The sequence below is a fragment of the Cetorhinus maximus genome, chromosome 4 (genome assembly GCF_964194155.1).
Source record: "Cetorhinus maximus chromosome 4, sCetMax3.hap1.1, whole genome shotgun sequence".
In the NCBI taxonomy this organism is placed as follows: Eukaryota; Metazoa; Chordata; class Chondrichthyes; order Lamniformes; family Cetorhinidae; genus Cetorhinus; species Cetorhinus maximus.
The window spans coordinates 7,392,838-7,537,016 of NC_135882.1; the positions used below are offsets into that span (position 1 = coordinate 7,392,838).

At 44.4% G+C, this 144,179-nt stretch overlaps 1 protein-coding gene across 3 annotated transcripts; it reads right to left on the reverse strand.

Annotated features, from left to right (window-relative positions):
• Positions 1-22,564: 22,564 nt before the first annotated feature.
• znf516 (zinc finger protein 516) lies at positions 22,565-100,425 on the reverse strand. 3 transcript variants are annotated; one of them, XM_078539895.1, is made up of 4 exons: positions 98,392-100,425; positions 66,627-68,189; positions 37,300-37,335; positions 22,565-25,951 (listed from the first exon to the last, which is right to left on the reverse strand). In XM_078539895.1, the coding sequence occupies exons 1-4, from the start codon at positions 100,259-100,261 to the stop codon at positions 25,728-25,730; spliced, it is 3,693 nt and encodes a 1,230-aa protein (XP_078396021.1). In that variant the 5' UTR covers positions 100,262-100,425; the 3' UTR covers positions 22,565-25,727. The 3 variants fall into 3 exon arrangements, with proteins under 3 accessions (XP_078396021.1, XP_078396020.1, XP_078396022.1); XM_078539894.1 differs by having other exon boundaries at positions 22,565-25,954; XM_078539896.1 differs by lacking the exons at positions 22,565-25,951; positions 37,300-37,335 and adding an exon at positions 61,405-61,463.
• Between the last annotated feature and the right edge of the window lie 43,754 nt (positions 100,426-144,179).

Below are 144,179 nucleotides of genomic sequence, written 5' to 3' on the forward strand. Positions count from 1 at the left end.
TTGCTGAAAAAAGGGACATGCTGTCAAAGCTTTTTGTCTTGCACTCATCATAATAAATGCAAGAATGCCAAATTTAAAAGGGAACAACAATTTATACTGCATTAGAAAAGGGTGCTGCTTGGTTGGCGAGTCAGCTCTGATTGGTCAAGACTATTGCCATGGCGAATGCACTAGGGAACTATTGTCCCCCATGTTTTGTTTATTCAAAATTGTTATGTCTGGACATATTCCTTTTGCCTGCAGAAGACAGGTCCCTGCATATGAATATACATAACTCTGAGAAGCGTAAGTCAGCTACATTGCGAGCCTAACTGATAATCTTAAATTGGTTGCTAGGTAATTCTTAGCACACTCGGGGTTATTCAGTAATTGTTGCCCAATTGCGGAATTACATCTAATGTTCGACATTATGTTTTGAGTTTTGCAAGCACTGACTGGTTGAGTACGATGGGTACTCTACATACAGCGAACAGCCTACCGTGCGTTTGCCCTGATGAGTTCAAGATGAAAAGCTTTGACAGAATGTCTCTTTTTCAGCAATACTCAAATTCTGTACAGCCAATGCTACCTTTGTATGTTTTGAGCCACAGGGGGATATACACAGTACAAAGCATAAAGGAAAAGGGAAAGAAAAAAAATTGCCTTTTTGTAGTGTCTTTCATGATCTCAGGATGCCCCAAGGCACTTTATAGCCAATGAAGTACTTTTAAAGTAGACTGCTGTGAAATAAGAAACATGGCAGACAATATGCGCATAGCAAGCTTCTACAAACAGCAATGAGGTAAGTGTTTTTTATAGATGTTGATTAAGTGATAAGTATTGACCAGGGCAAGCCACCCCTTCTTCACTATAGTGCCACGGAATCCTGTATGTCCATCTGAGAAAGAAGACAGGGCCTCGGTTTAACGTCCTGTCTGAAAACCGACATCTCCAACAGAGCTGCACTCCTTCAACGCCGCACTGAGTGTCAGCCTTGATTCCCTATTATAGTCTCCGGGACAGGACTTGAACCCACAACCTTCTGCCTCGGAGGTGAGAGGGCTACCAGTGAATTACCACTGGCACATCCCAGAGTGCACAACGTCCCCCTTAGGGCAAAGGAATAACCTTATTTCGCATTACCTTCAGAATATCTGTGCTGGGAGGTTTTGTAGCTGTGTTGTTGTGGCAACAGAGATTTCAGGAATGCTGGCAAAATCAGAGTTTTAAAACCATAAAAATACATAGACACATGTCCACAGCGTTTTAGAACCTTTTGTGAAAACACGCGTACACACAGCTCTCCCTTCCGAATGAAGTTTAAAATTCATGTTCTGAAGCACAGATACAGATGTTTTGCAAAGACGTAAAGGTCACTTCTGGCTAAGCTGCATATAACTGGGAAGGTTGGAAATTCAGAATCAAGTTACACTATTACTTTCCTTAGGCTCCAACTACTTCTTTTCCCAATAGCTGTGCAAAAGCTTTTCTTAAATAGTTTAGAGTTTTCATCTGAAGATTTATTTTTCACCTCTGCCCTCGAGGGAAACAAATCAACCCCAAGTTGTCAGAAAACGACATTTCTCAAGCATTAGGCAGGGACAATTGGAACATTCTTTCAAGGCTTTGTTCGCAAATGTTGGTTTTGGAAGTTAATTCTTCCTGATTTCATCCATCCTTCAACGAGGAGTCCTCAGTCAGCTTCCTCTTTGCTTTAGCTCTTGCGTTTCTTTAAATCCGATTCCCAAAGTCTTTCAGCTGAGGTGTCATGAACTTTCGGATGAAGAAAAGCAGCAAATTAATTGGGAATCTGGAAGTTTGGGAAGGTTTGCCCCAAAATATCCAAAGGTTTCTTTTTTGAAGAGTAAATTTCTTGGTGATCCTAAAAGCATTGAAATACAACTTCATAGAAATTCTGTTAATAATAAAAGAAGATGCTGTCTCCAACAGGGTTATCTTTTAATTCAATTCACTCAAAATCTTTTGACAAAGGAAATGAACGAAAGGGAAATCCTCCAGCAATACTAACACCATAACAAAAACACACCCAAGTATGAACAGGAGAAAGTGTTGTAAGTGAGGGAAGTGGTGGGTGGTTGGGGAGCGGTGGGTGGATAGGGGGAAAGTTGGTTAGGGACTGACTTTGACTTCATTTAATAAATCCTTCCAAAAAGCCAGCACTTGTTTCACAAAGCAGTGTATGCGCTTTGACTGGGACAGCATGAATGACAAAAGAACCACTTATATTTCAATTAGGGCAATGTCAGCAAGGACATCTTCATCGATGGAGAAGCCAGTCATCCAGCACAAGGCGCTAATGCGTGCGGAGAGAGCTAGGAGTTCATCATGCATTGGGTCTGTTCTGTGAAGACTGTGCCTCCTTTACAGATGTACCTTGGAATAACTCCAATGCAGTTGTCAGAGGCATCGACTGTAGCCTCAGCATTTATTGCATCTTAAAAGAATTGCATTCATAAAGTGCCTATTGCAATCTCTGGATAACCCAAAGCGCTTTAGAGCCAATTTTTGAAGTGTAATCATTGCAGTAATGTAGAAAATGTGGCAGTCAATTTGCATACCGCAAGGTTCCTCAAACAGCAATGTGAAAATAACCAAATCATCTGTTTTCCAGTTGGTTGAGGAATCATTATCGGCCCAGGACACTGGGGAGAATTCTTACTCGAAATATAGGATCTTTTGCATCCAACCTGAGAGGGCAGATGGGGCTACCGTTTAACATTGCATCCAAAAGACGGCACCTCTGGCAGTGCAGCACTCCCTCAGTAATGTAGTGAAGTGTGAGCCTAGATTTTGAGTTCAGTTTTCTGGAGCAGGACGCAGAACCTACAACCTCTGGCCTCGAGGGGAGTATGCTTCTCACTGAACCAGGGCAGACTCCCTCAATATAGCAGATCAGACTGAAGATGCCCAAGTTACTTTACCCCATCAGAGGCAATAAAATGTCACATGGAGTGACACGCTAACTATCCACCAAGCTGGTGGAGCGTTGTCACAATTCCAAACAATTTTTCTCACAAATATCACAAAGTTGAATACGGAAAAGGGACGGGCTCACCGTTAACAGAAATCTAGTTTCACCATGACAGCACCAAACTATCTCTATAAATTATTTCAAAGTTACAACAGTGATTACACTACAAAAGCACCTCATTGGTTGTAAAGTGCTTTTGGCCATCCTGAGGTTGTGAAAGGAGCTAAATAAATGCAAGGAAATAAATAAATAATGGAGGAATATCAAGGCCACTGGGAGTGCAGATGAGACTTACTTGAATGGTACCAGGGATGAGAGACTTCAGTTAAGTGGAGAGATTAGAGGTGCTGGAATTGCTCTTTTTGGTGGGTAAGATGAAGGAGAAGTTTCACAGAGATATTCAGAATTTAAAAAAAAAAACAGGCTAAGTGCTTTTACACGGTGAGTTGTTGTGATCTGGAGTGCACGACCTGAGAGGGTGGCAGAGATTCAATGGCAACTTTCAAAGCAGAGTTGGTTCAATACTTGAAAAGGAAACATTTGCGGGGCTATGAGGAAAGTGGAACTAATTGGATAGCTTTTTCAGAGACTTGGCACAGACACATTGGGCTGAATGGCCTCCTTCTGTGTTGCGTAGCTCTATGATTGCATGAGTCTTTCTTATTCTTTCATTGTTCTACAATGTACCCAGAAAACCGTTCCATATTTTAAGCTGCATAAACGCGTGTCCAGAAACCCACAGTATGGCTTACTTTTAACAATAGGTTGCGTTGCATCCTTCCTCCCCCATCCATGTCCCAAATTAGAAACCGCACATCTGATGCATTGTTAGCAAAAGCTTGTTGGCATTGACAGGAAGGCTGCTGTGTAGTTAAACTAGATGCTACTAATGCCAAATTTCAAACAATCATGACAATTTATATTACAGGAAAAAGGACTGCTTTTTTAAATGGATTTATTAACCTGCGTCAGTACTGTTAATGATTTGTGTCTTTAATGATTTTTAATAACTTATACATCTGTATCCCCAGATCCCCTTGCTCCTCTGTCCCATTTTTTGAGTAATACGTAGCCTCTTGTCTACAATGGTTGCACTTAATGATCTTTCTGTCTTACCTTTGCATAGATGTTACAGCACAGAAAAAGGTCCTTTGGCCTAACTGGTCTGTGCTGGTGTTTGTAGTGCATTGAAAATTGCATTGTACATTTCACCTGCTTGAGGTTACCATACACCCATGTACCAGCAGAGTGAGTCTGCTAGGAAGAGATAATAAATGTTCTAACTCAAAATGCCCCTGGCTGAATAAATGTAACTATTTCCATCCCAAGAACTTCACAGTGCTTATGCTCCACATCAGCTCCCTCCAACTTTACTTCATTTCAGCTGTCAGCATTTCCTTCCTTTGGCTGAAAAGGACTAACAAGGCCATGAAAGGGCTGTCCGGTAGCATGCAAAGCATTCTGTCACGTCGCACAGATAAGCAAAAGAGTTGCCCTTTCATCCTAGGCACAATTATCTCAGGTTAAAGGAGGAGATGGGGCTTAGCAGGGGACAAGATCTTCAGACACAATAAACCATTTGTGCAGCCTTGAGTGCAAGCACAAGAGAATGCATGATACAACTAGAATAATTACTCGCAGACATTTAGTAGTACAGAATAAATATTGCTGAAAAGAGAGACATGTTGCAGAAGCTTTCCATCTTATGCTCATCAGGAGAAAGGCAAGAATGCCAAATTTCAAATGATCACGACAATTTATACTACAGGAGAAAGGAGTGCTGATTTGTTGGCAAGTCAACTCTGATTGGCCAAGGTGTTGCCATGGAATGAGGAATAATGCGCTCCCCAAGCCTCCGGGTAAATAAAAAAAAGGCGCAAGTCTTGAACATATTCCTTTTGTTGCAAAGAACAGGTCCCTGTGTATGAATGCATGTCACTTCTAACAAACGTAAATTAATCACATTACGAGGTCAACTGGTTATCTTAAACTGGTGTCGATTTCGTGCATTCAGGATTGTTCAGCAAGTGCTACCCCATTGTGGAACCACAGCTAGCAGTGGACGTTTTGTTTTGGGTTTTGCAAGTGCAGGCTGACTGAATGCGGTCTGTACCCTGCCAATTACAAGAAGCTGAAGGAACTTGCTGTTTGATTTGATCTGCCAATTGCTGGGATGTACAGCATACCTGGCAATACCACTGGTACCGACCTCTATACAGGGCATTGTTCAATTATGTGGTAGGCAGATCATCTTCCCTGCTTTTTAATTTTATCATCTTGGAAATAATCCCCAGTGCTTTGTTTGCTTTTTTAATGGATTTATTAACCTGCGTCAGTACTGTTAATGGTTTGTGTATTTAATGATTTATAATAATTTGTAGATCTGTGCCCCCAGATCCCCCTGCTCCTGTGTCCCATTCTCCTCATTCTTCCTACCACATCCATCAAGGTGTCCAATATCCCATGAATCTGAAAAGGCTGGCTATTCCAACATCCTTCCAGTCACACATTGACAAGTCTAATCTTTCTCACTCTGTGGCAATGGATCCAAAGGTTACTAGCCTAGAGATGCTTTTTTAAAAATATTATTTGACAGGATGAGGGTGACACTGGCATTTGCTGCCCATCCCTAATTGCCCTTGGGCTAAGTGGCTTGCTGGGCCATTTCAGGGGGCCAGTATGTATAAGAGTCAGCCTGTGGATCTGGATTCACATGTAGGCCAGGCTGACTGAGGAGGGCAGATTTCCTTCCCTAAAGGACATTAGTGAACCAGATGGGTTCTTACAACAGCCAATGATAGTTTCATGGTCACCATTACTGAGACTAGCTTTCAAATTCTAGGCTTTATTATTAGAATTTAAATTCCACCAGCTGCCTTGTATCTCCCCTGAGCATTAGCCCCGGCCACTGGATTACTAGTCCAGTGACATTACCACTACGCCACCGTCTCCCTCTGCCTTAATCTATAGTTTAGCTGCTTGAAATCCTTTTGCAGAACCTCAAACGTGCTCCTGTCTATGTTCCCCACAGGCACCATGACTGTGGCTGCTAGCCTTTCTATTTTGGACCTTTGCTGGTTCCACCCCTGGGTAGAATCAGCTATGCTCATGGGTAACCCAATTTCTCTAAAGGGCTCCAGAAGAACAATAGAGTCTTGCACTTATATAGCGCCATTAACATAGTAAAACGTTCCAAGGTATTTCACAGGAGCGCCAACAGACAAAGTTTGACACAGAGCCACAATAGTAGGTATAAGGCAGGTGGCCAAAAGCTTGCTCAAAGAGGGTCGGTTTTAAGGAGCACCTTTGAGGAGGTGAGGGAGGTGGAGAGGATTAGGGAAGGAATTCAAGAGTTACGGGGAGAAGGCGGGAGAATGGGGTTGAGAAACTCATCAGCCATGATTGAATGGCGGAGCAGACTCGATGGGCCGAATGGCCCAATTTCTGCTCCTATGTCTTATGGTCTTTAGGGGCTAGGCAGTTGTAACAGGCTAATATATAGGCTCGATAGCATATGCATGGGGCCTAATACCAGTTTTAGGTGGCCTCCGAATGTCTGACAAATGGTCCTACCCAATATCGGGGTGGATTTCTTTCAGGCGTCCTTGGGACACAGGATATTGGCCCTGAATTTGGCAATCGTTCCGCCAATTAGGAACAAGGTCTCATTCCCAAACCACTATATCTAAACTCTGTGTTCCACTTTGAGCTCGATTCATAGTGCAAACTATATCTCCCTGCCCTGGAGTTTTGTCTTGAGATCTGCTCCGCTCCCCTAGGTTTGGCAGATCTGTTCAAGATCATAAGCAATTGGTTTTCAAACCTGCCAAACACAATAATTCTTGCTCATGGTAAATTATGTTAGTTTACATTTTACACTACTAAGTTGTTTTAACCTGTCTGTTGCAAAATGACAGCAGTTTAAGATTTGTTTTTACCAAGTTTTAAAATGATGGCTCCATTGCTCTGTCTGCTGTGTGAAGTCATTGGGTCAAAGTCAGACAGAAGCTTTTAAGTTGGGGTAGGATTGGCTTTATCACTGGCCAAGCCTCCCCTGGGCTACTGTGGGCAGAGCTGGGCATCACACTTCAGGGAAAATATAAAGGGAAATGTACAGAGAAGGTTTACCACGATGTTGTCAGGGGTGAGGGACTTCAATTATGGGGAAGGGGTTGGGGAAGTTAGGACTGTTCTCAGAAGGGGAAATTCACTGGGCACCACTCCCTGCCCTCACTCTGTAACGCTGCACATTCTTCCTTTGCAGACAATAATCCAATTCCCTCTTGAATGCCTCGACTGAACCTGCTTCCACCACACTCTCAGGCATCGCATTCCAGACCTTAACCACTTGTTGCGTGAAAAAAGTTTCTCCTCATGTCTTCATGCTCCATTGCTAAATCCGTGCCCTCTTGTTCTCGATCCTTCCGCCGATGGGAACAGGTTTGCCCTATCTACTCTGTCCAGGCTTCTCCTGGTTTTGAAATCCTCCAGCGCACCTCCTCTTGAGCTTCCCTTCTTCAAGAAAAACAGCCTCAACTTCTCCAATCTATCTATATAATTGAATGTAACTCCACAACTTCAAACAGAGGTTGAGAGGTAACCCAATAGAGGTTTTCAGGATGATGAGACGCTTTGATAGGGTAAATAGCTCCCCCTGGCAAGTGGGTCAATAACCAGAGGCTAAGGACTTAAAATCATTGGCAAATGATCTAGAGAGGAGCTGAGGAGAAATTACTTCACTCAGCGAATTCCTGGAATCTGGAATGTTCTGTCTGAGAAGGTGGCGGAAGCTGAGTTTTGCTCTCCTTATTTGAAAAAAGATATAATTGCGTTAGAAGCAGTTCAGAGAAGGTTCACCTGACTCATTCCAGGGATAAAGGACTTACTTTATGAAGAAAGGTTGAACAGGTTGGGCCTGTACCTATTGGAGTTTGGAAGAACGTGGGGTGATCTTATTGAAATATACAAGATTCTGAGCCGACTTGACAGGGTGGATACTGTGAGGATATTTCTGCTTGTGGGGGAGACTAAAACTAGGGGACACAGTTTAAGAATAAAAGGTCTCTGTTTTAAGACGGAGATGAGGAGAATTTTTCTCTCAGAGGGTTGTTAGTCTATGGAATTCTCTTCCCCAGAAAGCAATGGAGTCCGGGTCATTGAAGTTATTGAAGGCTGAGTTAGACAGACTTTTGAAAGTCAAGGGAGTCAAGGATTAGGTGGGGGCAGACAGGAAAGTGGAGTTGAGACCACAATCAGGTCAGCCATGATCTTATCGGATGGTGGAACAGGCTTGAAGGGTCGAACGGCTTATTCCTGCTCCTAAGTTCTGATGTTCTGTACTGTAAATTTCTATGATTTTATTTTATTTGTTATTCTTTTATGGATGTGAACTTCAGTGGCAAGGCCAGAAATTATTGTCCATCTCTAACTGCCTTTGAGAAGGTGGTGGTGCGCTGCCTTCTCGAACTGCTGCAGTCCATCTGGTGTAGGCACACACATGAAGCTGTTAGGGAGGGAGAAAGGTCTCGGAGAGATTTCTGTCTCTCGAGATCTCTGATCTCAAAGGGAATTGTAAATAAAAGTGGGACGGAGAATGAAAGGCTTTCTAGGAGTTATGTCAGTCTGAAACAAAAAGCCTGAGGTGGGAAATATACTTTATACCCTTTATCCAAAGCAACAGAGAACTACAGGAAGTTTAGAATAGTGTTGGGTCTCTATGACATGAAAAGAGATCCAGAACTTTATTCTTTTGTCATTTTTAAGAAATTGACTTTCTGTTGAATCAAAAAGATGGCTGCTATAAGTCACGCGACCACAGGGATGGCCCCTAGTTCTAGGAGCTTCTCTCAGCCTGTGGAATCTGACACCTCATTGTATAGATCCCTTGTAATCAACGAAAGCAGAGGAAGTGCAGACGAACTGGCTCCCCAACCTGAACTATCACCAAAGAGAGTGACCAAAACTTGTTATATTGGAAGAAATCCTAATAACCACCTCATCTCTCTCCTGAGGAGGAACAATGGAATTCTGGCCAGAAGCACACAAACTAATTGTTAAGCTGCAATTAACCATTAATGGGCCATGTCACATGACGCAAGCCTCTGGCCTTTTGGACAGTTTTAACATTACATCTTTGGGCCTCACTGGCAGTCTGCTTTTAACATCCAACCAGTAAACCCCCAAGAAGCAGAAATCCAAGCAGAACAACAGCCTGCTACTCAAAACCTGTTTCTGCTTGAAGATGACCCACCATCACCTGCAGAACTGATCCAGTCTCTGTGTACCTACTTTATCTTGCGGTATCCGCACCAACTGTAAAGTGAAATCTACAACTCCAGTCTTCAGCCAGCTGAACTCAAAATCCTATATGAAAGAATTCCTCATTGGACTCTGACTCTGGAAATCACATGTACTAATGTTCCTTTCTGTGGTTTTGTACTGTTACTATCCATAGTTGTAAAACCCCCTTTTTCTATCCCCCTTTACTGTGCGTGTGTGTGTGTGTGTGTAGGGGTTATTAGTAAATTGGGTCACACAAACTGAGGGTTTGGGAAAACATGCCACTGCATACTTGAAAAATAATTCACAACACCTTCTGCTTATGGACAGGTGGTGAGAGGAAATAAGTACAATTCGCCTGTCTTTTTGCTGTCCGTAACAATAGATTTATTACCATCATCAGCTGTTGTGAGTTTAAAAGAGTTTAAAAGGGCCCTAGTAAAGAGTAAGAAGCGACTTGATTGAAATCTTTAAGATTCTGAGGGGTCTTGACAGAGTGGAGGCGAAGAGGATGTTTCCTCTTTTTGGAGAATCGAGAATCAGGGGTCACTTTTTAAAAATAAGGGGTCATTCATTTAAGACAGAGATGAGGAGAAATTTTTTCTCTCACAAGATCGTGAGTCTTTGGAACTCTCTTCCTCAAAAGGCGGTGGAAACAGAATCTTTGAATATTTTTAAGGCAGAGCTAGATAGGTTCTTGATTAACAAGGGGGGGTGGAAGGTTATCGGGGGTAGGCAGGAATGCGGGGTTGAGATTACAATCAGGTCAGCCAGGAGGAGCAGGCTCGAGGGGCCGAGTGGCCTACTCCTGTTCCTAATCCATAAATAGATTGTACTAAATTTGGAAATATATTTTGTACAATAAAGAGGACTGCAGTAAACTATGACCAGGTAGCTCTGTATGAATGTGAAGCATGAACACTAAAATAAAAAGGACACAGAGGCGTTGCAAACATGGGACAGTGACAAATCTTCAGAGTCCAGCGGACCATAACATGGATGCCCAAAAGACTGAAGATCGTAGAGGCAATGCTTAATGTGATATAAGATATTCTAAAATTTTGGTGGAAGGAGATCAGTTAGACAAGACAATCATGCTGAGAGAAATAAAAGAGCAGGGAACAGAAGAAGACCGCAGTAGAAGATGGCTGGGGGCTGTAAGAAATTGGACAGGAGTGCCAGTTAGATTTGCAGTCGTAACAGCACATGGCAGCCAATATTAGACAGGACTGTGACCATCTAACCTCAGATGTGAGCTAAAACATCTGATTTATTTTGTTGATTCAGTCCCCGTTTGCAACTATCAGCTTCCTGCTTTTGTCTGACCACGTTCGAACGATTCTGATGGAGTCTCTCCAGGAGCCAGCTTCTTAAAATAAACTTTACAATTGAACATCCAATGCGCATAAAATGTAGCTTTCAAATGTACTAAAGAAAAAAAAAAACAGGCTGTATATAAAAGCTTAAGAATGTAGCTTAATTCTTTAAATTAAAAAATGGATGTGCGGCCAGGGAAACATTTCCACATAGATTGCTGTTAAAATTAAGAATGTTGTAATTTTAATTTCCTACTTAATCACTCTATGCATATTTGCATTTGATGGGCACCAACATTAGCTCAGTAGTTACTTTGATTGTTTAACGATTATGAAGGGTTGAACAGGCTGGGGCGCTTTTTTTCTAGAAAAGAGATGGCTAAGCAGTGATCTGGTAAAGGTCTTTAAAATGATGAAGGGGTTCGATAGGGTAGAAGTAAAGATGCCTACACTTGTAGCAAGTCCAGAACGAAGGGTCATAAATATAAGATAGTCACCTTAAATCCAATAGGGAATTCAGGAGAAACTTTTCCCAGAGAGTGGAAAAATATGGAACTTGCGAGTTGAATAGCATAGATGCATTTAAGGGGAAGTTAGATGTGTACATGGGGGAGAAAGGAGCAGAAGGATAAGCTGATAGGGTGAGATGAAGTAGTGTGGAATGGGGCTGTATGGAACACACATACTAAAAGTCCTGCTCCTATGCTGTGAACTCATTGTGCGTTTAGTGAGACTTAATTTGAAATACTGATCAACAGAAACCAACACTCCCAAGTAGATCTTCAAAAAAATGCTTCAAGAATGATCAAGATGGAAGTGGATTGATGTCAGAATTCTCCTCCTCTCCCGTTTCTGAAATCTCCTTGCTGTTCGTTGATGCCACATTTTCTCAATATTTTAAGGAATCTCACTAGTCACCAAAGTTTCCCATTTCAGACTCCAAGCAAGGACCCTAGGTCCCATGGTTGTGCATATCAGAAATCTGGGTGCATCCTGCTGATGGTATTTTGACCATCGTTAGTGGTTCAATGCATAGCACTCTTACCTCTGAGGCTTAAGCTTCTGGGATCAAGACCCACCCTAGAGATTTTAATGTATAATTGCGCCTGATCGTATTGAAGGAGTGCGGCATTCTTGGGAGGCATTGCCTTTCGGTTGAGACTTTAAACTGAGATCCTGTCTCCCCTTTCAGGTGGATAGGAAAGATCCCATAGAACTCTTCAAAGAGGAACAGAGGACTTGTACATGGTCCTGGCTAACATTTATTCCCTAACCTACAGCACTAAAATAGGTTGTCTGGTAATTTATCTCTTTGCTACTTGTGGGATCGAGCAATGTGCAAATTGGTTGCTTACAAGATGCAAGATGCTGCCCAAGTCAGGGAAAGAGTAAGTAGCTGAGACAGTTGATGGGCTACAAATTGGTAAAAAGGAGGTACCAGGTGGACTGGCTACACTCAAAGTTGATTAATCACCAAGACTAGGTCAACTGAATCCCAGGATACTGAGGGAAGTAAAGGTGGAAATTGTGGATGCACTGGATAATCTTCCTTAGATACATCCTTAGGGTCTAAGGATAAGCCCAGCAACACAGGACAGTCAGTTTAATCCTGGTGCAGGGGTAGCTTTAAGAAATGACGGGGTGAATTTTACCCCTGCTGGTATCTTTGAAGGTGGGGGGGCAGATTAAATAAAGTGGTTGGCCAACCCACAGTCTTTCAGCCCACCCTCATGCTGTCCCCGATATTATGGGGGAGTGGGGAAGGCGTCTGGCAGCCTGCCCACTCTCAGGCCCCGTGAGGCCCTTAAGTTACCAATTAATGGTCATGTAAGAGCCTCTTTCCGCCTCCACCACCAAAGTACTCACAGCTGGAGAAGGCGGAAGGAAGGTGATCAGCCCGCAACTTTAAGAGCTCAGGCTAAAAGGTTCAAAAGCAAGCAAGTTATCATAAACCTGTATAAAGCATTGGTTCAGCCTCAAGCAGAGTATTGCATCCAGTTCTGGGCACCACACTTTCAGAAGGACGTGAAGGCATTCCAGAGGGTGCAGAAAAGCTTCACGGGAATGCTTGCAGGGATGAGGAACTCCAATTACGTGGACAATTTGGAGAAGCTGGGCCGGATCTGCTTGGAGAAGGTTGAGAAGGGATCTGATAGAGCTATTCAAAATCACGAGAGGCCTGGGGGGGGGGGGCGGGGCGAGTAGAGAGGGAGAAACTGTTCCCACGGTTGGATGGATTGAGAACCAGTGGGCACAGATTCAAGGCGATTGGCAACAGAAACAAGGGCAACATGAGGAAGATCTTTCTTCACGCAGCGAGCAGTCAGGATCTGGAATGCACTACCGGAGGCAGAACCAATCGTGGGGCTCATGGCGTTATATAAATGCAAGCTCTTTCTTTCCAGATGGGAAAACAGTGGGTGGAATATAAAAATTGAGTGATAGCTCAGCCTATGGGGAGACCCGAGGAGAGGGATGACAACAGTCACGCAGCCGGACTAGTTTGCAGAGGGAAGAATGCGATGGCAGGATCCTGTGGCACCCATGGGAGCAGATTAATCATTCCAATAAATCAACCATTTTTAACTTGACTGAATAATAAAAGTGGCTATGAGTTACACTGCTCCAACTCTGTCAGTGATTTATCTTTCTTATATAACTGGGCCCAAATATGTCTCTTGTTTATATCACCTATTGACAGATTTTACAGATTTAATTATGTTTTTAAAATGATTGATACAACATAATACCTTAATTCTGCTGAGATTTAGATCAGTAATAGGTTACAATGACCTGCATGATACAGGATTGCTAAACTTTACCTCCCCACAGCAAAGAAAAACCCCAAACATGTTGATTTTGTGATCTAGTAAAAGTGTTCTTTCAAGAAGCCGTAAATACAGCAAACAAATCATTGTGGTTAATAAGTGAATAACCCATTGATAAGTATAAATAAATGACTTCAGACAAGGTCAAGCTTTCAAAGACATGTGAAACTGGAATAACTTTAGTAGAAATTTGGAGTACCTTCATTTAGAAGTTCTCATGAGTTTTTACAGGACAGAAACAGGCCATTTGGCCCAACTGGTCCATGCCAGTGTTTATGCCCCACATGAGCCTCCCCCTAACAGCATATCCTTCTATTCCTTTCTCCCTCATGTACCTATCTAGCTTCCCCTTAATTGTCCTGGTACCTCCAGGAATTGAAGATGAATGTCTCCAGAACACTGCAGCGAATAAAGCCAGGGAAAAAGTCTTAGGGGAGTGTTAAATTAATTTTTCATTTTCCTTCAACACTTTAATTTATTATTTCTAAAATATTGGTAGATTGGTAGGGGGGGTGGGGGGGGGGTGGAATACAGTTTGACAAACCGTCAAGAATCATCCAATTGGTTAAGGAAAGGCCTGTTTGCCTCACGAGGGGTTGCGAAATGCATTAAAAAATGGGATGAAACCCCTAGACTCAGGTTGATAACCTTAACCCACATGATGTTGGATGCAGATTCCACGTTCTCATCGCTAGGCATTAATGATAATGTGAGGGTGAGGGTTGATTTTTTTTTTTAGCATTAGGAACACTATTGTGTTGATGGCTGAAGATTGCAATGTGGCTAACGCTAAGCTTATTCGCGTTTATTTATACATCTGCGGTGTAAGTTTTCAAAGTGGGTCTGCTACTGAGGGCTGGAAGTGCATTGCTTTGATGAAGATTGGGTTGGTTAATACCATGGATTCCTTTAGTTCATGTTCGCTGCCAAAGAGAAAATGCAGAAATGCATTGTGTGTGGCAGTGTTATAATGTCTTACGCCAAGATGATAGGCTATAAATTCAATGAAGCCTGATAATGGGCATGAGGGATGCACAATTAACCTGCACTCTTTGGAAGTAATGCAGGCAGCAAACAAACCTCATGTTGCCTGTTCATTTCCATGGTTGTGGCGCTCAGCACAGCGAGAAACACGCTGCTGAGGGGCTGCACACTCAGCAGGGGGCCCAAGCTCGTGTCAGCCTAGCACCAATTAAAGCTAGCCAGCAGTTCCTTAAAGCCAGCTTGAACCTCTTAAAGGGGAGCTGCATTCTGGCTAAAGCAGCTGGCTGGGGAGCGCAATAGGAGCTAGCAGGAAAGCTGAGTAATGGGAGTGGCAGACCAGAGAGAGGGGCCAGGATTTTTAGGATGTCAGGGTTTCCCTTCCTGCCATTCGAGGAGTTGGCGGAGAACACACCCTGGCTGATGCCTCGCAGCCATTTAATGCTCCAACAAGTGTTAATTGGCCGGAGGTGGGGGGGGGGGGGACTTCCGCCCATCACTTGGGAGGATACCCCACCTCAGAGAGCTGCTGGACAATCAGATTGGCCGACAGCTCTCTGTAAAGCCAGAAGCTGCAGTCGGTATGACCGGGACTGCAAGCAGTTCCCCACAGCCTAAGTCCCGAGAGTCCAGGACCAGGTGAACGTGGGGGTCTCAGGGCAGGGGAGGGAGGTGAGGCCCAAGGCCTGGACTGAGAGGCAGGTGGGGGGGTGGTGGTGGGTAGTGGTGTTTGTGGAAAGGCCGCATGGGGAGGGAGCACCTGTGGGACCAAGCCTTTTGAGCAGGAGTCACATGATATTCAAAGGAGGCTGTTCATGGAGACCTCCCCCCCCCGACCTGAGGCCTGAGCAGGGTCACTTTTCGGGCTTCCTCCCAGCCCCTGAACCCCTCCCCCCAGCCAGAAGATTGAGGCTGGGCGGGAAATGGCCCTTAAGTGGCCAGTAATTGGCCTCAACTGGGGCATGGGCGGGCGGGCAGGCCGGGCTAGACCTTGCCCGCCCCAGCGTGAAATTGTGGAGAGGTCAGGCGGGTGGGAGCCTGGCGGGAAGGCCATTTTAAAAATGCAAGGCCAGCACCCCCCCACCCCTCACCCCCACCCACACCCACAAACCTGCCGGTGCGGAAAAGTAAAATTCTGCCCAGGGTTTCCAGGTCCGTGGGTGCGGTGTAGGGCAGCCTTGGAGCAGGAAGCCGCCCGTGCTTATGGACAGCTAGTCTGCGCCGGTTCAGAGTTGCTCTCAAGCAGTTTTTATATCTCTTCATCTGAGCACCACATCATCATTTCTCTGTTGTCAATGCACTGTAAAAAAAAAAGCCTTCTTCATGATTCAATCATCAGGCATTCGTACTGAGGCCTGACCCTCGAGGTGCCTTCATGACCAGAGTATCTTTATGTGACATGCCAGCTCTTTGAATCAACATAGCTTAGAAGCAGTGAAGAGCAAACAGTTATGCAGCAATCTGAAATACACCTTTTGTGGCGAGACATACTGAACTGTCGATCAGCATCCCCTTGATCAGCATCCCCTTCGTACGGGTGCACTGTCCAGTTGACTGTTCGAGCTTTCAGAATCTGCCCAAGGGAGGGGAAAAGGCACAATGGGAGGCCTATTGCGGACGTGTGCACAATGGGCTGGATTTTAGTGCCCACCTGTGGGTGGGAAAGCGGGCACGTGCACCCATAAAATAGGGCGCTATGCCATTGGCAGCATGCCCGTTGCCCAGCCTGCCTGTCCAGCCACTATTTTACCAGTGGTGGGGAAAGCGTTGGGTGGAGCCATGGCCCAACTAAGGCCCTTAAATAGGCACTTAAGGGCCTCATCCCACCACCACTGAAATATGTAGCCTGGCAGGCTTGGCCCTGCAGGCTGCTGGCCAGTGATGGGGGGGTATATCTTCTTTACAGGACCCAGGCTGCCAATCTGAGGCCCCATGCACACAGTTTTCCCTCCTTGCGTTCACCCCTCCCCCGTACTAACCTGTCCAAACTGCCCCCCCCCACCCCACCCCATTTCCACGGCCTGCCTAAGATCCCTGGAGGTCCAGGTCCGCTACTGGTCGCTTCCTCCTCGGCCTATACCCAGTACCAGCACTGGCAATTGCTCTGGGTGGCGCTACCCACCCCGCCATTGCAGAGCTGCCGGCTACCACTTGGGACTTCCTCCTGGAGATTGGCAGAAGTCCCGCCTCAAAATAGCCAATCTGCCAGCCGAACAATGACAACAGGGCGTGCCCGCCAAGCGCAGGCGGGTTCAATCTCGACATTCACCCTGGGGTCCGGGGGAGCCCTGTCCTCAGCATATAATCCAACCCAAATGATGAGGATAGACTCCTTCTACACTGCGTGGGTTATGAGGGACATCCCCTAATTAACATCAAACCCGGGGCCTTGAACGAGCTGTACAAGTGCACGGACTCTTAATTGCCACAGGTATTTCAAGCTTAAACTTGTTTAAGTCTTGCACCTTTAAAGACTCCTGTGCCCTATAATGTAGGGAGCTGCCTGCCAGGGGCCAAAGAGTAAATTGTCAGCCCAGTGGAAAAAAAAGGGGGGAGTAATCCGGATTAAAAAGATAAGAGTTGTCAGAAAATATAAATAACCTGTTAGTGAAGTGTCGAATGATGATCAAACAATCAATGAAGTACTTCTGAATTGTAGTTGCTGTTGTAACATGAGTAACACGACAGCCAATTTGCGCACAGCAAGCTCCCACAAACAGCAACGTGATAATGACCAGATCCTCTGGTCATTACAGCAAGAAAGCCAAGCGAAGGCAGAGCCACCTTGATCAGTGTCGAGTGTCCTGTCCAGTTGACTGTCTGAGCTCTCGAAATCTGCCTATGGAAAGGGAGGGGGAGGATGCTACAGGAAACCTAGGCCTGAGTTTTCAGCTCGGAGGGCAGGCGCGGGATTGGCTGGGAAACGGACCGCCGGCTGTGATCGGCGCCCCCCCCGACTCCGAATGGCGATTCCACGCTGGCCGGCCAATTAACGACCAGCCAATGTGAACCGCGTGCTGAAAAGCTCAGCGCTGCCGAGGTGGGGGCGGGAGGAGGACGGGCGACAACATCGACCCGGGCGCGGGCCGGCGCTGAGAGAAAGCTCCCTGAAGGCTGGGAGCTGCCTCAAGGAGCTGAAGACCCGAAACGGCAAAAAATAAAGGTTTCAAAAGCTGAAAAAAAAAGCGTCCGTGCGTCATTAGCAGTCGCCTGAAAATTTAACTAATGAAAATGCTGCCCACAGAAGTTTACTTATATTTCATTTCATCAGGGAAATCTCATCCCGCCCTTGGATGAGGTTTGATGAAAAATGCAAAGGCCGCCTGGCCGATTCAACCGTAAGGTTGGACGGGCCACGTAAAATGGCAGATAATTGCGCCGTTAATGGGCTTAATTGCCCTCTTAATTGTCGGCAGGTGCGCTCCCGCCGTCTGAACTATCGCACGGCCATGGGATGACATCGGGACGCTCGCCCGACGTCACCTCGTGCGAGTTCAAGCTCGATCGGGTCGGGTGTGTGTAAAATCCAGCCCCTCGTCTTCTGGCGATGTTGGTCGAGAGGTAAACAATGGTCAGGGCGCTGGGGGGGTGGGTGGGGTAACTCCCCTGCTCCTTCTTTGAAATAGGTCGATGGGAATTTTTATGCCTGCTTGAGGGAGCAGACGGGGCCTGGGTTTAACATCTCATCCTAAAGATGGCACCTCACCAATGTCACTGCTGGGTTGTCAGAACACTGTAGGAAAGACAGATGTATAACACATGGCAACAAGTGGACTATAGAAACCTTTAATATGGAAAAGACAAGAAAATGTTTACACAATATTAATCTGGAGAAGTGGAAAACCCAAAGATTAAAATTACACTAAGTCAAAAATGCATGGATTTAAAGTGTATTTTTTTTAAAAGTGAGAACAGAATAAATACCAAACATAAACAGCATTAAATACATTGATTTAACAATCCAATAAAATGACAGTAAAGTAACATTTCGATGCATTTCTGCTAGGAGAGAAAAGTAACCTTTGTTATGCCATAAACTACAATCGGAATTAATTTACATAATTTATTGAAACAGTTAGATGAATAAACATTCTTCATACGGATTGATATCAATTCAACAAAGTGGGGAGTTAAGGGAGGAGGGAAAAGTGTCAATGTTCCAAGCTCAATTCTTATTTTAAATGTGGATAAAATATCTTGTTTTCTGTCACCAAATGTTTCTACCTTTAGTTATAATGCATTAGTAATGGAATGTTGCATCATTGCACTTTGTGCTTCAGACGAGCACCAAAGGCCATATGGAAAATTGGAAAACGTAGATGAAAATATACAAAGTGTGGCGATTTAATAAAATTAATGCGCACCTTAAAAAGCGGGTTGAGGTATTATTGATCAAGTTTTTGCTGATTCCTAGCCAGCCCTAATTTAATGGCGCGTAACTTGCCGTGAGATTGGTAAAGAGGGCGTACCTGTGAACAGGTGACCATGGGCGAAAGGATGTCACTGCTGGTTGGGAGCACTTGACATACGGTTATGATTTCTTTACAGGAGGGGCATTAAATGTAATAAGTGCTGGAACAAAAAATAATGACCAAAAGAGAAGGAAATAAAGTGCCCGAAAGGCGATTCGAAAGAGCACAAAGGAAGAAGGCAGAAATGCCTTGGTGTGTGTGCGTCACATCCATCACCAGTTTGAGTGGTCCTCAAGCAGGGGTCCACGGACTCCTGGGCATCTGTAGTGACTTTCCTGGGTGGGGTGGGAGGCAGCGGGGGGGGTGGCGGGGTCAGCAAAATCATTTGACAATGCCCAACGAGCAGGTTTGGCCTTATGATCTCCAATGGGCCACCATCAGGGGCAGGTACTGCTATCAAGAGTAAGCGAAGATTAAATAGTTCGAGCTGAGGGTGGGGGAAGGGAAGCAGGGGTGGGGGGGGTGAAGGACAGTGGTGTCTGGGGTGGTAGCTGCCGCATGTGCAACACTGAGTTGGCTGACTGGCTTACCTCAGAGGAGAGGCCTATAGAGAAGCACTGAGATGGGCAGGAAAGTGAACCAGCTGTTTTCTCCAAAACTTTATTGAAACACTGTTTACATGGGCCCCTTTATATTCTAAGTATTATATAGTATTGTCATTTAGATGGGGTTATCCGCGATAATTAACCCTTTTGAAATCAAGACCTTCAACCAACAAGGTTTGGGACCATTGTGTTAAAGGATGTGAAGCACACCCTCCAGGGACACAAGGACAATGCGAAGCACATACAGCGATGGAAACAAGTTGCCTGAAGTATACATGACCCCTGTGCAGTATCTGTAACCGAAAATTATAGAACCACACAGACACTACAGGACTCCCTTGAGTGACTAAGGTTAAGGGTCGATTCTAACTGAGGTGTTTAAGGTGATGAAAGGAGTTGATTGGGGTAGATAGAGAGAAACTATTTCCCATGCTGGGGGAGTCCAGAACAAGGGGATGTAACCTTAAAATTAAGAGTTAGGCCATTGAGAGGTGACATCAGGAAGCACTTCTTCAAACAAAGGGTAGTGGAAATCTGGAACTAAAAAGATGCTGAGTCTGGAGATCAATTAAACATTTCAAAACTGAAATCTTTGTTAGGCATGAGTATTAAGCCTTATGGAATGGAGTTAAGGTACAGATTAGTCATGATCTAATTGAACTGTTGAACAGGCTTGAGGAGCTGAATCCTCCTGTTTCCATGTTCCTAGGTTTGTAGAATCATAGAACGGCTACAGTGCCATGGCCAGTACATGGCCATTTGATCCATCATGCCCATGTCAGCTCTAGCAAAACAACTGACCTAGTCCCTCTCGCCCACGCCCTTTCCCTCTAGCCCTGCAAATATTTTTTCTTCAGATAATGATCCAATTCTCTTTTGAAAACCTTGAACGATCCTGCCTCCACCACTCTCGGGCAGTGCATTCTAGATCCTAACCACTCGCTGCGTGAAAAGGCTTTTTCCTTGTGTCGCTGTTACTTCTTTTACAATTCACATTTAATCTGTGTCCTCTGGTTCTCAATACTTCTGCCAGTGGAAACAGTTTCTCCCTATCTGCCCTATCCAGGCCCTTCATGACTTTGAACACCTTTACAAAACCCCCTATTAATCCTCTCTCCTCCAAGGAGGGCAGCTCTAGTTTCTCCAATCCATCCATGTAACTGAAGTTTCTCGCCCCGGAACCATTATTGTGAATCTTATCTGCACTCTCTCTAATGCCTTCACATCCTTCCAAAAATGTAGTGCTCAGAACTCCCTCTCTAACAGCACTGTGGGTGTACCTACAGCACAGGGACTGCAGCGGTTCAAGAAGGCAGCTCACCATCACCTCCTCAAGGGCAACTAGGGATGGGCAATAAATGTTGGCCTAGACAGTGAAGCCCACATCCCTTAAATGAATAAAAAAAAATAGTACTCCAGTTCAGGCCGAATCAGTGTTTTATACAGGTTTATCAAAATTTATTTGCTTTAATACTCTATTTATAAAGTTTAAGATCCCATATGTTTTATTAGGCACTTTCTTAACCTGTCCTGCTACCTTTAATGATTTGTCAACATATAACCCCAGATCTCTCTGCTCCTGCAATCCCTTTAGAATTGCAGCCTTTAATTTATATTGTCTACCTTCGTTCTTCCGACCAAAATGAATCACTTCACATTAAATTTCATCTGCCACTTGTCCACCCATTCCACCAGCCTATGGTCTCTTGCAGTTTAACACTTTCCACCTCACGGTTGTGCCTTTCTTTGCCCACATTAGCCACCGTCTTTCTCACTTCCTTTAAGTGTGAACAGTCTTCTTTCTGAAGTAACAGTCTAAATTTCTTTTAAAAGTATGAATGAATCCACTTGAATGGACTGCAGCGAAAAGCACCCAGCATTTTAACCACCCTCTGTGGTATGAACCTTTCTGATTTCTGCTATAGTTCTTACACTCTCTTAACATTTTTCCTGATTATCTTAAATATGTGCCCTCTCTCTCTCAATTACATTCCACTGACCAGTGGAAACCATCTACCACTAGTCACCTTATCATGATCTTTCTCAACTTTATAAAGGATGGATTTATAACCCATTACGTACAGTGGAGGAAATTGTTGCTCTAATATAAGTTGCCTACTCTAAACCAAAAGAACGATACAAGCACAGCAGGAGCTTATGCTGTCTTTAACCACAACAACAACTTGCATTTAGGTAACGATTTAAATTTGGTGTATCGTCCCAAGGTGCCTCACAGGAACGCTATCAAACAGAATGTGACGTTGAGTTACGTAAGGACATATTAAGGCAGGTTGACCCTTAAGTTTGGTCAAGAAGGAGGTGTTAAGGAGCGATTTAAAGGAGAAGAGAGAGGTAGAGTTCTGGAAGGAATTCCTTAGGCTTAGGGTCCAGGCAGCTGTAGGCAAAGCCACCAAAGATGGAGTGATTAAAGTTGGCGATGTGCCAGTGACTAGGACCGGATGAGGGCAGACATCTCTGAGGATTGTGAGGCTAGAGGAGATTACAGATATAGGGAGGGGCAGCGGGTGCAAGGCCACGGAAAGATTTGAATAAAAGGATGAGAATTTACAAATTGAGGCATTAGGGCAAGACTGGGGACCAGTGTTGGTGAGTGAGCACGGGGGTAATGGATGAACAGAGTTAAGAGTTGGGGTACGGACAGTAGAACTTTGGATGAACTTAAATTTATGGGAATACTCCCCTATCATGCTGGATTTTCATTTTCAAAAGAGACTTACCATTTCACCACTAAAACTTAACATTGAAGCGCCTCAGGGCATTTACTATGCTAAAGGTGCTATATAAATGCAAGTCGTTGTTGTTGAATGCGCGAACTCTGAAGATAAAAAAGAAGCAAGGTAGGTTATCTTAAAAGTTTTAGATTATTTTGCGACTTTCAATGATACCGGTGTTCACAACCACAAAATATCTGTCACAGAATGAAGTAACACAACCTCAGCAGTGGTGGACTTCATCAAGATAGTTTCCTAAATCATTTGTTAGTAAGTTTTTCATGTTAATTGATCAGATAAATTTGCATGTAATTTAACTCTACTAGTTGTGTTAGAAAAGTAATCTCTCGCCACACTGCTACCCTCAATGGTGTAGAACAATTACCAGCTTACATTTAGAAACCATTGTGGCTTGAAAGCAAACAAGGTACGCTAGATTTTGTTCAATTATTTCCATCTTCAACAAAAAAATAGCTAATGAAACTATGTCTTAAAGCTCACTGAAAATTTTGGCTTCTATTTGATGAATCTTCTTTTTCTCTTAAGGTTACTGCCTTGGGAAATATATAGTGTGCATAGGTTTTTTTTTTATGGGAACTATTTTAAAGTGTATTTTTAAACGTGGAATCCAAATGGCTCTGCTGAGTTTGGGTTTTCCTCATCACCCCGCACCCCCCTTTCCCCTTCCAGCAAAAATTGGACCGGTTGGAAATGGGGGTGGGACTTCTGCGTTCGGGTCCTGCCCGCCATTTGGAAGTTCCACTGAGTCTCCACGACTCTGCAACAATCCGAGCCCTTAGGTCTGAAACTCCTTCAGCAATGAATTTATTGGGATAAATGGACGTTCATTAAAAAAAGGGTTGAACTATGAAGGAAATCACAAGTGGATTTTTTTTGTCCATTAGCACTTCTCTGAAGCTTTCTACCTCTCCAAAAATTCGCAGGCATTTATAGAATGATATGGTACAGAAGGGGGCTATTTGGCCCATCGTGCCTTTGCCGACTCTTTGAAAGAGTTATGGAATCATTCTCAAACCCCTGTTCTTTATCCACAACCCTGTAATTTTTTACCCTTCAATTCTCTACCCAATGCCCTTTTAAAAGTGACTATTGAATCTGCTTCCACCACCCTTTTAAGGCAGTGCATTCCAGATCATAACATCTCATTGTGTCCGACAATGCTCCTCATATCTGTACTGAAAGAAAGCTACTTGGTACTCATTAAGGCCTTGTTAAGAAACGAGAGGTGATCTAATGAAAACATATAAAGCTCTTAAGTGGTTTGACAGGATAGACACTAAGAAAGTCTTTCCCTTGGATGAGAGTCTAAGAGACAAGGTCACAGTCTCAGGATAAGGGCTTGGCAATTTAGGACTGAGATGAGGAGAAATTTCTTCACTCAGAGGGATGTGAATTTTTGGAAATCGCTACCCCAGATAGCTCTGGATGCTCATTGGTTGAGTACATGAGATAGAGATCGATAGATTTTTGGGTACTAAGGGAATTATGGGATGGGGAGAGTGCGGGAGCTGAGGTAGAAGATCAACCATGATATTGTTGAATGGCGGAGCAGACTCGAGGGGCCGAATGGCCTACTCCATCTCTTATTTTCTTATGTTATATTCTTTATGTTAAGGATGGATCGTGGGAAATTACTTTTGATTGGACACACTTGTAATCAAAGGAGTATTGTTCCTTTTAACCGTATAACTTGTCTGGAGAAACCTGCCATGATTATTTTTGGACATCTGACAACAGGGGTCAATTTTGACCTAACTTGTCCATCTCAATACGAATGAGATTGGGTACAACCACTGGCTTTGCACCATAGCTGATTTTAACCCTGAAAACGGACAGTATAATAGGGACAGGCCATCAAATCAGCGTTGAGCACAATCCTATCACTTTCCCAACAAGTGGCATTGGTTAAAACGGACCATTTACTCCAAAAAGCAACGGCAACGGGAAATAAATCATTTCCTGGTAGATGTTTAGCATGGTGGGCGGGTAAATTTTACCTGGTGAGCATGAGCTTCCGTACAAATGGATAGAACAGGATCCTCAATGAGAGTCAGTAAAACTCTCGGAATCCCATGCCATAAAAACAGAACCGAATTTATTGAATCTCCATAAATCGGAGGCACCTGCCATCGCTCTTAGGGCATCCGTTACACCTTGCGGAGGCCAATTGTTGTTCCCCCCCCACTCCTTGCTGGTGTTCAGCCATTCTGTCCCTCACTTCACATGGCGTCCGGGAAAACTGTCCTGGCAGTGCTGATGATTCACTGCTGGAGAAGTTTGACGGTTGTGATTGGCTGGTGCTTCATCTCTTACCCGTGTATGGTAACTCCGCCGTGATTGCACGCTCGCTATTGTACAGGTAGCTCGTGCACTTGTGCTGGTTGGTGATCAGCCGATAGAGAGCAGTCCTCTCTCTCTCTCTCTCGAGTTTACCATTAAAAGAGGAACTTCAGGTATTGAATCAAACGTCTTTATGTTATACATTGATGGCTTCTCTTTGCACCTCGTGATTTCAAATCAGACAAAACCGCAAAAACGGGGAAGTAAATCCAGAATAGCCAAAACAGAAGAGGTAAACACAGTTTTTTGGGTAGGAGGATATGGCAATTTAACAACAAGAACTCTTCAGGAAAGTAGAGTAATCTTGTTACACAGTCCTGAGCATTGAAGCAATATCTCTTCGTCTGCAGCTGGTGACAGCTGCTGCTGTTTTTCTCTTTCAACAGGATAAACCCAAGACAGTTTTTCTTAGTAAGAAACCTTTTTTTTTTTCTGTGCCAACCTTTGTTTTTGCAGCGAAAATTAATGGTTTGTACAAAATATCCTGAAAGGTAGATGAGTAAAGGGTTATCCAAACTCAGTTCATATTTAATATGCTGTAAAAAAAAACACAACACAATGAGTTTGTGTTAACATTTAGTACCTTTTCATCAGCAGATAGCAAGAATGCTTCCTGTGGACGTGCCCTGCTACCCTGGCTTTTCATTTTTAACATGGATTATTTTTGCCGCAAGAGAGTTCAGTCACAAATTTAAAAATATATATATATGAATGCACCTTTGATAAATTTTGATCTTCCTTGTTTAACAATGATGTGGTAAGGGCTAAATTGCATGTCCATGGTAATATATGTTACTGACACCAGTAAGCGTTAGATTGACTAACATTGTCCCATCTCAGAACCATGGCTGAGTTTCCCAAAGTCCATCAACATCTAAGGAAAGACCAAAAAGCAAGACTGTGTGACTAAAACAATGAGGATTTAACCAGTCTGCATCCTCGATGGAAATAAAAAACGTATTCTGAATGGACGATATGTCGGTATTCTGCTTGCAGTAGACTGTGGACCTGCAGGCATTCATCTCATCAAGAAAAGAAGAAGCATTCAACTTTTGAGACATGTCATATAAACGGTTGTTCCCTGAATCCATGAGTGCTGAACAGACGGTATCACTGCAGCCACACTCCCCTCACCCACCCCGCCCCAAACCCTTCACGATACGGTCGCGCCACTTCTCAGTGAATGTATGTGAATGGAAATATCCTGAAATTTCCAGACCAGGAATAGGTTCAGAGACAATCTCATTCCAGTACTGCTGGTCCTGAAGCCTGGCAGCCTGTTGGAAAATGACCGAACTGTTTCTCCATTGCTTTGTAGAGATCGATTTCACTCCGCGAGAGTCTGAACCGGCGGTCTGGGTACTGGGTGTTGTCGAATGGCATGCGATGAACACATTGTACGTGTGTTTTCAGGTTCCCCTTCTGTGAGGCACTGTAAGGACAGTATCTGCATTGGAAAGGTCTCTCTGCTGGGACACAGATGAAGAAGAGATTTAAGGGCCACCATTCCAAAAAAACATTAATCAATTCTCTTTTCAGATATTGAATGGCCCTGTGTGTGCTTACAGCAGTTTCTGTTTTATCTAAAGTAAGCCAGCAGCCCTCCTGTACCATTTCTCTAATTCTGACCTCCAGCTGCAACCCAATTTTCACTGCGCCATCATTGGCAGCCGTGCCTTCAGCTGCCAAGGCCTTAAGCTCTGGAATTTCCTCCCTAAACCTTTCTGCCTCACTGCTGTCCTCTCTGGTCCTGTAAGGCGCTCCTTAAAAACCCACCAATTTGACTAAGTCTTTAAAAACAAAAAGCTAAAAGCTACTGCGGATGCTGGAAATCCAAAATAAAAACAGAATTACCTGGAAAAACTCAGCAGGTCTGGCAGCATTGGTGGAGAAGAAATCAGTTAACGTTTCGAGTCTTCATGACGAGTGTTCTGCCGAAGGGTCATGAAGACTCGAAACGTTAACTGATTTCTTCTCCACCGATGCTGCCAGACCTGCTGAGTTTTTCCAGGTAATTCTGTTTTTGTTTTTGACTAAGTCTTTGGTCATCTGTCCCAACATCTCCTTATGTGGCTCAGTGTCAAATCCTTTTGGTAACACACTTGCAGAGTGCTTTTAAATATTTTGCAATGTTAAACACAATAAATAAATGCAAGTTACTACTGTTGTTGTGAGTCAGCGTCGGTGCTGAAATTGTATCGTGTGACTTTCAACATTTGATGGGCAGTAACTGAAGCATTCTGGAAGTGTGCAATGTATATGAGACTTTCAACATCTTATTGATATACGCAGGCAAGTAGAATAGAAATGTTCAGAAGCACCTTTTTAAAAAATTCATTCATGGGATGTGGGTATCACTGGCTATGCCAGCATTTATTGCCCATCCTTAATTGCCCTTGAGAAGGTGGTGGTGAGCTGCTTTCTTGAACCGCTGCAGTCCATGTGGTGTAGGTACACCCACAATGCTGTTAGGGAGGGAGTTCCAGGGTTTTGACCCAGCGACAGTGAAGGAATGGCGATACATTTCCAAGTCAGGATGGTGAGTGACTTGGAGGGGAACTTCCAGGTGGTGGTGTTCCCATGTGTATGCTGCCCTTGTCCTTCTAGACGGTAGAGGTCGTGGGTTTGGAAGGTGCTGTCGAAGGGGGCTTGATGAGTTTCTTGAGTGTTGTTGGAACTGCACTCATCCAGGCAAGTGGAGAGTATTCCAACACAGGGGAGCTTTCCCTGGTGTCCTGGCCAATACTTATCCCTCAATCAACATTACAAAGAACAGTTTATCTGGCCATTATCACATTGCTGTTTGTGGGAGCTTGCTGTGTGCAAATTGGCTGCCAGGCTTCCTACACTGCAACAGTGACTACATTTCAAGATACACTTAGTAGGTTGCAAAGCACATTGAGACATTCGGTGGTTGTGAAAAGAGCTATAGAGGTGCAAGTCCTTCATCCTTTGTTAAGATCAAGTGCTTTATTGAGATAAACCATATCTCCGATGGTGCAAAACACATGGGATCAGCTGGAATGCTGACCTTACACCCTACGGCCAATTTTAACCAACCACTGCAGTCGGAAACCTAACGGGATTGGGTGCAGAGTTGGTTTTCCACCTGTCTGATGTATTCTCCATTTGGGTGAACAGTGATATTGGGTGAAAAGTAGAATACTGTGGAGGCCGGAAGTCTGAAATAAAAACAGAGCTTTCTGGGAATACTCAGCAGCGTGGGCAGCGTTTTGCTTTCAGTACACCTGCTCTCGGCACATCTTTTGTTTCTTTGGCCAGGATTTCCCAGCACCCCCCGTGGTGGGTTTCCCTGTGGCATTGAGCCATTGAGATCTTCGTTCACATCGGTAGGATCGGAAGATCTCTCTGGTGTGAGGGGCTGGAAAATTCCGGCCTTTGTTACTATTCTTGCCCCATCACCACTTCCCTTTGACCCTGGAGGGAAAACTCTTCTGTCATTCAACCGCTCCTGTCTTCCACCCTATCACAGGCCTTCCTTTTGTCCTTGTCCCACCCATCCCTTGCTCAAAACCTATCACATTCCTAACTTTTCCCAGTTCTGATGAAGGGACACAGAGCTGAAACATTAACTCTGTTTCTCTCTCCACAGTTGCTACCTGACCTGCTTTTTATTCCAGCAATATTGCTTGAGTTGGGTTAAAATTGCACCCATTGCGCTCGGAGGTTAAGCTTGTTAACCTTTTGGCCAGGTCAGGACAAATATTGCGCATCAGAGGCAAGAGAGGGTTGGAAGAATGGCTCCAGCCTTCCTGAGACCAATGTCCCATTAGTCAATCAATCAGCATCACTGACCATCACTGTCAAAGAGCAGTGAACACTCACATGGTCCCTGCTAAAGAAGGGAGCTGTATTACAACAGGGAGATAGTTCTGGATGGGGGCAGGAGCAGGGGGGATTAAGAAAAAAAGAAAAAGGGTACAAATGAAGTTTGAATTCACGATCTCAGTCAGGTGGGCAATAGAGATGCAAAATGGAGACAGTGAGGATGAATTGTTTGAAGCGATGAAAACAAGAATGGTGCCAGCACCAATCCCTGTGGAACTTCATCTGTTGGGTAACCACCTTTGTAAGTTCAAAAGATCATAAGAAATAGGGGCAGGAGTAGGGCATTTATCCCATTGAGCCTACTCCTCCATCCAGTAAGACTATGGTTGATCTGATTGTGGCTTTAACTCCACTTTCCTGCCTGTTCCCATAAACTTGGCTCCCTCGTCAATCAAAAATCTGTCTAACTCGACCTTGAATATATTCAATGTCCCAGCCTCCGCTGCTCTCTGGGGAAGAAATTTCCAAACGACCCTCTGAGAGAAGAAATTCCTCCTCACCCGTGTCTTAAATGGGAGACCGCTTATCTTTACACTGTGCCCTGGTTCCCGATTCTCCCCTCTCCTGAGAGGGGACACCCTCTCAGCCTCTACCCTGACACGCCCCTCAGTATCTTATATGTTTCATGAAGATCACCTCTCGTTCTGCTAAACCCCATGGCCTGAATTTTGCGCTCGTTGGGTGCGTGCGATCGATGGGCCCGGGAGCAGAGGGGACCCCCGACTGCAATCGGCAACCAACTGCAATTTCACCCTGGATGGCCAATTAACGGGCAGCCGGTGTGAAATGCGTCCGGGGAAAGGCTCAGCACTGCCGGGGGTGGGGGGCGGGAAGACGGCGGGCGCTGACATCACCGCGGGCGCTGGTGAGCGCTTCCACTGAGCTCCCTGAAGGCTGACGGCTGCCTCTGGGAGCTGCAGGACCTCCAAATAATGAAAGAAAGCACAAAAATGCTGCAAAAAAATGTCCACGCATCACAATCGAGCACCTGAAAGCAGGTCTCATTTAAAAAAAAAAGTCCCCAGATATTTCTTTTTATTTTAAATCCAAACCAGAGAGATTTCATCCTGCCCTCAGACGAGGTTTCATCAAAAATGTGAAGCCCGCCAGGCCGATTGGCCCATCTGCCAACCTTAAGGTTGGACGGGCCGCAAAAAAAATCGCTGACAATTGGGCTGTTAATGAGTTAAATTGTCCACTTAATTGTCGGTGGTGGGCGCTCTTCCAACTTCTGTGCCCGCCCGCCAAACAAAATATCGTGGGAGATTGCGATGATGTCGGGACGCTCGCCCGATGTCGTCTCGCCCGATTTTACGCCTGTTCGGGCCGGGTGCACGCCCGCTCCGCAGTACATAAAACTCTAACCCACATCTTTATACCTAACCCTCTGTCCTCCTGTGTTTATTTTAGCCACTTTGCTATCCATTTCACTATTTGCCCTCTGACTCCACACCAAAGTCATCCTTCAAGGAACATAGCAACGGGGGGCAAAATGTTTAGCTCGGTGGGCGGGCGGGCGCGCGCCTGACCCCCTCGAGCGTAAAATGACACGTGGGGCGAGCGTCCCGACGCCAACGTCCTGTCGCGCGATATTTTGCTCGGCAGCCGCTAGCCAGAGTCGGCAGTGTGCCTGCCGGCAATTAAAAGGTCTGTTAAGGCCATTAACAAGGTTATTAAATAAAATTTTTCGCTGCCCGTCCAACCTGACGGTGGGCGGGGCAGGCGAATAGACCAAGCGGCCTTTGCACTTTTTAAGAAACCTCATCCACGGGCGGGATGAAGTTTCCTAAAGCCAGTAAAAATAAAATGTAAAATTTAATTAATAACACGTGCCTGCTCATGAGACAGGGTCACACGAGGGGGACACGTTTTATTACATCATTTATTTCTTTATTTTTGTCTGAAAATGCTTCATCTCCTCGAGGCAGTTCTGGGCCTCAGGGAGATTATGAAGTGTGGACTCATGCGCATGTGCAAAGGTCACGCTCGCCCCGCTCACCCTCCTCTCACCGCCGCCCCCCCCGCCACACAGGCAATGCTAAGCGCTGCCGCTTGTGTTTCATGCTGGGTGGGCCTTTATTGCGCCCCCCCCCCCCCAACCTTAAATCGCCTTCCGGCCTCGATCGTGGGCGGCGGTCAGCTTCCCGCCCAACAAGGGCAAGATTCTGCCCCGGGAGTTGGCCATTCGGCCCTTTGAGCCTGCTCCACCATTCAATGAGATCATGGGCTGATCTGGTTGTAGTCTCAGCTCCACTTATATCAAGTATAAACCTATCTGCTTCCTACGCACAGCCGGTCGTACGAACACACGAAATGGGAGCAGAAGTAGGCCTTTGAGCCTGCTCCGCCATTCAATAAGATCATGGCTGTTTGTGTTTTCAAATTCCACATTCCCATCGACCCCCGATAACCTTTGACTCCCTTGCCTAACAAGAATCTACCTCCCTCCGCCTTAAAGATAATACTGACCCCGCCTCCACTGCCTTCTGAGGCAGAGAGTTCCAAAGTCGCACAACCCTCAGAAAAAAAAAGTCTCCTCGTCTCTGTCCTAAAAGAGCACTCCCTAATTTTAAAACAGTGCCCCTCCCAGTTTCTGGACTCACCCACAAGGGGAAACATCCTTTCCACGTCCACCTTGTCAAGACCGTTCAGGATCTTGTACACTTCAATCAAGTCACCCCTCACTCTTCTAAACTCTAGTGGAAACAAGCCCAGTCTGTCCAACCTTTCCCCGCAAGACACCCCACTCATTCCAGGTATCAATCCAGTAAACCTCCTCTGAACCACCTCCAGCCCCACATCAAGGTGTCATAATATGACTCTCAAAATCTTGAGCTGTCAGCTCAAGTTGGGATCCAAACCCAAGTCTCCTAGTGTATAACACAGTCAGAGCCGTCCAAACACGTTCCACTTAATCAATCAGAACACTGGTCACTGACATGATGGGATGAAAGCAGACGTCAGATTAGGGAAGGAAAGTTATCCAAATTACTTGTCCCTGTCGCAGGCGGTTGTATTTTTCCTTGTTAAAGAACGAAAGCCACGGACAGGGAAAAAGTCAATGCGGAATACAAATAAAAAGGCACAAAATCGGCAGGGTGATAGATGGAACTCCGAAGGATGGAGAATGTAGCCGTTTGAGAATTCAGGTCACTAATGTGTCTGGGTTCAATCACTCACAAGGCGATCACTTTCAGTATTGAGAGGTTACATTGATCCTCATGCTTCAGATCAATCCGCTTATAAAGAACCATTTTCACAAGTCATTTCATATTGTAATCTCACCAACAATCACCTAAAAGAGAGATTTGCAATATGCTTTCCCACACTTTAACCCTTTTCTTGTGTAGCACAATCACGGGATGTTTGCTGTAAGGGGCTACGGTGTTAGAAAGGGATAGACGGGTGTACAGGGAGGGGAAAGGGCCGTTTCGGTCCATCTGGTGAGCACCAGAGCCGAAAAGCAGAACACTGACTTTAACCGAAAAGCAAGGACACTGCGGAGAGTGGAAATCTGAAATAAAATCAGGAAATGATGCAAATACTCAGCAGGTCAGGCAGCATCTGTGGAGAGAGAAGCAGAGCTATTGGGCCAGATTATCCAACCAGCGATGATGCTGCGCGCATTGCTGTATGCAGAGACCATCAGCACCTTTATCTTTTTGCACACTTTTAGCTGTATCTTCCAGTCCCAGCCGCAACAAAGAAGCCTCGGCCATGTTCCAGGAGTAAACTGGCAAAGGGAAGCAGTGCAGAGAACATACCTCCTTTTTACAACATTAACAGCCATATTCCGGTAAGATTTTAAAGGTCTCGGGTCTTTCAGTAGGTTAGTGGGTGGGTGAGCGGTGGGATGGAAGCGGATAGTAAGGTCAGGGGGTTAGTTGGGTCAGATGGGGTGGGGTGGAAAGTCGGGTTGGGGGGGAGGTTGTTGGATCGAGGGGGGGGCATTGGGTCGGAGGTAGTTAGGTCAGGTTGGGGATGATAGTTGGGTTGGGGGGTGAGTAGTCGGGTCGGGTTGGCGGGGGGGTTGGGGTGCGCTAGTTGGGCCGGTAGGGGTGTGATTGGGGGTCGGTTGTGCCAGTGGGTTGAGTTATGCTGTTAATCACTGAGTTACACCACAGGTTAAACTGTGTAACATTTCTAGGGTACGTATGAACATACACATTAGGAGCAGGTGTAGGCCATTCAGCCCCTCGAGCCTGCTCCGCCATTCAATAAGATCATGGCTGATCCAATTTTAACCTCATATTCCCTGATATCCCCGATAACCTTTCACCCTCTTGCTTATAATAATCTCACTACCTCTGCCTTAAAGATATTCAAGGACTCTGCCTCAATCACCTTTTGAGGAAGAGAATTCCAAAGTCTCACAGCCCTCTGGAAGAAAAATGCTTTTTCCTCATCTCTGTACTAAATGGTGACCCTTTATTTTGAAACAGTGACCCCAAGTTCTAGATTCTCCCACAAGAGGAAATATCCTTTCGACATGTGACTATGTGGGGGGTAGGATTAGTAAGTTTGCAGATGACACAAACACTGGCCGGGTGGTTAACAGTGAGGTTGAGTGTCTTGGGCTACAGGAAGATATAGACGGGATGGTCAGATGGGCAGATAAGTGGCAGATGGAATTTAACCCTGACAAGTGTGAGGTGATACACTTTGGAAGGAGTAACTTGACAAGGAAATATTCAATGAATGGCATGACACTAGGAATTTCTGAGGAACAAAGGGATCTTGGCGTGTGTGTCCATAGATCCTGAAGGCGGAGGGGCGTGTTAGTGGGGTGGTGAAAAAGGCATATGGGACACTTGCCTTTATCAATCGAAGCACAGATTACAGAAGTAGGGAGGTCATGTTGGAGTTGTATAGAACCTTGGTGAGGCCACAGCTGGAGTACTGTGTGCAGTTCTGGTCATCACATTATAGGTAGGATGTGATTGCACTGGAGGGGGTGCAGAGGAGATTCACCAGGATGTTGCATGGGATGAAACACTTAAGTTATGAAGAGAGGTTGGATAGACTTGGGGTGTTTTAGTTGGAGCAGAGAAGACTGAGGGGCGAGCTAATCGAGGTGTACAAGATTATGAGGGTCATGGACAGGGTGGATAGGGAGCAGCTGTTCCCCTTAGTTGAAGGGTCAGTCACAAGGGGACACAAGTTCAAGGTGAGGGGCAGGAAGTTTAGGGGGATGTGAAGAAAAACTTTTTTACCCAGAGGGTGGTGATGGTCTGGAATGCCCTGCCTGGTAGGGTGGTGGAGGCGGGTTGCCTCACATCCTTTAAAAAGTACCTGGATGAGCACTTGGCATCGTCATAACATTCAAGGCTATGGGCCACGTGCTGGTAAATGGGATTAGGCAGGTAGGTCAGGTGTTTCTCACGTGCCGGTGCAGACTCGATGGGTTGAAGGGCCTCTTCTGCACCGTGTGATTCTGTGATTCTGCGACATCCACCGGTATCCAGATAAGTCCTGCGAATCTTCGACCTGAGATAAGTGTAAGAGACATTCGCGTGGTGTCCCAGGCAGCATAAATCAGCTCATCGGAAGTTTAAACTTCCCAGGAAGTTACGGCACTTGTGCGTGTGCCAGGGCTTCCATAGGGTCCCAACACATAACAGCAACTTAAGCTCAGTGCATCGCCGCTCCTGCTACCGGAATTTCTGGTCCAATGTTTCAGGTCGATGACCTTTCATCAGGATCGATGAAAGGTCATCGACCTGAAACGCCGGCCGGGATTTTTCGGTCCTGCGTGTGGCAGGGGGGAAGGCAGAGGCAAGGCAGGTAGGCTGGCATCTTTCACTGCGCAGGCTGCTGTAGGACAAGAAGGGTCAGTACCTCCCTTTAGGGGCTCCTCTGTGCCTATCAGAGTTCCAACCCCCACAAGATCAGACTGCTCCCACACCACCCCCCCCAACATTTAACCCTCACCCCCTCCCCTCCCAGCGTCTCTAACCCAGTCCCCCATCCACCTCACCTCCTCGCTGGCTGATCCCAGATGGGTGTAGAAGTCCCACACTGAATCGATAAGGCTGCCCCCCCCAGTGTATTATCAGCAGCCTGACGGTCCAACCTTTCTAAAGGGGTGGGGGGAGGAATCTGTGTAAAATCCAGCTCTACGTGACCTCCTTACTCATCCTACCAAAATCACACTTATTCATTTTTGCACAACACTAGCTTTGTTCCATTTTCTTCTGATCCAACCACTGTGAGAACAGAGATGGCTGCAGCTAGTCCTGAATGTGGAGGTATGCTTGCAAATGGTCCTGTGTGGTGAGCCGGTATTCTGCTTATCCCATTCTGGATGCAACGTACAGCCAGTGACACACATTCAGTGGCTGTACCTTTGTTGTAAGGGAATGTGCCTCTGTTTCAATTTTCACTTGATGGATTCGTTCGTGTGGGTGTCGCATGGCCAGGTCAGCTTTTATTGCCCGTCCCCAATTGCCCCTGTTCAGAGGGCAATTTTTTAAGAGTCAACCACATTGCTGTGGGTCTGGAGTCACATGTAGGCCAGACCAGAAAAGGCATGGCAGAATTTCCTTCTCTAAAGGGATGTGTGAACCAGATAGGTTTTTGGGCAATGGTTTGGTGGTTACCATCAGACTCTGAATTCCACATTTTTTGTTTTTAAATTAAACTCAAATTTCACCACCTGCAATGATGGGGTTCAAACCCAGGGGTCACTAGAACACTAGTCTAGTGACAATACCACTAAGCCACTGCCTCCACCTACTATCACAAAATGAAAGTCTCCACTAAGCGTTGTGCAGATGTTATGCTTCTCTGCGGAAAGAATAGGAATGAGAGACGACAAAGATCAGCTGCTCTTATCTTCACCAAGTTCTCTCTCTCTTCTCTTCATCTCAGGTTCATGACAATGTCACTGGAGATCCTTTGCCACTCAACCCTCCCCCACTAAAGAACACGGCCGTTCTCTGAATTGGACAGAGCAGAACTCTTTGACGTTCCACGGTTTTTCTTAAAATGAAAACATTTCTACCCATGGCAGCCGCTAAAAATAGGCCATCTGTATGGGCAATCATTTTTGCAACAAAATTAAAATAGATTTTCTATTAGCCCGTAGAGTAACAGGGAGCCAATTCAGAATTGAATCTGGCTGCTTCTAATTGAAGCTGTGTGTACGGCACACTCAAAAATGCCCATCTATCCATCTTCGCTTTGACTTTCTGCGTGCAAAATTCTCAAATCACATCCAGATCAAAACAAGAAACATATCGCAGTGCAAACTGGACACTTTGGAGTCGTAAAATCGCTCTAAATTAAAAGTAAAAGGAATGGCTGAAGACATCAAAATCATAAATATTGGAAAGGGTGAAGTTCATTCACTGCTAACCTCACATAACAAATGGTCATATTCCCATTGGCTAAATTGTACATTCAACACAGGGATTCTTTTCAAGTGTAGAAAATTGAAAACTCTTCCTTTCTTAAAATCTGAATTTCCTGCAGTAAATCAGTAAATGTGTTTTTGCATTTTTTTTTTTCCGCGAAGCTAAATCACTCACTGTAAGCAGATATACAATTCCACAGGGACCAGTTTATCATAGGATACCATTTAGGCAAAGGTCTAGGACCACCAGTATTCTAGAATTAATACACAATAAGGGACACTTTTTAAGATTGTAAATAATTAGGTTACTGCCATTGCATCATCTAGTTTGGAATTGTTAAATTGTCGATGGAGTGGTGGCTGTTAAACTGAATACCTGACTGCATCCTGGACACATTACTAGAAGCTACTATGAGTGTCACTGCTAAAAGCAGTGAACTATAAATACAATAAAAGATGGATAAATGGGCATTTATATAGTGCCCTTCACAAACGCAGGATGTCTCAAAGCACTTTACAGCCAACGAAGTGCTTTTGACGTGCAGTCACTATTGCAACATAGGAAACACAGCAGGCGACTTATGCATAGCAAGCTCCCACAAACAACATGTGATAATGACCAAATAATCTGTTTTTCAGTGATCTGAGTTAAGAATAAATGTTTGCTAGGACACTGGGGAGAACTCCACTGTTCTCTTCTTCAAAGTAGCACCAATGGGATCTCGCACATCTAACGGAAAGGGCAGACAGTGCTTTGGGTTAAGGTCTCATCCCCCGCTAATGTACTGGGAGCACTGGGCTAGATAATGCACGCAAGTTTCTGGAGTAGGATTTGAACCCATGACCTTTAGACTCAGAGGCTCCAGCGCTACCCACTGAGCTATATCTGAAGCATATGCACTGGCAGATTGTTAACAATTTATGAAAGGTCACTAGTTCTGTGTCCTTCGACAAGCTCTAGATGTTAAGTCTTGAGGTCTACTGCACTGAGGATAAATATTGCAGCGATAAACGAACAACATCATCTATAGGGTAATGAGCAGAGGTGATCTGTCATCTGCCTGTGCCCAATTGATTAGAACTGACACCACAGGATAGGCGAGTGATTATAAAAGTGTAAAATAAGTGAACAGTCCATAGCTGATGAATGACAACATCAATTCAAAAATATCTACATCGATCAGGCAATTATGATGCTACTAAGGCAGTCCCAGTTTCCAGGAGCCCGCTCTCCCCAACTCCCCTATAATCACTGTTGTTGCTCACAGAATTTGGTAACAATCTGGTGGGATCACACGGAGAGATGAAGACTCACATGGGTCTTACTGCCTCTTAAATGCCATTTTGCACACAAGGGAGGGGGGATAATAAATAGTCTTAAATGTGAGCAAATTCTCCTTCCACTTGATAAGTCAGCCCGAATGGGTTTTGCCCATGACCAGCTAAAATTGTTTCGCTACCAATGCCACTCTGAATGTGTTTTGGACGATGGAAAGTGGAATCTCAGTTACTTTGGCACCTGCTTTCTCACAGGCTCTGTGGAAAAACAAATCTGAAGGGTTCCAGCTCAAAAAGTTAAGTGTACTAATCCTGGGAAGGAGCAACACTTACCCATCACCACTTGAGGACTGCAGAAGGTCTTTTGCACTGAAACAGGAAACACAACAAGGGTTAAAATGCTTCTGTTTATTTGGAGAATACTGCATATTTTACGTTATTATCACGTCCCTCAAATTGTGATTTTCAGTAGAAGATAATTTAACTAGAATGTTCTATAATGCACGGTAACTTTGTAAATGAACAGGTTTCACAGTAAAAGGGTGTACAGATTGTCATTTAATGGAAAAAAATCTCAAATTTAGATATAATCCTTTGCTAAAACTGTTGAAAACATATCTCTATATTTGCATCGGAAATGATTTTGTAGGACGCTGCTGTATGAATATTTATCGCATGTATCCAAAATTGTGTGGTAGTGAAAATGTAAATCCTGCTAAAACACTAGGGAGCAATTCCAATAGAAAATGTTAAGAGTTTAGCTAGTATCAGCTATTATCCCACAGCGCAATCTTAAGGCCTTTTTTTCAAAAATTAACTTTATGTTTGATTTTCTTACCCAGTTAATCTTCCTGTATTTTAGCACCCATCGCTGCATTGGAAACAGTCACTGGTCAGTAAGTGAATGAACCCTGGGCAATCGACTTTGTTTTTAGTCTCTGTGGAAAATGCATGGACTCTACACGGGCGTTAACAGCACCACCAAGGCTCAAGCTCGGGATGGCTGCAAGATGCAACAGAGGACAGATGTGTCTGAGGGTTGCTGTTCCCCCTTAGAAAGCCACTGTCCCCTTTTACATTCGGTTATAAAGAGCGGGTGGGCAATTCTGTAACAGGTAGCTCCCGGAGGGCATCGTCCCCAACATTAGCAGGATTAATGTGATCGGTTACAACAGCACTGGCATTGGTGCACAGCATGGGGTGAAAAATAGACTCTGAAAACAGTGCATGGCTACAAAATATAGAGAGCTAGAATTTCTGTACAGCTTCCTTGATTTCTGGTCAAATGCTCAAAATGGGGTGAAAGAGCAAATCTGGGGATACAGATTCACAAATCAGTAAAAGTAGCAATGTGAGTTAACAAGACCATAAAGAACGCAAAAGGGGAAGAAAAGACCTGGGCCAGGGTTTTCCGGTTGTCGGGTGGGCGGGTCTGGGAGCGGCCGCAGGACGGACCGCCGCCCGCCATCGGGTCCTAACCGCGATTTCACGCTGGCTGGCCAATTAATGGGCAGCCAGCACGAATTGCTCGCAGCAGCGCTCAGCGCTGCCGGGGTGTGGGGTGTGGGGAGGAGAGCGAGCATGGAGGTTCGTGCATACGCGTGGGTGCGCGCAGTAAGTGTGCGCCCTGGACAGAACCCCCCCACTGGCAAATTCCAGGCACACACAGCTTTGTAGGATTAATGTCGCTTTAAGGGATTGGTCAATGATTAAGACACAAGCTTTCAACCGATTGAAAAAAACAACATATTTAATAGTTTTATTCAGGTCGCAAAATTGTTGAAGGATTAATTTGATAGACCTTAGGTTTGGTTTCCTTCAAACTTTAAACCTGCAAACTTAACTCTAAGCCTTGCAACTGGACCTGAACCTAACTTTGGTCCTTGCCTCCCTATGTAATAAATCACTACGATCTGCCATTGACTCAAAGAGCTTGGCTCAAACCCCAGCCTTGATCAGCAGTTTTCCCCAATGGGATTTTGCCCATTGTCAGAGCTGACTCACCCGACATAGCAATATGAGGGTGCGAGGCGCCTCGACATTGAGAGGGGATGGAAAATCCTCAGGGGAGGCCACCTCCAGCTGCCTTGCCACACAAACTGCCCTGAGGGCAACAACACTGGTGGATAAGCAAGGCACAGGCAACAATGGGCTGAATGGCCCACCTCTGAGAATGGCTCATTCTCTGATGCCAAGTAGTGTGTCTCTCTCATGCAGCGCAGAATCCAAGATGCAGGCAAGTGCAAAGAGGATAGAAGAAGGATAGAATGTACTTTCTTAAACGTTCAAAGATTTTGGTTATGCACTGTCGGTGAATAAAAGATGTTCCACGGAAATGGAAACTCACTACTTGTCAAACGGTGGCTGGGAGACAAAGCAAATCGGGACGGAAGAAAGCCACAACTCAGTTTTACAGTCACCTTGAGAAAGTTCGAGAGGAAAGGAACAATGGATTGATCTGGTGTTGCTACACGGAAAAGCTTCACTGAGGAAGCAAAAGGAAGGCAAGGCTAATATAAAACACAGCAGGACTCGCAAAGCAAGTGCGCAAACCTTTATAAATCTGTCGACGACTAGCTAATAAAGTAATAAGCAGATCATGTATTGAGAATTTTGTTTGTAATTTATATTGTGTGTCCTCTATGTCACTCCTCTCTCCAGCTTTGAAATGTGTTGTGAAATGCCTCCAGCTTTTGATTAAATCAGCTGGGGGTAAAGATCTTTGTAATAACAGTGCATGACTGCATCAGGAATGAAGGCAAACAAAATGGCTTTAATCAATCATTAGCGATTCAGGATTCCCCCACCCCCCGCCCCGCAGCCAATTCTAAATGCTAACTGGAGACATCAGTCTTAAGCGATCATATTTGCCTAACTCTGTGGAAAAGGAAAAGGACAATTCCTGGGCTGTGGTTTCACTGCTAAATTCACTCTGATGGCGTGGTGCGATTCCCTGATTGAAACGCATTTGACTTTTCTGCTAAAAACATATTACAGCATCAAACAGCACAGGGGGGGAGGCCATTCAGCTCATCATGTCTGTGCCAGCTCTCTAAAAGAGCAATTCAATTAGTCCCTACTCTTTCCCCTAAGCCCAGTGAATGTTTTTTCCTTCTCAAGTACTTGTCCAATGCCTTTCTGAAAGTTATTATTGAATCTGCTTCCACCACCCTTTCAGGCAGCGTATTCCAGATCACAACAACTCACTGTGTAAAAAAAATTCTCCTCATTTTCTCCCCTGGTTTTTTAGCCAATTATCTTAAACCTGTGTCCTCTGGTTATTGACCTTGCTGCCAGTTTTACCTTATTTACTCTATCAAAAACTCTTATAATTTTGAACCTCCCCTTAGCCTGCTCTACTCCAAGGAGAACAATCTAATGCCTCCACACAACTGAATTCCCGCATCCCTCGTACCACTCTGGTAAATCTCCTTTTCTAAAATGTGCTGCCCAAAGTTAAGTTAGGTGTAGAGGTCTAACTATTGAGATAAAAAGGTTGAACAAAACTGCCCTATTATCGATGAATAGAAGCAGATTGATTGTTGATAATTAACAACGAAGGATGATTATACTGTTTACGTTGACCCAATAATATCAGCTGTCGCCACATGTTGCTGAAAAGAGAGGCATGTTGCTGAAGATTTTCATCTTGCACTCATCAGGAAAAACACAAGAATGCCAAATTTCAAATGAACACAAAAATTAGTGCTACAGGAGAAAAGGGTGCTGATTGGTTGAAGAGTCGACTCTGATTGGTTGAGGCATTGCCATAGAGAAAACAACAGGGAACTATAGGCTCCCCAAGCTCCTGGGTAGTTCAAAAAAGGCGCAAGGCTTGTACATTTTCCTTTTCTTTGCATAGTACAAGTCTGTGTATGAATGTATGTCGCTTCTAGCAAGGATAAATGTGCCATGTTATGAATGCGGCTGATTATCTTAAATTGGTTATTAGTGTAGCCATTACACTAACAATCAGCCAACCAGAGTCGACTTCACAGAATCACACAGTGCAGTGGAGGCCCTTCGGCCCATCGAGTCTGCACCGACATGTAAGAAACACCTGACCTACCTACCAAATTCCATTTACCAGCACTTGGCCCATTGCCTTGAATGTTATGATGTGCCAAGTGCTCATCCAGGTACTTTTTAAAGGATGTGAGGCAACACGCCTCCACCACCCTCCCAACCAAACAGTGCCTTTTTTTTCCTGTAGCATAAATTGTTGTGATTGTTTGAAATTTGGCATTCTTGCATTTGTCCTGATGAGTGCAAGATGAAAAGCTTCAGCAACATGTCCCTCTTTTCAGCAGTATTCAAGTTCTGTACTAGCAAGCGACTGTTTGTTACCACATACATTTCATCAAACGAAAGTCAGCACAGTAGAATAGAGAGACGACATGCACTAAAACATCACAACTCTAGACACCATCATCACATGTGCAGATCCTTGGCTCATAGACTTTCCACATCCCTTTTAGACCATGCCATTCTTTTCAGTTGCCAACAACTTCCTTCAATTTCCAAGCCATCCAACTCTAGACATACTAGACCTAAAATTGGTTTGTCCTGATTCTCGGGCATGTGGATCACCAAGGCAGAGGGAGGGTTTCCATGGTGGACAGGGTGCTGGAGGCATCAGTGGTGGAGGTAGGCAGGAGCAGAGATGCCATGGTCCAGTGGTTTTCAGGAGGCCCTGAAGGACTATTCTGGAAGAGAATGGGGACAGGCAGCCTGGGTGGTGAATTTCCAGTGCCTGGTCCTGAGGACCTAGCCACAGTGCCACAAGGCGTCTAATAGCCTCACATGGGTGGTGAAGGCCAGTGAATGCATCTCCACATGACATCTCTGATCCCACATCACCAAACTCTCACACTGCTCACCCAGCAGTACTACTGGCAACTCAGGACCCGTGCCAAACGTTCGCGCACTCCAGCTTACCCTCACGTACCTCGCAATGCTGCCAGCCTCACACCTTCCTCTCTCTACCTCCACACACCTCCAGCTATTCAGCTAGGGCAGGCGTATCATACAAACTCATGCTGCACAATGACTGCCCTCTCTCTTGCAGGTCAGGATGGCACAAAATAGAAGGGAGCAGAGCAGAACCAGAGGGAGGCAAGGACGCCTGCACCTCCCGATCCCTATGGAGGAGATGGCTCTCAGCATCATTGGACTGAGACAGAGCCCTTGGTATCCAGCATCACTGAGAACATTGAGGATGATGATTTGTTCCTGCCTTCTGCCCATCTCAACTCCCAGCACCCCCTTATCCTGCGACCTGGACAATGGGCAAGCTGCTGATGGTGTGACCGTGGACCACTCCATTCTCTTCCCTCACACCAACCTTCCCCTTCTGACTTTCTGCTTTCAGACCCTGAGTCACAGCAGTCCCAGGAGGAAGTGAGAGAGCAACACTACAGCACTCATGGAGAGACCCCTTCACTCGATCTGACAGTTGCAGCCACCCGTTCAGCTACTGGCACGGCACTTACCTCCGAATGAGTATAAAGTTGGGATCAGCACACGGTGAGTCACTGGGCATGAGTGGGGCTTCAATCAGGCCAGGGGAAAGGATAGGCGAGGCCACAGACAGGTTCTGCTGCAGAGGACTCAGGTGAGGGTCTTGATGGGACAGCATGCAGGACAGCCTTGACGGGCATGTTCACTGAGACGCCGGGTGCATTGGCTGATCTGTCAGACAGCCTCTTCTCACTGTCAAGCAGCACCGAGGAGCCCAGCTTCAACCTGGCAGAGGGTCTCGGGCAGAGCTTGCCCTCTCCGCACCATCTGCTCCATCTCCCTGTCGTGCTGCAGACCCAGAGGCACTGCAACTGCGGCCTCCGAACCTGTTTTAGCCTTTTGTGTGGACAGGTCACGAGTCCTCTACCCTCCCCGTGAGGGTGCAGCAACACTCGCTGATAAATCTTGGAACTCCCAACAGCTTCTCTAGTAATGCTCTTGAGCGCTTCCAGACACTTTGCAATCGTGGAAGTTCTGAAAAATGACCTAACTTGCACATTTGGGTATCTGGCTTTTTAAGGAGCCCCGGTCAAGAGCTAGTCTCTCATGTGTGTTGTTTGTCGAGTGATTCGCACATTTGTTGCCAGGAATGACATTGTCCAAATTAGGTATCCAAATAGGCGTTTGGTAATAAAGAACTTGAGCATTGCTGAAAAAAGAGACATGCTGTCAAAGCTTTTTGTCTTTCACTCATCAGGACAGGTGCAAGAATGCCAAATTTCACGCTGCTGCTCCCTTCGAGATTTGGCATTCTTGCATCTGTCGTGACAAGTGACAGGGTGAAAAGCTTCAGTGACATTGTGTTTTTTCAGCAATATTTAAATAAGATATCCTGGCATCCGATCAGCCGGTCGAGCTGTGTGAAGTCACGGCAGTGCTGCTTTGCAGACCTCCCATGCACGGTGGGGAAGGCCTGCGCGGACGCCATTTTGAAGGGGGTCCCGCCAAGCGGGCTACGGAAATGGATTTCAAACCCGTTACTCTTCCCTTGCACCGACTCGATGCAGAGCACCCAGATAAGTCAGGCGACAATGCAACAAAGTCTACGTCTCACCTCACCGGGATTAACTCATTTTACTTCACTTGTGTTCGTTTCACTACAGGGGACTGACTGCAGCTTGTCACAGGCGATTACACATCGCAGCATTTCAGTGGCGGCCACGAAACCGGCAAAATAACAAGGAATAAACACACTGAGCAAAAAGCACCTGTTCCAGTGAGTTAATGCTTTCGGTGAGGGGGATGGTATAAGAAGGGTCATTAATACTGGAGTCAATCTTTTCAGGCTCATTTTCAAAAGAAAAGTGAAGGGGTTACTACAAAGATGTAAGTGATTGTGTACTTTGTTGCCTTTTGCACACAATACATACGTAAGATCCCAGAAATGTTGCAACGAGTGTTTGGGCTGTAGAAGACTTTTTTCAGGGTTTGTCTATTTTTCTTAACTCAAGACTGTAGTTTGTTAAAACCATTATTATTCATCTGGGGGGGCTCTGCACGAGGTCAGAACTTCCCCTCCCTCCAGATCTCTGTTACTTCGTCACGTGTCATGACATTATAGTTACATCAGCATCAGTTGCTTCTGATGTTACCCTTTCCTCTACAATAAGATGATTGAGAAATCAGCTGTCTTGGCTGTGTCTTCTTTATTCTTCAAATGAAATTCCACTTGCGGCTAAAACCATCGTCCATGAATTTGTTACCTTCAAACTTGACAGTTCCACTGTTCTCCTGGCCTCCCTCTGTAAAGCTGAGCTCATTCACTGCTGCCTGTATTTTAACTTACATCAAGTTCCGTTCACCCATCAGCCCTGTGCCCACTGTCCCACAGTGGCTCGTGATCCAGCAACGCCTCAACTTCAAAGTTCTCATCCCGCTTTTCAAATCCCTCCAGATCATCCCTCCTTATCTCTGTAGCGTCCTGCAGCCCCTACAATCCTCAAGATCTCTGCGCTTCTCGATTCTGGCTTCTTCCGCCCCCTTGATTTTAATTGCTCCCCCACTGGTGGGTGCTGAGGCCCTCCGGAATTCCCTCCCGAGACCTCCCCACCTCCCCCTCCTCCTCTACGATACTTCTTAAAACCTACCTCTTTGAACAAGATTTGGTCACCCCTCCTAATATCTCCCTATGTGGCTCTGTGTCAAATTCTGTATGAGAACGAGTCTGTGAGGTGCCAGTGCCACTGTTATTTATGTACAAATTGCACAGCAGCTTCAGTCGATGGCAGCTGTGCAGTTAAACGCAGAATAACAGAGGATGCTAACTGTGATGTGCTGACCCTTCATAAACTGTGCAAAAATGGCACTTCCCTGTCTGACTCATTTAAATGGATTGAATGGTGTGAAGTCCCCGTACTGATGTCTTGGCTGTGGAGTAAACTCACCACAAAAAGTTAGGGTTTGCCCATTTCAGGCTACATGCTTTTTTAATGATTCAATAAGTCTTAGATACTGTCAAACAACCTTTCTGGCCCCGAAAATTAACTTTTACTCATATGGAGCCACATTCCTTGAGCTTTTAATTCTTGTTGGAGGTTTCATTTTTTCTATCTCTTTTATCACTCTCTCTTATTCCCTTCTTTCTTTCCCTCTCTTTATTTCAGTTTTTGTACATGATTTGCATCAAATTAAAAATTCTAAATGCCTCCTTCAGACTCATGCTGCTCATCAATGATTCTTCTATTCCTGATTGGCTAATGAGGCACACAGTTCCTTACCCTCCACACACACAGGTTCCAGATGCCCTGTAGTTGGACCTGTGCTGCTTCGATCTCCCACTTGAAACAGCTAGCTGTGCAAGAGCTCATGGCAATTTAGTGGATAAGAACAAGTCTAATTGCCACACAATTAAGCAACGTGTGTGTGAATTTCAGTGCTGATGCGATGTCAAGTACATAGGCCATAAGTCCCAATGATTGACCGATTGAATCAAACAGCATCTTCCTTCAGTTGATCGTAATAGGCAGAGTACACAATGTACTCAACCAGCCCGTGCTTGCAAAACCCAAAACAAAATGTCTACTGTTAGATGTGATTCCACGATTGGGTAGCACTTGCTGAACAATCCTGAATGTGCTAATAGCTACACTAACAACCAATTTAAGATAATTAGTTGAGCTCATGATGTGGCTCATTTAACATTCACTAGAATCAGCATACATTCATACACAGGGACCCATTCTCTGCAAACAAAAGGAATATGTTAAAACCTTGTACCTTTTTTGAATGACCTGGGAGCTGGGGAACCCATTGCTTTCTCCATAGCAACGCCTAAGCCAATCAGAGTTGATCTGCCAACCAATCAGCACCCTTTTCTCCTCTTCTTGCTGTAATTATTTGAAATTTGGCTGCTTTTGTCCTGATGAGTGCAAGACAAAAAACCTCAGCCATATGCCTCTCTTTTCAGCAAAATTGAAGTCTAACTAACTGTAGGTGTCATTCGTCCACTGGTTACAGTAAATTCTGACCCATTATTTAACTTTTCTTGCGACCAGGGTGATGTAGGAAGAAGGTGACGAGCCACTCATTGAGTGATACGATGCAGAAGGAAGCCGTTCTGCCCATCCTGCCTGTTCCAGATCTTTGAAAGAACTATCCAGTCTCACTTCTCGACTCGTTCCCCCCGTCAGCTCTGCAAACATTCCCTTCTCGAGTATTTACCCAATTCCCTTTTGAATTTGCTTCCACTGCCCTTTCAGGCAGCGCATTCCAGATCGCAACAACTCGCTGTGTAAAAAAAAAACTCATCTCCCCTCAGATTCTTTTGCCAATTATCTAAAATGTGTGGCCCCCCGCCCTGGTTATGGACCCTCCTGTTGGTGGAAACATTTTCTCACTATTTACTTTACCAAAGCCTTTGTGCTTTCTTTTTATCAGATAAGTCGGGGTGTCGATAGGTATTGTATCAATGGGCTTCAGTGATATTTCTGTAATGATATCATTCAGAGACACAGCTGAAAGCTCCCATGTGCACCGTTCCCATTAGAAACATGCATCGCTTATAGACAGGAGAGCAAAAGGTGCAAAACTATAACTTTGTAAAAAGAAAATGTGGACGGAAATTTCTTGAGTTATTACAGTCCACAAACGGAATCTGATATTCCCTTTCAACCAGCTTGAAATTTAAATATTTGGGGATTTGTCAAAGACGCATATTCAAACCTGTCAGCAGTGCTTCCTGACAAAGCGATTGGCAAACAGGAAGAACTTGACAACTTTTATGAGTGATCTGATATTTAGACAGTGACACACCTGTCACTACCGTGAATTATGATTTTGTGTGTGTTGTAAATTTGGCCAACTGACACCTGCCGGGACCAAAAATAGTGCCGAGTGGGATTTCAGGGATAATTTACGAGTCCTCTTTCGCACAAGTTATCAAGTTAAATCAAACGCGCAGTCTAAGAAAATAAACCTATCCACCACAAAACGAAAAGAAGACGTGCTTGAGAAAATTGTTGCAATAAGATACTGGATTTCCCCTCCGTGAGCCGCAGGTCGATAATCCAATCAAAGCCATTGGGAACACATCCCAGGCTGCAACAAAAGCGAAATACTGCAGATGCTGGAGATCCAAAATAAAACATGCTTTTAAAAAAAAAACGAAAGACTTGCATTTGCAAAGCGCCTTTCACAACCACAGGACGTTGCAAATCGCTTTACAGTCAATTAAGTACTTCTGATGTATAGTCACTGTTATAAAGTAGAAAACACAGCAGTCGTAAGCGCTCACAAACAGCTATGTGATAAGAATCAGATAATCTGTTATGATAATGTTGATTGAGGGACAAATCTTGTTCAGGATACTGGGGAAAAACTCCCCAGCTACTCTTCAAAATAGTGTCACAATGCATTCACCAGACGGCGCAGATGGGGCCTCAGTTTAGCGTCGCATCCTAATGATGGCACCTCTGACAGTGCAGCACCCCCACCCCAAAAGTACGGCACTGAAGTGTCAACTTTGATCTCTGTACTCACGTTCTGGAGTGGGACTTGAACCTACAGCCTGCTGACCCAGAGGCAAGAATGTAACCCACTCAGCCAAAGCCGAGGCGAGAAGAGACAACTTACATCTATATTCATAAAATATTTCTGTATCATTCATTTAGCCAACAGTGTGCTAACATCATGAGCAGAACCTGTACAAATGTTTAACCCTCATTATGCAATTACTCACATTATATGTACACACGCATTTCAATATTCATCTCTAAAGAGATTGGCTAGTTCTTTACAAAACTGAAGAGCAAGTTTTGTTCACTAAAAGCACTGACATATCTTCATGGCAACAAGACGTTCATCTTATTTCCCCTTGTTTTTAATGTGAACATGTTTTTTGTTTTTTTCTCACGGCTAGCCACCAGGTGAGCTTAGCATGTAAAGAATATGGGTCACAGCCAAAACACAATAGGGTCACTGCAAACACAGAGCTGAGACTGCTACACGAGCACAATGGGGCCAGATATTGTCCAAATAACGGGGAGTCTCCACGCTCGATTCTCATGAGCACAGGGTTGCTGTGAAGGAAAGAGGAAGTGAACAAGGATAGCAGCAGCTCCCGCCAGCGGGATTTTTCGGTCCTGCCGAAGTCAATGGACTTTTGGCTGACTCTCCGCAGTCCTTTGGGGGAACCCGCCGTGGGTGGGTGGGGGGGTCAGAAAATTCCAGCCAGGATTACAAAACAACATCAGCACTTGTGATGTAGGAGTTCAAGGAATGCACATTTTAGATAGTGAGTTGCATTAGTAACTCTCTAACATCCTCCAACCCTCTAGCAACTCAGTGTCTCTTCAACCTTGGTTCCTTGTGCACCCCACTCCCTTCATCTTCCTAGTGCCGGCCATGCCTTTAGTCATATAATTCCTAAATTCTGGAATGTTCTCTCTACCACACTCTCCTCCTTTAAAATAGCCCTACAACCTTACCTATTCCACCAAGTCTTTGGTCACAAATATTTCTTTACGTAGCTCAGTTTCAAATTTTGCCTGGTAACACTCCGATATAAATGCAAGTTGTTGTTGCTATGTTAAAGTAACAAATGGCCCCAATCGTGTGGAAGTCGTTGGCGGGAGTGAGTGCTGGAGGGTGGTGATCGATTGTGGGTGGGCGGGGGGGGGGGGGGGGGGGGGGGGGGGCGCGCTCCTGATGGTAGTCGGGGAGGGTTCGATTGTTGGTGGGGGCTTGATGTTCCTTTGTGTTCACCGGGTCCCATGGTGGTGAGGGAGGGGAGCAGACAGATTGTGGTGGGGTGGTGCATGGGCTATAAAGTAGCTTGTTGGGTTGTCAGGCCTCGAGGAACCACTCCTGCTCCTCCTGGTCCATAAGCAGCGCTGTAAAGACAATTACCTCAGGGGTTCAGCACTTATTGCCTCCTTTTGTCTGCCGGGTTTCACAAGGCCAGGGAAACTGAACTGATATGAGTTAAGATATAAAATGACTATCAAATGAAGGTTTACAGACCCATTATAATATTTAAATGACTAACCCATCTCCTGCAAGCAGATTTGTTGCCTGACTCTTGTCCCCTCTGTTAAAACTGGAAGTGGGGCAGGTTCAAGGTGGGTAGGGTTTCTTTTTCAGGAGATTGCTGAGTTATTATTACTTTAAGCGTTACCTACAGTTCGCTACATACTCAGATGTGAATAGCTGGCTTTAAATGCATTCCATAAGATAAATGATGATCAAAACAATTATTTCCACATCTGACCACAGAAAATGACTATAGGATCTGATTGGTTGAAGAGTTTGCCACATGAATGAAGATCTTGTGAAATTACCTTTGGTTTTTATGGCCCACAGCAGTACTCATTGAGGGTACAAGGGAAAACAGGAGGCGCTGCATGCATGTCCCTTTAAGAATTTTGTGGCGACATTTTTAAAGGTGCAAGCAAAGGACCCTTGACCTTTTTCAAGTGTTGGTTTTTGAGGTTAATCCAGAAGCCATGGGGTCAAATTTAAAAAACAGAGTCGTAAGGAACATTTGTCATATTTGAAAACAAAACTGTTCACAAGGTAGGTATGAATTAAAGTACGGTTAGAGGGCAGGTAAGGAGAATTTTTTTCACCCAGAGCCTGGAACTCTGCCTGGAACGGGCGATAGAGGCAGAAATCATCATCGCATTTAAAAAGCACTTGTAGGTCACAGCATGCCAAAGGAACATCCAAGGCAATAGACCAAGAGCTGGAAGGTTGGGTTAGGCTGGGCGAAAATATTCTGGTCTATTTTGGCCAGAATAGACTCAATGAGCCAAATGACCTCCTTATGCACCATAAATTTAGATGATTGTATGTATGAGGAAAGCCACTCAGCTTCTCTATGCGGTAAGCCCCACTGTAATAGATTACATGGTGTTTTTCCTCTATCCTTTTAACCGGACGTCTGTTGCACATATTCATCATTCTTTGTACAAAGAGAATTTTCTGACATCAGGAATTTGCCAGTTGTACTTTTAGCCTCCTTGTCTTTGTGTCCCAGTTTAACTTGACAGAAGTGTGCTGGATTCTTTCCTTTTCCACCCTGTTTACCACAATCAATTTTTTTTACTATGAGGTTTCCCTTTTACTCGCTGTACTTCCTTTAAAAGGCTAAATAACTCCAAATTTCTCCAGCCGGCCAGCCTCTGGTGTCAGTAACTAGCTTCATTCCACTGCACCTCCAGAGTCTCAGTGCCCTCATTGTGTCTCAGTAAACAAACCGGGCGCCCTCTCGTTAACTTTTTAACCTTGAGATGGACAGTCACTAGGTCGATAGCTGGCTCCTGCCACTTTTTTGCAGGAAATAACTCCTCGATGTATGCTCATGTCAGTCACGACCATACTCCTCTTAGAGCAATCCCGTCCTCGGCAGTTCCCATGCAGAAAGCCCTTATTAATGATCTATGTCGAAGCAATTTCACCTCTTGGGAATGCTACATGGCTTATTACTTTGTGTGCTTTGGGTTCAGGGCAGATGGAGAATGATATTTTTATTGGCTTCAGTCCCAAGTATTTGTGCACTAGTTTTTGTTAAACAGTTGTTTTTAGTCAGAGAACTTTGCTAACTGGCCTTACGGGATGTCTGCGTAGGTAATTTTCCTCTCTAATGCAAACACATGTGAAAGAGCCATTGATCAGAGGCTACATTAGTAGATTATTTCAATATAAAGTGTTTTAGGACACTTGTGGTTTCTTTGCACGATCTGCTCGAGGCCTCAACTGTAGTAACTTTGTTTTAAACGTGCTCTATTTTTATTTTTAAATATGTATATATAAAGATTGCTTGTTTGCACAAAGTGATACATACCCCCATGTAAAAATAGTGAGAACCATTTGGTGTTCAAGAGAAGCAAAACACCGGAGAAGCCAAGGAGGTATTTTGATCAAAATTAGGACCCAATCTTATCCCCACTTCCACACATGGCAAAGCCACGGACGTACCATCTGATTGACACAAACCAGGCAAAGGTTGCCCAGGATCTATAAATCTCTCATTAATGGAACAATGGTTAAAAACAAGTACTGATGGCTCTTTTCCATGCTCCGTGTGGCATTCAAACTTTGTAACCAGCTCGCTCCTTATTTCAGTTAAAAACATTCATTTCCCTGGAAAGGAATTCCTGCCAGTCGGGAGCTCATTTTAGTTGGGACTTTTTTAAGGAGTTATTTTTGTTTAAGTCAAGTGAAACACCCAACTGATGAGTGGAAGCACAGTGTGTTATTTCTGTCTTATTATTACTTGAAGACAGGCTGCCCTGATTAAATTAAATGAGTCCGATCTTGGGTGTTGATCTGTCTGTGAAATGCTTATGGTCAGGCTCACTCAATTCAGTTGCGTGACTTAAACAAAATCATTTCAAGTGCATCTGTGTCTGTGGGTGGAAGTCTGCCCTGGCAGCTTTCTATTTAACCGTCTGTCACTGTGCGGTTTTCTCTCTATTTTTAATCACTGAATCAGGCTGCTTGCAATCTTGCCATCCTACTCGACCCAGGGTTAGCTTCCAGCCCATTATCTACTCCATCACAAAGACTGCCCACTTCCACCTCCGTAACATTGTCCGCCTCAACACATCTGCTGTTGAAACCTTCAACTACCCCTCAAACCTCTGCTCCTCCAACTCCCCTCCTGCGTATCACCTACTCCCCAATTCCCACGCCAATGCTGGCCAGGCACTCAGCCTCCTAGGTCTCACATTCTGGAATTCCCTCCTTAAACCCCTCTGCCTCTCCACTTCACACTCCTCCTTTCAAACCCTCCTTAAACCCCTACTTCTTGGTCATCCCTCATAATATCTCCCTCCTTGACACCTCATTGTGGCTCGGTGGCCTCTAAGTCAGTAGGCTGTGGGTTAAGTCCAGGGCAGGAACATAGGAACAGGAGTCGGCCATTCAGCCCGTCAAGCCTGCTCTGCCATTCAATTTGATCATGGCTGATCACCTACCTTAACACCTCTCTCCCGCATTATCTCCAAATCCCTTGATGTCATTCGTCTCCAGAAATCTATCGATTTCTGTCTTGAACATGCTCAATGACTGAGCTTCTACAACCCTCTAGGGTCGAGAATTCCAAAGATTCGCCAGCCTCTGAGTGAAGAAATTCCTCCTCATCTCAGTCATAAATTGCCTGCCCCTTATCCTGAGAATATGTCCCCTGGTTTTAGACTCAGCAGCCAGGGGAAATATCTACATCCACCCTGTCATGCCCTGTAAGAATTCTGTAAGTTTCAATGAGGTCACCCCTCATTCTTCGAAACTCTAAGGAATACAGACCCAGTTTCCCTAATCTCTCTTCATAAGACAATCTCGCCATCCTAGTGATTATTCTGGTGAACCTCCGTTACACTCCCTCTATGGCAAGTATGTCCTTCCTTAGATAAGGGAACAAAAACTGTTCGCAGTACTCCACGTGAGGTCTTACCAAGGCTTTATATAATTGCAGCAAGACATCTTTACTCTTGTGCTCAAAACTCCTTGCGATGAAGGCCAACGTACCGTTCGCCTTCCTAACTGTTTGCTGCACCTGCATGCTAACTTTTAGTGACTCATGAACAAGGACACCCAGGTCCCTTTGGAAACCTGCACTTCCCAACCTCTCACCATTTAAGAAATATTCTGCCTTTCTGTTTTTTTCTACCAAAGTGATTAACTTCACACTTATTCACATTATACCCCATCTGCCATGTTCTAGCCCATTCACTTAGCCTGTGCTAGGTTTCTTGAAGCCCCCTTTCATTCTCATCACAACTTACATTCCCACCCAGCTTGGTGTCATCAGAAAATTTGGAAATATTACAATTGATCCTCGCATCCAAATCATTTATATAGATTGTAAACAGCTGTGGACCTAGCAATGATCCTTGCGGTACCCCACTAGTAACAACCTGCCATCCTACTCTCAGCTTTCTGCCTGTTAACCAATTTTCAATCCACACTAATATGATTCCCCCAATCCCATGCCCTCTAATTTTGTTTACTAACCTTCTTTGTGGGCCTTTATCAAAAGCCTTCTGAAAATCCAAATACAGCACATCCACTGGTTCTCCTTTATCTATGTTACAAGTAATATTCTCAAAAAGCTCCAATAAGTTTGTCAATCATGATTTCCCCTTCATAAATCCATGTTCACTCTACCCAATTTTACCATTCTTTTCTAAATGTCCAGTTATCACATTCTTAATAACAAATTCTAACACTTTCCCTACTACTGATATCAAACTAACAGGTCTGTAGTTCTCCATTCTCCCTTTTCCTCCCTTCTTAAATAGTGGGGTTACATTTGCTACTTTTCGGTCCGCAGGAACCTTTCCAGAATCTATAGGATTTTGAAAGATAACCACCAATGCATCCATTATCTCTCTAGCCACCTTCTTCAACACTCTGGAAAGAAACTCATCTGGTCCAGGGGATTTATCAAACTTCAATCCAGTTAACTTTTCAAGTGCTACCTCTTTACTGATGCTAATTTCTTTTAGTTCCTCGGTTTCACAAGTCCTTGGGTCGCCTAGTATGTCTGACAGATTTTCTGTATCTTCTTCCGTGAAGACAGGTACAAAGTAATTGTTTAGTTTCTCCGCCATTTCCTTGTTCTTCATTATAAATTCTCCTGTCCTCACCTGTAATGGCCCCACATCTGTCCTAGCTAATCTTTTCCTTTTCATATACCTAAAGAAGCCATTACAGGTTGCCTTTAATTTCCTCGCTAGTTTGCATTCATATTCTCTTTTCCCTTTCCTAATCAGTTTCTTGGTCCTCCTTTGTTGGGTTCTAAATTGCTCCCAATCCTCAGGCTTACCCCTTTCCTTGGCAAGCTAATAAGCCATTGTCTTTGATCTAATGCAACATTTAACTTCTTTCGTTAACCATAATTGATTTACCTTTGGGTGTTTGTGCTTTAGAGGAATGTATATCTGTTGTAGACCCTTGTAGTATTTCTTTGGCCAGAATTTTGACGTTGGCATGCGGGGGCAGGCCCGACCCGCCGATGGGTAAAATGGCACGTGGTGACGTCGGGCACACGTCATTTAGAAATTACGTTCAGTGGGCGTGGGCCGGAGGTGGTTGCGCACCCGCTGAACTGTCAATGGCCTATTAAGGCCATTAAAAACCCAAATTAAGCACTTATCAATGCTGCCTGTCCAACCTTAAGGTTGGCGGGGGGCAGACGAAGAGCCAAAGCGGCCTTCACGTTTTTCAGGAAACCTCACCAAGGGCGGGATGAGGTTTCCTGAAGGTTTTATTAAATAAATAAATATTTTTTGCACAATTCATAAACATGTCCCAGCTCATGTGACACTGGCACATGAGGGGGAAATGTCTAAATAATTTTTAACATCATTATTTCTGAGCTTTTATTATGTACTTAATCTCCCTGAGGCAGCTCCATGCGAAAGAGTGCAGACCCCAACTCTCCCTCCTCCCCCTGCTCGCACAGGTAGAGCTGAGCGCTACCGGCCACGCGTCACGCTGGGCGGGCCTTAATTGGCCTGCCCACGTAAAATGGCGGCGCATGCCCGCCCGCGCCCACTCCCGACTGGCCCGCCCGACGCACAGAAAATTCTCCCCTTTAAATACTAGCCATCGCCTGTCCACCATCAAGTGTTTTGAGTGTATTTTCCCAATCCACCATAACCAACTTGCCCTCATACCTTCATAATTTTTCTTCCTTCAGACTTAACATCCTGGTTTCATGGTGAATTATATCGCATTCAAACCTAACGCAAAATTCTATCATATTATGGTTACTATTTTCCAAAGGCCCCTTTACAGCAAGGTTATTAATTAGCCCTTTCTCATGGCACAACATTAAATCCAAAATAGCCCAATCCATAGTTGGCTCATCAGCGTACTGCTCCAGAAAACCATCTTGTACACTTTCCAGGAATTCCTCCTCCAGAGCATTAGCGCTGATTCAGTTAACCCAGTCTATGTGTAAATTGAAGTCGCCCATTATTACTATATTACCCACATTACATGCATCTCTAATTTCCTGATTTATACCGTGCTCAAAATTGGCACTACAGTTTCATGGCCTATAAACAACTCCCACCAATGTTTGCTGCCCCTTGCTGTTCCTTAGCTCCACCAAAACTGATTCTGCATCTTGATCCTTCGATCTAAGATCCTCTCTTACTAATGTACTGATCTCATCCCTTATTAAGAGTGCTACTCCACCTCCTTTTGGTTTTTGCCTATCCCTCCTAAATGCCGAATATCCTTGGATATTCAGTTCCCAATCTTGGCCACCCTGTATCCACGTCTCCGTAACGGCAATTAAATCATACAGATTTAACTCAAATTGCGCATTCAAAATCGTCAACCTTTTTGCGAATGTTCGTGGACAGCCTTCCTGCCCCACCTCCAATTATGAGGATTGGACAGTTAATGCCCACTTAAAGGCCTCATCCTGCCGCCGCTGGTATTAACCCAGCAACGGGCTGAGAGCATCATAAACAAACCCTGGCGCGTTTGCTTGAGGCCTTCCGAGAAGTTGGGGGGCGGGTGGGTCCTTCATTCAAAGGCACTTATTGGGGGACCCGGCATCGGGAAGGGGGAATCAATGAAAGCCATCCTCTGTCATTGCTGCCAACCCCTCCTTCCCCATGACTCCCACCCCGTGACCCCCTTCCCACCATCACTCGCCTGTGTTTGGGTCCCTTCCTGATCAGAAGTTTTGGACGGATGTCATACCAGCAGCAGCCACCGCCTCCCTGGTGGTGCTGCTGAGTACCGAAGAGCTGCCGGCCTCTGATTGGCTGACAGCTCTCAGTGGGCGGGACTGCTCCCAGGGTCCTGATCAATGGGGAAGGCCCACCACTGGCCTGTCAAGTGCCTGAGTGGCAGAAGATGCTGGGGGGACTTCTCGAAAAGAGGTGACAGGGCAATATCCACCCAATCTGTGGGCACGTCTCTGTGACAAGTAAAATTGGAGCTCTGATCAGAGGCTAGGCTACACATAATTGAATTTTGCTAATTCATTTGGGAGGTTATTAATTAATCTTGGAAACAGCTTACAATATTAAGTTGTGCACTCAGAGACAAGACCTCTGCAGAACACTGGTTAGAATGTGGAACTCGATGCCACAGGAGTAGCTCAGATGAATAGCATAGATGCATTTAAGGGGAAGCTAGGTAAGTACATGAGGGAGAAAGTAATAGAAGGATATGCTGACCTGGTGAGATGAAGAAGGAATGGGAGGAGGCTCATGTGGAGCATAAGCACTGGCATGGACCAGTTGGGACAAATGGCCTCTTTCTGTGCTGTAAATACTTTGTAATTCTATCCTAGAATGCTCCTTTGCCACAGATCCCGTGCAGCAATAACGAGGTTATATTGGCAACTGAGGACACAAGTCTGATTTTTTTGAAGCTATTACAGCAATTTAACAGTACAATCACAAAAGATACCAGCTACTAAGACAGTTAGCTTGTGGCCAGAAAATAGCAATTTAATACAACACTTAGAGTTGGAGAGTGTGCTAATAGCTGCCTGGAGCCACTGCCCTTTTTAATTTGAACATTTATGCTGAAGAAAGCAATCACTGACAACATTAATTATAAACATTTGAGTAAGAGTGCCCGGTGCTTGCATTACTTACCATTTGGCCTCTGTCACTTTTCATCACTCTGGCTTACCCATGCATCATTCACACTTATAATGATGCACTTACTTATCTGACTGTCTTATATCATATACGGATATCTTCTTCACAAGCTAAATCCACTGCAGGCTTAACCAGCAGACTTCATTCTTAATGACTGTCTATAACTAAAGACTGCATTTGCTGAATTTTAAAACATCCAGTGCATAAATTGCTAATGCTAAAGCATCCAATATACTCTTACTTTTTGACTACACCAATTCATACACTGTGCAGCCATGGACAGTTTATAATGGTTATCAGGGTAGGTGGGCAACTGTCTTAACACAGAAACAGGAGGAGGCCATTCAGTCCCTTGAGCCTGTTCTGCCACTCAATTAGATCATGGCTGATCTGCATCTTAACCCCAGCTCTCCATTTTGGTTCTGTAACTTGCAATACTCTTGCCTAACAAAAATTGCTTAATTTTAGTTTTGGTTGATCTCCAGCCTCAACAACTTATGGTCGGGGGGGGGGGCGGTGGCGTGTGGAGGCGGGGGGGAGGGGGGAAGAGTTCCAGATTTCCACTCCTGTTTGAGTGGAGAGACGCTTGCTGACAAGTGGAGCTCTAATTTTAAGGTTATGCGCCCCCTTATTTGGGACTCCACCCAACCCCCATTTGATCATCTTAAACGTATCAACAAAATCATTCCTTAATCTTCTAGGGAATAAAATGCCTAGTCTACGCAACCTGCCCTCGTAATTAAATCCGTTCCTCCTCATTAACAACAACAACTTATATCTATGTAGTGCCTTCAACATTATGACAGGCTGAGTCATGGGAGCTGAATGGATGACGGTCACATCCCCAGAGACCTGCTCTACGGTGAGCTTGCTGTCGGCACAAGACCGACACGTCGCCCACATCTGCGATACGAGGATGTCTGCAAGCTGAACTTCAAACTGACCGGGATTGGAGTCGATAAATGGGAAGCCCTCGCTGCTGACTGGAGTGCCTGGAGATGAGCAGTCAGGAAGGGTGTGGGAAAAGCAGAGGACAACAGAAATGACCAGATAGCGGAAAAGAGAGCCCGCTGGAAGGAAAAAAAACATCGGTCAACCTCGGGCCAACGCTATGCATCTGTGCCAGCCGCGGGAGGGACTGCCACTGATGAATCGGCCTCTGCAGCCACAACAGACGATGTTCAATCCAGGAGTGACACACACCCTGGGCGCAGTCCATCGTCTCCTAAAAGGCACAGATGCCTACTAATAATAACATGATGGGCGGGATTTTCCGGTCCGCCTGTGAGGATGCCAATGGCGGGACTGGAAAATCCCGGCCAATAAAACAGCCCAAGGTGTTTCACGTGAGCATTAGGAAACAAAGGCTCACACTGAGCCACGTAAGATGATATTAGGTCAGGTGACCAAAAGCTTGGTCAAAGAGGTAGGTTTGAAGGAGTGTCTTAAGGGAGGAAAGAGAGGTGGAGAGGTGTAGGGAGGGAATTACAGTGCTTGGGGGCTAAGCAACAGAAGGTATGGCCACTAATAGTAGAACGATTAAAATCAAGGATGTCAGGGGCCAGAATTAGAGGAGCATGGATATGTTGGAGGATTGAAGAGCTGGAGGGAGGGCAAGGACATGGAGGGATTTTGTGAAAGGTGCTATTAAATTTAAGTTTTTGTTGTTTAGTTTTGATATTTAGAAGACACTGTTTCCATTGTTCAAAATATCTGTTTTATTATTTCACAGATTTTTTTTCTAGTTTTTAAGAAACATTAAAGCATTAAACTATAGGCATGGGTTTTTTAAAAACAGGGAGGCAAGTCTAGAGGAAGTGCGCTCTGTAATTGAAAATAGTGGATTTATTCAAAATTTCTATAATACCTTTTATGACCTTACAATGTTCCAAAATGCTTTACAGCCAATGAGTTATCATTTGAGGTGCAGTCACTGTTGCAAAGTAGGAAATGCAGCAGCCAATTTACACACAGCAAGCTCCCACATACAGCAACGGGATATATGTTCAGATGAATGATGTTGATAGAAAGTGGGGGTTGTGGGGGGGGGGGGGGGGGGGGGGGTGGAGGGCGGGGGGGGGGGGGGGGAATTCCCCTCCCCTTCTTCAAAATAGTGTCAGGGGATATTTTAAATCCACCTGAGGGGGACAGTCAGGGCCTTGGCTTGATATCTCATCCTAAAGACAGCATCTCCAACAGTGCAGCACTCCCTCAGTACTGCACTGGGGGTCAGCCCAGATTATGGGCTCAAATTTCCAGGGTGGGGCTTGAACCCATAACCTTCTCTTGCATCACCTTTTTTGAAATTGAGGTCAATTTGCTGGCCCACAGACTCACCATTTTGAGTCTCTTTCCCTCCAATGTCACTGAAGTGACTTCAGTGATGGGGTGAGGCTGCCATTTTTGTTTTCACGGGGTCAGCAATTCAGACCAGGTCCAGGAGACTAATCTGAAGTCCTTGATTCTAGAACAACACTGCCCGTTAAACTCTGCTACATCTTGAACGTCTCCACTTTCTCCTTCCCCCCTTTAATTAGTAATTAGCCGTAGACCATAAAGGACCATAGGCCACTCTCTGACAAAACTCAAGGTAACCATCTACACAAACTACAAAGACCATTTGTTTCTAAGACAGTGCGACAATGATCTTTCCTTCCCATGGCCAATCCCACAATGGAACAAGCTGCTAAAGGAAATAGTCACGGCCCCATCACTGGAAATCTTTCAGACCCATCTTTAGATTACTTCCATTTAAAAGTTTTCATTATCAGGACTACCATCTTAGCAGGTCAGGCCTGGTTTAGCTAGCGCTACCCATATAAACGTTGGCAGAATATAGGTATTCGCCTGTGATATTGACACAACTAAAGTAAGAAGCTCTATTAGAGAGAGACAGTTGGTTATATGTAGCTTTTGGGGCACCACTCTGCAAACATGGGGCAAGTCAAGGAGGCAGGCCTGGTACAGGGTTTGAACCCATGCCATTGGCATCACTCTGTATCGCACTCTAGCCATCTAACCAACTGACCCCCAACCTTTAACCAACCTCCAGACAAACTGTTTTTAGCGCAGGCTCATGCAGCCAGGGATACTGTTCCAAAATGGGCCAGCTTGGCTGATAATGACCCAAAAAATATCTTCTGCTGACACTTGGTTGGTATTCCACATAGCGCCACCCTAACCCTTTTATTTAAAACATAGACAAAAAAAAAACAAATCGATCAAACCACGGGCAAAATTAAAGTTAGTTCCCTAAGGGGTTCGTCCCTATAGTGTATGAAAAGAATATTCTGCAGAGCCAGTTTTGAGTTTCGGACAGGAAAGTTTGGTAAAAGGCAACACAGAAACAACAACCATAACTTTTGGGAGTTGGTGGAAACAAAGACAATTTTTTGTTTTAAAAAAAAAGAAAAGGAAATATAGCTCTTTTAAGTTTAAGACACCTGGACAAACATAAAGCAAGGCCAATGATCAGTGGGTCAGGAAGATCTATAATAGCTGTGTCGCTAATCGAGGCTGAACTTTGTGGGAATGCTGAAGTATATTAAAATGGATGTTATCTATGCTTCATTTTCATAATGCTGTTGGCAAATGAATTCATTTACATGTCCAATTTGAACTGTGACAATGACAGCTGATAAATATGTAAAAGGTTACTTTACAGCCCAAGAAACAATGGCATTTGCTTACGGCACATACGGAGTTTTTAACTACAGAAATTAATTAGTATTACAGATCCTAGAAGAGTTTGCACATGTCTGTCAATTGCAGACAGGGTTATTTTTACAAGATGGGTACAGACTGGGAGAGAAGATCTTTAATAATGAAATATGGGACAGCACTAAAATAAAAATAGGAACTGGTAGAGCCTAACGGAGAGAATCCCTACCTGTGTGAGACTTCACGTGTGTCCTGAGTTGCCTGGGTTGGCTGAAACTCTTTCCACAGATAGAGTCTCCGTGCTGTGTCTGAGTTGCTAGTACCCCTGTGATCACTGAGGAATAGTTGAGAGAAAAAAGCATCATTACAGGACGAGACATCATTAGTATGTCTAATGTGTCGTTACGTGAGGCTACCCTTCAGGCCCCTTAGATGACAACTGTCAGGCTTCATCACTGTAACCTCTGTCAGGGTAGGCACACTCAGAACCAAGAGCCTGCATGAATTATGTTGAATTAAATGATCGTGCCCCGTGAGATGCCCACTCTAGGCATGTCAGGTGTGTGCATTTCAGAGTAGGTGGGCCCACTCTTCAGCCCACCGCCCAGCCTCGTCCAGCAGTCAAACTAGCAGAGAGAAGTCGCACAAGTAATGGGACGTGAGCACGGGCAATGCTGCGAGTGCCTTGGAGACGAAGCAAAAATGTGGGCTCCCCAAATTTCCCACTGCCCTCTCCCTGCCCATCGCAACCTCTCCGAGCTCAGACCTTCAAGGCACAAGTTCGGCAGACACATATGAATGAGTCATCGCAAAAGACAGCTCAAGAGGAAAGAGAATTTCTGCTTCTGTACTTTGAGAAATGAGAATACTACTGCATTCAAAACGGCACTGTTCATGGGCAGGTTAATATCCTGCAATATATAGTTTCATAATCTTTCTGTTGGCCATTAAACAGTAACATAGGTCAAAGAATTATTGGAACGAATCATTTTCCCTCCATGTGTTCCTGTGTGAATTCAGCACCTCTGACAGCATTTCCCGCCTAGTGACAAAAATTACTCGGCAAAACCTGCTAAGTTTAATAAAACAATGGCAACAAATACTTGCATTTATATAGCCCCTCTAAAGTAGTAAAACATCCCCGGGGGCTTCACAGGAGCAAAATCGGACACCGAGGCACATCAGGAGACACTAGGGCAGGTGACCAAAAGTTTGGTCAAAGAGGTCAGCTACATGCAGACTCTTTAGGAGGAAAGAGAAAGAGGCAGAGGTTTAGGGAGAGAATTCCAGAGCTTGGGATCTTGGGAGCTGAAGGCACGGCCACCAGAGGTGGAGCAATTAAAACAAGGATAAAACCTCTTTATCAAACATAATATCTAACTGACTCATCTGAAGCGAATCATGCAGGATTATGGAATTAAGAAAGTATTCTAAATCTGTTCAGCACTATAGATTTTTATTCCAAATAATCACGGACCTCAATCTTCTCAATGCTTTTGAGGCATTTGAACAACAAATGTTTCAGAGAAACCCTCAGAACTTATTCATGTTGGTTTAACATCTCATTTGAAGCTGTTATTTCAACTTATCCTAATAAAGCTTCAGTTTGTGAACTGCACAGTTGCATTTACAGATTATACTAAGTTACAGCATTGCAAATATTCCTTTCCCTAATTGGCATCTCCTGTGAGCATTCTCCCTCTCTTCTAGAATGGGTGAGGGGTTAAATTCACTTTGATCAAAGACAGCAAGGCATCAAATGTAGTGTGGCAAAAGCAGAAAGCATGAGATGGTTACTGTAATTCAGAACAGTTTCAACAAAACCAGGATATCTAACTCTGAGCAAAGAACTAGGAGAGTGGGAATAATTGGATCACTCAGTCAAATCGCCAGCAAAGACAAGATTGACTGAATGGCCTCCTCCTGTCTCTGTCTTTAGGTTGAGGGATGTCCCATTCTTTGTCATTATTGTCGCAATGATGCCGGATGCTACTTACACCACAGCATTCAACAGGTGTACAGTGTTACTTAGCAACAGGAAACATGGAGGAAGTTTTAAATGGCTGCAGCAGGTACTATAATGGACACAGAAAGTAACGCAATGCACTGGGTTCTTGGCAATCTTTTCATGTCACACAGCACTTGTTGTTAGAGGATATGTTTGAACTTGATGGAAGATTGTGCTCCTCTCCAACTGACTGTTCATTTGCATTTCAAAAGAAAAAAGTAATTTATTACGTAATCTCCTTTAGAGATCTGACTACAAGAGCAGATCAAAGGCTTGGAATTCTCCAGTGAGTAACTCACATGCTGACTCCCCAAAGTCTGCCCACCATCTACAAGGCAATAATTAGGAGTGTGATGGAATACTCTCCACTCGCCTGGATGGGTGTGGCTCCAACAACACTCAAGAAGCTTGACACCATCCAGGACGAAGCAGCCCCATTGATTGGCACCCCATTCACCACCTTAAACATCCACTCCCTCCGCCACTGACACACAGTGGCAGCAGTGCGTACCAGATACAAGATGCACTGCAGCAACTCATCAAGGCTTCTTCAACAGCACCTTCCAAACCTGTGAGCACCACCACCTAGAAGGACAAGGGCACCACCTGCAAGTTCCCCTCCAAGCTACACGCCATCCTGACTTGGAACTATATCGCCGTTCCTTCACTGACTCTGGATTAAAATCCTGGAACTCCCTCCCTAACAGCACTGTAAGTGTTCCCACAACACGTGGACAAGAAGGCAACTCACCACCACCTTCTCAAGGGCAATTAGCGATGGGCAATAAATACTGGCCTTACCAGTGACACTCACAATCCATGATTGAATAAAACAAAACCTTTGTGTTGTGTTTGACCCCAAGATGTGCTTTCAACACTAGTCCACTCCATCATTAAGACTGCCTACTTTCATCTGCATAACATTGTCAGAATCCCACCCTGCCTCAGCTCATCTGCTGCTGGAGCACTCATCTATGCCTTTGGTGCCCCTAGACTTGACTATTTCAATGCTCTCTTGGTCAGGATCCCGTCTTCCACCCTACATAAATTTGTGCTCATATAAAATTATGCTATCCATATCTTAATGTGCACCAAATCTCCTTTACTCATTACCCCTGTATTTGCTGACCTACACTGGCTCCCAGTCCAGCAACTCAATTTTAAGCTCCTCACCTTGTTTATAAATCCCTCCATGGCCTTGCCCCTTCCTGCCTCTGTAATGTCCTCGGGCCCTAAACCCCCAAAATCTCTGCACTGCTCCAATCCTGGCCTCTTGTGCACTCCCAGTTTTCATTCCTCCACCATTGGTGGCCGTTCTGTTTGAGCCCTAAGCTCTGGAATTCCCCCCCCCCACTCCCCCCAAACCCCTATGCCCCTCTCTCTCCTCCTTTAAGATGTTCCTTAAAGCCTACTTCTTTGACCTAGCTTTTGGTCATCGCCCCAATATCTTCTCCTGTGGTTAACTGGCAATTTTTAAACTTGGTAACATTCTTGTTCAGCACCTCGAGTGTTTCGCTACTTCAAAGGTGCTTTACAGAAATTATCGAAACTCTGAGTAACCACGTGTAAGTCAGGCCAGGTAACGTTGGCAGATTTCCTTTCCCCAAGGACATTAGTGAACCAGGTGGAGTCTTTATGGCGATTCAGTAATTTCATGGTTGCCATTACTGACACTAACTTCTTACTCCAGATTTATAACCTGCTGGTGGTGGGATTTGAACCCAAATTTCTGGATCATTAGTCCAGGCTTCTGGATTATTTGTATAGTAACAAAACCACCATGCCACCATTCCCAGGCAGCACTAACTAATCAGCAAAATTATTTATCTCTCCTGGAAGAGAGGTCGGGTATTGAATCCTGTTGGAATAGGTACTGTATGTGTATTACAGTAAAGCACTAAGGTACCCACCCTGTCCCCTTCTCCATTTGATGTGACAAAATGCCTTATGTTCATGTTTACAGAATAACCCTCCAATATTAAAAAAATTGACGTTTTGGTACATTTTTTAAAATTTAAAATAAGGGGATCTAGTAACCTTCATTAAATGTGTCTTGTTTCATGTTTGCTGATTCTTTTCATCAAAATCGAAATCAGAAAAAGCTTTGGTGAGAGAGTGATGGGAAGCAGAATTTGAATTCTAATTTTGTCTGCCAGTGAACAGCACAGAGGGGAGATAGCGGTGATGTCGCTGGTAATCCCGGGACCTGGGCTAATCTCTTGAGGACGTAGACTCAAATCCCACCATGCAGGTTGGCGGAGTTTAGATTCAATGAATAGCATTGGAAACTAGGAATTGAAACCTAGTCTCAGTCATGGTGACCATGAAACTATTGTTGATTTGTCAAGCAAACCCCATCTGGTTTCTGGGAGGAAATCTGATGTCCTTACTGGTCTGTTCTACAGGTGATTCCAGACCCACAGTAACTTTAACTGCCCTCTGAAATGGCCAAGCAAGCCATTCAGTTCAAGGGCAATTACGGATGGGCAACAAACGCTGGACTTGCCAACGACGCCCACATCCCATCAAAGGATGTAAAAGAAGAAATCTTGCAGGAACTGCGGAGACGTTTGTGTTTCTGGCCGAATGAAAAGAGAGAACAGCAGGAAGGCAGCAGCAATGATCTAACCGGGAAATATATTTGTTGAGGTATAACATACATATGAGAAGGTTATTTTTTTTTTAACTGTTCATGGGATGTGGGTGTTGCCCACCCCTAATTGCCCTTGTAGTTTTTTTTTTAAAGAGTCAAGCTACATTGCTGTGGGCCTGGAGTCACATGGAGGCCACACCAGGGTAAGGGCAGCAGATTTCCATTAGTGAGCCTCATGAGTTTTTATGACAATTGACTTTTAATTCCAGATATTTGTTGAATTCAAAATTCCACTATTTGCCGTGGTGGGGCTCAAACCCGGGTCCCCAGAGCATTACCCCGGAACATTAGTCTAGTAGCAATACCACTACACCATCGCCTCCCCCTGGACAGATAGTAGGCAAATATTACATCTGACAGAAGCATAATGTACACTGTGATTCCCAACGTTCGGCGAGAATTTTTTTTCCTGATCTTTCATCAGTGATACTGAGCAGAAAGATGTGGAAGTAGTAGTTTTGCAATGCCAGATTCCTGCCCATACCTCAGTCCGTTGTATTTTCCAGTGTCACTTTTCCCACATAGAATCATACACCACAGGAGGAAGCCATTTGGCCCATCACGCATGTACTGCCTCTTTTTAAGAGCTATCCAACTGGCCTCTTGTTCAGCTGGTGGTGGCAATATGCCACCCCAGGTCCTGCTGCCCATGGGAGGAGGATACCCTCCCGCTTTCGGTCCTGGGAGGAGGGCTTCACCATCAGCCACAAAATTAGGAACATGGGGAATAGGAGAAGGCCATTCAGCCCCTCGAGCCTGCTCCACCATTCAACTAGATCATGACTGATCTTCTACCTTGACATCATTTTCTCGCACTTTCCCCATATCCCTTGATGTCTTTAGTATCTAGAAATCTATTGGTCTCTGCCTTGAACATGCTCAGTGATTGAGCCCTCAAAGCCCTCTGGGGTAGAGAATTCCAAAGATTCACTACCCTCCGAGTGAAGCAATTCCTCCTCATCTCCTAAATGGCCTGCCCCCTTATTCTGAGTCTGCGTCCCCTGGTTCTAGACCACCTCCAGCCAGGGGAAACATCCTTCCCGCATCTACTCTGTTAAACCCTGTAAGAATTTTGCACACTTCAATGAGATCACCTCTCATTCTTCTAAACTCTAGAGGATACAGCCCCAGTCTCCTCAACCTCTCCTCATATGACAATCCCACTATCCCAGGGATTAGTTTGGTGAACCTTTGTTGCACTCCCTCTATGGCAAGTATATTCTTCCTTGGATAAGAATGACCAAAACTGTGCACAATACTCCAGGTGCAGTCTCACCAAGGCTCAATACAACAGCAGCAAGACTTCCTTATCCTGTACTCAAATCCCCTTGCAATAAAGGCTAACATACCATTTCCTTCTTAATTGCTTGTTGCACCTGCACGTTAGCTTTCAGTGACTTATGAACAAGGACATCCAGTTCCCTTTGGACATCCAACACTTCGCAATCTCTCACCATTTAAGAAATACTCTGCCTTTCTGTTTTTCAAATTCGGTCATTAAATCTGTTTCCCTCTCCAATGATGTTGCCAGACTTGCTGAGCACTTCCAGCATTTTCCGTTTTAATTTCAGGTAATCACTGGTATACCATTCTTGAGGATTAAATTCATTGTGTATTGATTACTAATCTACACATTCATGATGAAACCAGCTCGAACGAGCCATCTGAGAGGAATCCCTCCCTGCTGAGGGGGAGAAAGCACTTCAACTTATTGTAGGGTTTCGAAACTGACTGAGATACTAACTTGTTTCACGTTTTGGATCCACAAAGGGACTGTTCGCTCCCCAGCTTTGATATAAAGAAGACAGATCTTGCGGACCGTAGCTCGTCAGCATGTTAAAAGCATCCACGTGCTTTGTCCTATGTCCCGGTTCTGGTGGTGACTCCTGCTCGACAGTGCGTAAAGATGTAGAGAGTCCCGCTGGACTGGAGCGGCGTGGCACCAATAGATTCATCTTGCCATCTTGCGCGCAGTGCCCTGATGACGCCAGCTCACTTGCCCCTACTGACCCGCACTCTGGTTGAAACAGAGCTTTAGGCTTAGTCTGCTGGGCAGCTCTGGGCAAGCTCTGGCATTCTGGCTCTGGGCTGACTTGGATGTTTGTTGGGTACGATTGGCCATGATTAGCAGAAATGGCACCAACCACACCGATCTCCTGAAAAAATCGATCTTTTGTGATACTCTTGGTTGGCATTCCGTATCTCAGAGCTGTGGCATGCCCATTAACAAACTTATTTTCGAAATTACCAGCTTGTAACGTTTTGTGCTCTAAACGTACATTTGACTGCACTTTCTGTTCTGAAATAAAACCATACTGCTTATGGCAGTTTGCTCGCTGGTACCAGTTAGAATCTGGACCTGGACCTGGACCTGCAAGAGGGAGGGAAACTCTGGGCTGTGATGGGTCAAGTAAGTGGCTGGCGATCCCTGACAACAAGGCAGCCGCTTCGGGCATAGGTGATTGTCTTTGGCACCCAGGGTGGGCATGTACCTGTCTAGAGGTGAGCGTGGGAGAGCTCTCTTTACCGTTCAGTATGAGAGGAGGGCCTGTGCGTCGACTCCTCTTAACACCAACCAAGTCGTGATTCATGGCTTTCAACCCATTCTTGGCTAGCCATTTCGGAGCAGGCCTATTGAGGTCTAGCTTGTGTAGGACACGCTGATGCATCAGGAGCACTTCAGGGTAAAGGGTTGTGTGATTACAAAACTGGCAAAAATGTGTGACCATCGTATCCTGTGGCGGTGAGGTAGGTGAACCCTTCAAAAAGAAATTATCCTTGTAAGTAACGTTTTTGAAAAATGTTAAGGTCAAATCCAAAGGAAACTCATCCTGAGCTGTACTTGTGTTGGTATCATTGGTGTGCACTTTATCCGCATCGTCTGAAGGTCCTTCAACGCTTAAAATGTTGCGATTTGACCTCTCCACTAGAGGTGACCCTGAATTCCTTCCACTGCTTGAAGTGTTCTGACAACCTGGTGGTGAGTTGGACTTAAGGATATTTACTGTGACTCCGTGAGATCCAGTAAGCTCCTCTCCCTGCTGTCCCCTCAGTACTTCAGAAATAGGACAATATTCCCCAGGAGCCGTAGCAACCCCTTCAGCATCCAAACGGCAAGTTGCATCCCCATAAGAAAGACCGATTCCTGGTGTATCAGGCAAAGGGTCATGGATCCTGTCGGTGGGATGCGGAATGTCTTCCTGAGACTCATTCCGAGGAGCTGTGCGATGATAGGCTGAGTGGCACTTGAGTGGAGGTGATTCAGTCACTGTGTAGTCGCAAGGAATACATTTGTATGGCTTTTCTCCTGTGAAGATAGAATAAAACACAACAAGCTTTCAAAACAGATGCACTCACAATTAAAATACATTTACTGACTACATGCCTGGAACAACCGATCTTATCAGAGAAAAGACTTGCATTTTTACTGCACTTTTCAGAACCTCAGAACATCCCGAAAGCACTTTACAGTCAATGAAGTACCTTTTGAAGTGTAGTCACTGTTGTAATGTAGAAAATGCAACAGCTAATTGGTGTGCAGTAAGCTGCCATATACAACAATGAAATAAATGACTGAATCCTCTCTCTTTAGAGATGTTTGTTGAAAGATAAATATTTCCCAGGATGCTGGGGAGAACTGCCCTGCTCTTCTTCAAATAATGGCTGTAGGATCTTTTTGTTTATTTTTTCATGCATGTGGACATCGCCAGCAAGACCAGCATTTGTTGCCCATCCTTAACTGCCCTTGAACTGAGTGGCTTGTTAGGCCATTTCAGAGGGTGGTTAAGAGTCAACCACATTGCTGTGGGTCTGAAGCCACATGTAGACCAGACCAGGTGAGGATGCAGATTTCCTTCCCTAAAGGACATTAGTGAACAAGATGGGTTTTTACTACAATCGATGATGGGTGCCACGGTCACCATTACTGAGACTAGCTTTGAATTTCAGATTTATTAATTGAATTTAAATTCTGCTGGCTTCCATAGTGGGATTTGAACTCATGTCCCCAGAGCATTAGCCAATATCACTAGTCCAGTGACATTGCCACTACACCACCATCCCTCCACCCACCGCCACTGAAAGGCAGGCCTCAGGCCGACAGTGCAGCACTCCCACTTATGCCAATGATTTACAAGATATTGGCTATTTGTGTTTTGTTTGATTCTGGATCGTGTTGACTCCCAGTTAAGCAAGACCTCCATTTTAATATTCTCATCCTTGATTTTACAATTGGTGCAAAATAAATATGCAGCAATGTTCAGAAAATTAATGTTGTATTTGAAAGGGAAACTTAGTCCATAATTTCTGGCATTTATTCCAAATGGTTTCTTCTGAGATGAGCAGTATTTTCCCATATTGACTTTGACTCTTATGTGTAATGCGTATTCCTTGTAGGACACTGGATTTCAACGTCATCATCTTATAGATAACATAATGAAGCATCTCAAAGCGCTTCACAGGAGCATTATAAACCAAAGTAAGAAACCGAGCCACATAAGGAGATAGTAGGACTGGTGACCAACAGCTTGGTCAAAGAGGTAGGTTTTAAGGAGCGTCTTAAGGAATGCAAGCGAGGTAGAGAGAGACAGAGAGGTGTAGCGAACGTATTCCAGAACTCACGGCCTAGGCAACTGAAGGCACAATCATCAGTGGTGGAGCCAATAAAATAGGGGATACACAAGAGGCTTGAATTAGAGGAGCGCAGTTATCTGGGAAGGTTGTGAGGCTGGAGGAGATTACACAGATAGGAAGGGGTGAGGTCATGGAGGGACTTGAAAACAAGGGGCAGAGTTTTATCAGTGCCGCACTGTTCCCGATGGTGGAATTGGAAATGTGCACCACTTCCGCGCTCTCGCTTTTTCTTGTTTCCAACACGATTACGATTATAATTTAAAGTGCTGTCTTCGTGTACAGAAGACATGTGGTTCAGCAGCAGGAGAATCATCTCAGTGGCAAAACCCACCACCAGCTGGCGATGCAACAGCTACGGGTGGGTATAAAAGAGTCTCCTGGACAAATATGGAGGCTCTGCTTCACAGCCACAACTTTCCTGCCCAACACCATTATATACGAGCACTAAGTTGGCATGCATTGGTGTTTTTCAAAATTAAATGTCATTTGCAAATATTTCATATGACATTGGTTTCACTTTATTCCTGTGTACATCACTGTTATTTGTTGAGACCAGCTTCGTCAGTGAGCTAAATATACTGGCCGCTTCATGGTTGGCATGTATTAATGGTTGCTTGGGAGATAGGGACATTCCCTTTATTGTGGAAGAAACAATGTTGTGTTTTTTTGTTCACTCTTCATTGATTGTTCATGTTGATGTCCAGTGCTGTACTCGTCGTTCTGTGGGATGGGGGCTGTACTTGCAGGCTCAGCTGGTCCTCCCTTCTATGCATTGTAAAAGACGTTGTCCGAGATCACTCTCAGCGGGGATAATGGAAATGTTGTAGGTCAACCCAAAGCCCTGTAAGGACACTGTCGGCCAACACCCTGAGATGGACACACATTTGGACAGTACTGACACCTCATTTTCTTACCTTGACTGACTGTCCCCACCACCAACTTCACCACATCCAGGATGCTAGTCCCTTCCCAATTCACTCCTCCATGCACCCCACCGACCCCACTCCAGACCCTCCCTCACCGCTGACTCACCCTCTCCGGTCCCAAGCCTCCATGCAAGCTGCCATTCTCCTACTCCCCTCCATGGTGCCGTAGAGTTAATCAAGAAAAACCGCTGGCCTCAGACACAAGTGCACAAAGCCGACTGGTGCACGCCACCTTTAAACAAATGTGAACCGGGTGCCACCTGATTCGCTGACTTTGTCTTGAAGGTAGGACGCCATTTCAAGAAGTTTTACGCTTGTGAGTAATCATGGCCTGCGATGTATTACATGTAGGAACCTGTCACAACACGGAGCTCGACATGCTGCAAACCCACCGCTGACTTTACCCCTGCATCTCAACCCGCCTAAATAAGTCACCCTGCACCCCATGTTTTTGGCTCTTGTGGTTCTCCATAGAATTCTCTCCAGGATGGAACTTTAAAAATAAAGATCCTGCTTGACCTCGCCAAATATATCCTTGGAAATCATGCTCCAAGGTACCGATACAGCTCTGCATTCATGCCAACTACTGTATATACTGATCCTCACCAAGTTACATGTTATTCATTGCTACGTATAATTGCTGCATGCAGTCTTTGAATGTAGTTGTTTCTAAATGCTCTCGTTTTACCTCAGGCTTTACAGCACAGTAAGGGGTAATTTGACCTAACTGCTCTGTGCTGGCTCTGTCATGGCTAATCTGATTGTGGCCTCAACTCCACATTCCCACCTACCCCCCCCGATAACCTTTAACTCCCTTGTTAGTCAAGGATCTATCTACTCAATATTCAACGACCCTGCCTCCACCATTCTCTGGGGAAGAGGGTTCCAAAGATTCACGACCCTCTCCGTCTTGAATGGGAGACCCCTTACTTTCAAACTGTGTCCCTAGCCCTAGTCTCTCTCACAGGGGGAAATATCCTCTCAGCATTCAACACAAGCCTCTTGTTCCCCTTCTTCATTTTGCTCTAACAGCATATCCTTCGATTTCTTTCTGCCTCATGTACTTATCTAGCTTGCCCTTAAATGCCTCAATGCTTATTCACCTCAGTTGCTCCCCGTAGCAGCGAGTTCCACATTCTCACTGCTCTCTGAGAAGAGAAATTTTTTTCTGAATTCCTCATGCGATTATTGGGGAGGTATATTTATGGCCCCTAGTTTGGGTGCCCCACAAGGGAAAACATCTCCTCGATATCTAACCTACCAAAATGCCTTCATAATTTTTATTCTGCTCGATCTTTTCGTAAGAAGGCTGATTAAATTAAACAGCGTCAGAAATCAGCTTGAATGTTGAGTGACAGCTCTAATTGCAGCGTGACAAAGATTATTGCGACCAAATTAAAACGCATGTTTCACATTTCAAGGGTGTCAGTCTGGCAGAAAGTACCCAACAGGTACGAGAGCAAGTAAGATTCACACGATAATTCTCATGAGCCACTGAACAATGTTGCCCTGCGAATCATATTGTTAAAATTTCACAGCTGATTTCCATGTGCCAGCAGCGCGGCCTCTTTGATTAACATCGGCAAACTGCGTAAAGGGTGAGGTCCAATCAATAATTTAAGTTTGTCCTTCCAACTAAAGAACCGAGGGACTGCAGCTCTTGGGAAAGACTGAATAGGTCGGGATGGTTTTCTTTAGAAAGGACTTAAAGGTGATCTGATGGAGGTCTGTAAGATTGGGTAGCACAGGGCAGATGTGGAAAGATTGTGAGGTGTGGAGAGGCTGTTTCCAGTTGTGGGAGAATTCAAACTTAAGGGTACCGTAAATACAGGATAATTACTAATACATCCAACAGAGGATTAAGGAGAAATCTCTATATTTAGAGAGTGGTTGGAATACAGACCGCTGATTAGAATATGCCACAGAAAATGATTGAGACAAATGGCTTAGATGCTTTTGAAACGAAATTGGACGAGCACATGGGGGGAAAGGGAATAGAAAGCCATGCTGAAAGGCTGAGGTGAGACAGATGAAATCGGAGGAGGTGTGGGGTATAAGCAGACTCGTTGGGCCGAATGGCCTATTTCTGAGCTGTATATTCTTTGTAATTCGATGTAATTCAAATCCTTTATGGACTCACCCATGCCTTCAGCTGCCAAGACCCTGAGCTCTGGGATTCCCTCCCTAGACCTCTCTCTGCCTCACCACCTCTCTCCCATCCTTTAAGATGCTCCTTAAAACCTTCATCTTTGGCCAAGCTTTTGGTCATCTGTCCTAATGTCTCTCTATGTGGTTGGATATCAAATTTTGTTTCATAAATCGCTCCTGTGAAGCATTTTGGGATGGTTTCCCATGATTTTACTACATTAAAGGTGCTATATAAATGCAAGTTGTTGCTGCTGGAGGGTGACAGAGTGAAGAGACTGGATATCAGGATGATGACGCAAAGCAGTCTTCGAACGGCACTGAAATAAACACTGGCCTGCCAAAAAAACGGTCACTCTAGTAATCAAGAGCAGTAACACTCAGCAGGTTCCTTTTACATGGAGAACAATGCTAGGAGCATGGAAAGGAAAGAGAAAGGATTTGCCTTGGTGATTGGGACTCATTACACTGCTAGGTGCCTAGTTTATCACTATACTTACTGACTTTGGTCTCTTGGATCAGTATTAACTTTGAGCCTGATACATAACAAGTGCACATAATTCATGCCCTGTCCATTTTACCAGTCAAAACCAGCGTTGTTTATGTGTGTGTCAAAGTCTATCTGCACAGTGCAAACCTACAAAGCCCCAACAGAAAGTCTGATTCGAGGGACTAAAGTCAACCACACAAATCAAGTCTTTATTAAACTCTATTTCCTTCATTTTCTCCACAGCTCCAATTCTGACCTCACCACCTCTGCATTCCAATGTCACTGGATTATAGCCAACGATTTCCAAAATAATGTCAACCAGAATTTAATTTTGCACATAAATCATTCACAAAAATAGAACAAAACCGCGAACGGTTCATGACATTATTAATTCAGCTTTATAAATTGTGACCATCATAAAATTACTCTGATCCACAGTGACCTCTGCCATAACTTTGACTGGAGTCTTGTTTTGCTTCGGTGTTCTCCTCCACTTCCTCTCCTGTTAAGGCCACCGTACACCAGGGCTTCTCAACCAGGGGCCTGTGAGGCTTCAAGGGGTCCACCAATATGTAGGCAAAAGTAATATGGGTCTTTTTTTTGCCTGAATGAGACTTGGTGGTACGCATTCTCAAATCAGCTCAGCCCCATACATCGCAGAGTGGTATAGTGAGGTCACTGGAAGTACAGGTGAAGGACACACCTGGTGACAGATAGGAGTGCATGGGAATAGCCCTATTTGGAGCCCTGCGTATGGTGAGGAGAGGGGTGGGGGGGATGTTAATGGTTAACTGCACAAGCTACACTCTAGCCCTGCCCCCATCTGTAGGTGCGACCTCTGTCATAGGCTCTTCCTTCCCTTCTCCGGGCTCTGACTGAGCTGGGGTGGCTACTTAGTCATCTCCAGGCAACCTCTCCAAAAGCCTGTGAGGCAAGAGGAGGTCAGGCCCAGCAGTTCATCGCCCAGAACATCCCCACTGGAACTTCGAATTAATGTGGTGTCAGTTTATCAAAATGCCCCCTTTACAGAGAGGTAAAAAACAAATGACTGCAACAGGATTACACACCATTTTTTCCTTTATTATTTCTCAGGGTGTGGACATCGCTGGCAAAACCAGCATTTGTTGCCCATCCCTAACTGCCCTTGAACTGAGTGGGTACTAGGCCATTTCAGAGGGCAGTTAAAAGTCTACTGGATTGCTGTAGGTCGGAGACACATGTAGGCCAGACCAGGTAAGGACGGCAGATTTCCTTCCCTAAAGGACATTGGTGAACCAGATGGATTTTAGCCAATGTCTGTTTTGAGTCCTGAAACAGATGGTAGTCCATTTATTAACAAAGAGCCAATACAGCACAGAAGGAGGCCATTTGGCTCATCGAGCCCATGCTGGCCCTCTATAGTCAGTCTCATTCCACTACTCTATCCCGCAGCCTTGTAAGTTTATTTCCCTCAAGTGCCCATCTAATTTTCTTTTGTAATCATTGATCATCTCTGCTTTCAACACCCTCGTAAGCAGTGAGTTCGAGACCAATGCCACTCACTGTGTTAAAAGTTTTTTTTCCCCACACTCACCCGTGAATCTCTTGTCCTAAACCTTAAATCAGCGTTGCCTCTACTTGTACCATCAGTGAATGGCAACAGCTTTTCTTTCCCTACCTTATCTAAACCTGTCACCATCTTGTACACCTCGATCAAATCTTCCCTCAACCTCCTTTGCTCCAAGGAGAGCAACGCCAGCTTCTCCAACTTAACCTTAATCCCTTATCGCTGGAACCATTCTGGCAAATGTCCTTTGCACCCTCTCAAGGACCCTCACATCCTTGCCAAAATGTGGTGACCAGAACTGGATGCAAAACTGTAGTTGTGGCTTAACCAGAGCAAAAATATTCATTCAAGGGGCCTGATGCCGGAGACACCATACAACATCCGAACCAATATGGCACTGCGTCTTGTTTCCAAAGCTATACAAGGCCAGAGTTTTACCCACGTCGTGTGGGCGTGCGCCCAACACACTGGAACATAATATAATGCGCGATGATGTCGGGCGTGCATCCCGGCGTCACCGTGCACTTGCCCGATATTTCGTTCGGCGGGTGCACCCCAGAGACGGCTGTGCCTCCACTGATAATTGAAAGGCCATTAAGGACCTAATTAACTTGAAATGTTCGCTGCCCGTCCAACCTTACGGTTCAGGGGCAGGAGAAAAGGCCAAGCGGCCTTTACATTTTTTTAGGAAACCTCATCCACGAGCGGGATGAGGTTTCCTAAAGCTAATGCTAATTAAATAAAACCTTTATTTTGGAAAATAAAAACACGCCCCCATCTCATGTGACACAGTCACACGAGGGGACACGTTTCATTCCGTTTTTAGCGTCTTTTTATTTTATTTTTTTAAAAAACGTTTCACTCTCCCTGGTGCAGCTCCGCGCCTCGGGTAGATTGAAGCGCTCTCTCTCGCGCGTACTGCGCATTAGACTCGACTCTCCCTCCTCCCTCCCTCGCACACCTCCCCCCGTCCCGCACAGGCAGCGCTCAGCGCTACCGCTCGCGATCCACGCAGGGCGGGCTTTAATCGGCCCGTGTGAAATCGCGGTGTGGAGCCGATCACGGGCGACAGCCAGCTCCTTGACCTCCCCGGCCTGACGTAGGGAAAAATTCAGGCCCAAGTGTGGGAGTTTGGCTCCTTAAGTTGGACATCTTTGGATCAACTGTCCCCCGAAAAATGGATGCAACAATCCGCCACATCAAGATTATCACAAATTAAAAACCTGATATCTAAAAAAACGTGTCCACAATCTGCACTTTCCGACATTTGATTACATGCACCGTACCCGTTTATATTTTTCTTTATGTTTCCTGTGAAAAGTTCGAGGGATATTGTCTCCCAGCCTGTAAACTGGAAACAGGCCACTAGGTGGTTCCATTTCCAAACTGCAAACGCTCAGAAATCTAAGCTGCCGTTCTGATGTTTTAAAGCATCCATTTGAGCTCTTTCTTCACTAGAGAGCAGCAGAGACTGTAGCAACCTTCAATAGGGAATCAACTTTCACTGGAACTACAGAAAACGGCTTTAAAGTGCTATTAAAAATACATGCAAGCAAAACAAGTACAATGTCACTTATACACTAGCCAAAATCCCTTGATGTGCCTAAAGCCATGAGTTCAGCTTTCTTAGTTCTTGTTGTTAGCTTATACCTGACATCTAATTTTATTTTTTTTCATTCATGGGATGTGAGCGTCGCTGGCTGGGCCAGCATTTATTGCCCATCCCTAACTGCCCTTGAAAAGGTGGTGGTGAGCTGCCTTCTTGAACCACTGTAGTCCCTGTGGTGTAGGTACATTCACAGCGCTGTTAGGGAGGGAGTTCCAGGATTTTGACCCAGCGACAGTGAAGGAACGGCGATATATTTCCAAGTCAGGATGGTGTGTGGCCTGGAGGGGAACCTCCAAGTGGTGGTGTTCCCATCTATCTGCTGCCCTTGTCCTTCTAGATGGTAACGGTCATGGGTTTGGAACATGCTGTCTAAGGAGGCTTGGTGAGTTCCTGCAGTGCATCTTGTAGATGGTACACACTGCTGCTACTGTGCGTCGGTGGTGGAGGGAGTGAATGTTTGTGGAAGGGGTGCCAGTGTACTAGCCTGAACAATTACAATGAAGTGGACATCAAAAATTTGCTCCTCCACTAAATACAAAAATCCTTTTTAATTCCTCCAACTCCGCCCTCCTCAGCATTCCGTGCCTTCAGCTGCCGGGGCTCTCAGCTCTGAAATTCCCTCCCTAAACCTCTCTGCCTCTCTGCCTCTCTCTCCTCCATTATGATGAACCTTAAAAACCTACATTTTTGGCCCAGCTTTTGGTCACTTGCCCTAATACCGCCTTCTGTGGCAGTGAGATTGGCTTGATAACGCCTCCTGTGAGGCACCTTGGGACATTTCACTTTGTTAAAGGTGCTATATAAATGCGGGTTGTTGCTAAATTCCTTAAAGCATCCAAGCAACATTTTCAGCAAGTTTATGGAGAAAGTGCAAAAGAAGATTTACAAGAATGATAGCAGAGCTGAGCGATGGTGGCAGGGATTTTCCAGTCCTGCCCATGGTGGGAATGATGGTGGGCCGGATGGAAAATTTGATGGACCGGCCAAAGTTCCATTGGCTTCGGGCAGGAATTTTGGAAAATCCCGCCCTATAACTATCAGGCAAGGCTAGTCAGGCTGGGACCCTTTCCTCTAGAAAAGAGAATGCTGAGGGGGCTGACCCGGTTGATGTTTTTAAGAGATGGCCGGGATTTTCCGGCCCCATTGTGGGCAAGGCGGCGCCCCAAGCAGAAGTCCATTGACTTACGGCGGGACCGGAAGATCCTGGCAGGGGGCGGGTGTGGAAAATCCCGCACGATGAGGGGGTTTAATGCAGAAGATATTTCCGCCTGGCAGAGCTCAAGATGCATTGACGGAGAAGCTGGATAAACACATGAGGAATAGAAGTTTACGTGATAGAGGTGGGTGAAGGAGGTCGTGAACAATGGCAAAGGCCAACTGTACCAAATGGCCTGTTTCTGAGCGGAACCTTCTCTGTGATTCCATGTAAGTTTGGAGTTACGTGAGAAAAGATGCAGTCAGATTGTCAGGTATTAACACATAAAGCGTGGCTGATTATTATTAAAAAAACATGTGTAAATTTTCATCTAGAAGTGTAACACTTATAGATATTAGTATGGAATGGGACAGCAGCAAAGTGCTGCTTATTACACACACGTCATCTGAGGTAACATGAATAAAGAAATGTTATCTGTTCTCATACTATATTGCACACAGCTTTTTTTCTTAGCAATAGGATTAAGAGCAGAACATTTCTTGAGAGACTCTAGTCCTTTGAATGTCCTTCTTTTTCCATTCCTCCCTCAGTGTAGTCACCATCATTGGCCAATGGCAAGCTCGCTGTCCCTAGATCTCCGCAAATGTCACACTGAAACTGGATGGGGGGAGAGTCGGAGAACATGGAACTATCTGTTTCTTTTTCCTCCGTCACTTTCTCATGTTTCTCCGATTGAGTTCTGGACTTCAGTGAGTGGGGACTGCAGGGACATTCCTAATCTACCAAATTCAGCTCCAGCATGATTACAAACAGGCAATCATGGAAGACTCTTCCCACTTCCTTCATCTAACTCTTGCAGAATAACCTTCCATTCCTTTCACTCTCATGTGTTTATCTAGCTTCCCCTGACATGCATCTTGAACTCTACCACAAATGGCCCTTGAACAAACACTTTCATAACCTTAATGACCTCTATCAGGTCACCCACTCAGCCTTCCATTTTCAAGAGGAAAGAGCCCCAGCCTGTTTAGTCTTTCCCGGTGGTTATAGCTTCTCAGCTCTGCTATCATCCTTGTAAATCTTCTTTTGCACCATCTCCCGTGCCTCTATAAACTGGATGGAAATTTTGGTTACTCATGGGTTCAAGTCCTGTTCTAGGGAGATTTGAACCACATAATCAAGGTCGACACTCCCGGTGTCGGTACTGAGGGAATGCTGCTCAGTCAGAGGTGCTGTCTTTCAGATGAGATGTTAAACCGAGGTTCCGTTGGCTCTCTCGGGTGGATGTAAAAGATCCCTGGCACTATTTGAAGAAGAGCAGGGGAATTCTTCCTGGTGTCCTGGCCATTATTTATCCCTCAACCAACATCAGTAAAAAAAAAACTGATGATCTTGTCATTAACACGTTACTGTTTGTGGGATCTTGCTGTGTGAAAATTGGCTGCTGAATTTCCTACATTACAACAGTGACTACACTTCAAAAGTGCTTCATTGGCTGTGAAGCACTCTAGGATATCCTGAGGTTGTGAAAGGTGCTACATAAATGCAAGTCTTTCTTTCTTTATACAGATGGCACACAATGGGTAGTGCAAATCTGTAACTCTCTCCTGAAAAGCTATTGAGGCTACAGGAGTTAAGGTACAGATCATCAATTATCTAACTGAATGGCAGAAAGGGCTTGATGGGCTGAATGGCCTCCTTATGTTCCTATAAACCGCCACAAATGGGAAATAACAACTGTGCTACTGGCTTTCAAAGAAGCCGAGAACTGAAATTGCATGGAACATTCATCAAAGATGTAGATGGATTTCAACAACACCAGCTTGTATTTATATGTAGCACCTTTAGAATTCTCAAACTGATCCTGATACTGAGCCACACAGGAGATATTAGGGCAGATGATCAAAATCTTGGTAAGGAAGTTATGTTTTAAGGAGCATCTTAAAGGAGGAGAGACATACAGAGATGGAGATGTTGACAGAGGGAATTCCAGAGGTTAGGGCCATGGCAGCTGAAGGCATGGTCATTGATGGAGTGGCTAAAATCAAGGAAAAGGAAGAGTAAACTTGCTTTATGCAGCACCTTCCATGACCTCAGGATGTCCCAAAGTGCTTTTCAGCCAATGAAGTTGTTTGAGGTGTAGACACTGTTGTAATTGGGAGCCGGTTAGCTCCGTGGGCTAGTGTGTGGTTTAGAATGACCCCAACAGCACAGGTTGTGGCTGAGGTAGATTTGGGCCCTGCCTCCCCACCTTGCCCCTGAGAGTGGAAGGCAATGGCAAACCACCACTGACAAAGATTGCCAAGTAAATGGCTCAGAATGAAGCATCAGCAGACAATGAGCCAAAGGCCCGACTTCAGGCACAGCACACATGACATGATTGTTGTAATGTAGGAAACGTGGCAGTCAACGTATACACAGTTGTTTTCTCCTTGTTCATCCCCTCCGAGGTGAAGATGACCATGCTCATCGTCGGGGGTGTTTGGTAGAGTTCCAGTGGGTGCGTGGGTGACTGCTAAGGCTGATTTGTGTTCCGGAAGGCACTGCTGCAAATGGGACGGGTTACCGCAGACAACTGAGTTTTGGACGAGTTACTGGCTCGTGATTTCCCCTCCTTGCGTTTTCTCTCTGCCTCTGATGTGTGTTTGCTTTCAAAGAAGGCTGAACTGTTTATTTGGTTACGCCAGCTGCAGTGATACTGGACGAGCTTCTCTCCCAGGACTCGAAGGCAATATCAAAACTCCTAAGTGAAGCCTTTAGAGTGCCCTTGTAAGTGCTTCCTTTGGCTGCCATGAGAGTGCACCCCAGACTCGAACTCTCCGGGGAAGCACAGTGGTCTAACCACTCTCCGGATAAAGAAGTTTATAGAGGCGATGCCTCTACCAATCAGAGTACACTTGCCAACCAATCTGCACTCTCTTCTCATACAGTACAAACTGTTCTACCCCTTACATTTGGTATTTTTGCGAATTGTCCTGATGAGTGCAAGATGAAAAGCTTTGACAAAAAAATGTCTCTTTTTCTCAGCAATACTAAAGTTTCTCCTGAATTCCCTATTGGGTTTATTGCTGACTACCTTATATTATTGGCTCCTGGTTTTGAATTCCCCCACAAGTGGAAATATTACATGCTATTTGCCTCAGCTGCTTCATGTGGTGGCCAGCTCTCTCTCTCACCTTAGTTGCAGATTCTGACTTAAATTGAGCATTTAGCTACTTGCAAGGAAAGGCTCAGGGCCCTTTATCGCTTGTTCAAAATACCCTGGCCTATGATGTCTTCATGTCGGAATAAGAGTATCACTGGAATCAAAGCAGTCATCACTGGGGAAAAAGGATTAGTATAATGCCTCATTTTCTCCTGAGTCACAAATCATTCTGGGGGCCTATCAATGTCTTTTTGTCAGACATAGAGCTGTAATTGTGTATAGAAAGATTTGAGCATCGTTTAATGTGCAGCTCAGAAAATAAAAGCCTGCTGTGCTTGATTTGCATCCTGTTAACAGCACACACTGACCACAAAAAGTGACATGAAGTAACGATTATTTCATTCCAGAGTGTAGTAAGAACAGAACAACGAGCATTTAGATCACGCCTTTAATATAGTAATCTGTTCCAATATGTTCCAAGGGGCTTCACAGGAGTGTCGTCCAACAAAAGCTGACACCAAGCCACATAAGGAGATATAGTTCAGCAGATAGGTTTTAAGGAGCTTCTTAAAGGAAGAGAGAGAGAACAGGGAGATTTCGAGAGAGTTTAGGGTCCTGGAAGTGGGCGGCATGGTTCCCAAATGGTGGGGGCCATTAAAATTGGTCCAGAACTCAACAGTCTGTGCCATCCTGTCCTATTTGAAGCAGAACCTTCCGGGTGCAGATCAGCCCTAGCAGTCACCTACGTACCCACTGGAACCCTGCCAAGCACCCCAGATGTGTAACGTGCCAGAATTGCAAGAACGCAGAGAGGGTTGTGGGGCTGGAGGAGACTACAGAGATAGGGAGGGGCGAGGGCCATGGAGGGATTTGAAAACTAGGACAGGAATTTTAAAATCGAATACAGTAGAAATGTTCCTGAAACCACCTACTTCTGACATAATTTTAGTCATGTTGGTCACTAAGGTGGGTTAGTAACAGACTGCATTTGTATATACTTGATGGAGAAATACACACATATCTTCACACTGTGCAAAGAGCACAGGAAAATCTAACAAATGACATGTGAAAACTGTAAGTTCGAATATTCAAATCATCAATTGCTCTGTTTCTGACTCAAAATATTTGGCGAATAAGTTTAATGCTGTGCATATTTGAGTATTGCTGAAAAAAGGCAAGTTGTCAAAGCTTTTTGTCTGGCACTCATCGGGACAATTTGCAAGAATACCAAATGCAAAGGGAACAACAACTTATACTTCATGAGAAGCGAGTGCTTGGTTGGTTGGCAAGTGAACTCTAATTGGTAGAGGCGTTGCCATGGAGAATGCACCAGTCAACTGATGACCAAGTGATGACCAACTGATAACTGCCAAGCTTTGTTTAAATTCAAACCAGGCAGGTTGACTTTGGTCAGGGCATTGCCTTGGGAAATGAACCAGAGAATGGCTATCGCCTATTTTGTTTAGTTGAAACAGGCACAAAGTGTGTACATGTTCTTTCTCTTTGCAAAGAACACAGCCCTGTGTATTAATATATGTAGCATGACTGATAATCTATGCATGCTGATATGTATATTAATAGCAGCCAAGATTTTTATAAAGTGAATAAATGTTAATTATTTTCTACTGCTACAGAAGAGTGTGTTAATGGAAAAAATACTTTAAAAATAGCTCATAAAAATCAGATAATTTTAATTGTACATTAATTGTGTTTAATTGTATGCAGATGGCGGGCACCAATTCATGATTCATTTGAATCCTTAGAAATAGACAGGCTGAAACTGCGGTTGTTGGGTTAGAAGGTATATGCTTGTAATGTGTACCTGTGTAAGTGAATATAAAAGTGTGCAAAGATTGGCTGTAGTTCTATCCTTCACCAACTTGCTTTCTGGGGTATGACAGACTATAAGCATTATTCCTTGTTTACATTGCTCTGAGCGGCAAGCTATTTAAGGGTATGTGAGAAACCAGCTGGTGCTGATAAATCTACCCTATTTCTGCCAGATGGGAATTTGGATGCCAAGTTAGGCTGTGGCTAAATTTCCAGCAGTCCCAATTATCCAAGTAATGTAAGATTTGAGCTTTTCACAACACACTCAGGCAGTTCATTCCAAAAAGTGATGAAATACACAAACACTCTGAACACAGAAATGTACTTGGACTTCATTTTCCTATCCACCATTACGCTGGGGAGTTAATATGAATTTATGCAATCGATTAAAATGTTCAACATCGATTCTGCCCATTATACACAGGGGTACGGTCACATAGTTGTCATGTTACTGAATTAATAATCTAGAGGTGTGGTCTAACGATCAGGAGACATGAATTCAAAGCAGCCAGGAATTTAAATTCAATTAATTCAGTCAAATCTGGAATGAAAAGCTAGTATCACTAACGGTGACCATGAAACTACCAGATTGTCATAAAAACCCCATCTGGTTCACCAACGTCCTTTAGGGAAGGAAATCTGCCAATCTTCACCTGGCCTGGCCTAGATGTAACCCACAGCAATATGGCTGGCCTCTGGTCTGTCCTCTGAAATGGTGTGGCAAGCCACTTAGTTGTGATCAAGGATTGGACAATGTTGGCCTTACCAGCGACACCCACATCCCATGAATGAATAAAAACTCTCCTGATTTCATCTCCGGTGAAGTCAGTGAGAGATGTCCACCCTCTAACTGCATCAATATGATATGTGTTACACTGTCTCCCATAGTTAAAAATCACCCTCACTACATTATACTTTATGTGGTCGGTGGGGGGGGGGTGGCATAGTGGTAATGTTGCTGAAATAGTAATCCAGAGGCCTAGGCTAATGCCCTAGGGACATGGGTTCAAATCCTAACACAGCAGCTGGAGGAATTTGAACTCAATTAATAAAACCTTGAATATAAAAGCTAGTTTCAGTAACGGTGACCATGAAACTATCATTGATTGTTGTGAAAACCCATCTGGTTCACTAATGCCCTTTAGGGAAGGAAATCTGCTGCTGTCCTTACCTGGTCTGGCCTACGTGTGATTCCAGACCCACAGCAATGTGGTTGACTCTTAACTGCCCCCTGAAATGGCCGAGCAACTCACTCAGTTCAAGGGCAACAAATGCTGGCCTTGCCTACGTTTTATAGAAAGAATAAAGAAAAAAAAGCGAATGGCCCAGTAACCTACACTGCATACACTCTGAGGTAAGCACCCTGTTAAAATTCAGGCAAAGCAGATAGGGAAATACTAAGAGCATTTTACATGCTTAACAGTTGTTCAATGTTAGACTGTGCATTGAAGACCTTCTGATTAAGTTATCACTAAGGCCTAAAGCACCACTGGTACTCTGCATATCAAAAATTTGCCTTAACCGACACAGTTATCCACACAAAGCTGGGTGGGAGGGTGAGCTGTGAGGAGGATGCAGAGATGCTTCAGTGCGATTTGGACAAGCTGAGTGAGTGGGCAAATGCATGGCAGATGCAGTATAATGTGGATAAATGTGAGGTTATCCATTTTGGTAGCAAAAACAGGAAGGCAGATTATTATCTGAATGGCTATAAATTGAGAGAGGGGAATGTGCAACGAAACCTGGGTGTCCTTGTACACCAGTCGCTGAAGGTAAACATGCAGGTGCAGCAGGCGGTAAAGAAGGCAAATGGTATGTTGGCCTTCATAGCCAGAGGATTTGAGTACCGGAACAGGGATGTCTTGCTGCAATTGTACAGGGCCTTGGTGAGACCACACCTATATACACATATTGTGTGCAGTTTTGGTCTCCTTATCTGAGGAAGGATGTACTTGCTATAGAGGGAGTGCAGCTAAGGTTTACCCGACTGATTCCTGGGATGGTGAGAAATTGAGTTGATTAGGGTTATATTCGCTGGAGTTCAGAAGAATGAGGGGGGATCTCATAGCAACCTATAAAATTCTAACAGGACTAGACAGGGTAGATGCAGGAAGGATGTTCCCGATGGTGGGAGAGTCCAGAACCAGGGGTCACAGTCTAAGGATATGGGGTAGACCATTTAGCACTGAGATGAGGAGAAATTCCTTTACCCAGAGAGTGGTGAGCCTGTGAAATTTGTTACCACAGAAAGTAGTCGAGACCAAAACATTGTATGTTTTCAAGAAGCAGTTAGATATAGCTCTTGGGGCAAAAGGGATCAAATGGTATGGGGAGAAAGTGGGAGCAGGCTATTGAGTTGGATGATCAGCCATAATGAACGGCGGAGCAGGCTTGAAGGGCTGAATGGCCTACTCCTGCTCCTAGTTTCTATGTTTCTATGTGTTTGCTTAGCCAAATTCTACTTCCTTAATTGATCTGTTTGGTATAAAAGATCAGATTCTCTGTTGAGATGTTGCCTGAATTACTATGAGCAGTTCTGAAGAGGACATAGAGGCTGCAAAAAGGGTTTATGAAAATGACACATGAACTACAAGGTTTTACCTATCAGGAACATTTGAATAGGCTGGGCTCTTATTTTTCATTCATTCATGGGACGTGGGTGTCACTGGCTAGGCCAGCATTTATTGCCCTTGAGAACTGAGTGGCTTACTAGGCCATTTCAGAAGGCATTTAAGAGTCAACCACATTGCTGTGGGTCTAGAGTCACATGTAGGCCAGACCAGGTAAGGAGAGCAGATTTCCTTCCCTAAAGGATATTAGTGAATGAGATGGGTTTCTCCGACAATCGGCAATGGTTTCATGGTTATCATTAGGCTTTTAATTCCAGATTTTTCATCGAATTCAAATTTCACAATCTGCCGTGGTGGGATTTGAAATCAGGTCCCCAGAGAATTATCCTGGGTATCTGGAGTACAATTCCAGTCACAATACCACTACGTCACCGCCTCCCTCTTTGCTATTTGGTGGTGTAGATGTACATGAGATGTTTCAACAGGTGAGACCAGAACTAGGGGCTATAAATATACAATGGTCACCAATAAATCCAATAGAAAATTCAGGAGAAACGTTTTCACCCAGAGAGTGGTCAGAATGTGGAACTCGCTACCACGGGGAGTCGTTAAGGTGAATAGCATAGGTACATTCAAGGGAAGCTCAATAAACACAAAGAATAGAGGAATAGAAGGATGTGTTGACGGGGTTAGATGAAAGCTGGTGAGAGGAGACTCATGGAGTACAAAAGGTGGCTTGGACCAGTTGAACCAAATGGCCAGCTACTGTGCTGTAAGTAGTTTGCGGTATTTTGTAATTAAAAGAAACCCAATTAACTTAGCAGCGAATGTTTATAAAGTGAGGGAAAATGTATCGTCTAACCAAATGGTGCAAAATAGTTAGAAAGAAAGTTAGAAACGGAAATGGCAGACCGGGAAAGGTGACCACTGATAATGACTCACCACAGATGTACCACAAAGGTGAAAGCAGAGCAATACAGTGAGAAATGGAGCTGCTTCATACCAAAAATAACCTATTATCTGAATAGGCTGTTAATGTATACGCCAATGCCAGCTAAGTGACAGATTAAATGCTGGAACCTACTACAAACTTAATTTTGCCATGGTTGGGGAGGCATGGGTAAGGGGCAAGATGTCACCATCCATGAGCCAAGTTTCAGTTAAAATCAGGGTGTCTAGGCAATTATCCACAATATTGTCTTGGATGATGAGGGTCTTGTTTGAAAGAAAGAAGAAAGAGTTTGCATTTATATAGCACTTTTCATAACCTGAGGACCTCCCAAGTGCTTCACAGTTAATTAAGTACTTCTAAAGCAAATCACTCTAGGAAACGTGGTAGTCAACTCACACACACAGCACATGCGTAAAACTATTTCGAGGAAAGGCTGTAGAGTTCTCCCCAGTGTCTTGGGGAGAATGTTAATTCTTCAACCAACATCCCAAAAAAAAGGGATTATCAGGTCATGATCACATTGCTTTTAATGGGAGCTTGCTGTGTGCAAATTGGCTGTCAGTTTTCCTACATTCCAAGTGACTACACCGCAAAAAGTACTTCATTGTTTAGGATGTGCTGAAGTTGTGGAAGATGCTTTATATGCTGCAAGTTGATCTACAGTCCCGTTTGACAATGTCTCTTTCCCCACCGCACCCCTCAAGACAGTTTGCTTACGCCTTATCTAAAATCTGCTCTATTCCAATCACTGTAGCAGGAACCTCCCTTTTTAAGAGTTCAATCACTCACTGTGTTCTATATATTCAGCTAGACAGAATTAATGTCAAAGCTGTATTAATACATCTTATTAGGCTGACACTGAGGTTTCGCAATGAAGTCAGCAAGGTGCTAATAGATACCCTGCAATGTTTTACACTGGTGTGAGTGGGGACAGAGAACTGACTGAAGTATTACACTGCATCTCATTCTGCAGAATGCCTTACCCTCATTGCACCTTAAAGCCTGCTGCAACGTTCATTATTACAGTGAGTGGATGTAATTAAAGTAATAATTTCTGTTAAAAACAGGTTTCAATTCAAATGTTTGACCGCTTTGCTGCAGAAAACATGGACCAAGCCCCAAAAGTTAACTAACAGCAAATGATAACTGATGGAAGATGTGTAAAAGGCTGCTGGATTTTAACACACCCTTTTCTCATTTGGATTGTTAATCACACATCAGTGCCTGTAAGCTTCACCATTACACTTATTAACAAAGTGCAGTCCATTTACTTCTTATATATACCTTCACACTGGAATCTATCACCACGTGTCTTAGTACGATAATGAAAATTAGAGAGAAAAGTGATATTTTCCAAATGATGCTGCAATCACTATGGTGTTACACCTCCGTTAAGGCAATTAAATCTCTCTCTCTCGCATACACACACACACAAATCCAAATCCCACTATTAACCCACTTTTACAATAAATCACAATCATATTATGAAAATTATTATATTTTCATGACAATTCCAGAACACAAGAACTCGCTGCGTGGTTTGACTTCTCTAAATTGCTCTGGACATGAATTAGTCTGAAAATGAATGGTTTTGATAGAGTAAATAAGGAGGAACTGTTTCCGCTGCCAAGAAGATCAGTAAGCAGTGGACACAGGTTGAAGATGATTGACAGAGGAACTAGAGGGGAAATGAGGCAATTTTTTTTAACACAGCGAGTTCTTGCATTCTGGAATTGTCATGAAAATGCAATAATTTTCATAACATTATTGTGATTTATTGTAAAAGTGGGTTAATGGTGGGATTTGGATTAGTTTCTCTGTGTTTATGTGTGTGTGTGTGGGATTTAATTGAATTGAAAACAGCTGGTCTGGAGCTTTTTGAGTCATCAAACAAGAAGCTAAGTTTGCAATGCTAAATATGTAAACATAGCTGAAGTTTTAGAATGTGAGATGTGAGGAAAATTTACATTCATAGATAAATTAGGTTGGTCTGAATTTTAAAGAGATGGTAAGATGTTACACCTAGCTAAAAGAAGCTAAGCCAAACAGTGTGTTTATTTTTTCCAAAGGTTACTGATAAAATTAGTGCTATGAAAGATTTATATTATGACAAAAGTTAAGTTGCAAAAACATATGGGAACAATGGAATTTTCATTAAAAGGGAGAAACATGTATTAAGGAGGTGAGGTTACATGTCAGGGGAGGCATTCTGAGATCCAACACAAGTGTGAAAAGTCTCCAGCCTCTGTGCATCAAGTTGCTGTCTACAGGAACTGAAGCTGAGAAAACTCATTTTGAATGTGACTATAAAGGGTAATGTGTTGCTTTGCTTGGGTCTGTTTATATCTATTTGTTTTTACTGTTGCCTTAATGGAGTTGTAACCGGGAGCCAGATTAATTAGGGGTTTTAGGAGTTATTTTGTAGTAATTTGTAGACCTATGTATGTGCTGAAATCTTCTTTTCTTAATAAATGTTTAAATTAGTTTTGTAAAAAATCTCTAAGTCTGGTTAGACTTATTACTGCTGAATTCAAGGCATGCATCTCGAAATGAAATACAAATTGCAAAATCGTTGTGACTGCGTGGTCAAGTTTCCCACATGGATTTTATCCACCTGGCACACATCACCTGCAACGTCATAACACATTGGGGGCTCATCCGGGATATGTCTGAAATTCCTTGATTGGTTTGGAATTGGTGAATCTTAAGGTTACGAGCACGAGAGGCACTTTGAATTCAGGTGTTGGTGTGAGGTTTTTTTTTAAAAAGTGGTGGGACTGCCGCCATAGCTGAAACTTTTTTGGAAGTAGAAGATATAACTCTGATTGGGTTACAAAATGTATCTAAGGGTAAGTTAGCAGGGCTGGTGGATAAGTTGCAGTTGAGCGGCAAAGAAGGTAGACATAGTTGAAGTGATAGCACAGCATTTAAAGTTGGAAGGGATACCTGACACTTGTGATTCACAGCTGGAGGTAGTGAGAGCTCAGTTAGAAATGAAGAGGCTTCAGTTTGAAGAAGCAAAGGAATTGAGAAAACTTGAATTGGAGGCAAACGAATAGGAAAACAAAGGCAGGAGAAAGAAAACAGGAAAGGGAATTAGAAATGGTGAGGTTAGAAAAGGAGGAAAGAGAAAAAGAGAGAAAGACACAGAATTCCAGCTTAAAATGTTGGCAGCTCAAGAAGAGACGCCAGAAGGTGAGAAAGGATTTATTTCTAGATAAGAGCCCAGTGGGGAGATGTTTAAATTTGTACCAGCTCTTCCAAAGTTTGAAGAAAGAGATGTTGAAGCATTCTTTATTTCATTCGAGAAGATAGCTAAACAGATGAAATGGCCACAGGAAAACTGGACATTGTTGTTACAGTCTAGGTTGGTGGGTACAGCACATGAGGTTTATGCTTCAATGTCAGAAGAAGTGTCAGTGGATTACAATGGGGTCTAAAAAAAGGCTATTTTGAGTGCATTTGAGTTTGTTCCTGAGGCATACAGGCAGAAATTCAGGAATATGAGAAAACAGCCTGGGCAAAATTCTATTGAGTTTGAGAGAGTAAAACAAAGTAATTTTGACCGGTGGATACGGGCATTAAAGACAGTGGCAACATACACTGCTCTTAGAGAAGTAATTATTTTGGAAGAATTTAAAGATTCAATTCTTTCAATAATGAGAACTCATGTGGAGGAACAGAGGGTTAAAATGGTAAGACAAGCAGCAGAGATAGCTGATGATTATGAGTTAGTTCATCGATCTAAACCTTTTCCTTGTTATCCTTTTAAATCTGAGAAGGATAGAAAGTGGGAAGGTGAAAGGACGGTGGGTAGTCAGGGAAGAGGAATAGGTAGAAATTCCCAGCAAGTTTTTTCCCAGACTAAAAAGGAAGGTGCGGAGGGTAGAAATGACACTCAAAAATTGAGGCATTTTCACTGTAATAAAGTTGGGCACATGAAGTCAGTTTGTTGGAAATTACAGGGAAAATCTGTCGGGATTATTGAGATGCAGAAAAGTTCTGGAAGTAAAAGTACAGTGGGTTCTGCAGTTCAGGCACAGGGTAAAACAATGGTTTGTCTACAGGCAAAACAGGAAGAATCAGTGATAGGTAAAGAAGTGGGAATGTGTTCACAATTTACCCAAGGGAGTTCTGAGGAGCAGGCTGCAGAAATGTTTCAAGATTTTGTTTGTGAAGGGGGAGTCTTTCCATGTGTACAGGGTGGAGTAGGTAAAGATATTTAAATTTTAAGAGACACAGGGGCTAGTCAATCCTTAATGTTGTGGGATAGTGATATTTGTTGTTCAGAGGGAGTATGGCAGGAACAGATGATAATAAGTGGGGTTCATGGAGACGCTAAACCTATTCCATTGTGGAAGATAAATTTAAAGAGAAACAGGTGAGGTGATTGTTGGAGTAGTGGAAACATTGCCCATTGCAGGGGTTCGATTTATTTTAGGTAATGATATAGCTGGGTCACACACAGATGTGCGTGATGCCTATTGTAGTTGAGCAGCCTACAGAGGTGTTTTCAACAGAAGTGTTGCAGAAAGAGCATCCTGGATTGTTTCCGGATTGTGTGATAACAGGCTCACAGGTTGAAACAAGAAGAACAGGAAGTTAAAAAGCAGGGAGAAGGTGTGGATGTCCAATTAGCTGACACTGTTTTTGATAAGAGTGTTCAAGAAAAAAAGTATAGTGGATAATGCAGCTGAGGTATTTAGCTCAAGGCAGCTGGTAGAGTTACAGAAAAAGGATACACAAATAAACCAGTTATATCAAAGAGCTTACTCAGAAACAGAGGCAGGGTGTATTCCGGAATGTGACCAGCTTAAGGGTAATGTTTTAATGAGAAAGTGGCAGCTGTATCATGTTTCAACAAATGAAAGCTGGAGGGAAGTACATCAGTTTGTAATACCATTTGGGTATAGGAATGAGATCCTGAGAATAGCTCATGAAATTCCAATGGGGAGACGTTTAGGAATTAGAAAGACACGGGTGAAAATACGAAAACATTTTTATAGGCCTGGATTGCATAGGGATATAGTCAAATTCTGTACAATATGTCACACGTCAGGTGATAGGGAAACCACAAGCAGTGATTAAGCTGGCACCTTTAATTCCAATTCCAGCATTTGAAGAACCTTTTAACTAGAGTCATGAATGATTGTGTAGGACTCCTCCCAAAGACTAAAAGTGGAAATCAGTACTTGGCTGACAATAATGGACGTGTCTACAAGGTTGCCTGAAGCGATGCCTTTAAGAAATATTACAACAAAGAGAATTGTGGAAGAGTTGACTAAAGTTTTTACAAGGTATGGTTTACCAAAAGAAATACAGTCAGATCAGGGTTCAAATTTCATGTCACAGCTGTTTAAGGAAGTAATGAACAGTTTGGGGATAAAACAGTTTAAGTCAACAGCTTACCATCCGGAGTCAAAAGGAGCTTTGGAAAGAGGCATCAAAATTTAACACTATGAAGAGGGTGTATAATCAGGGTTATCCACAGGATTTGAATAGCAGTATTCCATTCTTGTTGTTTGATATTAGGGATGCTCCTGATGCATCCTAAAGTCCTTTTAAACTAGTCTATGCTCATGAACTAAGGGGACCACTGAAATTCATTCATGACAAATTGGTGGGTCAAAATTCAGAAACTACTCGCCTGGATTATGTATCAAGCTTCAGAGAAAGATTGGACCGAGCATGAGAGTTAGCTAGGGAATATTTAAAGGTATCACAGGAAGTGATGAAAGCGAAGCCAGGCAGGAAAGCTATCGCTCGTAGTTTTGTTGCTGAGGTAAAAAGTGCTAGGTCTGTCACCAGTACTGGGTGACTTGTTAAAGGCAAGGTTTAGTGGGCCCTGCAGGGTTGAAAAGAAATTGAGTGAAGTAAATTATTTAAATGCTCCAGGTAGAAGAAAGAAGCAGAGGGTGTGTCATGTAAATATGCTTAAAAGGTACTTTGACAGGGAAGAGGATCAAAAGAAGGTATTAGTGGTAGCAGATAAAGAGAAAGAGGTAGAAATGAAGGACTCTGAAATTGATTTCCCTGTAGTCAAATTGGATAATGAGGGGGTACTTGAAAATTTAAATGTAATATCTTCCAGACAAGTGTCAAAAGTGATTTGGAGAAGCTATTGCAGTCACTACAAAACTATCTGTGGGAATAAGCTGGGGAGGACAAACTCAGCTATACATGGGGCGGAATTTTCACCTCGGTGAGCCGGAGCGCGTCCAACCCGCTCGAGCATGAAATGACACGCGATGATGTCGGGCGAGAGTCCCAATGTCAACATGCAGTCGTGCGATAGTTCGGTCGGTGGGCGCGTGTGGGAATCGGCAGAGCGCCCGCCAACAATTAGATGGCCTATTATTTAAGGCCATTAAAGTATTAATTAACTTAAATTTTTCACTGCCCATCCAACCTTACGGTCGGCGGGCAGCAGGCGAAAATGCCAAGCGGCCTTTGCATTTTTTTGGAAACCTTTTCCACGAGTGGGATGAGTTTTCCAATATCAAATAAAAATAAAATAAAATTTTTAAAATTTCACTTATAACATGTCCCTACTCGCGTGATGGGGGTCACATGAGGGGACATGTTTTATAACATTTTAAAAACATTTATTTCTAATTTTTAAATCCCTTCCTCTCCCTGAGGCAGCTGCTGCTCGTGTTTCATGCTGTGCCGGCCTTCATTGGCCCACCAGTGTGAAATCGCGGTCCGGCCCTGATCGCGGGCGGCAGTCAGCTTCCCAACGCCCCCGCCCACCCCCACCAAGCCCCCGACAAGGGCAAAATTCTGCCCACGATACGTGTCTAGAAGTTTCATCTTCAATAAGGCAACATCCTTATGGATTAAATCCAACAAAGTTATCACAAGTACAAAGAATTGAATTCATGCTTCAAATTGCCATCATTGAGTCCATATGCCGTAACCAGAGTTCGCCTATTGTGGTGGCACCGAAACCGGATGGAACGCAAAGACTGTGTGCACTATCGAAAGATGAATGCATTGACAAAAGCAGGTTCATATCCTATACCACAGTTGGAAGAGTGCATTGAGAAAGTGGGACAATCAAAGTTCATCACTACGATTGACTTGCTGAGGGGGTATTGGCAAGTACCATTATCGGAGAAAACGAAGGAGATATCATCTTTTGTGACACAGGAGGGACTATATCAGTTTAAAGTCATGCCGTTTGTCATGAAAAATGCACCTGCAACATATCAAAGACTGACAAATAAAGTAATTGCAGGGGTGAGCAATTGTACTGTTTATATTGATGACTTGATAGTTTTCAGTAAAACGTGGGAGGAGCATTTACAACCTCTGGAAGAATTATCTAATCGACTACAAGAAACTAATTTGATGATGAACCTGGCTAAAAGTGACTTTGTAAAGGGCAAGTTACATATCTAGGCCACGCCATTAGATATGGTAAGGTGGCTCTGAGAGATGTGAAAGTCAATGCTATCGTGGATCCCCCTGTGCCTACATCAAAACGAGAAGATTTGAGATTTCTGGGCATGAGTGGGTTTTACAGGAAATTTGTACCAAATTTTAGTGTTGTTGAACTATTAAAAATAAACAAGACGTTTCAATGGACACAGGAGGGTCAGAAGGCATTTGACAGTTTGAAAACTGTATTGACAACAACACCAATTTTAGCAGTACTCAATTATGCCAAGCAAATTAAGTTGGCTGTTGGTGCAAGCAATATAGGCATCTGGGCCGTACTGTTACATGAAGATGAAACTGGAATTGAGAAACCGACAAGGTATTTTTCACGGAAGTTGAATATACAACAGAGAAGATGTTCTACGATCGAAAAGGAGCCTCTGGGTCTGTTGTTAGCATTGCAGCATTTTGAGATTTACGTTGCAAACAATTCATCAGAAACAATTGTTTATACAGACCACAGTCCTTTAAAGTTTCTGGACAAATCTCAAGAGAAAAGTGCGAGACTATTCAGATGGAGTTTATTACTGCAACCATTTAAACTACAGATTATACATGTGGCTGGATGACAAAATCTAATTGCAGATGCATTGTCAAAGAGTTTGAAGTTCAAAGGGAAAATTGGACATTTAAAAACCGGACTGGAACGATTTCCGTTGATACAAAGGATTTGTATATATTGTTGTGTTAATACATGCATCTGGTAATGTCATAGTGTGAGTGTCTAGATAAGTACAGGAGGTAATGTAAGATGGGTTAAGAAAATGAACTGTCTTTTTAAATTATGACTGTTCATTTTCAAGCAAGGGTGGGCGTGTCATGAAAATATAATAGTTTTCATAATATTATTGTGATTTATTTAAAAATGGGTTAATGATGGGATTTGGATTAGTTTCTCTGTGTGCATTTCTGTGTGTGTGGGACTTAATTGATTGGAGACTGCTGGTCTGGAGGTTTTTGCGTCATTAAACAAGAAGCTAACTTTGCAATGCTAAATATGTAAACATAGCTTAAGTTTTAGAATGTGAGATGTGAGGAAAATTCACATTCATAAATAAATTAGGTTAGTCTGAATTTTAAAGAGATGGTAAGATGTTACACCTAGCTAAAAGAAGCTAAGCCAAACAGTGTGTTTATTTTTTCCAAAGGTTACTGATAAAATTAGTGCTATGAAAGATTTATATTATGAGAAAAGTTAAGTTGCAAAAACATATGGGAATAATGGAATTTGCATTAAAAGGGAGAAACATGTATTAAGGAGATGAGGTTGTCAGGGGAGGCATTCTGAGATCCAACACAAGTGTGAAAAGTCTCCAGCCTCTGTGCATCAAGTTGCTGTCTACAGGAACTGAAGCTGAGAAAACTCATTTTGAATGTGACTATACAGGGTATTGTGTTTGCTTTGCCTGGGTCTGTTTAAATCTATTTGTTTTTACTGTTGCCTTAATGGAGGTGCAACCGGGAACCAGATTAATTAGGGGTTTTAGAAGTTATTATAGTAGTAATTTGTAGACCTATGTATGTGCTGAAATCTTTTCTTTCATTAATGAATGTTTAATTTAGTTTTGTAAAAAAACTCTTGAGTCTGGGTGGACTTATTACTACTGAATTCAAGGCACGCATCTCGAAATGAAATACAAATTGCAAAATCATTGTGACTGTGTGATCAAGTTTCCCTGGTGGATTGGATCCGTCTGGCATACATCATCTGCCACGTCATAACAGAGCGCACTGCCTGAATGGTGGATCGGATAGCAACCCTCACAAAGGAATTGGATACGCGATTGAAAAGAAAAAAATCTGCAGGGCTAATGTGAGGTCAAATCAACAGAGGTCAGTGTGGAGTAAAATCGAGTGGGGTATGAAACTCGCCATTTAGTTCAGGTGGTTTAGGGTGGGCAAACAACTAAAATGGCTGACGCTGATCCAGTTGCCTTCCCGCAGATTGGAATCTTAGCCAACTTTTCTTTGCAGGCGTGAGGAAGAGAGAGAGAGCGGCACCCGTGGGAAGGCAAGTGGTGTTCCTTTTTTTAAATGAAGCTGATGGGACTCTGACAATGGAATTGGGGTTCAGTCGCCACTTTACCACTCAGCCCTGCCCCAACAACAACAACTTAAGTTTATATGGCACCCTTAACGTAATAAACCATCCCAAGTTGCTTCACGGGATCATTATAAAACAAATTATGATACCAAGCCACAAAAGGCAATATTAGGTCAAATGACCAAAAGCTTAGCCAAAGAGGCAGGTTTTAAGGAGTGCTATGAAAGGAGCAAAGTGAGGTGGAGGGGTGTAAGGAGGGGCCCAGGCAGCTGAATGTACGGTCACCAATGGTGGAGAAATTAAAATCGGGGATGCTCAAGAGGCCAGAATTAGATGAGTGCAGAGATCTTGCAAGGTTGTGGGACCAGAGGAGGTTACAGAGATAGGGAGGGACGAGGCCATGGAGAGATTGAAAACAAAGATGAGACTTTTAAAATAAAGACTTTGCTTGACCAGGAGTCAATGTAGGTCAGGGAGCACAGGGGGTGATAGGTGAAAGGGACTTGGTGTGCATTAGGACATGGGCAGCTCTGGATGGCCTCAAGTTTACGGAAGGTAGAATGTGGCAGACCAGCCAAGAGTGCATTGGAATAGTGATGTCTAGCCCTGGCATAAATTTGCTACAGTTTCCTTCACCGGACCAGATTGGTAGCGAGAGATGCTGGGGCCAGAAGAAGCCAAAATGAGCTATAAGGAATTAAAGTATGTTTTTAATATATTGTTTTCTGGCGGGGCAAGGAAGAGTGGGAGTTCTCCTTTAGGACCCATGAGTAAACCCTAGGCCTCCTCCTGTGTTCCTCAACTGGTGAATGTTCTTCTTCAATTTGCTTAGTTTCCTTTGTGTTTTATGATTTAGGTGTTTATTAGTTTTTCCCTACTCTGCTCTGAAAAGTGTTAAATATTATATTTATTTGCACTGTCCGAGGAGATGGAATTTAAAGATTTTAGCTCTTCCCCCCACCCAAACACCCGCCACCACTTAGCTCAGTTACCGGGGTCCTCTCCTTTGGGTTGCCCATGGCGACTGGTTCCCACCTGCCTGCCAGCTGAGCTAGGGAGGGAGACTGGCAGAGCCCATACACTCCTGGGGAGATGAAGTGTTCTCCCTAGCCTCAGTTGGTATAGGTGCAGAGGGCCTGCTGTACATCTCACCCTCCAAACCCATCCCAAGTTAAAATGTGGAATGTTAGGCCTGACTTCATGTTCTTCCATAAAATTTCTTCCGAGAATAACTGAGTGCCTTAATTTTGCACCTTTAAGATGGTTCAATGTCCTGAGGCACGTCATAGATGCAATTATGTCGAATTGCACAAAATGTGCAGAATAGAAACAGGCCATGCAGCCCAAGTAATGGTTAATGTTCCACTCAAGCCTCCTTTCATTCTTGTCCAACTCTATCAGCGTATCCCTCTATTCCCTCCTCCCTCATGTGTTTCTGTAGCTTCCCCCTAAATGTATCTACGCTATTCACTTCAACCACTCCCTGTGGTAGCGAGTTCCAAATTCTCACCACTCTCTGGGTAAAGAAGATTTTTTTCCAGATCCCCTATTGAAATTCTTGTTGCCTATCATATATTGATAGCCTATAGTTGTGCTCTTCCCCACAACTAGAAACATTCCTCTCTCTGTGGCTACTCTATCTGAACCTTTCATCATTTTAAAGACCTGTATTAGATCACCCCTCATCCTTCATATTTCAAGAGACAAGAGACCCAGCCTGTTCATCTTTTCGAAATAGGTCTAACCTCGCAATTCTGGTATAATCCTTGTAAATCTTTTTTGTCCCCTCTGCTGTACTGCTATATCCATTTTTATAATACGGCGACCAGAACTTCACACAGTACTCCAAGTGTGGTTGAACCAAGGATCTATACAATTTTAGCATGACTTCTCTACTTCTTAGTTCTATTCTTCTAGAAATAAACCACAGTGCTTGTTTTTCACATATAGCCTTGTTACCCTGTGTTGCTATTTTTAGTGATTTGTTATGTGTGCTCCCAGTTTCCTTTGCTCCAATACCCTCTTTAGATTGCTATTTTCCAAATATTGTCATGTGACCTCCTTAGTTTTTCTTACCAAAATATCATACCTCACGCTTAGCTATGTTGAAATTCATTTGTCAACTGTATTGTTACCTCCTGCAAATTTATTAGTGTCTTCTTGTAATTTGTTACCATTCTTTATTATTGACTACTCTCAAAAAATTTTTGTCGTCTGCAAACTTAGAAATTCAGAAAAGCTATATTCTACGATCATATCGGAATGCAAAAACAGGCCCCCGGCTTCTCTTCTCCACTGCAAACCACCTTCTTAACCCATACTCCTTGACCTGCTCTACCTTAACCTGCAGCAGTAAGCGCAGGAGCTCAAGAGTTTCTTTGCCACCAGGACTGAAACTCTGCCCCTTCCATCTCTTTCTCTTCCTACCAAGACATCTAGGGGATATTACAGCAGATGGTCACAGAGGGAGATTTCAAGGATCATCTTAAAGGAAGAGAGACAGGTAGAGAGGCAGAGAGGTAATTCCAGGACCAAGGGCCCCAAGCAGCTGAAGGCCGCCAATGGTCAGAGAAAGGAAATCAGGCTTCTCAAAAGGTCAGATGTGGAGAAGCGTAGAGATCTCAGAGGGTTGTAGGGCGCATGAGTTTATAGAGATAGGGAGGGGAAGGGCCATGGAAGGATTTGAAAAGAAGATGGGATTTTTAAAATCGAGGTGTTGTTGGACTGGGAGTCAATGTAGGTCAGTGAGCACAGGGGTGAAAGGTGAGCAGGCCTTGGTGTGAGTTAAGATATGGGTAGCAGAGTTTTGGATGAGCTCAAGTTTACAGAGGGTGCAAGTTGGGAGGCCAGACAGGAGAGAAGTGAAATGTACTGCAACCGATTAGACAAGAAGTCCTACCAGAACATGGCTGTAGTGTCGGTGTGCTTTTTCCCAATGGCACCTGTACATACCCTTCCAATGGCAACTATATCTGCCCTTCATTGGCATCTGTATATACTTTTCCAATGGTGCCTGCTTACCTTTTTCTGACTCTGTCTGTGCTTCATTAACCAACTGCACCTCCATTCCCTCTTCGGAGCTGTTGGTATCTTCTTCCCCCAGCCCTGGTGCCAGCGTATCTTCTGGGGCTGAAGCTGAGCTCGGAGTGCTGGGCCTACTGGTTGAAGTGGAGTCCGCTTCACTTGTGGAACCACGCCTAAGCTCCTGACATGCCCGTGCACCTTCACGTTCACTCCCTCGGTTCTTTCTGTGAACTCTCGAATGCAGCACCACCTGATGGTAGGTCCGGAATGCCTTCCCGCATTCCAAACACTCCGTACTTTTAGTCTGCGATGACCTCCTGCTGTGATGAGACGCAGATCTGAAATCGGTGCCACTGTTGCCCTCCCCAGAGTCGGTCAGCTGGCTATCTCTCTCCGGCGCACTACTTGTCCTATTACGTCTCTTTGGAAAACTGCTGTTGTAAGTGTCTTGTTCTCGTTTGCGCTTCTCAGCGTCAATGAGGATGTACTCTCCTTTATGCTTATCATACGTGATATCAGTGTTGGGAAGATTCATGTCTAACCCACCGTGCCTTGCGTACTCAGTGAGTTCTGCCACTTTTCCCTTGGTGGCCAAATGCCAAGCTTGATAGCTACTCACAGGGTCCAGTTCAGCAATGCCCTTTGCAAACAAGCGACTTTTCGAAGTGTCTAGTGTCACGGATGGCCTCAAGTTCAGAGACCTGAGGAAACTGTCCTTTGTGGAGTTTTCAGTGGTGTCACTAACCACTGCCTTCCTTACAGCCTTTGCCTGTTCTTCAGAGAGCTCTTCAGATGTTCGAAAGTGTAGTTTCTCGTGCTCCTTTAAGCTTTCCCCGCTCGGGAACACGTAGCCACATTTCATGCAGATCTTGTACTGCGAAAACGCAATGCTCATTCTGTCCTCCTGTACCACGTCGTTAATGGTGGGTAAGCTCTCAGAGTCAGCTTTACTGACTTTGTTTCTGTTTCTGTTCCTCGCGCTGTGCACCTTCATGTGGTTCTTGAGGAACCAACGTTCCTTGAACCTGCGCCCGCAGACATGGCAGCCGTACTCGAAGGAGCTGTTGTGTTTCTTCATGTGAGCTTTCAAAAACCAAGACTGGTTGAAGCTCTGATGGCACGTTTCACACGTGAACTCACTGGCAGGGTGTTCAACCTTCTCACTCTCCCCTTCGCTTTTTGGCATTTCCACTGTGATGTGGATTTTTTCTATATGGCTCAGCAATTCGTCGTCCCTTAGCGTGACATACTCGCAGAGTCTGCACTTATATGACTTGTGCAGTAGTTGCACGTGCTGATCCAATTGGTCCTGCTTCTCAAACCTTCCTTTACAACACGAACATTGGAATGTGAAGGCACTATCACTGGCGTTCAGCAGAACCTCCTTCTCTTTCTTCAGCCTCCTTAGAACAATCTTCCCATTCTCCACCTGTGTCTTACCGCAGGATGAGATACTCTGAGCAGAGCCGGCGGACGCCTCCAAGCCCTCCGAAGCACTCAGCTCTTTGAGTTGTTGCTCTCCCGAATTCATTTCGTGCCCCTCGCTCAGGTCTCCCATTTTGTGGGTCCGGATGTGTATTTTAAGGTTCCCTTTCTGAGAAGCTCTGTGGTCGCAATACGGACATTTATAGGGTTTCTCGCCGGTATGGGTCCGCATGTGGACCGACAGCACACTGAGGAAGGTGAAGCTCTTTTCACAAATGCGGCAAGTAAATTTTTCAGCCTTCCTCTCGTCTCCATCGTCTTCGTCGCATTGGGCAGGGTGTAGTGTGCTCAGGTTTTCTGTCGCTTTGTCTTCCTGCAACTCCATGTCTTTTTGATCCTTCACAACCAGCTTGTTCCTCAAACGCTTGCTTGGCAGCACCATTATAGCCACTCTGCAAGGCTCCTTCTCTACTGTTTGCTGCTGGGAACCTATCACTGTTTCACCCCTTTAAACGCCATCATTATAGAGGTGTTCAGCTGTCAAACTTGGTCAAAGAGTTCTGATTTTCGGTGGTTGGACTCATTAGTTGAACCTATCGTTCAAAGGAGCGGGCCAAAGCCTATAATCAAAGAGAACAAAACAAACAAATTTAAGTCATCTTCACTAGATGCGAACCAGTACTATTTCCCCAAATTCTTACCAGAGTTCTGTACACATAATGAATTACTTGAAAAATACATAGACCTCAACATAATGTTACGAGTTGTTACAATCCAGTTAGGGACCAGTAACTGTTGAGTAGGCGAAGTTTGAAACCCCAGATACATACTAAGAGAATAAAGTCACAAGATTCCACAGTTTTAAACAAACAAAATAACCTTTAATAAATAAAGTCAGAAAGTTAAAATGATCTACAATATCTATCTTAGACTCTAACATTCAGAAATAACATGAGGTAAGTGTAAATGAACAGGCAAACTATGGTCTAACACATTAAACTGCACATTAAAGGGCAGATATGACCAAGACAGATCCCCACAATTTCTGAGCAACCCACCCAGATGTCACTGACCACTGTGAGTCACACAATCTTGTTCAAATTCTGTCTCCCTCACAAGGGATTTCAACTCTTCACTTTTGAAGATCTAGCCTCTGAATTCCCTCAAAAGCCGCTCTGAATTGGACTGCCTCAATGACTGCACACCTCCCAATGGTTCAATCTCTCCTCCTGAGACTCCTCCTGAGGCGTTCCAGAGGATTCAGAAAGTTGCACTCCCACTTCTAATTACCGGCACACACTTCCGTAGACTGCTAGCTTCACTAAGCTGGCACTACTCCTGGATTTCTTTAAGTTCCAGTCACCCGGCTTCACCGAGCTATAAATGACTCCTAGAGCTCCTGCTGAGCCCTAGCTGTCCCCAGCATGGAACCAGTGACCTTCTGCCACCTACCCAGCTCCCCAGGAGTTCTCCTGAGCCTTACCCAGCACTGAATGGCTCCCACGGCTTCTCTGTGAGTTGCAAACCGCCTGAGGTCCAAACTGCAACCCTCAGCTGCATCGAACAGTTCCTAGGGTTTTTCTGAGCCCTAACTGCCTAGAGCCAGCCAACAGCAGCACCTTTTCAATATCTAGCCTCTTTCCCTGAGGAGAACACAGAAAGGCTGAACCAGAGCCCGACCCACTGCCATGATGATGCAGCATTTCAGGGTTCATTGAATGCTTTTGAACTGATTTAGCCCCAACTCCCAACACAAAACATCTCTCTGGACTGCACTTCTTTGCGAGCAGTGTAGATATCACATCTCCTGTTCTCAAGCTAAGTAAGCCCACCTGCTGTTCTGTGGCTCCATCTCTTCTGCTCTGTCCCTATTAAATAAACCTGGGTAACCTTCTGAACAGCCATTTTCTTCTGGTGTTCTGGCAATCTCTAAAGCCCAGCATTTTAATTACCTTACCTTCACACCAACAATCTTCCCAGAACTAAACATTACCTCTGAAATATTAACATGAAATATGAATCGGATATTCATCACAAACAAGGAATGGTTAGCGGAGGGGAAATTTGGGCCAGGGTTCCTGTTGATGGCTATCAAGTGTTCCTTATCGGAAGAGCCTGTGTGTGGACAGCAATAAGGCCAGGATCCCCCTTGGATAGTTTTGGCACCATCAGTAAAGCAAGGGAACCTATCAATACTCGCTGTTCCTACTTGGATGATGTACCAGAGCCTGCAGCACAATACCCAGCAATGACCGGAAGTTATGATGTAGGTACAGCAAGTAATTAGGTAGGAAAATGGTATGCTCTCTTTTATCACAAAAAGATTGGAGTATAGGAGTAAGGAAGTCTTACCACAATTATATAAGGCATTGCTGAGGCTGCACCTGGAGTAGCGTGTGCAGTTTTGATCCCCTTACCTAAGGAAGGATAAACCTGCCTTAGAGAAACTATAATGAAGGTTCACTAGACTGATTCCTGGGATGAGGGGCTTGTCCTGTGAAAAGGGATTGAGTAGATTAGGCCTATATTCCCTGGAGTTGCCCAGAAGGAAAAAAACAGTTCGCACCAGTACTCTTATTTCCCAGTTTTTACTGGTGTTCCATTTTAAGATATACAAGACCAGTTCAGACCAGTGTTCTTATTTCCCAGTTTTTACTGTTTTTCCCTTCTGGGTTAGAAAAATGAGAGGTGATCTAATTGAAACATATAACATTTTTAAGAGTCTTGACAGGATAAACACCGCGAAAATGTTTTCCTGGCTGGGGTCGTGGTCTCAGAATAAGGGATCAGCCATTCAGAACTGAGATGCGAAATGTCTTCACTCAAGAGTTGCAAATCCTTGAAATTCTCTACCCCAGAGAGCTTTGGATGCTCAGTTATTGAGTATATTCCAGCAAGAGATTGGTAGATTTTTGGGTACCAAGGAAATTAAAGAATATGGAGCTAGTGCAGGAAGGTGGAGTTGAGGTAGAAGATGTTGAATGGCGGAGTGGGCTTGAAAGGCCAAATGGCCTACTCCAGCTCCTTTTTCTTAAGTTGTTTTAAGCAATCAATACCATTGGATGGGGAGGGAAGAGTGGCTAGTGACACAACGTGAGTACTGTAATACAATTTGAAAAGTAAAATGAATGAGAGACCAGACATTTATCTGAACTGCTAATTCGAGCAGTTGAACTATCACACCGTCACTTATGAGAAAATATCGTCCTTACAATAACTCTGTAATTATTCCTTCTTGCTTAAATAGAAATAGATTCCCCTTGTTTGCGAAAAGCAAAACAGAAAATATACAGAACGTCCCCTGGATACAACAAAGACATCATGACGTGCGATCAGTACATTCACAAGTGTGTAAACTGGTCACATTAGAAGGTGTTTACAGCGCAGAGACAGGCCATTTGGCCCAACTGCTCCGTGTCAGTATTTATGTTCCACACAAGCCTCCTCCCCTCCCCTTCCTTCATCTCACCCTGTCAGCGAATCCTTTCTAAAGACAGATGTGAACTTCACAGCAGCCCAATGTACGATCTGATCTTTTATCTAGATCATTACCCTAGGCCTCTAAATTACCAGTACATCCCCACGACACTACCACACCTGATACAGCCACTCAAAAGAATTTTAAAAATTGTACTGTGTGTGTGTGTGTGTGTGTGTGTGTGTTTTTGTGAGGAAATAGCATCATGTTTCAGCTACACTGATTGAAAACCTCAATTGTGCATCGAGAAATTCAACACAGGGTTGAAAATAGGTGTAAAGTTGGCAGATCGCATATTCTGCCCCTCAAGGCCTAAGGCTCAACCTAAAGGTCAGCAGTAAGTTTGCCAGCATTGTCTTGTTCTGCGGAAGGGTCATGAGGACTCGAAACGTCAATTCTTTTCTTCTCCGCCAATGCTGCCAGACCTGCTGAGTTTTTCCAGGTAATTCTATTTTTGTTTTGGATTTCCAACATCCGCAGTAGTTTTTTGTTTTTGTCTTGGAGTCTCCTACTCCAGGAATTAAGCAAGCAAAACCCAGGAGTAAAAGCATAGGGACATTAAACAAAACTGTGTTTTTCTTTTAAGTAGCTATCAAGACATTCGTTTATAAAGCTGAAAAAAATGTGGGACATGTGAGGGGAAAAAGGGCCATATGATCGATAGTCAAGGATCATCCAATCAGGTAATGAAGAGCCTGTTCAACTTCCTACTGGTGTCATAAGGATGTGCGTGGCAGGCAGCCAATGGCAGAACTACAGGGGTTGGCTAATCAGAGGTAAGAGTTACTTAGTGACGCCTCCAGGAAATGGCTGAGCACAGCTGGCAATCCTATTCAGCAACTCAACATAACTTGCATTGTCATGGATTCTCTCCAATTTACTGCATGGTCTCTGAGAGATAGCAATAGGTAAAAAGTCAAGAAGATAAAGTTTACTGAAATCTCTTTGAGCTGCAAAGCTATCCCAGCAACGTTTGACAAAGACTATCCAAGGCCACCTCCTACATTATTCAAGTCTAGTTACAATCCCTAGATGGTGGTTCTATAGTCACAGAAGTACATGAGCAATAGTGTTCAATCCCTGACCATCCAGGGGAGCCCTATTTGGTGGCACTACTCTTTTTAAACATATTCATCCACTGCTATACATAATGAATCAGATGGACGGACAGAAAGACAAACGAGTGGGTTGGATCAAAACGAGAAGTTCAGGAATTCAAAGGGTTGCTAATACAGTTAGAGAGAAAAAGATAGTCAAGTACAGACATTGGAAACAAAGACCCGACAGCCTTATCCTGGCAACACTTGAAGGAGAAATTGAGGGTAAAAACAGAGAGGAAGAAGAAAAATTGGATGGGTGGATGACATTGAGATGTGCACTGAGGGAGATTTGAAGAAAGCCAGAGAAGAAACATGACGATGCCAATGGCCCCACTAAGGCTATGTTGACAACAAATGAACGATACATAATGACCAGGGTAATTCTTGCCCCTTACTTAGTCTAACATATTTTAGTTCCGTGGTTATGCATTCACCCAATATTTATACCTCAACCAATCATTAAAAACAGATTATCTGGTCATTATCACATTGCTGCTTGTGGGATTTTGCTGAACATAAATTAGCTGCCACATTATGACAGGGACTACACTTCAAAAAGTACTTCATTGGTTACAACGTGGGCTGAGAAGTTTTGGGGCCATGGATGGTTGCTTGGGTAAGTCTGAGATTTCTTTTAACCTGGCCTGCTGGGTTTGGGTCAGATGTCCATTTAACAGCCCATCCAATTTTACTCCCGTGCCAGAAGTGTTAGGCTCTTGGCTCATATGTCTGTGGGGGGAGGCACAGTAATGGGCCCAGACACCTAACCCCTCACAGCAGCTACGGTACGCATGGAAGTGCTGCTTCAGGAAGTAGGTTACAAGTGCAAATCTTGCTTTCTTTCTTGTGATCAATAGTAACTTAAAAATAAAACTCTTACCATGATACAGGTCAAGAGCAGAATATAGCGAAAGGCTTAGTATCAGGCAATTATTTTCCCTTAAAAACAGATCATGTTAATTTCTTTTTAAAAAAAAATACTAATTCCTAGAAGGAACACTGGGATACAATAGGGGAGGTGGTGGCATAGCGGTATTGTCACTGGGCTAGTAATCCAGGGACCCAGGGTAATGCTCTGGGGACCTGATTCAAACCTGCTGTGAATCCCACTATGGTAGATGGTGGAATTTGAATTCAATAAAAATCTGGAATTAAAAGTCTAATGGTGACCATGAAACCATTACCGATTGTCGTAAAAACCCATCTGGTTCACTAATGTCCTTTAGGGAAGGAAATCTGCTGTCCTTACCTGGTCTGGCCTACATGTGACTCCAGACCCACAGCAATGTGGTTGACTCTCAAATGCCCTCTGAACAAGGGCAATTAGGGTTGGACAATAAATGCTAGCCCACACCCCATGAACAAATAAAAAAATGAATTTCATCATCTGTAGAGGTCACATTACCTAAAATACCACTGGAAGACTGTCCTGCATGATAAGTGAAAGTTACATGATCACAAGATTACAACATAAATAACCAATCTGGAGACCTTCCAGAGCAAAAAAGAAGCCAATCCTGTAGCTGATTGATCCCACATGGAAATGTAGTCCTTTTATTTATGGTGCTGAAATATGCAACATGATCATTATGAGTTCAGATGTACAAAAAAGCATAAAACAAAGCTGGCAGCGTTAGTACTGTTTACATAACCCGTTCTCATGTACGGTCTGGCATTCAACTTAATACCATACACATGGAAAAGAAATGGCATCTAAGAAAATATATGTCAAGCCCTTTTCTCATCATGGCTTGAAATTGTTCAATACGTACTTTATAGCGTCCCCTTTCGATTTCCCTTCCTCCTCCCACCTCACAAAAACAGCTAACTGCAAGAGACACTGAAACTATTTCACAAGACACTAACATCGAGTTGGCTGGCAGGAGAATTATAGTTTCAGTTCTCTAAAACAATGGGCCAGTATAACTCAAACTGGCTTCTTCGACTGAATTGGCTTTGCTTCCAGAAACACCAGTTTACTCCTATTCGATTATGTTCTCAAACTCCTGCAGGTAAACTAAAGCCTTTCGGCTAAAAGCTAATTGAAATGAAGTGCTTTCTTGTGTCCAGAAAACCATATCTTTTCTCATGCCTTAAGTGTCTCAATCGTCTATTTCCTGGTCAACGACAATCAAGATGCGTGATAAACAAAGGAGGCTTTTCCTACACCCTTGACCTTAAAATCATTCGTAAATAACTTCCTAAAGGATGTAACAAGCCATTCACTGAAAATAAACACAGGTTTAAGCATTGAAGTTTAATTCTGCACCACAACGGGTCTGTAAAATAATTAGAAATTGTTGTTGAGGCTACATATTGAAAGGAGTCACATTCTGAAATGTTTTATTAAATATTTTGTCTCTGAGCTCCTCACGCTAAATGGTTCAGTGACTCGGAGGATTGCAGGTTCATATCCCACACAAAAGATTTGACCACAACATGTAGATTTACATTCCAGTGCGGTACTGAGGGAATGCTGCGCTGTCAGTAGCCTTTTGGATGTGGCGTTACACTGAGGCCCTGTCTCCCCTCTCAGTTGGACACAAAAGATCCCATAGCGCTATTTTGAAGAACACCAGGGGAGTTCTCCCCAGTGTCCTGGCCAATACTTATAGATCAATCAACATTACTACAAGCAGATTACCTGGCTACTGCATTTCCTAAATTTCAACTGTGACTGTACTTCAAAAGCACTCCATTGGCTGTAAAGCATGTTGGGTTGTCCTGAGGTCGTCAATGGGGTGATAGAAATGCAAGGTCTTCCTTTTTGCCTAACATGCATAACCTCTCAGCTCTGGTTTATTTTACTATTCTTTCATAGGATGTGGGTATTGCTGGCTGGGCTAGCATTTATTGCCCATCCTTAATTGCCATGCTTGAACTGCTGCAGTCTGTGTGGTGTAGGTACAACCTCCTTGCTGTCAGGGAGGGAGTTCCAGGATTTTGACCCAGCGACAGTGAAGGAACGGCGAGAAAGTTGCAAGTCAGGATAGTGAGTGACTTGCCGGGGGGGGGAGCGGGGACGGACACTTGCAGGTGGTGATGTTCCCATGCATCTGCTGCCCTTGTCTTTCTAGGTGGTAGAGGTCATGCGTTTGGAAGGTGCTGTTGAAGGAAGCTTGGTGAGTTGCTGCAGTGCATCTTGTAGATGGTACACACTGCTGCTACTGTGCGTCAGTGATGGAGGGAGTGAATGTTTGTGGATGTGGTGCCAATCAAGCGGGCTGCTTTGTCCTGGACGGTATCAAGCTTCTTGAGCATTGTTGGAACTGCACTCATCCAGGCAAATAGAGAGTAGTCCACCAACATCCTGACTTGTACCTTGCAGATGGTGAACATGGTTTGAGGAGTCAGGAGGTGAGTTACTCGCGCAGAATTCCCAGCCTCTGACTTTTTCTTGTAGCCACAGTATTTATATGGTTGGTCCAGTTTGGTTTCTGGTCAACAGTAACCCCTTGGATGTTGATAGTAGGGGATTCAGTGATGGTAATACAATTGAATGAATGGGCGATAGTTAGCTTCTCCCTTGTTGGAGATGGTCATTGCCTGGCACTTGTGTGGCACAAATGTTACTTGCCACTTATCAGCCCAAGACTGAATATTATTTCATTAAATCCTTTTTTGCATCTTCTCCAATGCCCCATATCTTTTTCTAATATAATATGGAGATCAGAGCTGTTAGCAATGTTCCATTTGTAACCTAATCAAGATTAGCACTTAGTTATACGTTTAATAAAACGTCTTTGTTTTTCAATTCTATCACTCTGATAATGAACACTGGTGCTTTATTTTGCTCTTTCATGTCCTATCAACTGCTTTGTTACTTTTAGTAACCCCAGATGCCACTGCTCCTCCGCCACATTCAGACACAAAGAAGATTAATCATGCAAAGGATAGAATTCTAACAATGTGCCTAAAATGCTCAGTGATTAACACAAACTTATTTTATAAATAAATGGATTGGAAATATAACTCTTCCCCGGCCCACTTTTATTTGCTACAAATGTTAATTCTATATTGTCCATTAAGGCTGACTGTCTGTCATAAATCTATCTCAAGTCAAGAATGTGAGAAACAAAAGGACCAAAATCGCACAGGATGATCGGCCGTGGCCCAATGCCTCTGCATCAGAAACTTGAGAAACTGGAGTCCCGCCCCAGACCTGACTTGGTGAGAGGTCGGATGATGCAAATTCCAGGAATATATCCGCACAGAGTTGGCAACCCAAACTGTGGGTGAAATGGGCTGGGCCTTAGAAGCGTGTGCTCCACTTTCTCAACCTTTGTTTCATGCCTCATCGTGTTTATTTTCGAGTATTATTTTATGGTGGGTGCAGGTTGCTAAACTTTACAAATCCCCCTCCGCTCAAAACAAACCTTCCCCTTCCATTCTGCCCTCGATCTGAATATGGGGATGGTTGAGGGAGGAAGTGAGAGAGAGAGGGAGAAAATCTCTAGTGTGAACTTGTGCAGTAAAAAACTGTTCAATGTAGTGAATTGCGTTTCAGTAATTAGTGGTTTGGTAGTATAGAACTTGACTATTGCTAGTTCATTCCTCATGGCAAGGCCTTGATCAATCAGAGTCGACCTGCCTGGTTTGAATTTGAACAAAAGCTTAGGGGATAACTGTTCTCTGCTGCATTCTCCATGGCAACACCTCTACCAACCAGAGTCCACTTGCCAACCAATCAGCACTCTCTTCTCATGCAGTATAAATTGTTGTTCCCTTTACTGTTAGTAATCTTGCGATCTGTCCTGATGAGTGCAAGACGAAAAGACAGCATATCTCTTTTTACAACAATTTCAATAATTCTGGACAAACTACAAATCTACAAAAGTCAATACAGCATGAATGAATGTGAATGTACAAACTCCAATTTTGCCTCTGTCCATTGACATCCCTCCCAACCGGCTACTTTGCTGCCTGCATCCTTCCTCTACGCAACCCACTTCGTTCTACACCTTCTCTCCCGCGCAAGTGGGTGACCCTCTTGCATCCTCCGCACCTTTGTCACTCTAGTCCACTCTCCCCACCCGCTGGCTATCAAGAATAAAGAGAATGATGGTAAGTTATAGTTCACTCAGGGAGTGCAAAGATCAAAGCTGACACTCCAGAGCAGTACTGAGGAAGTGCGGAATTGTCGGAGGTGCTGCCTTTCGTTACGTTTTGTCACAAGCTATTGGGCTGTTAAGGCCATTTTCATACAATCAGACTTTCCTCCCCGTTGCATCCAAAGAGCAAGCCAACACCAAAGGCTCTTTGGCCCAGTGCTTGGACAAACTGAGCTGTCTAGTCTATTAATGTAATTTGCTTCATTGCAATCAACAAAAGGCTGTGTTTGCTGCCAACGTCCTGCATGCGCAGTTGTGCGCTGATGATAGGCCCAGGTTAATGCCTGTCATCTTTATAGGAGGACGATGTGCAGTAGGGCGCATGCATGGCCGCCATCTTTATCAGGGGCAATATGCGATATGAACCCTGCTTATTTACTTTCAAGAACTATGGACCATGCATCAAAATAAAGTAGCTGTCAGTACTTTGCAAAATCATATTTGGTTCCACAACATCATCAATTTGCTCTATTTTTCCAATACTGTCTCTCTATTTATCTCTCTCTCTCCATCTCACTTTGTATCTAAGTCTCTCAGCATCATTCTGTCTCTGCACATCTCTCTCTCTCTCTTTGTGTATTATATTTGCATCACACCAGCATTCTCTCTCTCTCCCTCATTACCCGCTCTCTATTTCTGCATTTGTCTGCCTTCTCAAATGCCGGTGTTGGTGCCCAGAGGCTGGCTCTCTGGCCGGCTGCGGAACAGCGCAGAGTCGGAGTATCACTTTCCGGCGCTACCTCTGGACCTCTGGGGCGCAACTAGCAACCCAGGTTGCGCTGCCGGGGGACGCAGGAGAGGGAAAGGGTCATCATTCGATACCAGGACCAGCTCGATGCGATGCAGGGAACAGTAGTGCAGACGCCCGCGAACTACCGAGCTCGGGCCTATTTAAAATCAATGGAAACGAGTCCTTAACTTCTGCGCATGCGCGGACACATAACGGCGTCCATCTTGCACAGCCATACTGTGTTGGCAGGAGACACAGTGCAAAGAAATTGCCGCGCAACACACAGATTGTTAAAAGCTCATCTCCTGTCTAGCAACAGTGCATATAAAAAATGGCCAATAGTTATACACATCACAAAGATTGAGCATTTCCAGCCTGCAAGGCAGTTTTAGTTCAGTTCAGTCGGAGCTCTTGTCACATCAGCACTGAAAATGCTTGGGTTACAGGACATGATAAGGTGAAAAAGAGCTGATTTTGACACCTACACAAAAACTCTTGCAAAAAGGGTTTAACACATTGGCTATGTACAGCGAGGCAATGCAACACTGAAATGAATAAATCAAGACTTTTGCAATTCAATTAAAACTGTTCATTCACTAAACAGGGGCAGAAATCACTGGAAAAGTTAGAAAACGGATTTGTTCTCAGAGATTTTATTCTCTTAAGCATTTTATTCTTTTATTAGTTTCTCATTTAAAGAAGAACGACTTGGATTTCTATAGCGCCTTTCACAACAACAACAGCAGCAGCAGCAGCAACTTTTATTTATATAGCGCCTTTAATGTCATGAAATGTGCCACCATGCTTCACAGGAGCGCAACAAAACTATGTATGACACCAAACCATTTAAGAGGATTTAGGGCTGGATTTTCATCTTTCGGGTGGTTAGTGGGAGTGGGGAAAATTCTCAGCTTGGCCTGCCCACCTTTGGAAAAAGTGCCCACAAAGGTGGGATTTTCATTATGGGGCGGGGCGGAGATCAGAAAGCAAGAGCTGTCAATCAAGCAATGTTTGCCCTGGGACTCAGCTGTTTCAGTACTCTAATGGATGTCTGGGCTCTCAGTCAAGCCTCATTATGCAATCTTGGCTTGAGAGCTCAGACATCCATTATTCTTTGAAGGAGGGAATTCCAGAGCTTGGGGCCTAGGCAACTGAAGGCAAGGCCGCCTATGATGTAGTGTTTGTAACCTCAGGATGTCGCAAAGTGTTTTACAGCCAATTAAGTACTTTTGAAGTGTAGTCACTGTTGTAATGTAGAAAACATGACACCAATTCATGCACAGCAAGCTCCCACAAACAGTAGTGGGATAATGACAAGAAAATCTGTTTATAGTGATGCTGATGGAAGGATAAAAACTGGCCAGGACACCAGGGAGAACTCGCTTGTTCTTCTTAGAAATAGGGCCATGCGCAAGCTTGACTGTGTTCAATATCTAAAATAAATGCTTCTACGCTCAGTTCTACATTCATCTGAAATATCCTGAACAACAACTTGCATTTATATAGCACACTGAATGTAGTAAAATATCCCAAGGCACTTCACAAGTGTGTTATCAGACACAAATTTGACATTGAGCCATTTAAGGAGCGATTAGGACAGGTGACCAAAAGCTTGGTCAAAGCGATAGATTTTAAGGAGCGTCTTAAAGGAGGGCAGAAGCAAAGAGCAGGAGAGAATTCCAGGGATTTAGGGCCCGGGCAGCTCAAGGTACGGCCACCAATGGTGCAGCAAAAAAATTGTGGATGCATAAGAGGCCAGAATTTGGAGGATTGTGGCAATCTCAGAGGTTTGTGGGGCTATAAGGGTGGAGGTTACAGAGATAGGGAGGGGCCAGGCCCTGCCGGGCTTTAAACTGAAAGATAAGAATTTGAAAATCAAGGTATTGCTGCACCAGGAGCCAATGTTGTCATCGGCAGTAGCTGTCCCTCGATTCGAGGATGACGTCTACTTAGGGTCGTGAGTTTCTGCCATGGGTCTTCACGTGACTAAACAGGCTGATTCTCCACCCACAGATCATAGGGCACTTGGGGCAGGACATCCCACAAGGTAGTGGCACCTGGAGTGCAGGATTTGCTTCCTTTTCTTTCTTTCTCTGCTGCCAATCTCCCTCATTATTAAGACGCATAGCATGATGCAGCTCGATGGACAAGCTGTCGCTGTTATGAATGATTGACAGCAAGCTCCTCCCAGTCATTAATGTCAATGCTGCCGCAAACAAGGAGCATATCAGAGTGTCTCTGAAACATTTTCTTTCTCCTCCCCTGGAACACTGGCCATTTGAGCGTTAAGAAAAGGGGACCTGGCAGGGGAGATGGTTTTCAGCCATCCGGACACAGCGTTCAGGCCATCGAGGTTGATTTTGCAGGAAGTTTTGCCTGAGCACTTGTGGAGCTGGCTTCAAGGAGGACACTAGGGTTTGTTCAGCGGTCCTCCCATTGAATCTGGAAGATGTGGCGGAGGCATTGCTGATGGAATTTCACGAGTACTCTTCTGTGTCGCTGATTCCTGGGATGGCAGGATTGTCGGTCTGAGGAGAGATTGGGCCGACTAGGCTTGTATTCACTGGAGTTTCGAAGAATGAGAGAGGATCTCACTGAAACGTATAAAATTCTGACAGGGCTGGACAGACTGGATGCACGGCTGAGGGAGGGGGTCTAGAACAAGGGGTCACAGTCTCAGGATATGGGGTAGACCATTTAGGACGGAGATGAGGAGAAACGTCTTCACTCAGAGGGCGGTGAACCTGTGGAATTCTCTACCACAGAAGGCTGTGGAGGCCAAGTCACTGAATGTATTTAAGAAATAAATAGATTTCTAGACACTAAAGGTGTCAAGGGTTATGGAGAGAGTGGGAGTACGGCGTTGAGATAGAGGATCAGCCATAATCATATTGAATGACAGAGCAGGCTCGAAGGGCCGAATGACTTACTCCTGCTTCTATTTTCTTTGTTTCTATGTTTCTATGATACACCGTCCAGGTCTCACTGCAGTAGAGGAGTATGGTGACAACAACTGCTCTGTACACGAGGAACTTTGTTGACTTGTGGAGGTCTTTGCTATCAAATCCCTGCTGCCATAGTTTGTAGAAGGCCGAGCTGACACAGCTGATATGGTGTTGGGTCACCTCATCGCTGGTGGCCTTTAGAGAGAGGTGGCTGCTGAGGTATGGGAAGCGCTCAACACATTCCAGAGTCTCACCTTCAACATATATGGGAGGTGGAATATTTGGCTGACCAAGGTTGATATATGGGTTTTGTTTTTGCAACATTCATGAATGCAGGATTGGAGAGTTCAACAGTGAACTTTGTTGCAGAGCAGACAACAACATGCGGTCATCCTCTAACTGTAGATCATGTATGTCTACTGTGGACAGTTTAGGTTTGGCATGGAGGCGACTGAGATTAAAGACTAGAAACCAATGTAGGCCAGCCAGCGCAGGGTTGATCGATACACAGAGTAACGGTAGTTTTGAGGAAGATTTCTGACCATTGTTGGCGCAGCAGCCCCATTATCTCAACCACAAACTAGTCATGCGTCTCTACAGGCCAAGGAGTTCAGATAAACATAGGAAAATCACCATTCAATATACCATTCAGAACACATAAACAGTCAAACAATAGATATTGCGTGAGTCTGCAGTGGCCACGGATTCGTTTGTGCAGCAGAAAGTAAAGATAAAACATTAATTTGTTATACGTGAGGTAAATCATTATTCCCAAGTCAGGATAATCCAAACCTAATATGTTTTCCTTTAATGAAAGAACAATATACTGTACTCTAAATAGCAGATACATCCATAAATTCAGGAAATCCTGGCATTCTCCAGCAGAAGAGTAGTAAAGTTTAGATTATGGTCTTTTACTGACCTAAGACAGGCTTCTTTACAAAGGCGCAAGCTCTTTGAGAGTGAGACATTCACCATGTCAAAACTGCAGCCAGGCCGAGAACAATGGGGTTTGCTTTTTTTTCAAAAATCCTTTTGTAAATCCGGATGTTATAATAGCATGTCCTTGTCCGAAGTCTCGTGGAACCTGCACGGGGCTAGGGTGATTTTCCATTCAAAACAGAATTCTTTTTTGGGGATAGGAAAACAAGCGTTTTGAGAAAAATGTAAAAACACCTGGGGAGCGGACAGTCCTATCGGGTGCAAGATTGGGAGAGCGGTGGTCGACATGGGACATCCCACAGCTTCCGAAGCAAGTGGAAAATACGAATGTCAGGCTGTGTGCCTGTGTGAGGTTGTGCACACATACACAGTAAAGTGGGGGTTATAATTCTTCGCTAAAAATAAATAAAGATAAAAAGACAGATTGGCATTTATGCAGCATCTTTCCTGACCTCTATATGTCCCAAAGCACTTACAGCCAATTGAATATTTTTTGAAATGCAGCCACTGTTACCAGGTAGGAAATGTGGAATCCAATTTGCAGTTTTCACAGGGTTGTAATAGATCAAAGTACGACACTGAGCTACAAAAGCAGATGTTAGGGCCGCTGGCCAAAAAGCTTGGTCCCGGGGATAGATTTTAAGGAGCGTTTGAAAGGAGGAAAGTGAGGCAGGGAGGCAGAGTTTTGGGCCCAGGCAACTGAAGGCACGGCCACCAATGGAAGAGCAATTGAAATCGGGGCTGCTCAAGAGGCCAGAGTTAGATGAGGGCAGATATTTGGGAGAGTTGTAGGGTAGCAGAAGGTCACAGTGACAGAAAGGGAACGCCCCGGGAGGATTTGAAAAAAAGGAATGAGAATTTTTTTTAAAACTGGGGCTTTACTCGATCGGGAGCCAATGTTGGTCGGCGAGCAGAGGGAGTGATAGGTGAACGGGATTTGGTGCAAGTTGGGACACAGGCAGCAGAGCTCATCTTTACAGTGAGTAGAATATACTTGTTGTAAAAATACAACCTATTCCCCTCCCTGACTTCTCATTTATACATGTGCCTTGATGAGGTTGAAGAACCAGGATTACTAAATAAAAATCAACCAACATCACGATGCCAGATGGTTTAGTCATTAATTGCATTCTTATTTGTGGGAGCTTGCTGTGCGCAAATTGGCTGCCACTTCCACCTTACAACCTTGTTGCACTTCATGGGCAACATTTTCCCCCTGTTGGGGGGGAAGTGTGGGAGCGGGCGCACTTCCGATCGGCGCCCCCCCTGTCAGGGGCGTGCCGCCATTTTACGTGGGCGGGCCAATTAAGGCGCTATGCACTCCCTGTGCGGGCGGGAGGGAATTCCCTCAGTCGGGAGTGCGTGTCTTTCGCGCATGCGCATGAAAGCGCGCACAGATCTCCCTGAGGCAAAGTGCTGCCTCAGGGAGATCGGCTCAGATTTTAAACTTTAAATAAAGCTGAGAAAAAAATTCCCCTGCCAGGTCCCCTCATGTGACACTGTCACATGAGTTGGAACATGTCCATAACTTTTAGTTTAAAATATTGTGAAAGTTTTAAATCCTCATGAAACCTCATCCTGCCCGTGGATGAGGTTTCGTGCTTTTTCTGAAGCCCGCCAGGGCTCCCGGCCTGCCCGCCGACCCTAAGGTTGGACGGGCAGATCCGTTAATGAGTTCAATTACTTTTTTGTTAATGGCCTTAGTAGGCCGTTGACAGGTCAGAGGGCAGCCGACCTGGAAATGTGAATGACGCGGGGTGATGTCGGGACGCCCCGCCCGACGCCATCCCGTGTCATTTTGCGCATCAGCGAGCGGCACCCCCCCCCCCCCCCCCCACCCCTCCCCCACTCACTGACCGGAAGATCCTGCTCCATAAATACTTCAATGGCTGTAGAGGGACCCTGGGATGCCCTAAGATCATGGGGGTGCTATGAAAATGGAAGTCTTTCTTTTTACTCAGGCAATCTCCTCAAATCAACTCGACATGAAATGGAGTCTGCTTTCTCCAGGTAAAGCACCCTGTTTCCACCACTGCGCTGAAGGCTAAGGCCTGGTACTGAATACCGGTGCCCAGCCTGTATGTGGTAAGGGAGCAGCGCCGCATCATCCTAAATCATCACCCTCACTTCACAGTGTGGTCTGCTTCATTGAGGAGTCAGGAGCCAGACCACGTATTCCTTTAAACGGGATCAGCTCCTGGTTTACTCTGGAATTGAATAAACTCATAGGAAAGGGGAGATGTCGCTCTGGCATCAAGTTGACATTCGAAAGAATGGCAGAATTTTAATTTGCACTGGGCATGTTGCTCGACAGTTAACACCATCTCCTTCTCCTCCTAGTGACAGTGTTCCTTCCACTAAAAGGTCACTGATGGATTCAGTAGGGAATTCGGGAGAAAAGTCTTTCACGGTGAAAGTGTGAAACTCGCCACCACATGGAGTAGTTGAGGTGAATAGCATAGGTACATTTAAGGGGAAGCTGGATAAACACATTAGGGAGCAAAGTATAGAAGGATAAGATGATATGATTAGATGCAATAGGGTGGGTGGAGGCTCTAGTGGAGCATAAAGACTGACATAGACCAGTTGGGCCCAATGGCCTGTTTCTGAGCTGTCCACTTGATATAAATCGATGTTAACTATGAATAGGTTTATTGAATGAGTGAGGTTTAATATTCTACCTTGTAAGTTTTAGTGTTGATTTTCTACTACTTGGCTACGATCATGGACTTAGGCTATTCTCTTCACTATGCTATTTTAGCTCTCTGGTCAAAGGGCAAAGGACGACGATACTATTTCATTTAGTCATAAATCAATCGGTGCTGTCTCAGTCAGAACAATGTGGGTTCAAGACCCGCTCCAAATCTTGAGCGTATAATGTTGGCTGACACATCAGCGCAGTCCTGAGGGAGCCCTGCACAGAGCTGCTGTCTTTGGAATGAGTTGTTAAACCAAGGCTTCATCGATCTTTTCTGATGGAATTAAAAAATATAAGCACAATTCAACGAAATGCAAGGGAGCCCACCCAGTGCCCCCACTTCACTATCCCTTCCTCAACCAAAACGAGAAACCAAACTAAATGCCCATATGTCTCATCCCTGGGATCATGCTGTTCACAAATTGACTGCATGGTAAGGGTGACCACGCTCAAAGGTAATTCATGTGAAGTTTATAAATGCTAACTCAGCGCATTCTATAGAAGATGATTCCCAAATGGATACACACAGCCACTGAACTAGGGTTAGTGTTGAGAGATAACTTACTATCACATAACAGCACCACTAAGTGGGGAAGAACAATGCAGTTATATGGAAAAGGCCACACAAAGTGAAATAGAATTGCCATTTTTCATTTAATGTGCAGTTTTCCAGATTGCTAACATCTTTTTTAAGTTTAATTTTTAAGGTCTGTCAGTGGCTCAAATAATAAATTCCGATTGAAATCTGTTCCATTGCAAACAAAATGTCAAAACATTCGAAAGCAATTTTAATCAAATCCTATAAACGTCTTTTTCTTTCCTATTTTTCCAAATCTTGAGAAATAAAGGAATAGCATGTGCCAGAATAGTGTGCTGCAATTGAGACAAGGAATTCCAAAGCCAAAAACATGCTTTCATGCTGACCATCAGCTAAAAGCTCATTTTCAGAAGAGCTAAGGCCTGATTGATGGCACGAAATGCATTCACTACATTGAGATGTAGAATACTACTGATGACAAAACCTTAGGGCTTTGCCATTCTCGGAAAAAAAAAATCAATAAACTATTATGAACAAACTACATTATTTCCTCCAGCCCTTGCCCAAACCAAAAAATGCAAGAACTGTCACCAATCAGCACCTTCCAACCACACATGAGAAACACGGGGACAACGAATTAAAGATCCATTTGCATTCTTAACTTAGTGAAATAATTCCAGAAGATGATGCTTCAAAACACGCTACATATTTTTAACAACTATTCATCGGCAATCTGTCAAGGGCTTTGATATTCTGCCATTAAAGCTTTACTCTGAAAGATATTCTGGATATTTCAAGGAGATTGCTTAAGCCTGTACTTGCTATACTGGTATCAAAGGTTTACCTTTTTAAGTGATCCTTGCCAAAGTTAAGTGTAAATCAGTGCTCTTTTCGCTATTGCTAATTATGTGCATCACAGGAACAGAAAGAGAAAATAAAAGCTCTGAGATCTGACCTTGTACATGGAACCAAGAAAATGAGCAGATGGAAACATTTCATCACGATTATTGATATATTGAATTCAACTGGACTTAACAATATTAGTCAACGAAAGCCAATTTGAAACAAACTATCAAAAAGTGAATTTGATCAAAGTCTCACTTTAACCTCAGTCTAACTTGGCCCCAAACATACTTTAAAGTTTAAACGCGGACTATGTAATCCACCTATGATGTGCCTTGTAGAATGCAGATACCAGTCGTGATTATGCAACAAGGGTGATCTCAACCCAAATAATTCAGAGTTAATGGAAATTTTATTCATTTGACAAACTGTGCAGGAAGTTTTCGTTTTCTAATTCGCATGATAAAAAAGCCAAACAAATGCGGAGGGATATATGTGTATAAACAACTTAAGATGTATTCCAAAAATGAAACAAATCATGTTGGTCTTTTGTCCTTTTTTGCAGACTTTCTCCAGGCTCATTTTGAAATGGCAAGAAAGAACTGCATTAAAATCATAGACCGTGATCTGGATTCATGGCTCAAAATTTGCATTTACTGGACCCTCTTTCAAAGGCTTGAAACTGCACTGCAACCAATGCACTGAAGCCAACAACTTCAGGAATTGTTACAGCACAGGAGGAGGCCATTTGGCCCATCGTGGCTGTCTCCAAATGAGCAATGCATCTAGTGCCACTCCCCTGCCTTCACCCTGTAACTCTGCATGTTCTGCTTTTTCAGATTACGCCAATTGATGAGAGTTTCATGGCACCATTACTGAAACTAGCTTTCAATTCCAGATTTCTTTTTTATAAAGTAACCAACTGATGTTTGTACACGCTTGAAGCCAACACTTATATTTTCTAGCCTAAATTTTAATGTTTAAAAATTGCAGGAGAAACCACCGCCCCTAAATAGATAGTACAAAAAAATGGAACTGGAGAGCATAAGCTAAATCCAATAACTATGAGATGCAGTTTGAGATACCAATGCCCTTTCAGCATAAACAAAGACAAGCGATTATATGAAGCCAACTTTGAAAATAAATGTTCACTTTTCGACTGGAACTGAAATAATAACACATCCACTCATTTGGATCAGGAATAAGCAGCCAGTACAGATTTATGGTTAACTAATCTTGAGACAATTACATCTGATCTACGTTATTTAGCTCCAGGGCTATGCTGCATAGAATATAAAGAAACGTAGATAAAATGCAGGAAACACAGGAGACAATTTGCTCACAGCAGGTTTCCACAAACACCAATGGGATAATGGCCAGATGATCAGCTTTCCTGATGTTGATTGAGGCATAAATATTGGTCCAGACATCGAAGGGGAGAACTCCCCTTACTCTTCTTTGGAATATTGCCGTGGGATCTTTTACGCCCACCCAAGAGGGCAAATAACGCCTCGATTTAACATCTTAAAGGACATTCAAACACTGCAGCATTCCCTCAGTACCGCACTGGGAATCTCAACCTGAATTTTGTGCTCAGGTCTCTGGAGTGGGGCTTGAACCCACAACCTCCTGACTCAGGCAAGAGTACGATCCACTGAGCCATTGCTGACACCTCAGGACCAAATCATTATAAAGTAGGCCTGTTCTATATTGGTGCCAATGTAGATAGCCAAGCAAATCTCCTCTTTGGGATTTGAAGTTGAGGCATTTCAAGCTGTTGTAAATTTGTTTTATGTAATTGCATATGTAACATCAAGCAAAGCAATCCTTTACCATACCAGGTTTCCTTAAATAATTCCTTTCTTTGGTAACACAACAGCAATTTAACTGCTGAAGGGTCATGAGGACTCGAAACGTCAACTCTTTTCTTCTCCGCCGATGCTGCCAGACCTGCTGAGTTTTTCCAGGTAATTCTGTTTTTGTTTAGTAATTTAACCTAATTTTCTATATTCTTTTCTTTCTATATATTTCTATATTTCTTTTTATTAGCAATAGTCAACCAATGTATGAAGGCTATGTGTTTATAGTATCAAACAGCATAGGAGGCCATTCAGCCCATTGTGCCTGTGCTGGCTCTTTGAAACAGCCACCTAATTGGTCCCCCTCCACCCTGCTCTTTCCCCATGGCCCTGCAAATCTTTCCTTCACAAGTATGTATCCAACCTCCCTTTGAAAGTTACTACTGAATCTGTTTCCACCACCCTTCTGGGCACTGAGTTCACAGTGTAGAGAAAAAAAAATTCTTCTCATATTTGTGGCTGTTCTGCAAGAACCTGGCAAATACACGAACAAACTTTACTATAAATATCTACTGGAAAGGTACAATCCACATAACACCAAGCTCATGTTCCTGAGCTGGCTACAGGCTGAATGAGGAAAACAAGAGTTTCCCCTGGAGTAAGACAATGAAATGTTTCCAGTTCACACTGAAATTTTGTGATGCTCAAACGTGACTAGCTATTACAAATAATAGTTGTCAGCAATAATTTTCCTCTTTAAAATATTAAACTATGTACCTGAAACACAACTGCAAATTTTAAAGTGTTCCTTCCCCCTGCTCCCCCATCATCTTCTCCACATTCTTCTTTCACTTTTTACTTTTGATTATTTTAACATTTTTTCCCCTCTCCCGCTGATTTTCCCCTCCTGACCCTTTTCAACTTCAAAAATAACAGGACCGAGGAACCTCAGTCCTTCTGGTGCACTCCAATCTGTAATTCCTGTGAGATTGAGGCAGGAGGGCCACAGGTTAGAGTCAACATGTGAGCAAGGCTCTGAATTTGTCAGAGAGACACCGATAATCTCAAAATAATCCACTGTCTCTGAAGGAGCTGGGAGGAGGACGGGGTTTCCCAACTGTCTATCTCTGGCTTGATTCCACTCATCCATCTAATCATAGCCAGTCCATAACCATTATTAATCTCTCTTCCTACTCTGCACAATCCTCTTTCTCTCCCCCAGCTAGCTTGCACCTGGCACCTTCATCCGCCAACACAGATCAGCTTCTGCACATATGGCCATGACACCTAGCTCTATCTTCCTGCCACCACGTTTTGTCTATCCATTTCCTCCTGTGCTATGTGTCCAACACCTAGTCCCCTGTTAAGCTAGGTGTTGGACACTGGTACGATTGAAGCCATTGTCTTCGGACCTTGACACAAACCCCTCAACCAAACCTCAGGCTGAGCCGGACTGTTCAAAACCTCAGAATCCTACATAATTCCAAATGAGTGTCCCATAATATCGCCATTACACAGAATATGCACTTCTCTTCAGTAAAGTCACCCATGTTTGCACTTATCTCTCCCTATTTGAACTGAAACCCACCTCCTTGCCTTTGTCACCTCAGTTATACCAATGCTCTCCAGGTTCACCTTCCACCCTCTCTATGCCTTCGATCATCAGTCTGCAGCCTTTTCCTATCGCACATTAACTCCACATCACACAGCACCTCTGTCCTTGCTGACCTACATTAGGCCCTTCCCAATGTCTCATACTTAAGGCAGTGGCATAGTAGCATTGTCACTGGACTAGCATTCCCGAGACCCAGGGTAATGCTCTGGGGACCTGGGTTCAAATCCCACCATGGCAGATGGTGAAATTTTAATTCAATAAAAATCTGGAATTAAAGGTCTAGTGATGACCATGAAATCTACCATCCTCACCTGGTCTGGCCTTCATGTGACTCCAGACCCACAGCAATGTGGTTGACTCTTAAAAATGTCCTCTGAATGAGGGAAGTTATGGACATTAAATGCTGGCCTAGCCAGCAATGCCCACATGGAAAGGATAAAAAAGAAAGATTCTCAAACTCTGAAGAAGAGTCATACAGACGCAATGAGCAGAATTTCCTGCCTGTTGGGCGGGCGGGCCCGACCCAATCTCCAGCGGGTGGGGAGCCGATCCCCGCCAGCGAAGTGGGCCGCACCGCCATTTTATGTGGGCGGGGCAATTAAGGCCCGCCTAGCGTGACGTCAGTCCGGCGGGAAGTGCTATGCACTTCCTGTGCAGGCAGGAGGGATTCCCTAAAAGCAAGAGTGCGCTCTTTCACGCATGCACACGAAAGAGCGCACATCTCCCTGAGGCTAAGTGCAGCCTCAGGGAGATCACCTGGACTTTGAAAAATATTAAAAATAGAGAAAAAAAAAATTTCCCTTACATGTCCACCTCATGTGACAATGTCACATGAGTTGGAACATGTTCATAATGTACACAATAACTTTATTAAAATTTTTCAAACCCTGCATGAAACCTCATCCTGCCGCTGGATGAGGGTTTCATGTTTTCTCTATTTGCCGCCGGGGCTCCTGGTCGACCCGCCAACCTTAAGGTTGGACGGGCAGGTCCTTTAATTGGTTCAATGATCCTGTCAATGGCCTCAATTGGCCATTGACAGGTCGGCGGGCGGACAGCTGATTTTGCTGAGCCCCCGCCTTGCTGAAAATTTAAATAGGGTGGGATGACGTCGGGGGTTCCGCCCAACATCGTCCCGCATCATCTTACGCGTCGGCGAAAGGGCCCCGCCCCCTGCTCACCGACGGCAAAATTCTGCCCAGTGTTTACTCTGTCTTTCTCTCCACAGATGCTGTCAGAGCTTTTCCAGCATTTTTTGTTTTTGTTTTAAACTCTTGTTTAAATCCCTTTGTAGATTTGCTCTCAACATAGTTCCAGAATTAAAACTCCTACCAAACCCTACATTCCTTTCGTTCTGGCATCTTGCACATCCCCCTTCACTTTAAAGCCTGTGTTTTCAATAAGCTAGGCCTTGGGGTTGCCAAATGTGGCTGGATATAATCCTGGAGGTTTCATCACACGGTCTTGTCCATTCTAATGGAGGATCCACGTTCCCATGCCAACCGTAAAGTAAACTGACTTTTCATTACCTAATTGGCTGCCAGTAAAGCAGCCTTTCATTTTCAACTTTTAGCTAATAAAACAAGCATTGAAGGAATGTGTTTATTGATAATTTTCCCCCAGCGTTCCCCCCAGCAATGTACTGTGGACTATTCTTCAATTCCTGGAGACTCCTGGTCAACCTTAGAGGGTTGGCAACCCTATTTAGGCCCCAAATTCTGGGATTCCCCTTCCTTAACCTCTCCACCTCCCACTCCACCCCTCCAAGATACTCCTTACAGGCCACCAACCTTCGGTCAGCCTCCTATTTCTTTACTTCTTGGATTTTATCACCAAAACACAAGAGATAGGAACAGGAGTAGACCATATGGCCATCGGGCCTTACTTCGACATTAATGCCAGCTCATCCTGCAATTTTCAAAAAAGTACTTTGTTGGGAGGGATTGCAGGGAGTGGTTGAAGTTAGTGCAAAAGCCTTTTGATTTTTTGGTCAATGGAAACCCAAAGGCTTAAACATGACCTGGTCATGCCCAGAACGCAATGCCCAAGCCTGACTTTGATGTGGAAAAATACATCAATACAGGAAGAGGCAACAAATAACACTGGAGTCAAAAGCATCTCAACAGTTGAGGCAAATTTAATCATAAGTACAATTTTAAAGACCCAAATAATTATCGTTAGAATGGTAAAGTTCCCTTTTTGTCGACTTTTGTTTAACTCATTTTCTTTTCATTGTGAGTTTTTGGGATTGCACTGCTTTGACAACGTAAGAGATAATAAATATTCAACAAATGCAATAATGCACTGGCATTTTTTTAGTCAGCTCAGCTGCATCTATTAATTGAGATACCGTGCTGTTCAATTTTGCCGTTTCTCCCAGCAATTTCTCGATTTTGTCATCAGTATTCAATATTTAAATAATATTACAAGAAAAAGACCAAAAAGGTTGCACAATGACGACACGCACTTTCCAGTTCACAAGCTTCAAACAAAGGACATCTCAAAACATGACACCAAATGGGAGGGTGTTGTTAATACAGAGGAAGACCGGAATTTTGAGGAATTAAAGAACGAGAGGTGATCTCATTGAAACATACAAGATTCTGAAGGGGTTTGATAGGGTGGACGCTGAGAGATTGTTGCCGCCGGTCGTGGAATTTAAATCACAGTCTCAGGATAAGGGCCGATCATTTAGGACTAAGGTGAGGAGAAATTACTTCACTCAAAGGGTCGGGAATCTTTGGAATTCTCAGCCCCAGAGGGCTGTGAATGCACCATCACTGAATATATTTAAGGCCGGGGTAGACAGATTTTTGATCTCGCAGGGAACCAAGGGATATGGGGAGCAGCCATGTAAGTGGGGTAGAAGCTCAAGGTGAGCCATGATGGGATTACATGGCAGGGCAGGCTCGATGGCTGTATGGTCTACTCCTGTTCTTATCTCTTGCGTTTTGGTGATAAAATCCAAGATAGTAATCATCTTGCAGAACGGTCTCTAAATGTCAAATCGACTTCAACTTAGAGAAGGATGAGGTGGCGCATTTTTTTGGGAGGAATAGTGATGCAACGTGCTCTGTGGAAAATAAGAGTCTAAATGGGGAAGAGGAGCAAAGAGATCTAAGCGTGCAAGTTCACAGGTCATTAAAAGCAGCAACACCGGTTAATAAGGCAATAAAAAAGACACTCAAAGCACTGGGGTTAATTTCCAGAGTGACATAACTGAACACAGCAAAGAGGTAATGTTAAACTTGTACAGAACCTTAACTGCACTCGGGGGTTGTGTGCCTGGTTCTGATCTCCACGTTATATAAAGTAGATAGAGGCATCAGAGAAGGTGCAAAAAAGGATTTACAAGGTTAATACCAGAACTGAGAGGTTATACCCATCGAGAATGATTGAACAGCTAGGGCTCTTTTCTCTAGAAGAGGGCTGAAAAGTGACCTGACAGAGGTCTTTAAAATTATGAAAAGATTTGATAGGGTAGATGTAGAGAAGATGTTTCTCACAGGTGAGGGAGACCAGAACTTGGAGGCATAAATATAAAATAGTCGTTTAAAAATCAAATAGAGGCGATACTTACAGTAATCAAAACGGGAATTCAAGAGAAACTTCTTTATGCAAACAGTGAGGAGAATGTGGAACTTGCTATCACATGAATAAGTTGAAGTGAATGGTATAGATACCTTTAAGAGGAAGCTAGCTGGGGAGGGTGGAAAGAATAGAAGATTATGCAGATACTGTTCAGTGAGGATGGTAGGACAATTGTGAGTAACATAAATGCTGGCATGGACCTGTCGTGCTGAATTGCCAGTATATTTGGGGTAAACACTATCTATGTCTATTTAGAAAACAAGGCTGTGTAACAACAGCAGAGGACAACAGTTTGAGTGAGCTTAATTCTCCTTATCGTGAAGCTAGATACTCAGAAGGAGATTTGAAAAATTCACCATTTTTTTCTGAATATCCTACTTCCAATATAAGAGTTAAAAATTCTGCTCTTCATTCTTATCAGTAGCTTATTTTAGTAGATAAGGATATTGTAATTATACACTGGGTATTTCTGTGAATCTTATCTTCGTCAACATCCTTTTAGAAACTCTGAGCATTTAGCTATCGGTTTTGATTCACTATAATACACTTGTTTGGGAAACCCTATTCTTTCTGAGAAATATGATTACAAACAGGTTTTAATTTCAGTTTGCGTTAAAATGGAACACTGGAACTTAGAGCAGAAGTAAATGCCCTTTGCAAACACCGCCCCCTTCTCAAGGGCAGTTAGGGACGGGCAATAAAAATGCTGGCCTAGCCAGCGACATCCACATCCCGTGAAAGAATTTAAAAAAACACTCCTATTGGACGTTGGAACTAGCGGAGGTTCCCCTCTTCCCCGCTCTAGTCAATGTTCCTAAAATCATACGGCAATCATTTCGGTCACCACTGGAAGGTAGTATCTACCTCAACCTTTTTGTGGTTTACTTTCTAGATCTGTGTAAATTGATGGCTATGACAGTTTGTAGGTAAGAGGAAGGTTTGAGCAACCCTGCCAGTTTCTGGGTAGGTGGAGGGAAATGAAACTACCCCTGGCTACTGGTAGTTCGAAGGGATACATTAGAAGAAACTAGAGTGAAGATTGATGTTGACGGTGTCACAGCGGAACAAGTAGCTAAATTTATTTGTTTAGGACAAACGATAACAGAAGATGGCAGATGTGAGGAGGATTGAGTGGAACATAAACACCAGCATAGACTGGATGGGCTGAATGATCTGTTTCTGTGCTAGATATCCTGTGTATTCCTAGAATGAAGGCCTTCACATTGACTCCCAAGCTTGCCCTTTATCGAGTACCTGCAAAGACATGTCGGGGCAGTGAGGGCATAAAACAGTGCGACAGTTAACATCATTGCCACAAACTTCTCATGGGTAACTAGGGATGGGCAATAAATGCTGACCCGGCCAGCGAAGCCCACATCCCAAGGATGAATAAAATCTTTTTTTTTAAAAAACCATCCGAATTTTAACAAGCTTCTAATTGAGCAGGAGCTGCCCAAATATGGGAGGGATTCTTCTTTACGTGGGCATGTCACACCCTGGTGACATCATTGGAAGCCGACTGCACTTTTATTTTAACCGATAGCCTAAGTTGGGGAAGAGGAGTGGGGGGGGCGGGGGGCAGGGGCAAAGAGGGGTGGCTCAAACAGGTCGCCGTATGTGGGACCATAGCGATCACTCCGGTCCCTGGCTATTAGGCCTCACTTGTCGAGGACTCTCCCCTCCCTTGTCAATCACCCACCTACTCAGTGCTGGCAGACAGCCCCTGGAACGAGCGATATATTCTCCGCTTCCAACTGACTTCCCGCCCAAAATGGTGGCGGGGTGGGGGCGGGAAAGTCCACTGGTTTTGTTTGAGGCCTGGGGGGTTGAAACAGCCTGGGGCCTCCTTTCTGGAGCAGCAAGTGAGAACCTAAGTCACCTTTTGCTCTCAACTGTCCAAAACCTATCAGGGAGTTACAATCAGGGCTGTAGATCCCATTGAGCTGTTAGATGGTTACTTGGGTGGGAACCCTGGCAGATTTTTCCACTGCCCAGGACAGGAGCTTGTGTAGCCCCTCTCCGACTACTCAGCTGGAATCATAATCCCATCCACAGCTCCCACTTTCACTTTCTTGAACAAGCTCCAGCCTGCAAGAAAGAAACAGGTAAAAAAAAGAAATGGAGAGAAGGAAAGAATTGATCTGCATTTCTATTGGGCGGCATTTCCCGTGCCCGTTGGTGTCGGGCGTCGTGCCAGGCCTGAGCAGGCAATACGGCAGCAAGGCCAAGAATCAGATTCACGACATCATGAAAGCGGGAGTTTGTAATGGTCCGCTCTGCTGGTCAATGGCAGGCCGCGTTTCCCGCCTCCACACATCGGGAACTTCATTGGAATACATTTGCATATCATTATAAGCCCAGCTCGCTGGAATCGCCCCCCCGTGCTGGATCATCCCAACACATCTGGACGTGTTTCACAACTGTACATAAGCGACGTGCACCTGGTGAGCTGCACTTCACTCGGGACTTCGGGGTTTGTTTGCCTATCTTGCTTCGGGCAGCACTCACAGTCATCAGCGCCAGGCTTCACAGACAGCACCACATCACTTTTAGGGGGGGGGGTCACGGGCAGGTCTCTACCCACCAGACCAGCCATAAGGCCGGGATGGCTTTCCAACAGCAGCAGGGCTAGGGCTTGCTTGGGGAAGGGGGAGAAGTGGCCTCAGGCGAGGGAAGAGGCTGCAGGGCGAGGGCTGTACTGGGGAAGGAGGGTATCCCAGGGTTTGTGTGGGGGGCACATGTGATCTGTGCAAGTGGCCTCAAGATGGTGAGGGCTGAGGAGGCAGCCTCCAGAGGAGATGAGGCCAGATGGAGATGCGAGGGTGTGTGTGAGAGAGTGAGTGGTGATGTCCCTTGAGCTGGCAGTGAGTGAGATGCCAGTGAATGTGTGATGGGTTTGTGAGTGTGTGAGTTTAGAGTGATGAGATGGTTGCCTTACCCTGGCAGCGCGGATGAGATCATTCATCCTCTTTCTGCACTGGATGGCCGACCTCTTCTGTGCAGCGTTGGCACTGACCACCTCTGCCACTGCCTCCCAAGCCGGAGTGGTGAGATTGCTGGACCTCCTGTGGTTAGAGTGGGGGCCTCTAAAAGGCATTCCAGTGACAGGACACTGAGCTCTTCTTGACTTTCAGGGTCATGTCTGGGCTGCAAGCATTGAGAACTGTGTGGGCAGCTACAATTTAGATGTGGCACCCAGAGTGAGAAAACAGCGAGGTAACGGTGTGGTGGGAAATTCAGAGTCCGCCCACCAGCGAGATGGCGTGTTTCGTGTGGCTGCATAATTAATGAGGCGGGAGTGAAAAGCCATCATTGCAGCTGGGGGTGGGGGGTGAAATGTCTTTTTTCCCGCCCAACACTGCACTTAGTGCAAATCTGGGACGATTCCGCCCAGTGTCTTCTTACATCTTCAAGATATCCCGAATTGTTTTACAACAAATGAAGTGTGGTCACTGCAATGTCCAAAATTCTGTACTGATTAATTGCAAACTACTTAAAGTCAAAATGCATCTCATTGCCCCAAATCGATTTATTTAAAATATCCACCCAACTTCCGCTAGGATTTAGCTTAACTCCCACTCCAGTTCCTCAAAGAAATGACTAAATTCTCAGCGATCAACAGGGGTCCACTTTTGAGTTGCTCTTTCCTGCCTCTGTCCCAGAATGAGGTCCAGTTGCTTACAGCACTTAAAAGACCTCAGCCAGCTCCCAGCTGATGGTCAAGGCGGTATCCTGAAGATCACTTGTCGAGCTGGGGTTGAGTCAGGATGGTGGGGGGGTGGGTGCTAATGTGCAGAACGTACTGCCAGGGCAGCACTTCTGGCCACGGTAATCTCTGGCCTCCCTCTGTGCCCAAGAGGCCACAAAGGGCGTTGTAAACAAGGTTGAGAATTTTAAAATTAAGCATGGCTGCACCGGGAACCAACACGGGTCAGCGCGCACAGCGGGTGATGGGGGAAACGAGACTGGGTGCGAGTCAGGGTGCAGGGTGGCAGACTTTCGGATGAGATTTAAGTTTACGGAGCTAGGTTCAAGGTTGGATGGCCAACCAGAAGAGCGTTGGAATCGTCAATCTGGAGCCAAGGAAAGTGTCTAAAGGGAGGGTTGCAACTTTGCATCTGACACCATTAGGGAATTAAAAGAGGCTGCAGAGTTAGCCAAATAAGAGGTTGCAGAGTTAGCCAAATAAGAGGCTGCAGAGTTAGCCAAATAAGAGGCTGCAGAGTTAGCCAAATAAGAGATGACAGAGTTAGCCAAAACTCTGAACATTTGGCTTTTAGCAAACCTTCAAGGAACCAGTAAAACTTGGAAATGACGGGAACTGGTCCAAACTGGAGTTCCATTTTAAGGTATACAAGACCAATTCAGGCCAATAACAGTCATTTCCCAAGTTTTAATGTTTTTTCCTTCTGGGCTATAGCCTGGTTTGTACAGTCGGAGATGGTGTAAAGAGGCATTTCACGCTGCACTTCCCTGAGAAAAGTAAGATTCTATATTCAGATGCTTAAGGGCAGCAACTGTTCAATGGCCTGAGTTCCTCCCCAGCATTAGTAAAAATTCACTGCAGTTAAAGAGGTTGTCCAGGAGAGTTAATAGTGATATGTGTTGGGCATTAGTGGGTAAAAAAAAAACTACTATTTAGTGTATTCACCTCCTTCTCAGTTGGTAACCTTCTTATCTCTGGGTCATAAGGTCCTAGGTTCAAGGCTCACTTGAGCACAAAAATCTAGGCTGACACTCCAGTGCAATACCGAGGGAGTGCTGCACTGTTGGAGGTGCTGATTTTTGAGGGAGACATTAAAACAGAGCCCTGTCTGCCCCCTCAGGCAGATGTAAAAGGTTCCATGGTACTATTCAAAAGAAGAGCAGTGGAGTTCACCCCGGTGTCCTGGCCAATATTTATCCCTCAATCAACACCACAGAACAGATTATCGGGTCACGATCATATTGTCGTTAGTGGGAGCTTACTGTGTGCCAATTGGCTGCTGCATTACTGACATTACAACAATAACTACACTTCAAAAGTACTTCGTTGGCTGTAAAGTGCTTTGAGACATTTCGGTGGTCGTGACAGGCACTATATAAATGTACACCTTTATTTTCTTTTTTCTTCCATATGCGGTATGGACATGGTCAGCCACATGGCGTCCCTCTGTGCTGTATCACTCTATGATTCGATGTAATTTGTGGTTATTTTAGTAAACTCCCTTCACTGTGCTGGGTGACCACCACAGGCACACATTTGATGTGGATTTATCGTGGTTTTGCAAAGAGAAAATCGATCACAGTGGCTCTGAAATATACTTAAATAACAACTTTAAACGGGGCACGTCAAAGCATAGTTTTTGTCATACTTGTCTGACATTTTAATTTGTCCACTTAAATGATTTAAAAATGGAATTTGCAAATGGATCATTACTGTAATTATATTTTCTGATCCTACTTTCCCGTCAGTGGGGTTAAAATGTTAACTGGTTGCATCTGTTGTCTTCATTTGCTGATTGGAGCAGATGAATTCCTGTAATGAATTGTTATTTATTCGCCAATAATTACCATCTTTGCCAAAACTCCGAAACATTTCTCAGTCGCACACACAGTTCAGTTTCTTTTTCTCCTTTTGCATTGTTGTAACCTTAAATAGACCTACAAGTACATCACAATCGCCTCTTTATTAATATTTCCCAAACTTTTTTGACTGGAAGATAATACTTAACCAGGATTCTTTCCACAGCTCAGTCGTGTAACTCTGTGCATGGAGTAAATGTCTTAAGGTTCAACTAAAGGCTGTGATATTAAACTGTGAAAATCTTGAGTTGTAGACTATGAGAAGTGAACCTTGCCGTCTCTTCACTCTATGCTTGTCTTCATGCTTTTGTCCATAGCTTGTTGGAGTGATTAATAAAACAAATGTTCTGACAGCTGATTCTGCAGTGCTTGAAAACCGACAAAATCCAGAGTGGAATAACTCTATTAGCAAACTGTTGGTTCAGAGATTTCTCACAGAGGCCAGAATCTTCCGTTCGGTGAGCGGGGGCGGGTCCCACACGCCGACGCGTGAAATGACGCGCGGTGACATCGGGCGTGCGTCCCAACGTCACTGCGCGTCATTCCGACCTTCAGTTCAGCGGGCGCGCAACAGAGTCGGCTGTGCGTCAAAGGGCTGTTAAGGCCATTAATTAACTAATTAAAGTGATTGTCAGGGCCGCCCGTCCAACCTTAAGGTTGGCGGGGGGGGGCAGGCGAAGAGCTCAAGCGGCCTTCGCATTTTTCATGGAACCTCATCCACGGGCGGGATGAGGGTTCATGAAGTGTTTATAATTAAACAAATTGTCTTATGAAAATTCATAAACATGTCCCAGCTCATGTGACAATGTCACATGAGGGGACATGTCTAAGTCATTTTATTTTATTTTTTTTCCAATGTTTAATTATTAATCTCCCTGAGGCAGCTCCGTGCCTCGGGGAGATTTCTGCGCTCTTCCGCGTGCGTGCACGGAAGAGCGCAGGCCCCGACTCTCCCTCCTCCTCCACCCCCCTCCCCCCCGGCCGGACGGGGAGCGCTGAGCGCTTCCGGGCATGCGTCATGCCGGGCCGGCCTTAATTGGTCCGCCCACGTAAAATGGCGGCACGCAGCCAATCGCGGGCGGCGATCAGCTCCTGACCGGCCCACCCGACAGGGAGAAAATTCTCCCCAGAGTTTCACAGCTGTATAAAACTTTGCCACGCATGCTGAGCAGAATTAAGTTGGAACGACTGGATGATGGGCAACCTTTCTTGACACCAAACACTATACGCTGACACTGTGGACTGAAGGATTGCTGCACTACATTAGACTAAAGAGTTTTGTTATAACTTGCCACATGAACTGGATGCATAACAGTTTGCAATTTCAATCTCTTGAATGTAAAAAAATGTGGTGAGATCGTTCTCTCGTTTTGGGCATTTGCTAATGTAAACATAAATCACTTAAAAATGTCACGTGAAGCACTCAATTTGGCAGCTACATTGTTAGAATTTACAAACTAATTACCTTTGTTATGTCAGAAAGCACTGTAGGTTTGACAATAGCAACAACTTGCATTTATATCGCGTCTTTAATGCCTTGGGATATTTTGCAGTGAGGATGTAAAATACCTTTTGCACAGAGGAGCAGGAACTTAATATTTGCTACGTTAAATCGTAAGCACAAACTGGAGCCTCTTAAAATGGATGCTACAAGATTTTAATCCATTAAAATAATGTAATTCTATTGGCTGTCACTGAGATTACTTACTGTGAATCTTGTGACATTGAGGTACATGAAAAATCTCTCGCAATGTTTCCATCAAATCACAGATAATGGATTGAATAGTATTTGAGCCTAACTACGTTAATAGGTTTGTATCCAGGGAGCATAAACCCTGGGGTTAAATCCAAACCCTCCATCACAGCTCAAAGTAACATCCCACACATTGGCTTTGTGAAAGACGCTGGCTCTGTGTCTGCCTGCCACGGTTCGAAACAAGACCTTTTACAACCAACGTGCCTTCATTTCAAGAAAAACAGAAAATGCACAATTGAGATATGACATAACCAAATGCATTCTGTTGCTGTTAGTGCCTGCATCAGAACTTCACCTCATCCTTCAACCCCCTCCCCCGCTCCCTCCCATCTCTCAACCAACCCTCGAATAGCTGTAACACTGACAGATTTAATAAGCTTAAAAGATCTGCAATAGCTACCTTCTGACAACGTCATCTCGATGAACTTGAAGCTATGTTTTATCACCGAAGGAAGCAAAATCCGGTCCATTGTCTCAGTGGGTTTTAGTGGAAATATTGTAAGCGGTTTGCATCTCGTTCAATGTCCGATGATTCGCAGGAATTTACTGACTGTTTTCCATAGCAAACAATGGCATTGAAGTATCCAAAGCCCAGAAAAAAAAAACCTATAGGATGAGTTCTGGGTTTATACTTAACAACTTAAAGTAGCAAATAGCTGGTCTCCGTTCCTTTTTTATTTCCTGTTGTTTTGCTTCAAGGACTCCACAGTTTAGTCTTGTTGCTGGTTCAGCTGACATTCCTTAACAGCTGATAGGAATTTAGCATTTTTAGCCATACAATAACTTTTGACAGATAGCTGGAGTATTTGGTGCCAAGACGGAATGAAGCACGGGGTGATCTGTGCACCGTGAGGGGAGCTAGACTGGCTCCCGGTCCAGCAACGTCTCCATTTTAAAAACCCCTCCATGACCTCGCGCCCTTCCCTATTCCATAACTACCTCCAGCCCTACCACCCTCCCAGATCTCTGCGTGCTTCCAATTCTAGCCCCTCGCGCATCCCCCAATTGCCCCAATTGCCGTCAGTTGCCTGGGGCACGATGCTCTGGAATTCCCTCCCGCAACATCAGTGCCTCTGTCTCCTCCTTTAAGAGGCCCTGTAAAATCTTCTCCCTGTGGCGCCTTGTCAAACTTTGCTTGCTGACACTCAAGTGAAGCGCCGAGGGACGTTTTACTACCGTCAAGGTGCTATTAAAATGCAAGTTGTTGTTCAAACCACTGCTCTGAATAAAGGTCAAACAGAGGCAATAATGGTCAAACAGAGACAATAAAGGTCAAACAGAGGCAATAAAGGTCAAACAGAGGCAATACTGTCGATCTTGGCTTTGGTTCATTGATGCAGATGGTAAAATAAACAAAACAATAGATTCTGGTTTGTGGAAGTCAAGAACTCATTACAAACCTCACTCCCCATCATTGCTACTGCAACAAACAGGGTCATCCAGCGAGAATTGCACTAACAATCAGGCTCGTGCTTTACCTGGCTTGACTGAATCAAACTGCTCACCACCTTGGTATCATATCTGACCCCAAGGTGAGCTACATCCATTCCCTTCCTAACCTCACTGTGGGTGTATGTACCTACATCACACAGACTGCGATGGTTTAAGAAGGCAGCTCACCACCACCTTCTCAAGGGCAATTAGGGATGGGCAATCAAGGCTGGCCCAGCCAGCAATGCCCGCACCCTATGAACAAATAAAAAAAAACAGACTGCCTATTTCCATCTCTGTAACATCGTCGGATTCCAGCTCATCTGCTGCTGAAGAAATCATCCATGCCTTTGTTACCTCTAGACTTGTCTACCCCAGTGACCCCTGGCGAGCCTCCCACATTCTAACCCCCATAAACTTCAGGTCATCCAAATCTTTACTGCGCCTATCCTCACTCGCACCAAGTCCCGTTTATTTATCACCCCCTGTGTTCACTGATCTACACTGGCTCCCGGTCTGGCAATGTGCCTCGCTTTTAAAATCTCATTTCTGTTCTCAAAGCGCTCCGTGGTCTCTCCCCTCCCAATCTTCGCAATCATCTTCCAGCCACACAGCTCTCCGAGGTATCAAAACTCCCACCAATTCGGGCCTCCTGCACACTCCTCATTTTCAATTGCTCCACCATTAGCAGCCTAGGCCCTAAACGCTGGAATCCCCTCTCTACAACTCTCACCTCTCCACCTCACCTTCCTCCTTTTAGGCAATCCTTACAAACTACCTCTTTGACCAAGCCTTTGGTTATCTGACCTAATGGGCAGAATTTAACGCCCTCTCCCCTAGGTGAGTTTGGAGGTGAGGGTAAGGACCCCACAGCCTTCCCACCCTTGCCCTGATTAAGTTAGGGGAAGGAAGGCTCATTGATGGCCCTCCTGCCCTGCCACTAATTGAGGCCTTTAAGGGGCAATTAACTTTTTAAAAAATTCGTTAATGGGATGTGGGCATCACAGGCTAGGCCAGCGTTTATTGCCCATCCATAATTGCCCTTGTTCAGAAGACAGTTAAGAGTCAACCACATTGCTGTGGGTCTGGAGTCACATGTAGGCCAGGCCAGGTAAACACAGCAGATTTCCTCCTCTAAAGGACGTTAGTGAACCAGATGGGTTTTTATGACAATCAGCAATGGCTTCATGGTCATCATTAGATTTCTTTTTATTGAATTCAAATTCACCATCTACCATGGTGGGATTTGAACATGGGCCCCCAGAGCGTTACCCTGGTCCAGTGGCAATACCGCTACACCACCGGCTCCCCTTAATGCCCAACGAACGACCTCCTCTCACCGCTGCTGATATTCAACCAGCTGTGGGTGGGGCTGTCGCCAGACCGGGGGGCACAATAAACAAACCGCGGGCTCCCAGGAGGGTGGGGACCCTTCAGTGCCTGATCGAGGGACCCCCAAAATCAGGAAGGAGGCAGCCGCTGAGAACCACCGCCCTCCCCTTGCCTCTGACCCTCCCCCCTGCCTCTGACCCTCCCCCCCTTCCTTGCTCTCCTATGACCCCCCCATCCCACCCTCACTCACCAGTAGTCTGGGTCCCTTGCTGATCCTGGGCCTCGCCATTACCCGGCGGTGTTGCCTGCAATGAAGAGCTGGCAGCCTCTGATTGGTCAGTAGCTCTCTGGTGGGGTTTGGATTTTCACCCCTGGGGTCCTTAATTCTGAGGAAGGCCCGCCGCTGGCCACTTAAATGCCTGAGAGGCATTTAATTCCAGTGGGCCTTCTGCAAAGGAGTTGACCTAGGCCTCGCGTCTCCGCTCTGGAGAGCCACCCCAGCCGACTGGCAAGACCCTCGTCGCCGGGATTCAATTCCACCTAATATCTCCTTATGGCTCGGTACCATACCTTATTTTATAACGCTCCTGTGAAGTTCCTTGGGGCCTTTCATTACGTTAAAGGAGCTATACGAATAAAAGTTATTGCTTTGCTGTATATTATCAGCAGTACGAAACACCTCAAAAAAACTGTTACAGTGAGAGGAAAGCTGAGTTAAGTGTACTCTGTGTCTAAGTACACGCAAAGTAAGTAACTCTCTTGTCATAAAAATATATTCAAGTCACTAGTCTCCCGAGAAAGGGCCTGGTGTTGTTTTTATATTATGAAAAATATATGCCCCGAATGTCAAATTTCCCGACAATCAGCTGGTGCGTTATTTCTCTGTAAACGTATATTAATCAATCAACTAATAAAGGTCTTTAAGGTTATGAAAGCATTTGATCCAATTGACACAAAGAAGATGTTTTCACTTGAGGTGGAGAGCACACCTAGGGGGGCACGAATATAAGGTTATTACAAATAAATTCAGTAGGGAATTCAAGAGAAACTTCTTTACCCAGAGAGAGAGAGAGAGAGAGAGAGAGAGAGATTAGAACAGGGCCTGCCAAACCTAGTGGGGCAGCGTGACAAGGTTTTGGGGTTGCGAGCTCTGAGGCAGCAACACGGCAGCCACGGTGCTCAGACTGCAGGCTGACAACCGCCAGGCTCCTTTAAACGCTCGCGTTTCTTTCTATTGGTGGACGTGACCGAATGGGTCTGCTCTCCGAGGCCCGGTTGCTGCTGCAAATAAACCCTGTGAAAAGGCGGGTGTTCATTTTTTGTTTGTTTTGAGTACACTTAAGCCATCAGTCTCCAATTCAATTAAACCGTCACCTCATCTACAAACGTGTTTCAACTCCCCCCAACGCTCAACTGTTGTTCACCCATCTCAGTCAAAGAACTAAGGCCCACCTCCCAAGGAGGTTTGCGTGAAGCGTAAGGCCCAGTTGGGCCGAATGGGTTGTTTCTGTGCCACAATTTCTATGTAATTTTACATCACCATGGTTAACACCCCTCCAGAGTGAAGGTCATCGAGCCCCAGTGGCAAAGCCCTCATGGAGAGTCACCAGTCCCCAATAGGACAGTAACAGACTCAATGCTGAGTAAAGCCTCCATATCAAGTTAAATCGCTTTATATATTATTAGAGGACATAAAAATAATCAATACCATGGAGTGTTATGAGGCAGTAATATTATCCTGAGGTTCCTTTGGCAGTTATAAGCCACTCAAGCCTTGCTCTTGCACTTTATGACACCTAACCCTCCACGATTAGATTACTGCTTTGTAATCACACCCAGGTATCCATTAGTTTCCCTTTATTTTCCAGGCCTGAATGTCTTCCATGGTTTTAAGTTGAGGGCAACGTTTGCATTTCGCTTTCGGGAATTTTAATAAAGCAGACAAAAAAGGAAAGGTGTAGACGCCATTTCAGAGCAAAAATCTCCACAGCAATAGGTGTAACATCTGAGCACAACTCTACACTGAAACCGCATTCTCTTCGAGAACAACTTACAGCCAAAACCTTCTGCGGCCAAACATGTTTTTTGTGTATTTTAAACGTGGTTAGCATTGACAATGACTGGAGTATATTGACTATTTGCACACCATAACAACATGACATAATGTTGTCAGTCCCCATTTGGAACAGGGTCATGTAACAGTATTGATTTTAGTTATTTTTAATTGCAAAAGAAAATATGTTTTTTTTTACAATTTATGCTTTTTCCATATTGTAATAATAACCTTGTAACTGCCAGACTGCAGTATTATCAATGTTTCTGGTACTGTTCAGCCAGAATTATAGGCTGATCACAATGCAGAAGCATCAGTCCCCAATTCAATTAAACAGTCACCTAATCTACAAACATGTTTCAACTTTCTTCAGATGGAAACTGGGCTTTTTTAATTGAGTCTGTGAAATCCAATAACTTTCTCTCATAATCGACCTGGGTTAATAAAAAGTCTTCAAACTCAGTAATGCAAGTCAAACAATGCACGCTCCGGTTGTGATTAGTGCGTCTTGCACTGTCAAGGGACCGCATAGGCATTTTTAAACAAATAACACAGCTCTAAAAATCCATGGGCCAGCGATTCTGGCAATTAAACCAGGTTCGTTCCTGCTGGATTCTCCCGCGCTGATTCCAGGAAACTTTCACACCGAACCCTGGCAGTGGGCTTTGGAATAGCGCCACAGGCTCTTTCACGTCCACTGGAGAGGGCCGACCGGGCCTCGATTTGATGTCTCACCTGAACTTCAGTACCTCTGATAGTGCGGCACTCCCTCAGCACTGCACTGGGAGTGTCAGTGTGGATTTTGTGCTCAAGCCTCTGGAGTATGGTCCTGAAACCGTGACCCTGTTACTCAGAGACGAGAGAGCTACCCACAGTACCATATCCGACACAGTGAGCCACAGTGATGATAGCACAAGGGCAGTGGGTGGTGAAAAATCCTGTCAATTTTTCCCACCTGGCTTCCACAAGCAGCAAAAACGTTGGGGCCTAATCCTCAGCTGAGTATGGGCAGGGCCTAGTTAACAATTTGCCTCTGCTCCTAAACGGGTGTTAGAGGTCAAATTCCCAATTTTCTTCTGCTACTAAAGACTAGGCTTCAGAGAAGCAGTTTGATTAAACATCATGCAAATGAATGGTGGGATGGGGAGAAAAAACTGAGGGATGGATCAAAATTGCTCTTAAGCAGAGTAGCCTGTCCTGTTTAGATGCCCGTTTGATTTGCTTTTGTTGTATTATCACTGCTGATCACCATGTTGTGTTATAGTGCCAGCTGTGGTGTCTCTCACTGATGAGATCTTGAGACTTGTATGTTTAAACTTGAGCCGTTTATTGTTAATTCTTAACTATGTACAGATCCCAGGTTACTGTCTTGCATGGTAGATAGGCTGCTTCTAGAGTGTTCTCTCCAAGTCTATTACCATGTGACTCTATACATCATACCATGGGCAGTGCTATTCTCCAGTCCACCATTAACCCTTGCTCTGCCAAGCACCTTTACATTACAATGGCATGCAGGCACATACAACATCCTACAACAGCTCTAGCCTCCATGTGTAAAAGAAGATTAACATCAACAAGATCAGCACTTGCCACAAGAAGTCAACTAACAAGCTGTCACCATCTCATTTTCACTTCAAAGCCATGGCGGAGTGTCAGACATCCTAGATGCATAGGTGCAGAGCTCTTGTATTCCCACCCTAAACCTCTCCACCTCTTTCTCACCCTTTCAGACTCGCCTTAAGACCTACCTCTTTCTGTACTAATACCTCTTTAGGCACCTCAGTGTCGAATTATGTCTGATTACGTCCCTGTGATGTCCCTTAGAATGTTTTACTGCAGTAAAGGTGCTATATGAATGCAAGTTGTTGTTGCCTATTGAACAAATTAAAAGGCAGATGTCAGATCTGGCTCTGAACCTTTATCGGAAACAACCATTCTTATAATGTGTCCAAAACATCTTCATTACCTCTCAGCTTAATATACGACAGCACTCTGTTTAAATTTTGCTGTTCAATGTCTGAAACCATTAGCTTCCAAAATGATCTGCCCGCAATAAGTTAAATCCAGAATAAATGAGAAGGAATTTGTACTGTGAAGTGTCATCACAATGTAACACAATAATGTTTGCTACTCTTTCATTGCAAATGATGCATGATGAATGCAGATATACATGTTATATCTCGGGCTTGAAAAACTGTTTCTCACCATGAAAATTGCTGGTTGTGTAACAGTAATGTTTGCCGTTTTATTCAGTAAGTGTGTTGCAGGAATGAATACCACTGACATTTACATTATATGGGATATAGCTGATTAGTTGTCATGGAGCTGGGATTTCTGTTTCCACGTGGAACTTTAGACTGTAATATGAGACAACCAAGTGGTTCACCAGCACGAGCATTGTTATCTGTCTACCAAATTGCTGGTTTCACATTTAACCCAATTCGTCGTACATCGCGTTACTTCTGGTCTGCAGCACAGAAACAGGCCATTCAGCCCAACAAACCTATGCTAGTGTTTATACTTCATACAACCTCGACCCACCTCTCTTCACCCAGCCCTATCAACAATGTTCTTCAATACCTTTCCCCATCGTGTGTTTATCAAGCATTCGAAGGATAAAATAACTTTAAAGCATCCAAGCACACATTAGGGGCAGAATTTAGCCCTTGTCGGGCAGGCTCGACGGGGGAGGGGGGGGGCAGTCGGTAAGTCGACCACCACCCGCGATCGAGGCCGGGAGGAGATTTCACGCTAGCGGGTCAATAAAGGCCCCCCACAGCGTGAAACGCGAGCGCAGCGCTGCCTGTGCAGGTGGAGGGGGGGAGGGAGAGCAGGACGAGCGCAAACTTGGCGCACGCGCGCAAGTGCGCGCTTGAGGGTCTCCCTGAGGTACAGAGAGCTGCCTCAAGGAAATGGAGAGTTTTCAAAAAACAATAGAGAAATGAAAAATGTTATAAACTGCGTCCCCGCTCATGTGACTCTGTCACACGAGCAGGGACATGTCGTTAATTAAAACTTAAAATTTTTATTTTATTTTTATTCGCCCTAGGACACCTCATCCCGCCCGTGGATTTCAGCGGTTCAAGAAGGCAGCTCGCCATCCCCTTCTGAAAGACAATTAGGGTTGGGCAAAAAATGCTGGCCTTGACATGGTACCATTGGTACCAACATCCCATGGAAGAATGACAAAACACTCGCTGTCTCCGAAAAAAAATATATACACACACACACACACACACATCGATCTTCAGCTGTACCAGTTGTAGTTCAGTAGATAGCACTCTCACCTCAAAGTCATAAGGTTGTGAGTTCAAGTCACCCTACAGAGAGCTGAGCACAAAATCCACACGGATGTTCAGTGATGCACCTTCCGAGCTGCTGTCTTTCAGAAACAGAGGCCCTGTCTGCCCCCTCAGGTGGATGTAAAAGATTGCATTGCATGCATTCAAAGTAGCGCAGAGGGGGGTCTCAGACAAGACAAAGCCCTCAACCACTATCATTGAAATAGATGTCATTATCATGGTTGTGGGAGCTTGCTGTGCACAAATTGGCTGCTGTGTTTCTTATATTAGAAGAGGGACTTCATTGCCTGTAAAGCACTTTTGGGACACCCTGAGATTGAGAAAAGTGCTATAGTAAATGTAGGTCTTTCTTTTAGATGGATAAACGACTCTTAACTATTCAAGCGACAGCACAGAATGCAAATAAGATGATTTGGATGCAGGTAAGCACAGTAGTGCTTGTGTGCAGCTAAAATAGGCAGCAGTAAAGGTCTCATCTCATGGTCGTATTTAATCAAAGGCAGAGAGGGCAGGAAAGACAAGAAAGTAGTAATTTCAGGATAGGCTGGGTTACCAGTAGGTTTATTATAAATCTGTATTTCATGTTAGACCATACAAAAAAAAAGCCACATGAAAGACGGTTACGTTGGAGTGTGGGACTCTCTACCACAGGGTGTAGTTGAGGCAAAATGGTATAGATGCTTTTAAGGAAGCTAGATAAGTGAGAAAGTAATACAAGGATACACTGATAAGGCGAGATGAAGGAGGGGTGGGAGGAGGATTGTGTGGAGCTTGAACACCAGCATGGACCAATTGGGCCAAATGGCCTGTTTCTGTGCTGTAAAATTCTATGTAATAACAGGAGTCACTATAATCATCATCACAGCATAAATTGGTACAATGTACACATTAGGGAAAGAGTAAATTTGGTAATGAAATGTTTTTGAAAAATTGCGTGTGAAGATGTGTTAGGGACTTGGTAGGAATTAGCTCAGCCTCTTATTGGCTGTTTACTGAACGAGGAGGACCAGATACTTTCTTTGGCTGATTATTTTGTCCAACGCTTCCATTGTTACATTAACCGGTTAGCGTTAACATTAGCGTTAACAGGAAGCAGAGAGTTGGCATAAATGAGTCATTTTCTGGTTGGCAGGATGTAACGAGTGGTGTGCCACAGGGATCAGTGCTGGGGCCTCAACTTTTTACAATTTATGTAAATGACTTGGGTGAAGGGACCAAAGGAATGATTGCCAAATTTGCTGATGACACAAAGATAGGTAGGAAAGTAAATTGTGAAGAGGACGTAAGGAGGCTACAAAGTGACATAGCTAGGTTAAGTGAGTGGGCAAAGATCTGGTAAATGGAGTATAATGTGAGCAAATGGGAAATAGTTCATTTTGGCAGGAAGAATTTAAAAAAAAAGCATATTATCTAAATGGTGAGAGATCTAAGAGCTCGGAGATTCAGAGGGATCTGGGTGTCCTAGTGCATGAATCAAAAAAGGCTAGTATGCAGGTACAGAAGGTAATTAGGAAAGCTAATAGAATGTTATCGTTTATTGTGAGGGGAATTGGTTACAAAAGTAGGGAGGTTAATCTCCAGTTGTACAGGGCATTGGTGAGACCACATCTGGAATATTATGTACAGTACTGGTCTCCTTATTTAAAGAAAGATGTAAATGCGTTAGAAGCAGTTCAGAGAAGGTTTACTAGACTAATACCAGGAATGGGCGGGTTGTCCAATGAGGAAAGGTTGGACAGGTTAGGCCTGTATCCACTGGAATTTAGAAGAGTAAGAGGTGACTTAATTGAAACCTTTAAGGTCCTGAGGGGTCTTGACAGGGTGGATGTGGAGAGAATGTTTCCTCTTGTGGAAGTATTTAAATCTAGGGGTCACTGTTTAAAAATAAGGGGTCACCCATTTAAGATAGAGATGAGGAGAAATTTTTTTTCTCTCAGAGGGTCATGAGTCTTTGGAACTCTCTTCCTCAAAAGGCGGTGGAAGCAGAGTCTTTGAATATTTTTAAGGCAGAGCTGGATAGATTCTTGATTAACAAGGGGGTTATCGGGGGTAGGCAGGAATGTAGGGTTGAGGTTACAGTCAGATCAGCCATGATCTTATTGAATGGCGGAGCAGGTTCGAGGGGCCGAGTGGCCTACTCCTGTTCCTAATTCGTATGTTAACATTAGTGGCAGAAGGCTGGGCAGCCTCCAACAGATGCTAAACCTTACCCACCAACTATCATCAAACAGAGCACTGACTGGTAGCCCACAATAGCTAGGCAACACCTGGGGTGTGAGACGCAATAAACAATGGAGCAGAAAAGCAATGCGCTATATATTTCATTCTCACCCATGGCACTACCGAAAATCTCACGGTGTGGATTTATGCGGTGCCTTTCATGACCTCACGGTGTTCTAACCAGCTCGACAGGCAATGAAGTATTGTCACTGTTGGAATATAGGAAACACAGCTGCCAATTTGCACAAAGCAAGATTCCACAAAACAGGATAACGAACCAGATAGTCTTTTCCAGTGATTGAGGTTGAGGGACCAATGTTGATCATAGCAATAGGAAGAACTCCCTTGTTCTTCCTCAAAATGGTGCCAGAGATCTTTTGTATACAACTGAGAGGGCAGGCAGGATTAGGACAAAGCAACCCGCTTGGCTGGCACCCCATCCACCACCTGAAACATTTACTCCCTCCACCACCAGCATACAATTGCAGCAGTGTGTACTATATGCTAGATGCACTGCAGCAACTTGCCAAGGCTCATCAGACAGCATCACCCAAACCCACAACCTTTACCGCCTGGTAGGGCAAGGGAAGCACTTGCATGGGAACACCACCATTTGCAAGTTCCCCTCCAAGCCATATACCATCCTGACTTGGAACTATATTGCCGTTCCTTCACTGTGGCTGAGTCAAAGTCCTGGAACTCCCACCCTAACAGCACTGTGGGTGTACCTACACCACATGGACTGCAGCGGTTCAAGAATGCGGTTCACCACCACCTTCTCAAGGGCAATTAGGAATGGCGATTAAATGCAAGCCTTGCAAACAAATCCCACAGCCTGTGAACAGTTAAGAAAAGGACCTTAAAATCTTATCCAAGAGACAGCATCTCCAACAGTGCAGAGCTCACTCTGTACTGCACCAAGAGTGTCAGCCTGGAATATGAGCTCAAGTCTTGGTAATGGGACTTAAATCCACACGTTCCGACTCAGAAGGCAAAAGTATGTTACCCATTGAGCAATGTCGGACAAGGGCACGACAAGCACAAAAGAAAGCTGCAGAACTAATCAGAAAATTGAGTAAATACGATTTTCGGTGTGAGGTAAATAACCGGAAAATGCAAAAACCTGAATTATAATGGATGCTTTTGTTCCACTTTCAAAACTCACAGGTTGATCCCGCACATAAGTGCAAGTGCTACATAATCAAGGGCTCACCCGCCGATTTTTCAAATGCAGGGAATGAACTGGATGTGTAAATTCACTGCCGTGCTTCTTTTTCTACAAATTCCACTGTCTGGATTAATGTCCACGGT

What these genes read in the sequence shown, in the direction of transcription:
- znf516 (XM_078539894.1), bottom strand. Translation starts at nt 100,261, where the DNA reads ATGGTGCTGCCAAGCAAGCGTTTGAGGAACAAGCTGGTTGTGAAGGAT. An exon ending in GGATCCAAAACGTGAAACAA is followed by an intron (nt 37,336 to 66,626) that starts GTTAGTATCTCA and finishes TTCCTGTTTCAG; the next exon opens with TGCAAAAGACCTTCTGCAGT. An exon ending in CAGTCCTCAAGTGGTGATGG is followed by an intron (nt 25,955 to 37,299) that starts GTAAGTGTTGCT and finishes TCTGTGTCCCAG; the next exon opens with CAGAGAGACCTTTCCAATGC.